The sequence below is a fragment of the Boleophthalmus pectinirostris genome, unplaced genomic scaffold (assembly GCF_026225935.1).
Source record: "Boleophthalmus pectinirostris isolate CB_2022bp ecotype Guang Dong unplaced genomic scaffold, ASM2622593v1 HiC_scaffold_14, whole genome shotgun sequence".
NCBI classification, from domain to species: Eukaryota; Metazoa; Chordata; class Actinopteri; order Gobiiformes; family Gobiidae; genus Boleophthalmus; species Boleophthalmus pectinirostris.
In genome coordinates this window covers 15,784,247-15,905,020 of record NW_026571047.1, presented here as the reverse complement: position 1 = coordinate 15,905,020, position 120,774 = coordinate 15,784,247, and the positions used below count along the sequence as shown (strand labels likewise).

The 120,774-nt window shown below is 37.5% G+C and overlaps 9 protein-coding genes across 12 annotated transcripts in view; 6 read left to right on the top strand and 3 right to left on the bottom strand.

The window, feature by feature from the left end:
• The first annotated feature begins 5,374 nt into the window (after nucleotides 1-5,374).
• Nucleotides 5,375-25,394, top strand: dnmbp (dynamin binding protein). Its single transcript, XM_055150554.1, has 15 exons — nucleotides 5,375-6,959; nucleotides 7,778-7,947; nucleotides 18,158-18,367; nucleotides 18,659-18,758; nucleotides 18,870-19,017; nucleotides 19,688-19,705; nucleotides 20,430-20,629; nucleotides 21,194-21,324; nucleotides 21,398-21,502; nucleotides 21,623-21,751; nucleotides 22,084-22,416; nucleotides 22,711-22,905; nucleotides 22,974-23,175; nucleotides 23,793-24,427; nucleotides 24,720-25,394. Exons 1-15 carry the CDS (start codon nucleotides 5,375-5,377, stop codon nucleotides 24,903-24,905), a joined length of 4,347 nt encoding a protein of 1,448 aa, XP_055006529.1. The 3' UTR covers nucleotides 24,906-25,394.
• A 795-nt stretch (nucleotides 25,395-26,189) lies between these two features.
• On the top strand, nucleotides 26,190-36,584 carry LOC110154392 (uncharacterized). The gene is made up of 21 exons (XM_055150553.1): nucleotides 26,190-26,255; nucleotides 26,820-26,937; nucleotides 27,518-27,634; nucleotides 27,711-27,882; nucleotides 27,977-28,068; nucleotides 28,140-28,416; nucleotides 28,590-28,732; nucleotides 28,805-28,942; nucleotides 29,366-29,511; nucleotides 30,131-30,272; nucleotides 31,171-31,257; nucleotides 31,622-31,732; nucleotides 31,807-31,926; nucleotides 32,622-32,738; nucleotides 33,069-33,240; nucleotides 33,521-33,612; nucleotides 33,767-34,019; nucleotides 34,436-34,578; nucleotides 34,761-34,898; nucleotides 34,970-35,112; nucleotides 35,185-36,584. Exons 1-21 carry the CDS (start codon nucleotides 26,190-26,192, stop codon nucleotides 35,338-35,340), a joined length of 2,943 nt encoding a protein of 980 aa, XP_055006528.1. The 3' UTR covers nucleotides 35,341-36,584.
• A 124-nt stretch (nucleotides 36,585-36,708) lies between these two features.
• Nucleotides 36,709-54,699, bottom strand: nrap (nebulin-related anchoring protein). The gene is given in 47 exon segments (XM_055150379.1): nucleotides 36,709-36,996; nucleotides 37,647-37,802; nucleotides 38,234-38,545; nucleotides 38,913-39,020; nucleotides 39,105-39,209; nucleotides 39,342-39,440; nucleotides 39,877-39,981; nucleotides 40,361-40,672; nucleotides 41,009-41,116; nucleotides 41,189-41,293; nucleotides 41,366-41,464; nucleotides 41,554-41,658; nucleotides 41,760-41,810; nucleotides 41,812-41,958; nucleotides 42,072-42,185; nucleotides 42,304-42,411; nucleotides 42,487-42,591; nucleotides 42,695-42,793; nucleotides 43,568-43,672; nucleotides 43,759-43,912; nucleotides 44,383-44,540; nucleotides 44,617-44,724; nucleotides 46,094-46,198; nucleotides 46,278-46,376; nucleotides 46,882-46,986; nucleotides 47,065-47,262; nucleotides 47,465-47,572; nucleotides 47,682-47,789; nucleotides 47,915-48,019; nucleotides 48,101-48,199; nucleotides 48,300-48,395; nucleotides 48,470-48,574; nucleotides 48,670-48,774; nucleotides 49,260-49,376; nucleotides 50,057-50,164; nucleotides 50,249-50,356; nucleotides 50,439-50,546; nucleotides 50,643-50,747; nucleotides 50,820-50,927; nucleotides 51,014-51,127; nucleotides 51,344-51,448; nucleotides 52,664-52,751; nucleotides 52,870-52,964; nucleotides 53,349-53,378; nucleotides 53,380-53,438; nucleotides 53,621-53,704; nucleotides 54,532-54,699. Coding segments are annotated over 46 exon segments (5,460 nt in total). The 5' UTR covers nucleotides 53,658-53,704; nucleotides 54,532-54,699; the 3' UTR covers nucleotides 36,709-36,714.
• Nucleotides 54,605-60,087, top strand: casp7 (caspase 7, apoptosis-related cysteine peptidase). Its single transcript, XM_020918104.2, has 7 exons — nucleotides 54,605-54,760; nucleotides 55,224-55,339; nucleotides 56,993-57,144; nucleotides 57,219-57,347; nucleotides 57,843-58,018; nucleotides 58,263-58,401; nucleotides 58,474-60,087. The coding sequence occupies exons 2-7, from the start codon at nucleotides 55,224-55,226 to the stop codon at nucleotides 58,698-58,700; spliced, it is 939 nt and encodes a 312-aa protein (XP_020773763.1). The 5' UTR covers nucleotides 54,605-54,760; the 3' UTR covers nucleotides 58,701-60,087.
• A 1,739-nt stretch (nucleotides 60,088-61,826) lies between these two features.
• LOC110154156 (pleckstrin homology domain-containing family S member 1) lies at nucleotides 61,827-70,322 on the top strand. 4 transcript variants are annotated; one of them, XM_055150380.1, is made up of 17 exons: nucleotides 61,827-61,891; nucleotides 62,454-62,491; nucleotides 62,613-62,710; nucleotides 62,793-62,911; nucleotides 62,988-63,122; nucleotides 65,292-65,367; nucleotides 65,459-65,488; nucleotides 65,594-65,647; nucleotides 65,771-65,842; nucleotides 65,946-66,029; nucleotides 66,134-66,165; nucleotides 66,245-66,295; nucleotides 66,370-66,483; nucleotides 68,045-68,242; nucleotides 68,910-69,005; nucleotides 69,234-69,363; nucleotides 69,446-70,322. In XM_055150380.1, exons 2-17 carry the CDS (start codon nucleotides 62,467-62,469, stop codon nucleotides 69,548-69,550), a joined length of 1,419 nt encoding a protein of 472 aa, XP_055006355.1. In that variant the 5' UTR covers nucleotides 61,827-61,891; nucleotides 62,454-62,466; the 3' UTR covers nucleotides 69,551-70,322. The 4 variants fall into 4 exon arrangements, with proteins under 4 accessions (XP_055006355.1, XP_055006357.1, XP_020773762.2 ...); XM_020918103.2 differs by having other exon boundaries at nucleotides 61,868-61,891; nucleotides 62,454-62,470; XM_055150381.1 differs by having other exon boundaries at nucleotides 61,875-61,891; nucleotides 62,576-62,710.
• A 138-nt stretch (nucleotides 70,323-70,460) lies between these two features.
• dclre1a (DNA cross-link repair 1A (PSO2 homolog, S. cerevisiae)) lies at nucleotides 70,461-77,953 on the bottom strand. Its single transcript, XM_020918221.2, has 9 exons — nucleotides 77,008-77,953; nucleotides 75,245-76,561; nucleotides 74,892-75,025; nucleotides 74,091-74,209; nucleotides 73,832-73,975; nucleotides 73,518-73,663; nucleotides 72,725-72,879; nucleotides 72,300-72,441; nucleotides 70,461-71,054 (listed from the first exon to the last, which is right to left on the bottom strand). Exons 1-9 carry the CDS (start codon nucleotides 77,438-77,440, stop codon nucleotides 70,885-70,887), a joined length of 2,760 nt encoding a protein of 919 aa, XP_020773880.1. The 5' UTR covers nucleotides 77,441-77,953; the 3' UTR covers nucleotides 70,461-70,884.
• On the top strand, nucleotides 77,914-91,548 carry nhlrc2 (NHL repeat containing 2). Its single transcript, XM_020918283.2, has 12 exons — nucleotides 77,914-78,106; nucleotides 78,898-79,050; nucleotides 80,974-81,023; nucleotides 81,475-81,877; nucleotides 82,828-82,949; nucleotides 83,183-83,312; nucleotides 84,789-84,882; nucleotides 84,976-85,207; nucleotides 85,645-85,767; nucleotides 86,212-86,421; nucleotides 86,953-87,166; nucleotides 89,659-91,548. Exons 1-12 carry the CDS (start codon nucleotides 77,944-77,946, stop codon nucleotides 89,925-89,927), a joined length of 2,163 nt encoding a protein of 720 aa, XP_020773942.2. The 5' UTR covers nucleotides 77,914-77,943; the 3' UTR covers nucleotides 89,928-91,548.
• Nucleotides 91,549-99,201: 7,653 nt separating this feature from the next.
• Nucleotides 99,202-100,406, top strand: adrb1 (adrenoceptor beta 1). Its single transcript, XM_020918314.2, has one exon. It carries the CDS (start codon nucleotides 99,207-99,209, stop codon nucleotides 100,404-100,406), a length of 1,200 nt encoding a protein of 399 aa, XP_020773973.1. The 5' UTR covers nucleotides 99,202-99,206.
• An 11,345-nt stretch (nucleotides 100,407-111,751) lies between these two features.
• ccdc186 (coiled-coil domain-containing protein 186) overlaps nucleotides 111,752-120,774 on the bottom strand; it is a 28,281-nt gene continuing 19,258 nt past the window's right edge. Inside the window, 2 exon segments of the mRNA XM_020918198.2 lie at nucleotides 111,752-115,422; nucleotides 118,867-119,086. Coding sequence (XP_020773857.1) covers nucleotides 115,339-115,422; nucleotides 118,867-119,086 — 304 coding nt within the window. The 3' untranslated portion in view covers nucleotides 111,752-115,338.

Genomic DNA, 120,774 nt, shown 5'->3' with positions numbered 1-120,774 from the left:
ATTACAACAGTGAAAGCGATATAATGCGAGGCACGTCCAATTCACCTGTGTCCCATTTATTACAATCCAACTCTGCATCTTCTTCACTGGAAAGACGCAGGACACTCCGACCACCCCCACCCCGCCCGAGAGCGCATCGTCCCCTAGTGCCAGCTCCCTGCAAACCTGCACGCCCTCCTCCAAACCCCCCAGGTTGTATCTCAAGACAAAATATGGCCCCAGAAAGACTACATTATGGAAATAACCCTATCTTCTACAATCCTGAAGAACCAGCAATGGACATTCTAGACCAGCCAATAGCAACAGAGGAATATGGTGATCTCGCTTTGGCACAAGAAGAGGAAATCCAAAAACAACTGGATGCAGAGAAAGAGCTAGAGGCAGAGGTGGAAAGAGAGGTGGAGATGCAGAGGGAGGAGGAGGAGAGGTACCAGTTGCTACTAAGGCTCCAGGAGGTGGAGAATGACATGGAGGCTTACGCACAGACAGCAGAGGATCTGAGGATGATGTTGGAGGAAGAGGAAGATGATACGGCCCGGATGCAAGCGTTGGAGAATCTGGAGTTCTGTAACTACACACTGGAGACACTGGCACTGGAGCAGCAGCAACTACAAGGTGCGTAATGGGAGATGCATGTTTTGTGTGTGTCACTTTTTGGCAGGGACAATGTAGTCAGACTTTGATCATTTTGGAAATATTGTCAAATTTGGACCAAGTCAGAGATAGAGGCGTAAATAGATTTAGTATATATAAAATATATAAAGATATAGTTCTCCAAGCACACCTAGAAACAATGAAACTTAAAATTACACACTAATATATACTTATTATATTTATTATAAGTATAATAATATGTTCATTATTACTTTATTTTTTACTCATATTTGTTTGTTTATTTATTTGTTTGTTGGAATCATCAATAATCGCACCTACTAGATTGATATATTGAACTTGTATGTATTTTTTGACCCAACTCGAAACCATTTAAGTGTGCAGTTTTTAATTAAGTTCATTTGTAGTCCTCTGCTCAATGCATACTTTGGCATCCCTGCACTTTTTCACATAGGTTCGAGGTGCATTCCAGTTCATAGTGAGAAAGCAGGCAATGCACGTGGCTCTCTGTGCCTGCTAGCAAAATTTCCAACCTGAATCTCTTTCTCCATCATCTGTTCATTTTATGAGAGTTAAAAGTCAGGGCTCTAGGTGTGGCTGGTTGGATAGTCCAGTTAAGGTTTAGTCCATCAAAACCATGGCACTCTTCACTACAGGATCGAGAAAGTGGTTGTGGGGTCTTGTGGCATGGCCTATTGTGCGTTTCTCTACGTTTTTCGGAGGTACTCGAGAAAACAGAGGGGGCAAAGCTGAAGGTAGGACTGGACTCTTTAGATGTTGCCCCGTTTGGTTGTCATAGCTGTAGATAGTAAGGAAATGGAGAGTGAGAGAGACTGGCAAAGATCATATTAAGGTTTGAGACTGAAGTTTAAATTTAAAGTGAGTCTAGCTTATTTTGCATGTGTTGTATTTTATTTTATTTTATTTTTTCCACAATAAATATTCTATAATAAATATGTAGTTAAGCCATTTGGACAGTGACGACTTTTAATATTGTTTTGAAGTTTTATGACATGATATGATTAATATGTTTCACAATTTCATGCAAGTAAACAGTGGGGCAGATATACGCTTGATATTTTAGATTTTAGGTTTAGATCTCCTGTTGAAACAGTTTCGGCTAGACTAAACATTCACCATTCTTTATTTTTATGGAAAGCCAAACTTCCTCTTTTTGTTCTATGGAGCATTGTCTTGTTTCAAATGATACAGTATCATTTTTAGATGTTTGATATGGCACTACATTTGGATAAACCTGACTGAAAGGAAGAACTGTTACTCTTCTAGGTTGTAGAAAATGCAGTCAAAAACTATATAGATTACCTGTGTGTCAGATAGACTTCTCTTTGTTCTGAGCTGGAGTTTCTGTGGTTTGACAATCTCAGAATGCTTCACATGAGGCACCGGACACAAGCTCTGCATGTACAAGAAAAACAGAATGCACATGTCACATGGTCGATAATGGATAATTTTCTTATTTTTTACTGAAGATTTTATTTCATACATATTTGATATTAGCTCTAATATTTATACAGAATGACAATGTGCCAATCTGTCGGCTTTGTGTAACAAGTGCAATGAAAGCTTTTATAAATATTTGAATTTAGCAATAATAATGAATGTAAATCCTTACAATAGCAGGACTTAGCCTTGAGGGTAAAAACAGGTTGCATTGGCTCTTAGTGGCTCTACAGGTCGTGATTGCATAGTTTCCATTTGCACATCACAGGTATTCACTTTTGTACTGTCTCAGATTCAATCACCCTTCTTAGGCATGACAATTGATTCTAACACTAAGGTTACTGACATATTAGCTAAACACAAAAGGTTATAACTATCTATAGCTATATTAGTGGTATATTAGGTTTCATTGTGTGTACAGTTTTCTTGTGTAAGTGAAAGTATGTACACTATGAGAAAGCAAGGTCTTTGTTGTGAATGTGTCTAAGCCTACTGCTATTATTTTCTCATAAAGTATTGCCCAGTGGTGAGAGTTTCTGTGCTTTTGTAGGGTGTGTTGCTGATGGCGTATTGTTAAACGAAAGGGAGTAGCGACATCACTTGTGTTCATATTTCAGGAAGAATTTTGGAATATGGCATTGTAGTGGTTCGGGTACAAACTTGGCGGTGATATTTAGAAGTAATTTGCATTTGTGAATGTGTTTAATTAGGACCCATTTTGTTCGTAGATTTTTTTAAACGTGATTTTCATTTTGCCCTTTTTATACCTCACTTTTAGTCTTTTAGGATTAGTTTTCCTTTGGTCCTGTCTTATACTTCATTCAGCCATGTTATAGCCCTATTTTTCCACATTTATATATTTTTCCTTATACATTTCATTCCATTACTTGTTTTAGGTGCACGCTGGTCAAGATTTAGGTTACCTTTTGTCTATGAAAGCCACATAACTTATTACTGTATTATGTGTGATGATGTTGTCTTTAATTATAAATCAACAAAAAATGTTCAATCAGTTTGTACATTTATATCCAAAAGTGTCTCTGACCAACCAAGGAACAGTCAAATAACATGTTTATTATGGGTCTGTATACTTGTTCTGAGTGCTCATTAGTACACTTTATTACTTTGACCTTTCCACCTTTATAATAACTTAAACCCTCCATTAAAATGCCCCTCTTGGTTTCCCTGACACCAAGCCATTAGCTTTTTCAATTTGTGCCAGTCTCAAGTTTCCTGCCGAGGACCCTAAACTCCCTTGTTGAAATATTGCTCTATTTCTGGAAGTCCCGTAGTGTGTAGATGCATTAAATGTTGATGTTTTTCCACAGATTTATTCATATTGTAAAAGATAACAACAGCAGAGGGTAGACAGTAGAGAAAGTATTTGACATTCCCTGTTGTTGACACATGCACACAGAGAGTTTCGGTTTTGTACTGCCACTGAGAGCCGAGATTCTCCATGCTGATAATTAGACTTGCATAAGAGTGAACAATGTCAAGAACGGCTGTATTAGCTCACTTGTGAGACTGACTGCAGCATGGTTTGTAAGTAACACAATATATGGTAGATGAGTTAGATTAGAGCTTTTAATTGCACTTTAGAGTGTACAGAAACTAGTATAGGTGAAGGGGATGTGCTGATCTACTAATATCACTATCATTAACATTTGTGCATTAGAGGACATTAACAATGTTTTAATGTGGAGGTGAGCTCTTGGCACTCCTAGTATAGGTGCAATAGAAATGCAAATATGCAAAGATATTACAGTATTACACCACCTTTGGGAATTAGAAGTATTCGTATTTTCCAGTAATATTAGTAGTACAATAATTGTAGTAGTTGGGGTATCAATAATAAACAATAATCAAAAGATATTTTAGCAAAACAAAGTTCTAATGTTTTGTTGAGGTTTCAGGTATCAGACAAATATAAAATAACTGTATCATTGCCCATATGTGCAGAGCTAGTATCTACTATCACTTTATACCTTTTTGGAAGAGAATAACATACATTTGTTCAATTTTGATTTCATCTGTTCTTCTTGAATATTTTTCAGTTTTTATTATCATAAACAATATAGCCATTATCCAAATGTGTATATTTTTAAAATTTAATTCCTGATTTGATCTATCGATAATATGATATATTCCTTTCCACTAGCAGTAACAGTAAGGTAGTAGTTCTGGTAGTAGTTTGTTTTGGCAGGTTATAAGGTCAAGTTCAACTCGCTTTTTAGATTTTCAAACCACATTTGCCCTTCTGTAATATTTATTTGTTTTATTCTTTCACAATAAACTTTAGTGCAGATTTTCTTTCTTCTGAAAACTCTGCTTCTTTTTCACGTGGGGACTGCTTTAAACCTGTGCTTGTTGGTTCAGCCTCTCGGGGCGGGGGAGGGATATATTATACTCTCTCTTTATGAATAGAGCAGAGTTTTTTCTCACACTGAAAGATTGTGTCTCTTCTGAGAGTGGGACAGTCCTCAACAAAGACTCATTGTAAAGTGTGCAGCTACATTTCCAGTGCACTGCCCTAACCAGGCAGTGTTCTCCCAGTAATAATTCTCAGTTACATTTATCTAGTGCGAGTGTTGGACCTAGTTTTAGCCCTGATGATTTTGTTAAAATTAAAATTTAACAAATTTACTATTTACTTTACTTTACTTTACTTTACTTTACTTAAGTAACAATTTTTTAAAGTTTAATATTGTTTATCATGTCCAAAACTTTTTGCACAGTTGTTTATCATGCTGCAGTTTACAAGACTCAAAGCACATTTAATTATTGAACTAATCTGACCCTCACAATGCATTGACTTTTGTAAGAAATGTAGCAATAAAAGAAACAGAATTTGGTGGCAGTCTGTGGGCCCCAAAGCCAGATTATAAAGCTGGTCTTCCATCACATTAAATCTGCAGGCAGACTGTTTTGCTGCAAACAGAAGCTCTGGCCAATTAAAACACAGGGAGTGGCTAGCCAAGCTAATCCTCCACTCATGTGACTTCACTGAATCATTAACCTTATCAGGCCCCTCCCACTCTCACCCTGCCCCCCTTCTGCTGCTGTGATTGGCTGAGGCAGTGGTAGGGTGGGGGCCAGGGAGCTGTGCTTGGGGCAGGGAGGTGTAGGAGCCAGGCAGTCCCGCGGAGAGCCAGACAAGAAAACAAGTGGAGAGTTTCGGGACAATATGCCTGACAGGTGGAGCCTAAACCAAAGGCCTTTGTTATGGAATGTTGTGGAATTCTGGACTTTGGAAAGAGGAAATAACTGAACAGGAAAAGTGGCTACACAGGCGGTGGTGATGAAGAGCCCTGTGGCGTACGGGAATCCGGTCATGTTTGGTCAAGTGGAGTGGAATCATCACACTGCTGCCCCCCCCATGAGGAGGGGCAAGAGCGTGGAGGAGTTGGGAGACGCAGGCTGGGCTAAAGAACAAGAAAGATTAGCACATCTACAACATCTCCACCATCTTCATCAACTCCAGCAGCAGCAACAGGTGGGATATCCTGGTTATGGAATGGTGCATCCTCCTTCACCTGGGAATGTCATGGTTCCGAGTCCGGTTAGCCCTATTCAAGCTCCAGGATTTCCGATGCCAGTCCATGGTGGTATGGTGCATGTCCAGCAAATGGTGCCAGTTGGTTCGGTACCTCCTCCTCAAATGCATGTGCCACCTCAATGGCCAGTTCAGCAAGCTCAAGTTAGACCAGTTGAGAAGTCTAATATCTACTACCATCCCGGGTCAGAAAATGGACACCTTGATGTGAGGATATCGGAATGGAAAGGAAAGCATTGTTTTTACCAAGGTCCAGAGGATTCCCAAAATCAGGAATACAACTCCAGAGTACAAACAGAGCGTGACAATATTAACTTAAGTTATGAAGATGCCAAATACGAGGACGATAGGAGGAGGAGAGAAGATTGGGATCGAAATCGGGAGAAGGACCATCATAAAGACCGTTACGCACATAGGAGGCATTCAGAGGATCTCATTGACAGGGAATTCAGTCGGAGATATGATGATCGCTATAATGATCGATATGACGATCACTATGACGACCGTGATCGGGATTATTATGACAATCGCAATTACAAGGAACGTGATGATCGAAATTATAAAGAACATGATGATTACTATGAAAGGAGAGACAGGTACGCAAGAAGAGACAAATACTACGACCAAAAAGATGAGGACTATTATGAATCGAAAGAAAGGTACAAAGATCATTACAGGGAGCGAGACAGATACTATGATAAGAAAGATGACTACTATGATAAAAGAGAAGATGAACGTTATGACTCTAGGGACAGGTATAGTTATAATCAAAGAGGTGAGGAATTTTCTAGTAAAAGACGTGGATATTATGAGACTAGAAAAGATGACTATGACAGATATAGAGAGATGGACAGGCCCAATAGGTACAAAGATCTAAGTGATGAGAGGAGAGAAGACTACTACAGTAGCAGCAGGAGAAGGGACCCTTACAGAGAAATGGACCTCTATGAAAGAAGAGACCAGTACGACTATGATAGAGAAGATCGGCACTACGACCCCAAAACGAGAGACAGATACCGCAATTTACGCTCCCTTTCTGACGATTCTCGATATGATGAGTACCCCCAAAAGGACGGCAAGAAAACCCACTGTGAAGAATGGGTGGAACAGCAAAACAAGAAGCTGGCTTTGGGTGACTCTTTTGAGGATCCAGGGGTGTACCGGACTGGCGAGGACATAGAGAGGGGGTATGAGTCCAGCACAGGGAGTACCAAAAGGGGGCGAAAACCGGTCTATGTGGGGTCACTGGATAGAAACAGCTTCTACAGGAAGACTGCCCCGAGCTCTTTGCGAAACTCCCAGTTCGCCACCACCAGGAAACAAAAGAAAGGTAAACACAACTCAAGCAATGTCAAGTGAGATAAGAGTGTTCACGTGTTAAGAGCTAATACAATGTCAAAATAACTGGGAAGAGGCTTGGTGACCTATTGGTATTGTTCAGTACTAAAGTTGCATTTTACTTTCAAGTTTAGTATTGTCCTTAACACACATTTAAGGAAATATCTAAGATATTTTCTTGTACATAGATAAATAAAATCTGTTTAACTGTAACTTTTAAACTCATAAACCCCTGTTATGTGTCACAATGGTATTCTATACTTGTTCTATTAAAGTATAATTCATAAGTTTTAAGTTTTAAAGATACTACTGAATTTGATTGCAATCTAGATCAAAATGGCCAATATCAGTGTTCCCCATACATTTACCTAAGACTGTGGTGGCACAAATACTTTCTAGATTAATCATTTCCTTGAATATGTTTTGTGGAGTTTAAATGTCACTTATTGCCTGTATTTCATCTTTCTTTTTGAACAGTGTAGTTACTTTTTATGTGAATGATAATACAAAAAGCAACAAAGTTTGCTATATTACGTGTAGGTTATGACTATGTTGGGAATTTTACATTATAGGAGACCACCATAGCCTCTTTAACACTGAATGTTATTACCTCCCCTAGTCTCTTCAGTGATAATACTTTTAAAAACCTTTATTTAAGTTAAGCCTTTATTTAAGCTCTTTGTATGAGTCATGGGTCACAGATGTAAAACTTTTATAAACTTTTATACTACACATTCACTAACTTATATTAGATAGAATTTCAGATCTGAATATGTGTCTGAGAACAAGGTTGTGTTGGTATTCCCATAGACAGGAAGTGGTGGTTAGTGTCTCACCCTGACCTCTGGAGATCCTTGTCTAATCAATTTGACAAAAATGCTGATGAAGAAAGCACCCTCCCAGCTGTGAGTGAGTCAGTATCACCTATCTCCTCAGAGGAAGATGTCAAGTATGCGTATGTGAATGGACTTGAAAAACTGGTCTGACAAGGGTGTAGACGTTTTGTTGCCTGTCATTCACTCAAGCTGTCTGGTTTTCTGTTTTTGGGTCTCATATTTTGCATTGCTAATGCTAGAGCTGGAATCAGAACTTGTTTGAGGAGTTGTTCCATTGCCAAAGGTCGGCTGTTTATAACTTTTATGACTGAGAAACCAAGAGTTAGTGAAACAAATCATAGTCCAGTCACAGTGTAGTGTCTGACTCAAAAAAACACAGTCTTATCTCTCTTAACTGATGGCATGTGTCCTCAGGCTAAAGCCACATCACATCACTTTATCTAAATGTTTGTTTTATGAGGCCAGAATCATCAAGATCCTGAAGATTTGAACCCGTATTTGAAACACAAACAATATTTGAATTGACAATGTTGTTTCTGCCCTGAGGTGTAAACACATATCACCTACTGTTAAGTTTTGTAACTTTTCAGCCATGTTTTCACAAAACTTAGCAGACAAGTGACTTAACACTGAATACCTACTGTGTTGAGTTAGAGAAATAGTTCACTCAACTTCACTGGCAAAACTCATGATTACATCTCCCCTTGTTTTCCATTGATGCCCAGTTTGAACTTCATTTATCTTAACTGTAGCCTACGCTTAAAAGCATTGTATTTACATAGTTTGGATAAGTGTTGAGAGTTCTTAAAAGTCAAAGTTAAGTTACCGGTAGTATATTTATTACAGATGACGTACATAGTCAAACCTAAGCTACAGGGAGGGTGTAAATGGTGATACTGAAATAAGGCTTGGCAACAGGCAGAAGTCAAGATGAATTATATCAAAATTGTATGCTAAATTAATGTCTGTAACCCCTTGTTGTCAACACTGGCACTTGACATCAAAGTCTGTACTATCTATTGTTTCGATTTCTTTGTTCGTTCACTTTAATCAAACTTGACAATGAATAGTTATACAAGGCTTCATTTACCAGAACACATTTGGTTTCCTTTTGATTTCTGGAACAAAATTTCCTTGGGATCTGATTGATATTTGAGACCATTATAATATTAAATCTGTAATGTAATGTCTGTTGTCTAGTTAGCATTTACTTGTCTGTTACACTAGTCAAATGTAACTGCTAATCAACATAAGCACTGATTGAAAGTGCTGATCTATTTCTGAAAATAATTGGTAAATACATTTCCATTCTTTGTTTCTCATCACTCTCAAATACTTGGAAGTGTCCTCTATGTACACTTGATGCTAGATTGATGACACTTGTTGTGCTCTTGTCTCTGTTTGAGTAGTAGCAGGTGGCGCCCCTTCAGACCGCCCCTCCCCCAGTCACCTACCAGCCACCCTCGGACCACTATAGATCCAATTCAGGAGTCCATGTTTAATCTCTAGCGTCAGCATTGTGAGTAGATAGTGGGGGTCTGTCTGGTGCCTGCTTGTGACTAGTACCTCCTCCTCCTTCACTATTCGTCTGATAGTCCAAGTGTGTGTATGTGTGTGCTGTTTGGAAGCTTATAAGCTATTAAATGACGCCATGTTTGAAAGGCCACATGGACATTTACTCTCTTTACTCTAGCGCTGTCTTCTCGTCATCCTTTAATCTCGTTAAATTGTTTCAGCGCGGTCAGGACTTTGGATAGAGGTTGATTGTCAGGCTAAAAACATTACAGCATCATGGCAGAGTGGTTATAGGGGGGACATTGTAGTTCAGTTGACATTGAGGTTTTGTACAAATATCAAATTATCGTGCGTAGGTCTTGGGAGATAAGCCTACTATATTTTTATCTGGTTGATGATATCTCTTTAGTTTTGATTAAAGGTCCAGTAGCACAAAAAATTTATTCATGTGACCTTTAAGACATATTAGAATGCTGCCACCTTTTCAAACACATATCCAGAGTTGTGTTTCATTCACACATGTTTGGTAATGCTACGGTATTAGACTGTCTACATCTCCAAAGCTCAAAATGCTCTGCTACACCCTGTGATGTCATAAAATGGTCATTTTCAAGTCAAGTTAACAGCTGCCTTTTTACCTTTTTGTTCAGAAGAAATAGGCAATTGATCAGAGAGTGGCAGGAAATTATCCAGTTGATTCTAGTGAAGATGGATGGAGTTTAAAAAGACACTGGAGCACTTCCTGTTTTGCCACATGACAGGTGGAACATTCAATATGTGTGAATGAAACAAAACACAACTTTGAATATGTTTTTGAGAAGGTGATATTATAACATAGATCAGAAAATGGTGTAATATGGGCTCTCTAAGTATTGACGTACACCGCTATATTATATTATACTAAATAATGTTATGTATTAATGCCGCTCTATTTAATCTTAGTTAGGCAGTTTTTCTGTACAACCACTGCATGGTGTAGGCTATTTGGCAAAATACTGATATACTAATATACTCTAATCAGTTGACACTGGTTATTCTTGATCAATTTTCCATTGAAATTTAATTAGAAGAAATGCAGTCGTTTGCCTAATATTATTACTTTGCGATTGTTTTGGTGTAGGTCTATTGACACATTTCTATGGATGTACCCGTACGTTGTTTTCGCAGTAACTAGAGAGCACCAGTGTTAACATTGTGTGTGGTAGTGGGTCAATAATATGCCACCCCTATGAAAAATCTGCTACTCAACATTTTCTCAGATAGTGGTGTGGGAAAAAGGCAGTAGTAGGAGTAGTATACCGAGTGAATACTTACTGCTATACTTATTGTTCTGTCAAAAATAACAAATATCGAATATTTTTAAAGCCAGTGTAATTATGATTATCTCTTTAGATCTTTTTTTTTTTTTGCTTTATTTGTATTTCAATTCAAGTTTGAGGCAACAACACTGAAACTAACCTATGTTCATAATCATTAACTATGATTCGTGGCTCATAATTAACATTTAAATTGTAACCTGTGGTATCAGCCAATGCTTTGTGACAATAGCTGTGTCTGGCATTGCATTGCAGTGACACATTTCTTTGTATGAGCTGGTGTTTCTTATGAAAACATAAAAATATTCCCCCGCCTTCAGCCAAATGCTGTTATGAAATCCTCAAACAATAGGGGTCAAATTTTAGGGATAGCTGCTGTACAAATTTATACTCACCATGGTTATTATCAGTCTAGCATCTCTCACATATTTATTAAAGGTCCTACATTACGCAAAATTTACTCTTGTGAGCGTTAAGCCATGTTTAAATGTTCTCTGTTCACTGTTCTACCTTGTGATCTCATGAAGCAGTAGTTTCCAAGTTAACAGCTACCTTTTGTTCTGTCTAGATTGGTAATTCCAGGTCTGAAATTATCCAAATAATTCAGGTGGTTATGGAGTTTAAAAACACAGTGGAGTATTCCTATATTACCACATGACATCACAAGGTGGAACAGAGTGTTTTTTGTCTGAGAGTAGAACACAGCCTAAGCACACAAGGTTTATGTGTCAAACAAGTGTGAATGAAACACAGTGCAACTCCAGGTATGTTTGTGATGAGGAAACAACATTATAACATAGATATACAGTTTTGGTAGGTGCTAACTAAATATAACTTTACATTTTTAGTGCTTAACAGAAAACATCCACATCCACATAATGTATGACCATTCGCTGCTTAGTTATATTGTAAGAGATCAATGCAGAGGTTTTTCTAGTTTTCACTGAAAAGGTGTGTTTTGAACATTCTTAGTCCTGCTTACTGCTATAACCTTTACTAGCGCTATTATCTACTCTTTTTTTAGACTTTTGTACAAAGCAAAACTTTTATTTCAATATTGTATCACAGTATAAACGCAACAGTTATTATGAAAACCGTTATCCACCCTGCGGCAGCACCTGTCTTTTCATGTTTTGCAATTAACATCAGATTTAATATTGTCTGATCATGTCTTAACACCAGCCCATTTTCCCACACAATTTTCCCACGCAGGATAGCTCTGCAGCAAAGTCATGGCTCACAATGGCTGAATAGGAAATGTAAATGACTGGTGCTTGGATCCACGTCTATTTGAAAGTGTCTAAGCGTCTTACACTGTTGCATGTATGGGCATCAAATAGACATATTGTTCTCCCCATTTACTAGAAAACAGTGCTTCGTAAATGGACTGGCCCACCTCTTGTTAGCTTTTTTGGCACACACCGCTTCCATGCAAACTTGATGGTCTATTGAAGTAATGTGATATGATTCATTGCATTCATTTAGCTTAAAGGTGCATTGTGTAACTTTTCTGCATAGGGATGTTATTGTTTTGTCTGGATTGTTTCACAGTATGGTTAAACCTTTCTGTCTTCATGGAGATCAAAAAAGACCAAGTTGCAGGTCAAATCTGTGGAGAGGCAACCCTAGTCACAGTCAGAATGCCTGCTTCTCTAGGTATTTTTGAGCAATAAAAACAGCTGTAATTGAATAAATGTGAGGTAGATCTGTTTAATGTCATATTGTGGAACATTCCAGGCAAAGTAATATTATATTAGAAACAAGCAGGTGACATACCCACAACCAAAAAGTTACATAGTGCACATAGTGTTTTAGGAATTACCATGATTTATTTCACAGTTTTTAATCTTGAGGTGCAAATTCTTTTGTTGTTCTCTTTTGAATAGGAAATCCTACAATAATGTCTAGTTACAAATATATCTTGTGTTGCACTGCTGTGAGATTGTGCCAGTGGCTGGATTGTAACATCCTGACCTTTGACCACAGAGATAAACAATGAATAAGCCTCTGTGTAAATCCTATAATGGCCGTGCACATGCCAGCAGATGTTACCATGAACCTTGAGTCAACTTATATGTACAAACATCTGCTAAATACAACTTAAAAGTAAACGTTGAATGTGATCAAGTGTTTAAGAGTCTGAAAATGAAAGTATCTGAATGAAGATCTACGTACTTAACTCACTATATAAATTTAAGTAAAAAGGGTGAATGTTTTGTTGGTTTTATTTTGGACAGTTCTATCTCTCAGTGTTTTTCCATTTGATGTGTATCCAGAAAGAATACTCAGATCTAGGACATATTCTTCCACCTATGCAGAAAACAGGTTGTGCATTTTGATTGCATGTTGTGTCTTGTAGTTTTGGAGGTAGAAGTGTTGACATTCATGAGCTAAAAACGTCAAGCTGTTTCTTGTCCCAGGCAAGCTGCACTTGTGTGATTATTTGTATTACGCCGCTCCCTTTAAACTCCCAAATTTTGGCCTGATCCAAAGAGGGCCCCTCTACTCCTGTCGTCATGGGAACAGGGCACTCCGCTGTGAACTTTGGAGTGGAGCAAACACAGCCGCGTCTGCTCTAGGCCAAACTTTTGACTTTGTGTGTTTGTAGTTAACACAATGGACTTAAAGTGAATTAGTCATTGGGATCCACTTTCAAAGTTAAAAATCAAATCAAAATCTATTCAAAATCTGTATTAATATAGGGGTATATGCATTTTTTGTTACAACAGATAAAATAAGTATAAAACTACTTTTGTATGACCTGTGGAACTTTGTATTTTACATGTGAAAACCAGGGCTCCTTATTTTGAGACAAGGAACTAACCCATATTCTATTAAGTCATATATCTTTTATTGTATAGCCCTATTTTTCTGTGTGCAGTTGTACAAGTCTGTAGTGTGACAATTTTGAATTGAATAATTTTGCAATATTGTGGGGGATGCTTGACAAATAAAAAAAAAAGTTTGAACGTAACTTCAGGCATAATCATTGTGATAGGAACCAGCTTAGAGAGGGCGGAGCCTTGTCAGTCTCAGGTTGGACATGAAACATGAATCAGGAAATATCAAAAAGACTGAAAAAATAATCATATATTTGTAAGTATTTAATAGCCACAGGCTTTTATTCTATATACAAGTAGGAAGGAACTTGATTTTGCTTACTTAAATATGCACGTTGCACACTGAATATAATGATATGGACTTGCTAGTAATTCTTATTCGTGGACAGAATCTTAAACAATTTTTGTGTAATTTTTACTGTAAGCCCTGCAGAATCCTACTCCATGTTTTAACTACTACCCCAGTGGCCATCCTCCTCTGTCAGTGCAGCTCTGTGGAAGCAGCATTGTGTGTGTAATCATGGAGGGCTCATTCATTCTCATGGTAATTGGAGCAGAGGAATGGTGTTTCTGCAGCAGGACAGTCCAGGAAGGTTTTGGGACGTTGTACTGAGAATGGACTACCCCAGAAAGCCCATTTTAAAGTCCTATGTGAGTGTGTGCGAGGGGGGAGCGTGGAAATGTGGAGAAATTTGAGGAGTTTCAAGCAGCAGGTGGGTTACGCCTCATCAACAGGTTGAAGCAATGAGATTTTTGTGCAGAAAAGAATTAATCAGGATTTCAAATGTCGTCTTAGCATAAATTTAAGCTCTGGCTATAGAAATGTCGCGCCACTGTGACTTTGAGGGCAGTGCATTTGGTTTTAATGAGCTGTAGGTTTTGCTTCACTAATTTCTTTTATTCAAGTCTGTGTTTCTTGTCTTGTCTTTTATATTTGGTCATTTGAGCACTAAAGTTAAGGGAGGTGAAAGATGTCTACAGTAAGGACACTCCTTACTGTTGTATACCCGATGATTCACAATGATGCAAGATATGTTTGACAAAGATGAGTAGCTACACTAACTTTTACGAGCCTTGAGCAAGCATGATTGTTTCAAGGGAATTGCAGCAAATGAAACAACTATAATATATACAGCCAATGCAGTAATTTCAGTTTTCTAGAAAAGGATGGTAATATTTTAGTAGTTGTAGTATTTTTTTCCTGTCTTTACAATGATGGGCTAGTCTCTGTAGGAAACATATTTCTTTATTGTTGCATTTGGCTCCTGCAGTGTTGTTATGTGGGTCAGAGTTGAATGGATCTCATGGTTCTGTTTTATCTATGTAAACACTCCCAACCCCATGTGGAGCTATAATCTGGATCACGTTTAAATTCTGTTTTATACAATAATTAAGAAAATGATTTGACATAACTAATAGTGCAAGTTCAAAATCTGTCATTAATGCTTAAGAAAGGTCAAATATTTGTATTGGCATTCTTATCACGGTCTACAGAAACCCATGATTTTTCAGAATTTCTTGACATTTTTGTAATGTTTTGTCATCCTGTATTAAAATATTAACATTAAGGTGCACTTAGTTACATTAAGGTGTAACTTTTCTGGTAGAGGGCGCACCAGTTGCTTATTTCCATGGTGATGTTATTGCTTTGCCTGCAGTGTTCCAAAATATGACGTTAAACTTATCAGTCTGCATTGAAACAAGCAGGAGACGAGCCACCAACTATGTTTGGCCAATAAAAACACCCTTAACGGAATAAATGCATCTTATGTAAGTTTAAGAACATTTTCCGGAATGTTACAGGCAAAGCAATAGCATCTCTATTGTGGTGGACCCCCAACCTGAAATGTTATGTAGTGCAATTTTTTATTTTGGTAAATGGCCACATTTTTTATTGCGCTTTTCCACCTTCAAGGCACTCAAAGCACTTTCCAACAAGGAACCAGTGTACGCTGAGGGGTGAGGTGGGTTAAGTGTCTTGCCCAAGGACACAACGGCAGCATTCATCTGTGGGAGCTGGAATTATGCCAGCCAACCTGTGGGTCAGTGGATCTGACCACTCAACCAATGATGTTTATGTTGAGAGTGGGGTTCGAACTACCAACCTTCAGATCAGTCGACGAACACTCACACCAACTGAGCTACTGCAGCCCGTTTTGAACTTCTAACTTCTTAGATTTTGTTGTATCCCTGTTCTATCTTATCTGAGATTATCATGTTATCTATACAAATTCAACAAGATTTCACATTACTGATGGCTTGTGCTTCAAAGCATGTGTGTAAAATAGGTCACGTTGTGGTCATATGGGCATTTTTGCAGGTTTGCTGTGGATTTGACCGAGCATTGGGGCGTGTTAAGTGGAGCATATGATGTGGTTTTGTCTCTGGAGGATCAAACGTGGGAATGAGTCAATTTACTCCAATTAAGCTTTGAATCCTTTGTTTTGTGGGCCCTCATTTTGTTGTGTGACTTTTGGAAATCCCATTAGTGAAGTACTTATTCATCATGGAGGGTAAGGGAGAAGGGAGAGGTGGCTGGTGCGTGATGGAAGTTGGCCAAAGAAATAGTGACCGGAGACTCTATGCAAGCCACGAGAAAAGCTCCTTTGAGTTTGAGGTTTAGCCTGGTCACGTGAAGCCGAGCAGGAAGAGCGGGATGGAGGGATGAGGTCACAGAGGGGGAGAGAGAAAGAGGGAGGGAGACGAAGGGCAGGTGTTCAGAGGATCAGACACAACACAAAACTCCAAGTTGTTTTTAAAGAAGGGCGGGGCATTGTATTGAATTTTAATGAAGATTGCAATTCAGTCATTTATAATAATCAATAATCAGCTTGGACATCATAGAAAGGTCCACAGCCACATGTTATGCCACTAAAAGCTTGTGGTTTGAAGCAGATTTCAAACTTTGGAAAATTACTGTTTTTCTATGATAAATGTCAATTATTAAAACTCTGTATTGCCTATGTTCAGGACATTTAATTTAATATTAAAGTTGTTTGTTTGTTTTTAAAAAGACAAATTCAAATCAAAAATTGCAATTGATCATTATGATGAAAAATATTGTAATTATTATTTTTGTTTTATCATCCAGCCATAACTTATGTTTTAAACCCAATCTGAGTGTGCATCAATGAAGACAGTGGCACGGTGGGTTAAGTATTCTCCCACCAAGCCAATAATTGCCACTTCAACCCCGGCACATTTATAACACTGATAAGTGGCTGAATAAGACACACATTTAGCATTTAGAATTTAAATTGTATCTAGAGTTAATTAAAATATGACAAGGCTATGTAAATGGTTCTGCAACTAGAACACGCAAGACCCACATCAGGCCCGAAGTTAATGGCACTGATCCTTTGAGACCTTTGAGGGGAATGTTTAGACTTAGTTTAGACTAGTGTGTTATTTAGAATTAAATATTATAATTTAAATATCCAAAATGCCTGTAATAAGATGTAACATAAGGGCTGACACAGAGTTAACTTCATTAGGCTCTGGGCATCTGTTCAGAGAGTGAGGTGACATCATCCTTATCTGTCAACACAGGCAGTTACATGTCAAGGCTCTCCCTCCTTACACAGTGTTTGTTCCATACAACTATAGAGAAATATATATGTTAAATACTGTGGTGAATCCTACATGCAGATATAGTCACTTGTCTCCATTTATGTATGCACAGTTGGTTCTTTATTATACCTTGGTAAATAAAGTGCACCCTAATCATAGCTAGACCCCAAACAATCTGCCTATAAACATGTAGCCTTGTTATCTCCGCTCTCCGCCTCCTCCTTAGTGTCCACTGGTCCCTGGATACGTCTGTAGACCATTGTACCACACACAAAGCCCCAAGTCCACCCCACTCCTGCTTCCATTCATAAAAGCCATTGATGCGTAAAACCGGGCTCTCCCTCCAAGCCCAGGGACCCCGAGAGCTCAGCCCTCGCTAGTGATAGCAGAGACATTGATCAAAAGCATGTCGGACACATTGGGTAGTGAAGGGGTGGTCCCAGGACACGATGAAAGGGGGGCATTGGCTGGGAAAGGACATAATGCTCTTTTTATTGTTACATTGACATCTACTTTACATGCCTGATCCCATCCATTTTAAATACCTATAATTTACATATTTACTCAAACAGTATGCCAAATTTACATAAATTAATTAGTTATTATTTTAAGTTATATTTTCATACTTTATCTTGTCAATCCTTATGTTAGTTATCTAATAATAGCAGTAATGGCAATATCTAGATTAGTTGCCAGTTGTTAAAGGTGCACTGGTGGAGGGTCTGCCACCTGCTTTTCTCCATGGAGATGTTACTGTTTTGCCTTGATTATTCCACAGTATGTAAATAAACTGGATTATCTCAATGAAGACAGGTTAAAGGTCAGATCTATGGAGAAGCAAGGTAAAATTCATGTTTTTAAGGTATTATTACTGCTATAAAACACCTACAATTGAACAAATGTAAGGGAGATATATTTAATGTCCTACTTTGGAACATTCAAGGGAAAGAAATAACACCTCCATGGATGCAAACATGTAGCGGACCCTCCACCTTATAAGTTACAAGTGCATCTTTAAGTCTGCGTAAATAGGTCTATTATAGTAGCAGTTGAAGTTGTGTTTTTTTTTTCTCTCTAAAACTAAAAACTGTATTTCTCTTTCATTGTTTTCAGACACTTCTGTCATCACAACCTAAACCACTAGACTCCCCTCTGGTCTCTGATGAAGCCCCAGCTCCGAACACAGAGGCTGAGGATCCAGATGTCAGGATGCTGGAGAAGAGGTCAAAAGTCATCGAGGAGCTGCTTCAAACTGAGAAAGACTACATCAAGGACCTGCAGATGTGTGTGGAGGAGATCATAGAGCCACTACAACAGAAACAGGTGAACAGGCAAATCAGTGAAGATATTTTCTGTTACAAAAGTTTAACACTTACTAAAGTATCTGTGTAATCCTTCAGTTGTCCTCGTCAGTTTCCATAGCAAAAGAAAATTAAATTCTGTTAACTAGACAGAAGTTTTAGAATGAAGACGCCCACTTGAATGAGTGTTAAAACATCATTTTCTTTTGCTCTTATTAATTTGTTAAGCTAAAAGATTGTAGAGAAACTTGGTTCATACAGATAGGACAAACAGTTGTGAAACGTGTTTTTTTTTTTTTTTTTGTCTCCAAAGGTGAAGAATGTGGACTTTGAGGGTCTCTTTGGGAACATCACTTCTGTAATAGACCTATCCCAGCGATTGTTTGATGAGCTGCAAGAGTCAGACTCGATAGGTAAGCATTAACAAGAATAAAAATATAAAAATATGAATTGGAAGCATTTCTCCTGAACTACATTATATTTTCTAGCAGTGTAACATTTTCTAATGTCTCCTTTCTTTGCAGGGAAGGTTTTTCTCACCTTCAAAGTGGAGTTGGAGGAGGTCTACAAAATCTATTGCCAAAACCATGACGATTCCATATCTTTACTGGAGACTTATGAAAAGAATGAGGCAGTCCAGAAGCATGTTCTGGAGTGTCTGGAGAGGCTGAGGTGAGTCTAAACTGTACTTAGACCAAATGTTCTGTATTGTATTCTGTTGAATATTTAAATGTGTACAGTATATAAAAGAAACTAAATCACAATTCATGCAGACTTGATTTCTACTCATCCCTTTTCCATGTTATCAAATTTATCATGCGCCTCCAATGAGACTTTGAACTTTTTAATGCATTGTAGGGTATGAGTGCTTAGTAAATCTTTAAACAATAGAAACCCATAGGCGGTTGTTGTGTGTGTGGTTCTCTCAGTGGACAAATGTAATGTGAAGGAGTTGAAGAATGTGCCCTGCCTTGTTACACCTGTCCAAGTTTCACCAGCATGACTCAGGCAGCAAACATATATTAAGATAAATATATGTCTAACGTTTAACTACAATCCTTTTTGTTGTGGCTATTCCCCAAATTGTCACTTACAAATCTTTTTTGGATTTATTTGCTGCTCTTACACTGTTTGTAAGGATAGTCTTGTTTTACTAGTTAGACCTGGCCTTTGCCCAGTTTTAAAAGATACAGTCATAAATTGTAGACAGGGTGTTACCTAGTCAACACCTTTGTTTCAGTTTCTGAGTAAAATCTCGTGTATTGCAATTTTAAACCAATTAGTGTCTCGCTGCAAATGTTTAAACTTGTTTGTCCTCTTTTTATTCTCATCCAATGTGCAGGGGCATTTATCGAGGCTGGTAAGTGACTAAATAGTGGTTTACAGCATGAAAATCATTTTGAACGCATGCCTACTGCTCACTAACCCCAGCAAAATATATGCATGTTTTATTGTGTGATTGTTATTCTATCTGTGTTTTAATTGTGATCTGCTTGGACCATGGGTTCAAATCATGCTTTGTTTTGCTTGAGCATAAGGCTTGCATTTGTGCTAAAAACTCATTCATCCTTTACCTTCCCTCTCCTTGTGAGGTCATGTTGATCCTTGTCTTTTGGGTATGCAATGCCATCTTCTGGGCTAAAACAGCAACTGCAATTTCATGGACAGTGATTTTGAAAACTAGTATTTATTGTATACAGCGAGTTACGATACAGTACAGTGTTATATAATGGCATTCGTTATTTCATTTTAGAATATTTATTTGACCGGATTTAACAAACTGGCTCACATTTGGGGGCTATGACATCATTCTGACAACATATTAAGGAGGAATATCATCTAAATTGTTTAACTGAATACAAATAATTTGACTTATCTTAAAATGGAAAGCTGATTTGCCCACTAGAATGCATTAAACCATATTGGGGTTTTTCCCCCTCAAGTGTTAATCCTCATCATTATTACCTCTCATTATTTTGACCTACTTTGTGGAAATCAGAATTGAGCTGTTGTAGCTGTGGCTTCTAATAGTCTTCACCACACTTTTCATCCATATTTTAAACACATCTTTGCTTGTTTTTCAGGGGTAAGACCAACTACATAAACCTGGGCTCTTTCTTGATAAAGCCGGTGCAGAGGGTGATGCGTTACCCTCTGCTGCTGATGGAGCTGCTGGGAGCCACTCCAGAGAGCCATCACGACCGCACAGAGCTCACACAGGCTCTACAGGCTATCAAGGAAATCAACGTCAATATCAACGAATACAAGCGGAGGAAAGATCTTGGTGAGAAGGATTTTTAAATGATAAAACAAAACAGTAACAGTTTTATTGTAAATGTGCGACAACCTGTAATTACATTATAGTAGCTCGGTAATTTTATTAGATGGATGGGTTACATTGTACCAAAATAGATTGGTAGAAGCGCTTTTTGTTGCCTTTTTGTATGAGAAGTACTCTATAAATAAAGTTTGATTGATTGATGGATAAGAACACTTGTAAGCATGGTGTGAACTAAATGAATAACATTATGATTAGTTAAGTGCTTTTATACTGCCTCTTGGCCAGGTCGTCATTGTAAATGAGGTGTACTCAACTGACTTACCTGGTAAAATATTGAATAAATAAAAACTAAAAAGTGAGCATGTTTTGTGCCATGACACTTGTTACCTTGACAATTAACATTTTGTCCAAGTTTTTGTGTTTACAAACTAGTAAAAGTGAATGCAATATTGTGTGTACGTATGTACATCAGTTTTGTGGTCTTTTACTGATCATTTTTATTTAAAATGTTATGTGTGATCAGGTATACCCTGGCATTGTTATAAAATTGCTCCATGTTTTCCACAGTGGTGAAGTACAGAAAAACAGATGAAAACACATTTATTGACAAGATCTCAAAGCTGAGCATGCACTCCATCATCAAGAAGTCCAACCGCGTCAGCAGCCACCTCAAGCATCTTACGGGAATCTCAACACAGGTAACACAATTATTAACTTCTTTAAACCATTTCTGAAAAGGAGAAAGTAATTATGCATTTGTATTTTTTTTAGATCAAAGATGAAGCATTTGATGATGCTGAAAAGAGATTCCGGCTGCAAGAAAGATTGATCAAATCATTCATCAGAGACATTTCTTTGTACCTTCAGCACATACGGGTAAATAGACATAAAACATTTTTAATACAGTATCTAAAATGTATTAAAAAACTGTCTTATTACTTGAACTATTGAAAATGGTTAGTTAATTCTGTTTTTCCTTTTCTAATTCCTTTTTAGGAGTCAGCCTCTGTGAAGGTCTTGGCAGCCATGAGCTTTAGTGACATCTACTCCGACCGCAGTGTGCTGGCCCCTGAGAACTTCCAGAGGGCTCACCGCTCCATCAGTGATAAACAGTTCACGGAGTTTGTGAGTATCAATCATTACTATTGCCCAATCCATGTAATATTCAAAATGTTAAGTTTAGATTTTCTATTATGGTGTAATATTGACAGTCAGAGATGGCACTCGGTAATCAGTAACTTTTTAAAGAAATTGTTCTTTTCTGAGTTGAGTCTTCATACTTTTACTTTTTACGCCTACTTCTTTTTGTTACAAGGAACAAAAACTTTATATTGACAATATTAAATGTTATAGGACGTATTATAAATCCTATATTTTGGCTACTCTACCCACCTCAGATGATTATGTAGGCCTATACGATATCTTCTGAAGTCTGAATTATCTTTTACTCTGAGCAGAAAGAACGTACCGAAGCACTGGTCATCAGCCCTCTGAATCAACTCCTGCTTATGTTTGCTGGACCCCACAAACTCATCCAGAAGAGATTCGATAAACTCTTGGATTACGACAACTGCAAAGAGCGTGCCGATCGGCTCAAAGACCGCCGCGTGCAGGACGAACTGCAAGTGGCACGAAACACCTACGAAGCACTGAACGCACAACTGCTGGACGAGCTGCCCAAGTTTAACACCGCCGCCGATGATCTGTTCATCGGCTGTGTCCGGGCATTCGCTCAAGCACAAAAAGACTTTATGAAGACAACACTGGGAGAGTTACAGCCCCTCCTACAGGTGGGGAGAGTGAATTACAGCACTGCATTTTATACTAAGGGTTGAGAATCATAAGAGTGTACAAGTAATATTGCCCCTATTTTTAGAAGAAGCAATAAAATGCCTGTTCATTTTTTTAAGGGAAAAATATCCACATACACAATTTCCACAAAGTTTTTTCCTTGCTTTAAAAAGCAATCCAAATTATGTGCAGTGTATTTCCCCCAAAATCACCTTAAGATTCTCATTCCTCATGTCCTTTATAGTAGTACTAAGAACTATTAACTGATTTCAGTTATGCTCTTTACATTTTAGTTTTCTAGTAAACTTGGTAAAGGAAACCTGATCGCCAAATTCCAAGATGAACACAGCCTTGTTCTCCAGCTACTGCAAAGCTTTAGTTTCTGCCCTGAAAACCTTCCTCCTGCTGCTGCCACCACCACCACCACCAAAAAACCCTTTGAGAAGAAAACACTTGAAAAACAGACCTCGAAAAAACAACTACATACTGTGAGTTTCTATATCACAATCCCAACCATACTGTAGAAAGAAGTAATAACTAAATGTTTCTTTTATAGCAGCCTCCCAAAGTCCTGCAGACAGATAAGCACCGCACAGAGCTGCTTGTGCGCTATGGTCCAGACAAACTGTTCCAGGCCGACAGGAACTTTAACGCTGCTCAGGATCTGGATGTCTCTATTCAGGAAGGAGATCTCGTGGGGGTCATCAAGCAGCAAGATCCAATGGGAAGCAACAATCGCTGGCTCATTGATAATGGAGGTAGGTCCCTTTTGTGAATGTCATTATAATGTCCAGTATGTCTGTTCAAGTTTATTACATGCCTTACTGCAAATGGTAGCTTAAATCTCACCCTTTCACAGACAGTCAGACAAGTTGCTTTACAATTTTGTACATTATTCATTCATACATTATTCAATCATATGTTATTCTGAAAATATGGTTGCAGATGAGATAATCGATATATTGCACATGATACTTTATGATATATTGCTAGTTTTAAGAACCAAAAGCATTTCAGTTAATATGAAATATGTCTATTTTAATCATCAAAACTGTGAATTTGTCATGTGTACTGCATAAACAAGTTTTCTTCCACTAAATAAACAACAAAATTATAGTTTGGTCGCCAAAAAAAAAACTTAAATCGATACTGAAGCTCATGATAAGAATACTGTACCATCAAATTTACCATCACCATTACCATTTCCATCTTTTTGCACACATTTACTTACAACTCCTGGATAAGTTAGCTTATACCTAAAATGATAATTACTTGTGAATTTAATATTCTTAATGGTCATTACATATTGTCCAAATAAAGTCATACACTTTAACTGTAAATGGTACAAAGAATAATGTATTTATTTTTATTCCAGTGACCAGGGGCTTTGTGTACAGTTCCTTCCTCAAACCCTACAACGCACGCAGGAGCCAATCAGATGTCTCCATTGAGAGCCAGTCATCCAATGAATCTGGATACGGAGGCTCCTCCCCGGTTTTCTCACGTCAAAACAGCAACAGCACCTTAACATTCAATCAGGACACTGCCACCGTCAGCTTTTCTACATCACAACCTCCAAATCAGCCTTCACCACACCCCTCTCTAGATTCAGAATCATCTAGAAGGAGCCACACTAGAGATGCACAAGATTTAGTTTGTCAAAGCAACTCTACGAACCCATCTCCCAGGAATTCAAGTCAGAAGGAGTACTCAAGTCATCGCGATGCAGAGCTTCCCTATTGGCATTCAGGCAATCATAGACACTCTTATGATGGAAATCGTGCAAGTCCAAGTAAACATAAGGAAGTGTCTGACCAATCAGAGACAGACTCTAGTTCATCGTCCAATAGGAATGGACAGTCGCGATATGGACCCAGTGATAAAGGGTATAATTCTCACCAGTGGAGAAATGTAAACAGCAGTGAAAAGAGGAAGCCTGCTGCCTACTCTAGAGATGACTATATCGAGCCTGAGCCTGAATCAGAAGCTGACGATTTGGATGGTCACCAGGTAACAACAAAACAGAAATGTTGTAGCCAATTCCTTTATATAGTTGTACTGTAATATAATCTACTGGTAGCTCTCAAATGAAAGAACATTGCTTTTTTTTTTTATGACTCTACATTAACCAGATCTAGCTAACAAACTTGATATTTTAACAATTTAACACTTTTTGATCTCTGCAAGTGCTGTGTGTTTATATATTTTATTTAATATTAAAAAAAATTTATTCACATGAAACATACTTAAAAATGCTTAAAAACACAAATTAATACCAGCCCTCTTTTCTGTCTTTTCTCAGATATATTATGCACTCTACTCTTTTAATGCCCGCTGTGCCAATGAACTGAGCATTTCAGCCAATCAGAGACTGCGGATTCTCGAGTTCCAGGACATGAACGGCAACAGCGAATGGTGGCTCGGTGAAGCAGACGGCAAACGGGGCTATGTGCCTTCAAACTACATCCGCAAATCAGAATATACATGATTCTTAGTCCTCCATGACTTCATAAAACGAGCAAGGCACAAAAAAGACACTTGTCATGAAGTTTGGACCTTAAGTGCTGCTGAAATTATATACTCATATTTATAGAGTTTTTAAATATAATTTTTTTATATAACTGACACATCTTACTCCAACCAGTTGAAAAACTTGTGAATCTCACCAGATGGTTGTCATAATCTCTGGATCTTGATAGTATTGGCACATGGGACATTGCAATGAAATGTGAATGTTTATGGTTGATCTGACTTGTATGCAGAATGAATAATGTACTAAAGGAGTTTTCTGCATGTGGTGTAGATCATTACATTTATAAAGATGTGGCGCATTTATAATGTGTCTCTGTTCAGATTTGAAGGCACTTAAATTATGTTTCATTGGATGAAAGTTTGATGGTCAGGCCATAGACAATATTTGGAGTGCTTTGAAATGTGTATGAATCATCTGAATAAAAGCCAAGTATTGTACACAGCACTGTTTGTGTCATTGCATTTGGGTTTAAATACTAAATATGTCAAGAATGGTTTCCAGAAATGTTGAATCTCTGAACCCGTTGAATCCTCCAGTACCTCTTCCTCTGGGCCCCACTGTCTGAGACATTCTCTGAGCACATCATCTGTCAGGGCCTTGTCCTTGATGTACTCATGGAGCTTGGATGTTAATCGTAATCTGTGAAGTCTGATTGGACAGTATAAAGCTACTTGGTATATATGAATCTTTAGAAAAATTGTGTTAATAGTTTTTTGGTATACCCCAGGGGTCTCATATATTTTAAGTTTTATAGGCATCAACTGGTTTGCTGTGGCTCTCATACTTCATTTCTTGCAACCTCTAAAATTAGTAGCTCTCCGGCATTTTCATTGTAAAAGTACCTCACCAGAGGTAAAAGGTTGGAGACCCCTGGCATACCCTAATAGGACTGGACTTGCAAGCATTTTAGTGCATACTTTATGCAAACAGTAAACATGACCCGTGACTTCTTGCATAAAAATGATAAACAGACTAATGTTTAAAATGTATTTATTCAGTCCTTGACGATCATAAAATATTCCAAGTATTTTATGTCTAAGCAAACAGTAAGATAAAATAATTACGAAATTTGTTACATTTTGGTTATTTTTGCTAAATCTTCTGAATGTGGACTAAAAGAAAAATCAATGTAAGTTAGTAATTGTTAACCAAATGGAGGAGTGATCAATATTTCTGAGGGTCTTTACCTCAAAAACGTTGCACTCATATTCACACTGTCCCAGAAATCCTGAAGACATCATGGGCTGTTCAATACCTCTCTTAGTGTTATTTTGTGCCATCAGTGCCACTGGACAGGAGTACTATGTAAGTATCAAGATAACATGCATGCAGTTTAATTAACACATTCACCAACAGACTTGGGTAAATTTATAGGTCCTATATGATGCAAAATTGACTCCTATGAGCTTTAAACCATGTCATAATGTTACCTCGTCAAAAACATACCTGGGGTTGTGTTTTCACACTTGCTTGTGTAACACTTATTATAGGTCTGTCTACATCTCCAAAGCTCAAAATTCTTTGTTCTTTGTGATGTAGCGGTAATTTTCAAGTTAACAGCTGCCTTTTACCTTTTGTTCAGTAGATTTGGAATTTCTGGTGCTGAAATTAAGCTATATCAAATGCTTCTAGTGAAGGTGAAAGGAGTTTAAAAACATTGTGGAGTACTTCTTGTATTACCACATGACATCACAAAGTGGAGTGCTCTCTGTTTGAAAAAAAAATTAAATATGCAGGTTTTGTGTGTTAAACTTGTGAATGAAACAAAACAAATCCAGGTATGTTTTAATGAGGAAACAACATAGATAACATTGATCAGAAAATTGTGCACTGGTAATATGGGTCCTTTAAATCTAAAATTGTTTCCAGGAATATATAGATACTGGTGGAAATTTTGAATATTACTACGATGAAAGCACTGACAGCCCTGGAGAGGTTACTGAAACTACCATAGATGATTGGCTTTTTGAACTACTGGACACTACAGGTAATTTTTTGGGTGTAACCTGCTCTATGTAACCTATTGCTATCACTACCAATCAATTGAACTTCGGAAAAACTTTATGTAATCTCTCTTTATATATATAGATCACTGTGCATCACAACCATGCTCAAATGGAGCTAGTTGTGAAAATACAGCTGACGGTGGATTTCGGTGCCATTGTTTCGAGCCCTTCACAGGAAAGACATGCCAGATAGGTAGGTTTATGCACAATTACTTTAGGATTAGTAAATATGAAATTTGACACCCTTGGAATTGGTAATTTGTTTTTCAGTGAAAGACTATTGTAAAACTGCAAACTGTGGTCGTGGCACCTGTCTTTTTAAATCTTCTTACCCATATTATGAATGCAAATGTAAGCATCCATACAGACCTCCCAACTGCAAGAAAGGTTAGTTGAGTTTTGATATATATATATATATATATATATATATATATATATATATATATATATATATATATATATATATATATATTAAGTTATGTTGAAATGCTGCATCAATTTACAAGAAATTTTACTTTTTATTTATTTATTATTATTTATCTTTTTTTTTTTTTTTCCTAGCGGTTGCATGCAGACCCAATCCCTGCCAAAATGGAGGTTCTTGTCTCAAAAGCTCCAAGCGCACCTCCTTCAGATGCTCCTGTCCGAGTGGCTACACTGGGACATTTTGTGAAGTTGGTGAGTACATTTTGGTTATTCTTAATACATTGCACATGATGATCGTGATTGTTTATGCAGATTTGTACATTTTCAGGGCCTAATGACTGTTATCAGGAGGATGGGGAGACTTACAGGGGGATGGTGAGTGTGACCGTGGATGGGGACGAGTGTCTGGACTGGAATTCTTATTTCATCCTGCTAAATGGAGGAGATCCATTCACTGAGTATGCAGGCTTCGATGGACTCGGGTCACATAATTTCTGCAGGTAAGTACGCAATAATACAATAAGTTTGTCTTTTTTGTGTTACCAGTCATGGAAAATAATTTTAAGCTCTTTGACCGTTGTTTCAATCACTCAGGAATCCAGATGGAGAAACCCAGCCCTGGTGCTTTATCATCCAAAATGGCCAACTTAGATGGAAGCACTGCAATGTTAGGCAATGCTCCACAAGTATGTATACTGTAGTACTACGTAATGCCAGCTCTCCAGTTTTCTCACTTTAAGCTTTTTCACTGCTACAGCTACTGTGATCCCTCCCACCATCTATGAGAGCGCTGTACCCACCCCAGCTCCAAACAAACCTGATATACCTGCTCCCTCTGAGTCCTTCTCCCAGTGTGGACAACCTCAGCCAGGACGCGCCTCCAGGATTTTTGGAGGAAAGAAGTCCCTACCCGGAGCTCACCCCTGGCAGGTCTCTCTTCAGGTCCGCCCCCGATACTCCTCTGACCGCTTCAATCACATCTGTGGGGGCATTCTGCTCAGCTCCTGTTGGGTTCTTACGGCAGCACACTGCATGTAAGCACAAACAGAATAATAATAATAAAATCATATTAATTGATAAATGCAAATAATTCTGTAAAACCATTAATAATAATATTTGATTATTATACTTTTTTACTATAATTGTTGCATACTGATATATATGTTTATTATAGTGTGATGTTAAACATCTTTCTATTTATTTCCAGAAAAAATGATGTCGAAATGCAGGTTGTTCTTGGAGGAGTGGACATTGAAAGGCAGGAAGTATATGACCAGACTATTCCTGTGGAGAGGGCTGTGGTGCATGAAAACTACAGAGAGTCGCCATTTGCTCTTCATAATGATATTGGTAATATTTGTCCCATTTGTCCCACTTTTAAAAGACCAGTTACTTATGCATCACTTTCTTCTGTTTCTGTAGCAATGCTCAAGCTGAGAGCCACGGACAAGTCTCTTTGTGCCAAAGAAACACGTTTTGTGAAGGCGGCATGTCTCCCAGGAGAAGTGTTTCCCAGCGGGACAGAGTGTGTGATCTCTGGATGGGGAGTGACTGAGACACGTATGTTAAACAAAACTCAAAATCACAAACTTACATACAAATAGAATAAAATACTATGCAAAAGCATGACTTCAGGCCAGTGAAGTTGGACATGTTTTGGCAGCATATGAAATATCCACCAGCCAGCTAAAACTCATATTAAGGATTTACATTGGAAAACAAGGTAATCTGTGCCTAAGCATAATGTAGAACTGTCATGTGTTGTATGCTTTTACTGTATTTTTTTATCCTTAGTTTTTTATCCTTAGTGTACATTTACACTAGAGAACTAAAATTGTCCTACAAACACTAAACCATAAAACATACACATAGGCATACACATATATCTTCTTCTTTAAAAACTCATGGAGCTACTGCTGATTGATACAATGTGACAATGTGGAGATACAGTGTGGTAATGTGGAGTTGTCTTGTGGTTCCCAGAGAGATATGGCACCAACTATCTGCTGGACGCTCGTGTGCTACTGATCTCACAGGACAAATGTAAAGCCCCTCATGTCTACGGAAACACATTGGACGACAGCATGTTCTGTGCCGGTAACATGAATGGGGGCACCGACTCGTGCCAGGTCAGAGCAAGTGTTAACTGTGTTTCTAATGATAAAATTCAAGAGTATATACATTACAGAGAGTCCCTTGGATTGTTAAGAGGCTGTGGTATAAAAAATAAACAATTGTTTATGGGGGAATTTGGAGCAGAGTTCCATATTTGGAACATAAATTTATTTATGGACAAAATAGCAAAATAAAAACACTAGGATCATGTAGAATGAACATTTTAAGACCAAAATGAGGAGCCTGACAGCAGCAGTTACAGAGAGGGGGTGATGTTTCTTTCAACATAATGTAAATTGGAGCCAGAGTTGACAGAGCCTGAAGGGCACCTGTGCTCACATCCTGTTTGGAATGCAGCTGCTAGCAGTTTAGCTATGTCCATTTATATAAACAGTTTATGGTTCTGAAGTGATGCTATATAAAAGTTTTTACAGTTTTTCACCAGAATAAATTATTTATTTTAGGGAATTTCTTTCATTATTTGCCCTGATAATGGATCTAAATACATCAGCATAGGTCATAAACCAAGAAATGCTCAACCAGTGGTACCAAAATAATAATATGGTAATAAGAATCTGAGCCTTGATGCATGAATACTGTGAATACTGTGTAATAGTAATGTGTTTTGTGCAGGGAGACTCGGGGGGTCCCCTGGTGTGCGCGCGTAATGGGATTCACTATGTGGTGGGAGTGGTGAGCTGGGGAGACGACTGCGGCAAGAAGTACAAGCCTGGAGTCTATGCCAATGTCGGCAAATTCACCAACTGGATCACCAGCCATTTAAACTCCTAAATGTGTGTCCTAGACCACTGTGCTTTACCTAATGTTCAGAATGACTGAAAGAAAACATCTGATATATAAATCAAGTTATACTGATTGATTGATGTGTTTGGTTTTAGACTTCCAACTGGATTTGTTACTCTTTTATTAACACAAGAAAATGTTTGAAATACTTTATGCTGTAAGGGCAAATTGAATTCTATATTTACAATAAATTCCATTCCATTTTCTTCCGTTTATCCGGGGCCGGGTCGCTGAGGCAGCAGTCTAAGCAGGGACTCCCAGACTTCCCTTTCCACACACACTTCCTCCAGCTCTTCTGGGGGAACCCCGAGGCGTTAAAATTTTTTAAATTTGACTTTTTAAATTAATTTGATCTTTTATTCCTGCATAAAAAAACAAACAAAACAAAACAAAACAAACAAACAAACAAACAAACAAACAAACAAAAAACCAACAACATTTGGCTAATAAACTATTAAGGGTTAACTTGAATTGTAGAACACTTAAAAGGCAGAGCCAAAGTCTAAATTACATGTAAACTCCCACAAATCAATGCTGCTGTCTAAATATTGATCAGATGTGGGTGTATGGACTTAGATATAAGGGTTGCTCACTGTATTTGCATTTGAGCTGAGGTTCACGATGTTGGCTGTCAGGGTCCTGATCATAGTCTTCTGTGTCTTATTTGTCAATGGAGAAACCAATGTAAGTATAATACTTGGATTTGTCACAAATGCAAACTGATGCAAACTGTAACATTTGATTTCTTATTTGTGCTTTTGAACTTGTAGGACACAATATGTAAGCACCTTTTTCTGTTTTTCATTATTAATAAGTGGTCATACAAGTTGAAATTTCTTATTTTTTATTAATGTATTTGCTTTTGTTAGATATAGAGTATGGTTCGGACCACCCCACAGAGCCACCGTTCAGCTTTGACATAGGCGATTGGCTGATAGATCTCCTGGTTGATAACAGTAAGACAAAATTTAATCTTACGGAAAAAAAAGAAGTTTGCTGTTTTAACTATTCATGGGTTTCAAACTATGGCAACCATCCTCTGTGGTCAAAGCAATTCAAATAAAAATATATCTTTTAAATGGGGAAATGTCCTCACAAAATCCTTCATCTTAAGAAGGAATCGTTTATCTGAAACCCATAAATAGACAATGATTATTTTACCTAAAATTTACAAAATTAAGTGTTGGCAGAGATTGAATATGCTATTATCATGAACTTTTAATTTCAACAAGACTAAACTGTAAATAAAAACTGAACTGCTGTATAATAGATTGCATTAAAATGTACTGGCTGTTGGTAATGTAATTTTCCTCTTCACAGATGTGTGTGATCCAAACCCATGTTTCAATGGGGGCTCATGCCAACAAAAATCAAACACTGAGTTTGAGTGTTTGTGTCAAGAGCCCTATGGAGGCAAGGGGTGCCAGAAAGGTGCTTTTCTAAATATCGATGAATTATGTTACTTATCTTTTCATGTTGTGCAATGTTTCTGTTTTGAATTTCAGTGAAAAATGTTTGTGAAAATGTGAGTTGCGGCCATGGCATGTGTGTTGTTGACCTGAGTGAACCTCCGTTTTACCAGTGCAAGTGCAGACTACCGTACACCGGGCCTAACTGCATGACTCGTGAGTCCTTTCCATTTCATACTAGTTATGAAAGCCAGGTTTCAGGAATGCTGTTGAAATGTCTTTGTAGAAATAGTATTAGGAGTGTTGCCATGGTTCTGTTCTGGTTATAGGTCCTATATGTTCCACATGTGAACTTTTAGCCATGTTAGAATGTTGTTACCTCCTTAAAAACATACACGGAGTGTTTTGTTTCATTCACTCTTTTTAGAGTAATCCTGGATTTTTAGTCTGTCTACATCTCCGAAGATCAAAATGCTCTGTTCCATCTTGTGATGTTTGAAGCTGTAGTTTTCAACATTTACTTTTAAGTTTAACTGACGTTCAATAGACCTTGGCAATTCTAGGGCTGAAATTATCCAAATGATTTTAGAGAGGCTATGTGGAGTTTAAAAACACAATAGGACTCTTCTCGTAAAACCACTTGACATCACAAGGTGGAACGCAGTGTTTTCTGTTTGATAGAAGAAGTCAGCCTAAATATGCGGGATTTCTGTGTTAAACATGTGTGAATGAAACAAAACACAACTCTGGGTATGTTTTTCATGAGGAAGCAACATTATAACACAGATCAGTATACAAAGTAATAGATTCCTTTAAGGATCAGGCAGTGTATTTGGAAGGTGATAATATAATATAAGTGGTGCATTTCTACATTTCATTGTTACATGTTCTGTATTTGTCTTTTTGTTTAGTGCCCCTTAGTCCCTGTGCTTCTAACCCTTGCCAGCACGGAGGCGTCTGTATCCCTGGTATCAACCGCTTCTACTGTGCCTGCCAAAGAGGATACACAGGGAAGTTCTGTGAAAGTCGTACGTAAAAATTACAGATGTTTTGTTTTGTCCTTCCAGTTACATTAACTCCAAATTTTAAATATGGTGTTGCATTCAAACAGTTACATTCACCTCCACAAATACTTTCCCCCAAATCATTTCTCAGATCAAAACGTTGCACTCTCTTTTGAGTAATATTAATTAGAAATTACAGTACTCTACAATTTAACCCACCCACCTCTGATTTTGTGGTGATTTTCTTTTTTCTGATTTTCAACATATGACCTCAACATCCATTCAAATATCAAATCTAATACACAAGCCTTTTATAAAACAACCCTTATTCACATGTGTATTGTTGTGTGACAGTTCCTGGTGACTGTTATATCAGAAATGGAGAGACATACAGAGGCACAGTCAGTACCACAGAACACGGTGAGGAGTGTTTGGACTGGCATTCCTACTTTGTTCTGGCTCGTGTTGGAGATGTTTTCAGACGATTCCCAGACTTTGATGGGCTGGAAAAAAACAACCACTGCAGGTATTTGGCTATAAATATATTTTTGGTTATTTAATTTTTGTTGATAGGACAGGAGAAGATTTTTTGCTAGGATAGTACATGCTATATACATGAGACTCATAACGGCAAATTGTAGTAACGTTCCTTCTGTTGTCCTGCATTTACACTGACAAACAATTATTTTGACAAACAGTGGAGGTGAGGTAAATAAAATGTCTTGCTTAACTACACAACCACAACCAGAGCTGAGAGCTTTTCATAATGTAAACCAGTGTGATTATTTTTAGAAAATGTCTTTTAGAAATCCAGATGGAGACCTCAGACCATGGTGTTATGTTAGAAGAAAGAGAAAACTGGTCTATGACTACTGCAAAATCAAGAAGTGCCCTGAAGGTAACAAGCAGTGGGTGTGCTTTTATTTCAGTAGTTCAGTTCATATGGGTATTTGAAGAGTTAATAGAAATTCATCCATCATCATTTGACAATGAAACAACTTGATTTTGAGTCTAGTACAAAAAGGCACACAATGTTACTTTTACATTTTCAGCTCCGACCACTCCAGCTCCAACCACCCCAGCCCCAACCATGACCCCGAGTCCCAACTCTCCGTTCGCTCAGTGTGGGGTGGGTCGACCTAAAAAAGCCCTCAGGATCTTTGGGGGCACCAAGGCGTTTCCTGGATCAAACCAGTGGCAGGCCTCAGTGCAGATCAGGGACAGAGGCTCCAGTCTGCCCTTCAGGCACATCTGTGGAGGGATACTCATCTCCTCCTGCTATGTCCTCACAGCTGGACACTGTATGTAAGTTACACTAAACGTCCACAGCTCTTTCAACATATCTGATACACATTCTAAATTAAATACAATATTACAGGTGCAATGCACAACTTTTCTGCTTGTCTTCATGGAGATGTTTTTGTTTTGTCTAGAGTGTTCCACAGTAGAGATTAAATTTATTTATCTATTTCTATTTCAAGGAAAACAACTATAGGCTGCATTATGGACAGATTTGTGGAGACACAACTCTATTCACAGAGAGAATTATTGTATTTTTGAGCAATAGAAACACCTGTAATGAATAAATGCTAAATAGATGTGTTTAATGTCATATCATGGAACATTCCTGGCAAAGAAATCTCCATGGAAACAAGCAGGTTATGGACCTTCCACCAGAAAAGTTGTGCAGTGAATCCTTAACAGAGGCTTGTGTTTGACAGTAACCAAGGAAAAGAGTATCAGGTTGTTTTGGGTGGAATCGACATCCTCAAACAGGAGGACATGGATCAGACCATCGCAGTGACTGACATGTATGTTCATGAAGACTACAAAGAAACTCCTGAGTCAGTACACAATGACATTGGTAAGTCAATAATCACATTAACAATGGACAGGTCACAGGCAATTGTCCTTTTGCTAGTATGTATTTCACAATCTGAACAAATCTGAAAAAAGAAAAATCTAAAGAAATCAACAGAAGATGTCATTCATTTAAACACAGTATCAGTCGCTGAGGGGAGAATTTGACACACACATTTTTTGCAGCACTTCTTAAGCTCGAAGTGACAGACAGCCCTTACTGTGCAAAGGAAACTCCATTTGTCAAAACTGCATGTCTCCCAGATGAGGCCTTCCCTGCTGGAAAAGAGTGTGTCATCTCAGGATGGGGAGCAACTGAAACACGTATAATGCTGTCAGTTATTGGTTCAAACAAAACTGTGACATTATATCAAACCTAAATGTTACTTTTCCAGAGAGCACCAGTAGTCAGCTGTTGAACACGAATGTATTTCTGATCTCCAATGAGAAATGCAATGCTCCTCACATCTACGCAAATACACTGGATGACAGCATGCTTTGTGCTGGGGTCTTAGAGGGAGGCATAGACGCCTGCCAGGTTTGTAAATAAGGCATACAGCTTAACTTCAGTCTGAATATCCACTTGATCAAGTATTGTTTTCATGTACAGGGTGACTCCGGTGGTCCCTTGGTGTGTGAGACAAATGGCACTTATTATATAACAGGAGTGGTGAGCTGGGGAGATGGCTGTGGACAGAAGAACAAGCCCGGAGTGTATGCAAATGTTCTGCAGTTTAAAGACTGGATTTTAAATAAGATGAATTAAATTTAATCTAGACTTAATATATTTACATGCTCTGTGATGTCATGAATCAGTAGTTTTCAAGTTAAGAGCTACCTTTTAACTTTTGTTGAGTAGAGATTGGCAATTTCAGGGTTGAAATCATCCACATGATTCTAGTGAAGGTGTATAGAGTTTAAAACACAGTGTTTTCTGATTGAGAGAAGAACTCATCTTAAATGCAGGATTTGCATGTTAATCATGTGTTAATGAAACAAAATACAACTCCAGGCTATCTAAACTTGATATATTTGCACCACTTAATTGATTCAACCCTGAAATAAAAGAACAATTTGGACAAAAGAAGAAGAATTTGCTTTGGAAAAAATATTTTATTAGCAATTAAACCAAGCATTTACTCCCAGCTCAGCTTTGAGTTACAACGGATACATAAATACTGAACCTGCCAGACAAAACAAGACCTCAAAGTGCATAAATTCCACAACCATTTTGTCTGCCCTCATCTTCATCATCATTATCATCATCAGTAAAAACTACAAATGAGTCAAAAATATGTACTGTTTGCAGCAACACACATTGTACCAGCTGCCTGATTTTTAAACAAATGCAACATCATGTGACCTTTGCCCTTTAAACAACCTAAATTCAGTTTATCGAACCAGGTTGCACATAACCAGGTCAACTTATTTGTTAACACATCCCACAACCTACTTTCTCTTCTCTCCTCCTTTCTCAGGCATTCAAAACAGAAATATATGCTGAATTTTCTGTCTACTTCAATCAACATACCTCTATCTCTCTTACACCCCCTTCACCAGTTGCACTCTATTACTTCATATGACAAAATGTGTTTTTGAAGTCAGTAGTTTAAACAAAGCATATATGAAAAAAACAACATTGAGTTAAAGTTCCAAGATGGCTCAACCTTTATCTGTAGAACTTCACTGAACTGAGATCACGCAAAACATTTTCCACTTATTGTTCTTTCCTAGTTAGACCACTTTTCTAGCCCATCTTGCTTTTTACAATTAAAAGGTACACTGTGTAGCTTTTTGGTTGGGGGTCCATAACTTGCTTGTTTCGCTGAATATGTCATTGCTCTGCCTGGAATGTTCCACGGTATGACATTAAACAGCTCTACCTTACATTTATTAAATTACAAGTAGTTTCATAGCTCAAAAATACCTAGAAAAACTGGGATTCTGACTGTGAGTGTGACTTCTGGTTTGGTCGCCATGAAGATAGAATGATTTAATACCATACTGTGAAACATTCCAGGCAAAGCAATAACATCTCCATGGAGAAAAGCATTTGACGGGCCCTCCACCAGAAAAGTTACACAATGCACCTTTAACTTGTGGTTTCATTGGTGGTTGTAATGCCAAATGTGTGTATTTCTTATGCTTCCTCTATGGCACCTTTAGTAGACATAGACTGGAGCATGGCAGCTGTTGATGATGATGATGATGAAGTGCTTGAGGATTTCTTCTCCATGGACTTGAATGAGGAAGTGGTGGTGGTTGTGGTTCTTTTCTGGACAGTCTGGATCTTCTTGCGTTTGACATGTAGGACCTCCATGGCGTCCATGTTGACTCCCTGTTGGATCTCCTCAGTGGTCTCCACCTGCTCTGATGACTGCTGCTGGTTCTGCTGCTGCTCCATCTGCTCCTGGTACTGCAGCTGGACAAGTGGAGAAATCAGTTGTTTAGCATTGTTTAGTATGTGGGGGTGCAAGGTGCTCAATATATTCTTCAAACATGAAAACAAGTCTCAAAATAAATGGCTAAAATGCCTTATTATTTAAAGGTGCACTATGCAACTTTTCTGATGGAGGGACATCTGTTGACCTGTTTGCATCCAAGAATATGTTAATTCCTCACATGTTTCATGTCTGTCTCCATGGAAACAAGAAGGCGACACTGCCTGGTCAGAATACATGTTTTTTCTAGGTAAGCCTGCTTTTGTTATAACACCTGTAACTGAATAAATGCAAGATAGATAACTGTAATGCTGTATTGTGGAACATTCCAGGCAAAGCAATAACTTCTCCATAGAGACAAACAGGTGGTAAATCTGTTATCAGAAAAGTTACATAGCACACCTTTAACTCATATAATCAACTGTTAAGTTTACCTATACTCAAGTATAATTATTTTACATACGGTACTTATAACTACTACTATAAAACAGTGGTGCAACTGGCCACATTTTTATACAGAGCTTTTCCACCTTCAAGGCACTCAAAGCGTTTTACATCCAGGAACCACTCACCCATCCATACATGCATTCATACACCCGTGTACGCAGACACTATTTTTATGTGAACTCACCATCATCATGTGCTGGTATTTGGCAATAGCCTCGTCAGTACTAACCCCCTCTGTGAGCCCCAGTTCAGCAGCCCTCCTGGCAAGTTCGGCCTTGTGTGATCCAGGAGGGGTCCAGCCCACTCCTCTGATCCAGTTCAGATCTGCCTTGTAGTTCCGCTGTGAAAATAGGACAAATTTGAATTTAAATAGTCAAATGAATTGCTTACACTACCATTTATTACACCAAAATGTACCTATGCATAACATAAGTAGGGCTGGGTATCTTTCCTAATATACCAAATAAACACACTAGTTTGATTTTATATACTACCATAGATGTACATAATGAACATATCTAACCCGGTAGCCACTGTATTCCAAACAGAAAGTGAGCAATACGGGTCTTGGCATTTTGGTCTTAAAATGTTTGTATTAACCCACTGTACCAATCCTGGTGTTTTTATTTCGCTATTTTGTCCATATATAAATTTGTAACTGTGAGCTTTGGTGAGCTTCATTTGACTGGAGCCGAATGCCATGGGTGACGTCACACTTCTTTAGTCCACTTCCGTACAGTCTATGACTATTACATTGTTTTATTTACTTACATCGCTCTGCAGTTTATAGGCCTCCTTGGCATGTTTGACATTGAGTTGTTCGGGGTCACAGGTGTAGTCGTGCAGTTTCTGGCGGTACACCACATCGCTGGCCTGGGCCTGGCTTTTCTTTGCCAGCAGGAACTCGGGCCGGTCTGCGCTGATCTTGTACTGAGAGCGTCCCTCCTTGGACTGCCGCGTGTACTCCAGGTTACTCTGCAGTTTACTGGCCGCCAGAGAGTGCACGAGTTTGGGGTCATCCTCCACACAGCGCAGGCCAATTTGCTGACCCTTCTCCTTCAGATGGGACTCTTTGTAACTCAACTGCAACACAGGGTAAATAGAAATTGAAAATTGGAAAAAATAAAAAGTAAAATCTACATAATCTAAATAAAAAATAAAATATCTATCTAATGAACCAGCAAACATTTACTTTTTTCTTTTGGAGTGACCATAACAAACCATTTCTTATCTAGTATGTGTGTATATAATCAGGTTTTAAGTCAAATGCCATTCCTGCAGCAATAATAACAATTAAAATTCCATGTTATATTGAAATTATACTTTATAAATAATAATAATAACTTTTACTGTGCTACGTTTACTGGCTCTTAACTACTGTACTTTAAAGATACTTTATAAGTAAAAAAAAAAGGAAAAAGTTAAAAGTTAGTATAATGTCACAACTTACATCACTGGCTATTTTCCGTGAGGCCTTGGCAGTCTGGAAAGGAATAGCATCCAGCCTCAAGTCGTAGCCAGATGTCTTCACCTGCTCCCCTTGTGCCTTATAGACTTTCTACAAGTAAACAACAGAATATTACTTCTCTCTTTTTAATATACACAGCATATTAAGACATTGTATATTTAACACAAATCTTACATCACTGATCTGCTGGGCGTTCAATTTGGCCCTCACAAAATCTGGATCATCTGGATGTAAGGTGTATTTGTGCATGTCATCGTTCTTTCCAGATTTGTACAGCCTCTGCACACAGAAGGCAGGGTTACTATCATTTTCTTTATATTATAGTATAAACATTCATATTAATGATATTCCAAAAGTTGTAAGTAATACTCATTAAAATTTGTTACTTGATGTTAAACAAAATAAATGTACCTCACTACACTGCTGGTAACTGGTCTTGGCGTGGATGATATCTGGAGAGTCTGCAACTTGAGTAAACTTGAGACGGTCAGGAAGCTGGCGATATTTCTTCTGCAGAAACAAGAAGTAAATACATACACATTTTGTATAATTATTACAGAATTGGTGTGAATAAGGCCATGTATTTAAAAGATTATGGAGAATACTTCATACTGTAATTCAATTCTATAAGACAAAGACTTGATTATGATATTAAAGCTGGACGATATGACAAGCAATTTATCTTTTTTCTCTCATATGGATTGAGTACATTTTAAATTACTTTCATTTTGCCTTATTACTCATGACTTTTGATAAATGCCATTAAAAAAAAAATCTAACTTCTTTCTATGTCTATGGTCTGATCTCTCCAAACCGCATGCTTTTACTAAGTGTGGAACACTTGATTAAAAAGACCCAAGCACATCATTCACAATTACAGAGGACTGAATCTTGATCGATTAAAATTTTATTACTTGCACAGCCCTAAATAAATTGCTGCACTTACATCACTGACGAGTTCTCCTGCCTTTTTGGCAGACTCCAACTGAGGTGCGCCCACACCATCCCAGGCCACTCCTTTCATATAATTCAAGTCAGACTTGTACAATTTCTACAAGAATAAAAAACATATTAATATACAGATACTTAGGTTACTTACTTAAGTTACTATAATTAAGTATTTGGGCTAATTGTACTTCAGTAGATTTTTAAACAAGTACTTATACTTCAAATACTTCCAATAACTCTAGCCATGCAATTGTAATTAGTTATATTTTAAATTATAGAAGTTACTGAGTCTCAGTTGTCCCAGTAAACAACTGTGTCACTGCTGACTGTGCAGATTGTGGTTTAACAACTCAACTCATCTTCAGTTTAATTAAGCAAAGTTGTGTAAAAAACGTAATGTCACTAAAACTGCATACAAAAGTAACTTGTACTTTGAATAGTGTTACACTAATTACTATACAGTTCAAAGCTTCTACACGCACCTCACTCTGGAGTTCATATGCCTTTTTGGCCCATTTGACCTTCATATCATCAGGCAGCACAGTGTACTCATGCAGTTTCTTTCTGTAGTCCTGGTCACTGGCCAGAGCTTGGGCGTTCTTGGCGGTCACGATGTTGATCATGTCTGGGGTGAGGTGGTACTGTCCGCTGGCTGTTAGGGCGTCTCTTCTGTATTCCTGGTCACTTGCCAGTCGGCCAGCTTGAAGGCAGTGCAGGACATTCTGGTCATCCAAAACGCTCTTCACACCAATGTGCTTTCCCTTCTCCAGCAGGTGGTTGTGCTTGTACTGATACTGCAGAAAAAAGATTTATAATGTTAAGTTCTGAGTTTAACACCCCTGATCTTGGCAAAGGAAAAACATCTCCATGGAGCCAGATCCCCGCATGAGAAAAGTGTCTTAGTGCACGTTTTGAGAGATTTTTGGATACCAGATCGGTTCAGACTCTTTTGTTTAACTATCATAAGTCGCAAGTATTGACAAATTTTCCTGTTTATATTATGTCAAATTTGAGGACAAAAACTATACCTGCTACCTACTATTTCCTGCTCATATTCTATATTCAAAAATGTATGTGACCACTTGTTAAGTGTATATGATAGTGGGTTGTAAAAGCTATAGAATGCATACATCGCTAGCGATGCCGGTAGAGCTCTTTGCAGCCTGGAATGGGATGTCCTGCATGGTCAGCTTGTAGCCCTGAGCTCTCAAAGTGTGCCAGGAATCTTTGTACTTAATCTGAAAGGAGACAGGTATTAAACACAAAAGTGAATATTATATGAATCATTGATAAAACTGCAGTTGTATTACATCGCTGAGATTGGCTGCGTTGATCTTGGCTTGTGTAATTTCCGGTCTTTCAGTGGTGATGGTGTAGTTGTGCTGGTCGCTGACACCTTTCTCTTTGTACAAACGCTGAAAAAAAAAGTTTAAATATTTTAAATGGGCTAATATTTTACATATTAAAAATCAAACATATTAACTCACCTCATTTGTGATTTGTCCACTCATTTTGGCATGAACGATATCTGGGGAGTCAGTGACAGATGTGTGTCTGAAGTTGTATGGTTGTTGGCGGTACTTCTTCTGTTGTAAAAAATAATTGTTACAGTTAAAATAAAGGTAATATAAGAGTGATAGTAGTAAAATAATCCTGTTTTTATTTCATATCTTACGTCACTTATGAGTTCTGTTGCTTTCTTGACTCCTTCAATCTGCAGAGCACCAGTGGCGATCCATGCAGCACCTCTCAAGTAGTTCAGATCTGAGCGGTATACTTTCTGCAAAAAAACATGACCAAAAACAGGTCAGATAATATGTATATTCCATAGTAATATTTTTTATAATATCTATGATATTCATATGGGCTAGGACTTCTTACATCACTTTGCAGAGCATAGGCCTTCTTTGCAGCCTGCACCTTCATATCATCGGGCAAAGGCTGTGTACTGGTGCAGGGTCAGTCTGTAGTCCTGGTCGCTCACTAAAGACTGGGCCTTTTTGGCGTGGGACACTTCCAGCATGTCCATGGGCAGGTTGAACTTAGACATCACCTTGGCAGAGTCCTGCTTGTATTTTATCTAGGCACAAAAACAAATTGTAGTTCGTCTTCTTCCTCCCATTTTTACTTTTATTTTTAAATAATTCTCTTAAGAACTGTGTATGTGTTTTGTAAAAATATTGAATTACTTACATCACTCTGAAGCTTAGTGGCCTTAACCGAGTGAGCAATGTTGATGTCATCCTGAAGTCCTTTCAGTCCAATCATCTTTCCTTTGGTTTTCTCAAATTCTGATTTGTACTTTTGCTAAATTTATAATAAAATGTCATTAGTTACCAGTACTAGTTGCTTAAAGATACTATGGCTTGTATGTCTATCTATATAAAAACACAAAAGAAAGTAAAGAAGAGAGAAGTGAGCCTACATCACTCAGGATCTCTGCAGATGTCTTAGCAGACTGGAAAGGAATGGCATCCAAACTTAGCTTGTAGCCACCATCACGTAACTTAGTCCAAGACTCCTTATACTGGCTCTGAACAGAAGAAAAGTCATGTTTACAAAGTTAATAAAAAAAAAAAAATCACAACTTTGTGAGCCTGTATTTTACCTCACTGATGTTCCTAGCATTGATTTTGGCCTGTACCAACTCAGGCAGCTCTCCACTCAGAGTGTAGTTATGCTTCACATCTTCACCCTTTTCTCTGTATAACCTCTACATGGACAAAACAGTGTATTTTCAAACCACAATTTCATTTTTGTTGTTTCATAAAAAAACAAAACAAAAACAAAACAAAAACAAAAGAACAAAAACCTACATCTACTGCCAGTTTGTTGCTGAGTTTAGCCTGGACCATCTCTGGAGTATCTTCGACGCTGGTGAACTTCAGGTTGCTGACGTTCTGACGATATTTTTTCTGTTGAAGTCAGAATACAAAGAATTTAATTCAGTAACAACAGTAGTGCCATTCTTTGAAAAGCCACCAGAGGGCATAACAACATCACTGCCATTTTTATATCGTGAGATAACGTATTTATAATCAGGAGTGATGATATGAGACACTTAAAATAAGCAACAGTCTATGTACCAGTTATTAATAGAGGTTCTGTTTTAAAACATAGTTGCACAATGCACAGTTTTTAATAACATGTTATGCTAAAATGTAAAAGAACATTTAATGAGAAAATGGTTCTGGATTGTTTTAATATAATCACATTTTGCTAAATATGCTAAAGATTTTAAATATCCATAAATTGTGCTGTGTCATTGTTGCTTAACACAGGGTTATAGGCATGGTATTAAATTGTGACCCCTTACTTCATGATTCAAGAAGAAGAGGGACTAAAATGCTCTAATTAGCAAAGTGTACATGTTAGATATGTGGCAGTTGTGTTTTCTGAAATAATTTTGTTCCTATTAAAATAGCTCCGTATAGGGTTCATAGTTGACCCAGTTTTTAGGCACACACATGTCCACTGAGTCTTTAAATACTTCTGACCCATGCTGTAAACCTAGATATGTGCTTTCCCATCACGTTAGGCAAATTTGGGTATCCCTTTCTTCTAGCTTCCTCATTAAAAATATTCTTACAGATTTAAATAAATAATGTTTTAAAAGTTATAATAGTCCTTCTCCTGCTTTTCTCCTGCTTTTTTGTCAGTGTATTTTGGGTCATCTTGTTAACGCATACCTCACTAACAAGCTCTCCGGCTTTCTTTGCCTGTTGGACATCCAGAGACTTGGAGGCCTCCCATCCAACCCCCTTCATCCAGTTTAGATCAGACCTGTACTGTTTCTAAAGACAGAATCACATATATGGCATTACTTTTCAGTCTCAAAACGTGTTAAATATTAAATGCTTTTTAAATTAATTGTACGTACATCACTTTGAAGACCATAAGCTTTCTTTGCCCATGTGACGTTCAGATCAGTTGGTAAAGTCGTATACTCATGGAGGATGGTCCTATAGTTGGTTTCTTTGGCAAGGTCTTGTGCTTTCTGAGCGTGACTGATGTTCATCATGTCCAAAGACACACTGGAGACAGCAATAAATGTAATAAAATAAATTATCAAATTGAATTAGCTGTACACCAACAACATAAAGCATAAGAATTTCCAAAATACATCAATACTTTTTAAGTCCTCATGACAAGCAATTGCAGTGAACATCAAATTATTTTGAGCTAAACGTTAGTAATAATTATGCTCAATTATATTCTGTCCAATCCAGAATAATTTTTAACTCATGGTCCATTTTAAAATAGATGAACCCAGTAAAAGTACAAAAATAAACTGTTACAAATAAAATACAAATGTTGTAAAAAGACAGGTATATCAGTGTCTTTCCATTTTGGACTGTTATCAAATTATATTGTGCTGTATTATAGAGTCCCTTGTATCTATTATATTGATTAATTTAATACTGATCTTCTTAATGAAACACTTGTTCAATCATACCGTTCAAATTGAAATACTACATTTGATAATGCAATAGTGGTTCCTCACCTGTATTTGGCCTTGGTGTCCTCATATTTCTGTTTGTAGAATCGGTCACTGTGGAGTTTAGTGGCTTGTGTTGAATGAGCCAACTGAGAATCATCACTGACAGATTTAATACCAATCACTTTGCCTTTGTTTTTCTCATACTGTTCCTTATATTTGATCTGTGAGAAACCATTAGAAACAGCATTATAACACATTATTTTAACTAAATATTTTAACTTATTTTTACCAACTCACATCACTGGCCAGGTCCCTCTTAGCTTTCGCAGTGAGGATAGACAAAGAGTCCAGACGCATTTCAAAACCTTTATCCCTCTGCTTTTCCCAGTTACTCTTATATACTTTCTGCAACATGACAACAACACAAGTTAAAACAACACATTTTTATTACCATATAAACAGCTAAAAAAAACAGAAGCAAATGTTCTCCAGACAAACTGCTCTCCATCATGGACACTCCTGCTCACCCACTGCAAGAGACTATAGAGGGACTGAGGAGCTCATTCTCATTCAGCTCAGACAACTGTACAACAATTCACCCTAACACTATGTCATGTCAATCACTATTTCATCTGTACATAGCATGTTTGCATATATTTGTATGACATATTAGGGCCCGGTCAAGCAGAAGTACACAAGCAAGGCCAAAAATTCAAGTTAATGCATCTGATATAAAATGTGTTCAACAGATAGCATATGTACTCTAGTTTATGAAACTGTTTACCTTTTTCCTGTACCATTTTTGGTTGTAAAGTTACATACGTTTTAAACATACCATGTATGCAACATGGAACAAAAATTATTTACCAAATTTCAAAGACCCACAAATCATGTAAATAAATTTATGTATTTCATCATATCTTGTGTTATTCGATCTTTGAACTGTTGATGAAGGTACATACACAATTTTTTTAAATGATAAAAATTTGCTTGGAAGGACTGACATATTTTATAGAAATAGTTACCTTTCATTTTGAAGTAATATTAAAGTATTCGGAAGAAAAAAGCTGAGAAATTATGCAAAATCATGCACCTTCTACTTGGTTGCACAATTTTCCCTCCGTTACTTTCCCTCCGTTACCATGACCTTTCTTAATAAAAAATCTCATTACTCAAAAAGTAAGAGGTTTTTCAACCTAATCTTGTACCATATGGTAGAAAAATATATTAAGGAAATATTCAAACCAGTTTGTTAAGGATATGTAAGTGAGAACTGCTAGTTATCGTTGTTTGTATTTATTGCCCAAAAAGTGCTGCATATTGCATTCCCTCTGTTACCGACATGAGTTTTTAAATTTTTTGTCAACAACTTGAAAGAATATCGCAGGGTTAACTTTACCCTGTTGGAGTGCTAACTCTTTCCTACATTACTTATTTCATTAGTCCCTCTAGTTTCTGAATAAGAGCTATTTGAATGTAAAACATCTACCTGTTTCCCTCCGTTACCGCATAACCGGACCCATTTGTATTACTCTATTTCTATATTTTTATTTTTATTTTTACATATACATTTATATAATTACGCTTTATTTAGCACCAGTCTCTTGATATTTTTGGTACTTCAATTTATTTTTACCATTTATATTGTTGCTCTTTCTTATTACAATATATTGTGATGTGTGAGCTACTGTGTCCAAATAATTTCCCTTTTGGATCATTAAGGTCTGTTTAAGTCTAAGTATTGTTCTAGTAGTAAAATGTAAAATGGACTCACATTGCTGAGGAGTTCAGCATTGGCCTTTGCTTGTCTGAAAAGCGGTTCATCTTTGGTCATGGTGTACTGGTGAATGATCTGCTCTGTGTCTGCTTTGTATGCCAGCTGTAACCAGACAGAAGCATTAGCATTAGCACACCAGTATGTCTCTGTATTATACTGCTCCAAAAAAGTAGGAACTTACATCACTTTGCAGCTCCTGGCTCTTTTTTGCATGCTTAATGTTGAGATCATCTGCCACCTGAGTGAACCTGATTTTGTCTGCCTTTTGGCGGTACTTTGTCTGGTAAACAAGAAGTAGACTCAGTTCAGTCTATTTGTTATTTACAGTATAAAAACACACACTGGAAAAATGGTGTGAGAAGCTGAGAGTGCACAGCAATAGAATACAATATAATGCAAAATCATTATCATCTGTCTCATTTCTGTAGGACTGCAATGACAAATAGGATTCACTGTAACTTATCAATGACTATTTTAATAATCAATTATCATTACCAAGATACGAATTACTAAAAACCTATAGCACATGTAATTTACTGTGAGAATAGTTTTAATGACAAATAATGGTTGTAAAACAGTGCTGTTTTTAAATATATATTTTCTAGAGGTCTTCTGTCTGCACATTTGCTTTAATTGGTAAATCATTCTTATGTCCAAGACACTAGAGACACAAGAAATCATTCTTTGACTAGTCAACAGATAATCACTGAAAGAAACACTCACTTCTGATATAATGATTAGCTGCAGCCTTATTTTTCTGTCAATAATACTAAAATGATACTTACATCACTCAACAGCTCCCCAGCCTTTTTGGCCTGTTCAATGTTGAGACAACCTTCAGCCTCCCATCCAACTCCTTTCATCCAGTTTAGATCTGAGCGATACTGGTTCTTCATATGAAGAAGACACACATTAACAATAAAAATTATGCCTCTGTAATAAAAACATATTTACATAATTTTCCTTACATCACTTTGTAGAGCATAGGCTTTCTTGGCCTGCTGGACTTTAATATCATCTGGCATCACTGTGTAGTCATGGAGTTTCTTCCTGTACTCCAGGTCACTTGCGAGGGCCTGGGCTTTTTTTGCGTGGCTCAAGTTGATCATGTCCTTAGAGCAAGTGTACTGAGACTGGCTTTCCTTGGATCCTTTCTTATATTCAATCTGAGGTATAAAACATAAGTCAGCGTATTTCAACATACTGTTTCCATGGGTTTCAGAATTATGAAAAACTAGGACTGTTGCCCTAGCCATTAACAAATTAAAACTAAATATTTGATCCTATGAATGGTAAAAAGTCCTCAAAATGTTGCCAATAACAGGAAGTTAAAAGCTATTATTAAGAGCATCGTGTGTGATAACTTACATCACTGGCCATCTTTGCAACTTGAAGGGAGTGTAGAGTTTTCGAGTCGCTTACGTTCACTCCCACTGCTTTTTCCTTGTTTTTCATATAGGATTCCTTGTATTTGATCTAAAACACATGCTTCTGGAGTTAATTAAATTTGTCTGTTATCGCATTTCATTAAATTCCTCCAGTTCCTACTTAGTCTGTAATGCTGAGTTAAAGTGTATTTACTTACATCACTGGCGAGGTCTCTGGAGGCTTTGGCTGCTCTGACAGAGAGGTCGTCCAAACCAGTTTCACAGGCTTTTGACTTGGTTTTCTCCCATTGCTCTTTATATTTAATCTAAATTTATATAAATTTTACAGATTACAAAAACACCAGCAATTACACTCACTATTTTATTGTCAGTTAATGTGCACCATTAGAGAAAGTTTGTGTAAGCATAGGGCATTTAAATATTGACTTACATCACTGCACAGTTCAGCGTTAGCTTTAGCCTTTTTGATTTGAGGCAGGTCCTGGGACAGTGTGTACTGATGTTTGGTCTTCTCATAGTCTGCTTTGTAATTCAGCTAAAAGTCACACACAGTGATGTTAACAGTGCTTGTTAGTACTGTGCTTAGATTAAAGCAATAAAGGAAGTTCAGACTCACGTTACTAGCGAGCTGAGCGTTCTTCTTTGCTAGGATAATCTCTGGAGTCTCTATAACGGGTTTGAACTTCACTTGATCAATATGTTGTCTGTAGTTTTTCTGCAAAAGACCATAATAATAAATATTGAGACCATAATAAATGCATGACTTATATATATGACAAGAACATTGCAAATAGGTTAACTACAACAACACTCACATCTTTGAGAGGCTCTAATTTCTTGGTACATTGGTAGCCTGGTGTTAAAGTAGCCTGGTAGTTGTATTCTTGCTCAGACCCTTGCTTGTAAACAATCTGAAACAGAAATCACAACAGAATGGATATAATTGGTGAAAATATATGTGAAATTAAATAATTCTAACACTTACATCACTTGCCAGCTTCCCAGCTTTGAGGGCATGCATAGTTTTTGTGTCAATTACAGCGCCCTCATAGTGACCCTTCAAATCTGTGTACTTTTCTTTGTATTTGTTCTGTCAAGCACAAATCACATTTAAGTAAGATGAGCAATGTGAGCAATATGTATAATTAATTATTGTAAAAAAATATATAACACGAGTGTACTTACATCACTGGTGAACTTGGCAACTTTGGCAGCGTTTTGGAATTGTGGTGTCTCACAGAAATTAATACTGTGACCTTTTGTGTTCTCCAAATCCTTTTTATACTCCACCTGAAAATAAACAAATGTGATTAAATGGCATCTTTATTGCATCCCATGTCCAGCTAAGAGACAGTAAATGCCATTGGATATTCATGGGCAATAGTTAAAATAGTATACAGTATACACGCAAAATCACATACAAGATTTACAGAACATTATCTGAAAAGAGGAGTGGATATGCCATGCAATAAAGCTAATTACTTTCCCTCCGTAGGTTGCATACATCAAATCCAATCTCATTTTAGTACCATTTACTGCTGAAAAAAATAGAAAGACTAACATTACTCTGAGGGGATATGCAATGGCCTTGAATATAAGCCTCCACTTCATGGGATAGGAATTTCAAGGATTTAAAAAATGCATTTCTGGACAGTGACAAGTTATGTCAGATTTCCACCATGGCGTTGCAGGAGACTGTTTGTCTAAGAGGCTACACCTATGTGCAAACCACATGCATGCACTATACTAGGCACACATGATGCTGACAGCCACACCTCGCTGACAATCTTGCTGATTTTCCGTGCGTTCTTCAGGGCAAGGTTGTCCTCAGAGGTCAGACTGTGGAAGTGTGATGTGCCCTTCATCTTGTTTATGTCTTTCCTATATTTCAGCTGTGAAGGATAAGAAGTGATTTATGTAAATAGAAATCCGTGCATCCCGGGCTTAAGGATCATGAGATTAGTGGCATACACATATACATACAAATGGTCTAATTTAGCCTAGGTGGATGTGGTGAAGAATGGGACTGCATTGTTGAGAACCATTTATTCTGGCCAGTGTTGACAAGTCTAGGTGATGTATAGAAGAGGAGCATTTGACATCAAATGGCATTTTAGGGTTTAGAGTCAGTCAGTGTATAAAGGCTAATGTTATGAATGGCACGAAACCTGTCTATATACGCATGAGCAAATGTGAGGGAAAGTAAAATTAAAGTATACTTGTACTGTACATATACACATATACAGTTGTGTGATTGTGCCTTATTTGATACTAGTCTCTTGCTCTTTTTGCCACTTTCTTATTATAATATACTGTCATGTGTGAGCTACTATGTCCAAATTATTTCCCTTGTGGATGAATAAAGTCTGTTTATGTCTAAGTCTAAAAATAAATTTAGATCTACCTTTCTATTAATTAAATTAACTCATTGTTTTGGAAGTTTTCCATGGAAAACAAAGAAAACTCAAGAAGACCGAGTGTAAAACCTATGTTAAAGTCTTACAGTAGTCAGCTCAAGAATCAAACTGACCCTGTAAACAATTCTCCATCAAGAAAAAATATTCATACTCACATCACTTGCATTTTCTTGAGCCTTTTTGGCCAGATGGTACCCAGGAGTAATCATGGCAGGAAAACTGCCTTTGCCTCTCTGCTGTTCATACTCTTCAGTGTATGCAATCTGAAAGACACATTAAACTCTACTGTTCATAATAATGGATAGATTATGGGGTAAATCAGATGCTATCATCACAAATGTAATTACCTGGCTGTGGCGCTCTCCATTTTCTCTGGCTAATGCTGCCTCAGCCACACCGACTTCAGTACTGGCTTTACCTTTTATCTGCTGGTCATAAACCTGGCGATATTTTATCTACAAGACAAAAACACCAGTGAGGGAAAACTACAGTTGGGCAGATGCAGTATATGTGTGGTTTACAGTGGTTAATATTTACATCGCTGGCCTGTGCAGTCGCCTTCTTTGATATCTGGTATCCAGGTGTGAGATGTGCAGGGAAGCTGCCTTTCCCCCTTTGCTGTTCATATTCCTCTGTGTAAGCATACTAGAAAATGCAACAAAAAAAAACATCAAAACACTTCACAATTCACAAAACTATTGTGTTATGTCTATTTTCATTTTTTTAAAAGAAGTCTCTTACATCACTAACTATTTGTCCCTGTTTTTTAGCCAGAAGCACCTCTGGAGGATCAACAAATGTTGTATACTTTGAAACTCGTTCCTCGTGCCCCTTCTTGTATTCCAGCTGCAGAGAACACACCCGTATCATAATCATGGACACACATCATGTGCATTCAAGGAAAAGAAAAACACTTACACTACTGGCTAATGTGTTGGCTTTCTTAGCAGCTTGGTAACCGGGTGTGATCAGTGCAGGGAAGCTTCCCTTTCCTTTTGACTGCTCATATTCTTCTGTGTACTTGACCTTTGCACAACATGACACATATACAGAATACAGTCATATGTGATAACTTCACAGCATTTAAATATTAAACATAAGCAGATACTTACATCGCTGATGTTTTTCTGAGCCTGAGACACAGTGATCATCTCTTGATTGGTCACCATCCCAGAGTACCACTGCTGCTGCTGCTGCTGCGAGAACTCAGATCTGGACTGAAAGGCCTGTTTAGACACAGGACACACAGGTTTGGGTCATTGTGTGTGTTTAGTACATTACATCTGGGATACTTTTCCCCAGTCTTTTTTTGACTGATTTGGGTCTGGTGAATTTATAATCACTTCAGATGCACCATAAGGAAACACACTTGTTTATCTAAAAGGATTAGAGAGAGAAGTGTGACCCTTTGCCAGAGGCCAGTTGCTCTACTGGGAGCTCACCTGGCTGGCCATTTGATTGGCTAGTCGAGCCCTCTCCAGCTCCATGGACCTCATGTCATAGTGGAAGGTGGACATAAAGCGCTCACCATCTTCACGATACTTCAGCTACAAGTGCACATAGATGAAAGCATTAAGCCAAGGCCAGCACACAGCACATGCACACACTCACTGCTTTTGAATTAGCAAAGCTGCCAGAGTCAGTATGCAATAAAGAGTGACTTTGTACTATGATACTCGAGTAACCCCTCACCCAGACGCTTTATTTTGTCTACTTTGAACTTGCTGACCATTCCTGTTTAATATCTGAGATAATAATAGTGCCATGGTATTAATAACTTGTGTTCTGGTTAGGATTAAGCAGGGCCTGTTAGAAATCAGAAGTCCTTTCTAGAATATTATTAAAAGCAGTGGTAATACAGTGTTAAACCTAAGCCATTACAATATGTGAATTAAATGATAGATGGAAGATGATTTAGTGCGGCTGCAAAAAAGCTAAAACCGACAATAGAAAAATATATCTATACTTTTTTGCAGTAAGTGTAAGAACCCATTAAAAATGTGAAAAATCCTTGACTATTCTGGGCTTAAAAATCACTCAACCCACCAAAGTCAACCCTAGATCAAGTACCAATATGCAAAGCCTTTTATCTCCCTGGAGGCGTATGGCAATAGCTGATGCGCTCACTAGCCTACTCTTAATATAAGCACGAGAGCTTAGCATGAACCCGTAGACACAGACATACTCAGACAGACATGGACAGGTGTGGCGGGCAGAGGAGAGGAAGAGATGTGGAGCTGTTTTTCCTCATGTATAATTTTAGACCCCCAGAGGCGTAATGTGGACTAAGTGAGGGAAAGGGGTGGGGTGGGTTTGGGAAGGGGGGTCTTTCTGGAGCTCTGTCACAAATCCAGAAATAACCGAAGCCACGCTCTCCATTCCTCACCACTGCTGTCACCATACACTCACTGGGTCCATAGGGGGCTAGTCCACAAGTCCCCCTTGCAAAACGACTATTACATCTTTTCGCTCTTACTTGTCAAAAGATTTGTTATGGATGCCTCATGATGTTTGGTATTTTTAAGCTTTTTTACTAAAGAACATTTTAAAGTTGTGTCCTTCAACTTAGCAACAGCACAATATTTTTACTATATTCATAACATGCTCGATAGCAGTGGTTTCCAGTATGCAGTGAATGACAGGGCTGGTCACTTAGGTCATCCTGTCAACAGTCCAGCCTGAATCACATCAAGGCTGAAATACCTAGAGTCAAGCTGGCCTCAGTTTTTTTTTCTTTTTTTTTCTCCGCATGTCACTCTCACCTCACTGCTCGCCATGGTTTGCTTCTTGGCGTTGATGTTGATTGGGGTTTCATAGACACTGGTGAATGTGTTGTTTCTGGGATTGTGTCTGTAGGGAAAATCAGTCAAATATAAAAAAAAAAAATCAATAAAAATGCTTTATGTAGATAGTAGAAATGAAAAAAAAAATAAAATAAATAAAAATTCAATTAACAATTCAGACTTACACAGAGCAGTATGGCCTCTTCTTATGACTGACAAAGTTATTAGCAGTCAGCACCATTTTACAAACATCACAGTGGAAACATGCTTTATGCCAGTTCTGCCAAAGAAAACAAAGATATATTAATAATACTTTAATTACATGCTTGTTCATGGGACTTCATGAGAATCTAATTTTAACCTCTAAAAATATTTTATAGGGTTGTTAAAAGAGTATTCACAGGGTTACAGGGCTAGATTCATTTAGTACAGGGTAAAAGGGCAACAGTATTTCAGGAAGCTTATGTACTCTAAACTCACTGCCCAATTCAAATGTGTATACTATTTGGATAGTATATTTTGTTATTTAGTAGTAAAATAAAATAAAAAAGAACGAGTATAAAAAAATTAAGTAAAATCACACATATTTTTATAACTCTATTTCCAAGTAATGTTGTCATATAGATGTTATACATTAAAGTAGAATTGCGTATAGTTCTATTACCTGGTCGATGCAGTTGATCTTCTCAGCTGGGTAAACCACAAACCCACACCTTGCACACGACTGCATGGTGAACTCCTTTTTGTATTTCCCCTAAAAGCGGATTAAATAGTTGAAAGAATTATCCAAAAATCTTAAAGGAATACCCAAACAAAAGTGTGGTTATTCAAGCAGGAGCTTCTGGCAGTGACTGTCAGACAGTGAGGCTGAATAGTGTGTCCCTGGTAGTGGTAAACTTAGCTGTGTGACTGTGAAGTATTGGAAGTGTCTCTTACTTTGACACATGTCCCATATTGGACCAACCCCCTCCATGTAGGTTAGCGTGCCTAGAGGACCAGCTCAGTTCAGCAGCTGTCTGTCTACGAAGGGACAGGTCAGAGTGAGATAAAAGAGGGTGACACAGAGACACTTGTATGAACTCATTAGCCAAATCATTATGTTAGTAATGTTGGAAGACTTTACTTACACAATTTCGGTAACTTAGTATGCCTCTGTTTGATAAATTAAAGGGCCCATATTACATTATTTCTGATCTGTGTTATAATGTTGTTTCCTCACCACAACCTGGACTTGTGTTTTGTTTCATTTACATATGTATATTTAGGTGTTATTCTCTCAAACTAAAACACTCTGTTCCACCTTCTGATCTCATTTGGTAATACAAGAGGTGTATGGTGGACAAGATGTAGACAGACTAATAATAAAGGGTTACTTAAACATGGGTGAATGAAACAAAACACAACTTCAGGTGTGTTTTTGATGACATTCTAACATGGCTTAAAGCTCACAAGAGTCAATTTTGACTTTAAATACTTATACAGACAAACTAATAAAAACACTTTTCTAACATTGGTGCAAAATATACTAACAGCTGGAAAACACTACATTGGTTGTTTCAGATTCTAGATGTCATGATCCCAGATAGGGGTAAGAGACAGTTTTTTCTATTGATAACATTACACTTTGCCATGAAAAATCCAAAACGTAAATTCATAAATGTTGAACCAGAGCATTTCTAGCAGTAACTAAACCCCAAAACTCACTCCATTAAAACAAACATCTACAACAATATTAATTTTATAATATTGTCATGCCATCTGAAACCATAGGCTTGGCTGTATTATGTTGACTGCTAACTTTAGGCCTATTAGCATCAAACTTCTTCAAGGTTAATAATGTTACTTACAAACTCTTAATATCCTCTTAGTCCTTCAAGTTGACTTTGACCACAGTTTTGAGCATTTCACACGCTAAAATTTGCCTACCTGTCTTCTCTCCCCAGACCATCCCACACAGGCCGTGGACGTACGGTGATGACGTAGCCACGCATCTCAGAAAGTTTCTCGCAGGAGCCAACGCACGAGTACTACTTTCGCTTTTACAACTTTGGAGAGGAACAGAAACACTGAAGAAAGGTATGGTTTGGAGAAACAGATGACCACATTACATTTGCTCAAAATTACAGATCTGACCACGCAAATCAACGTTACTAGGAAGTACCGTGTGAAATGGCGTAGTTAACTTTAATGAAGAATCCTTATGGGAAATTACTTTGTTAGCTAACCAAACAATCACTTTCATTTTGTGGTAATCACTGGGTATACAACCTGCTGTACATACCCAATATGTTGTCCAGGCAGTGGTGTAAATCTAAAACCATGTTACTTTAACAGTTTGAGTAATTTTTTTGTTGCCGTACTAACTACTACTAATGCTAACTAACTACAGTGTAGATGTATTCAATGTAGTATAGTGAACGGAGACATCTCAGCTATAGTCATTACCACTCGTTACCCATAATCATTCATTACTGTACCTGTTCACTAGAGCTATTCCTGCTATTTCTGACTTTGTAACACTGCTTGGTTGTAAACACAGATGGCTGGGGAGCCTGCTGAGCTCGGCGCACTTGGAGATGAAGTTGAGGAAGGCGCTATGGAGGATCAGACAGATGCGAAGCCCGACCGCTCAGGGAGGTTTCGACTCTTCGCAAGGTGATAAGTCTTTGGTCAATATGGTCAACAAGCTGAGAAAACTAAAGAAGCCCCAAAACGGTATCGCTAAATGAATGCTGATCATTTCATTTTTATATTTTAATATGACATTTTTTGAAGGTAAAGTGCAGAAACTCACCTCTTCTTATAACCACATTATAACCACCGTATTACATCATTACTATACTTAATGTTGTTGTTTTTTTTTACTTTTAGTTAGCCTAATGGTAAACAAATGGAAGTATTGACACTACAATGTATTCATCAGTAATAGTGATCCAGCAGCTATTCCATGGCTCTTTTGTGTACTTTTATATAATTTTTCATGCCTCTGGATTTTTGCTCATGTTGCCATGCCAATAAAACTATTACCATCGATCTTGAACTCTAAAGCTATGTCATTGCAAAGATCTGCTAAGTCAAACTAAAAAAACAATCCAGTGGAAAAGCAAACTATTATAAATGACCTCATGAGACCTTTCACATTAGGCTAACTCTATGTAAACAGAGTTCACTGGTTTTACTCAGGTTGACACACAAGGTGGCACTGTAGCACTTTTGTAGTTATGTAGTTAATGACTAATAAAATTATAGTTATTATATTACTATTATTATAGTACTGCCCTGGTATGCCTTTTTTGAACCTGTTCTGGTCCTGGGTCTTTTGAGAATTTTAAAAGAATTTTATCTTTTAATACCGGTAGTCAAGTTTTTATTGCACCTTCTCCTCAAAGGTCACTGTGGGTATGGCCTTTGGGATGGGCAAACTGGTGGCACAGTGAGATTCTGTATTTGTCAGCACAGGGACAACTTTATGCCCTGTCTGACCTCAGCATGGAGTGAGGTACAGGGCCTAAGTTCAATAGGGCTTTAGAAAGCACTAGTGTGAGGGTAAGGCTGCTGACTCAGGGGGCTCACAGTGCACCGCCCCCCACCACAGCATCCAGTGCCTCAGTCCAGTCTCCCTCCAGTACAGAGAGCATGTCAGTATCCTAGCACACAGCCAAAAAAGTGTGGAGTAACACTATATCGGCAAGATCAGACAGCCTATTTCAGATGCAGAGTGGTGTAGCGCTTAATGACGAACCCAGGTAAGATTTGATCCCAGTCTTTCTCCTGTTCCTGCCTTCTGTCATGTCCAGTCCACAGCAAAACAGGAGTTGCAGCTTGTAGCCCTCCCTCTGCAGTCAATAGTTTCCAGATGGGAGGGGGTGAAAAAGTTCTGGATCACATGTTTTTTTGAATACGTTTTGGCGACCTGCTTGTGTTAGTCACTGTATTGTTAATTCTGACGGGAGCATCCAGATGACCAGGCTCTTCTGGAACAAGCCTGGGTCTTTTGAGCCTCCTATGGGCCACTGTTGGCTTGTGTATGTGGATAGATCTTTTCAAGAATGGAAATATGACAGGTGTGTGGCAATTAGAACGTAGATTATTGAGATTCTTTTTTAAAATTGCTAAAAATGTTCTAGCTCCTACTCTCTAGTGTCCTGTTAATTTGAATGTGTAACTTTGAGTATATATGAAATTAAAAGAAATTATTTCTGTCTTTTCTAAAATAGTGATATTTCTCCTGGGGACAATTTTATCTAGTTATTTTATGACCTCTATTGTAATTTTATGATGTGTATTTCTGTTTGTGGCTTTTTCTAGTAAGAAAAATAAGGATGGCCAGATGCGGGAGCAGGACCATAATTCTGAAAGCCATTACAGAATTGTTTCACCTACATTCCAGTATAAGATGAGCCACCAGCGCGTGGGCAAGTGCATCATCATCAACAACAAAAACTTTGATGAAAAGACAGGTACGGCAGTGCTTGTACTACTAAGTATATCATATTTTAGATTTTGAAAACATAGTATTTAATCTTCTCCATAGGGATGAATGTACGCAATGGCACGGATCGTGATGCAGGGGAGCTGTTCAAATGCTTCAAGAACCTGGGCTTTGAAGTCTTCATCTACAATGATCAGACATGTGAGAAGATGGAGCGTCTCCTTAGAGAAGGTAAGTGAGATATCCATTTCATGGTACAATATTCAGTCCAAGAAACAGAGATGTTACGTGATCTAAAACCTTCAGTCAGTGTTTTTATAAATCAGATGCCTTGGAAGTACGTGGCTTCTAACATTTATAGAGACAATTTCTGCTCTTATCATAGTTTAGCCAAATCCCTCCAAATGTGAGCTATACACGCAAACTGTGCTTGTCTATGTAACCTTGTGCTAATGGTAATATGGGCCACCTGTTCATGAGTACATGCATAATTTGCATAATTGGCAGCTTTAAATGAGTATTTCAGGATTCATGTAGCAGAACTACAGTACTTGACAATCTAGAATCACCTACAGCTGTGAGTTCATTTAGTTTTATGAATAAAACATATATATATTTTAAAAATATATTTTAATAAGTTACATTGCTACCACTTAAAATGTAGAGGTCTATAGAATTTGTTGGAGACCAAGCTAAGAATACAGTTCTGTCTTGTGTGTGGGTCAGCCTCAGAAGAAGACCATAGCGACAGCTCTTGTTTCGCCTGTATCCTGCTGAGCCATGGCGAGGAGGGCATGATCTATGGGACAGACGGAGCCATGCCCATTAAGACCATGACCTCACTGTTCAGGGGGGACATGTGCAAAAGCTTAGTCGGGAAACCCAAGCTCTTCTTCATTCAGGTGAGAGGATTTTAGAAGCTTTCTCTAAAGGTTCTCTGTAAAAGGCAAAGAGTTGCAATTCAGACTTCTTCCCACACATATAGCATTGAGGTTATACAGTTCATGGACTTACTAGTCAAGCACAAAACACATAATTATTGTTTATCATCTCAGCTTTTAAAAGTAGTTCTAATTGCTTCACCAGGTCATCGTTGAGAAAGCTACTCAGGATCACAATGAAATGTCATTTCATTTACTTCACCAGGCTTGTCGGGGATCCGAGTTTGATGATGGCATTCAAACTGACTCAGGTCCGCCCAATGACCCCCTGGAGACCGATGCCAACCCCAGACATAAGATCCCAGTTGAAGCTGACTTTCTCTTTGCATACTCCACAGTGCCAGGTACAGTACTATAAATCAATGCACTGTATGTTTATGTATTTTTAATATAAGCTTGATTGTAATGATTTTTAGGATACTACTCATGGAGGAACCCTGGGCGGGGCTCCTGGTTTGTTCAGGCTCTCTGTAATGTCCTGAATGAATTTGGGAAGCAGCTGGAGATCATGCAGATCCTCACTCGAGTTAACTACATGGTGGCTACCAGCTTTGAGTCCTGGTCTGAAGACCCACGCTTCAGTGAGAAGAAGCAAATCCCTTGTGTGGTCTCCATGCTGACCAAAGAACTGTATTTTAACTGATCTTTGGCCCAGCCCATAGACGACGCATGGACTAACTAAGTGGTCAGAGCATTCGGGCCCAGCAGAACTTCGCACTATTGACCATTTTTGTGTGAACTTGGTCCCCAAAAAGCACTTAACAAAAAAAGAAAACTCTACAGTGGCACTTCATGTGGTGACATTCACATCTGCTTCAGACGATACTCTACCGTGCCACACACTCTGATCTTGTGACAGCCATTGTCAGATATCAGTGTTGCTATCCTAACCCAGAAATATCACTGCCAGATCTTCTGGGTTTGGAATAATATACATGAAAATGAATCCATCCATTTTCCTTGTATGTCTGCAGAAGACACTTGACCAGCACTACACAGACTTGTGTATTTTTAATCAATCCCATTTATAAGAAAGAAAAAAATACCACCTAACTAAGAGCTTCTGCAATGATTATTGTAGTAATAAAATATACTCATGCACTGTAGAAAGAAATGTATTTGGAAAATGGATCAGATCCTTTGCTGTTTTGGATAACATTATCATGTATTCACTGTGTTGGCATCCTCAGGTTCCATATGTGGATACTTTGTATGCATTATAGTGATAGTAATTGGATATTTGTGTTCACACAAATATGCATGTGATAACTTTTGCCAAAAAATATTTTTTGTAGATTTTTACCCTTTAAGAGAACTTGAGATCGTTCTAAGTGTGTCATATCTATCCAGCATAGAGCTGAAGAGGCTTTAAAGCACAAGTTGTATATTAGTGTTGTACTTTGTATTAACATAAAAAGTTAGATCTAGAATCTTTATCAAGCAATATCAAGAAACTGGTGTTCCTCCTCTATCGATGCTACATCTACAAAGTGTTCTGTCTCTGTCTTGTCTGTCCGACTCAGGCAGCTATTCTGTGGTGAAGTCAAACCAAAACCATAATACAATCTCACTGTCCAAGAGGTTTCTACACTCAATTATTGCATGTTTTATCAACAGCTGTTTAATGTTTAGTCATTCACTCTTTTATTTTAAAGTCATTTTATATTTCTATTTTACTCATGCACTTCTGCATCCTCTCGACACGTGGCTCTAAATGATGTGGTGCACGCCCTGTGCTGGAAAAAAAATACGTTTTTTTAATCACTTTTTGGAATGGTTTGAAAGAGGGTAATTTGACTTTGGGAGGTAACTTTGGAATGCTTTTTGGTGTTGGATGCTTTTGTCCTCAGGAATATATTTTAATGACTTGAAAAGTGATGTATGAAATACTTCCAATAAATTAGCCCATTTTTTCCTAGGGCATGTTAATACTGTTGTAATGAAATTGATTTATTCTGTAATTAATCTGTTTGTATATTGTTACACACAAAATGGTTCATATGCAATAAATAAAACCTAAGACAAAAGAAGTCCCTTGTTTCATAAAGTAAGAGGTCATTTGTTCTAATACTTTCAAGGAAGACATCTCTTTCTAACTACAAACTTTTCTTCTAATATAGACCTACTACATGTGACATTCTAAAAGGCACCCAGACCTATTTCTGGGTTCAGTATTGAGAAATATTTTTGACAGTTGAATGAGCCTGTATGATTCGATCTGGTTGTAGGGGAACAAGACACTTTCAGACTGTAGAGGGCAGTCTCAGTGTGAGCCTGTACAGTCAGTTATAATTTACTGTTCTTTGTCTAAAGTGGATTCTGTATTATAACTCAGATATAGGCCCTCTACTCACTGCTGCTGCACTGCTCACATTGTTAGGACCATGTTCTTATCTCACTCAAGAATCATGGAATAGGTCACATGACTTCAGGATATATAGAAGACAAGTGTACTTTCATTTTTCCATTTTCAGAAACATGTCAGTGTGGGAATATGTTCTGAACAACCTTTCAGTGCACCTATGAGAACATGTCCAGACCAGTGGGTAAACACAGTGCAGTAGTCAGGTATTATTCTTCGCTTTTAAGTCTGTCTGTAAAAAGTACATTTAGCCAGAGGAAACAAAAGAACAGAACATTCAAAAGTAGATTGTTTCAGTCAGTTTCTGATGCACAGAGCAATATTTGACATGTGACATAATGTCTTTGGAAAATGTAATGATGATAATGGAAGCTAATGGAACATGAGGTACTAGGCTTAATATACGGCATTATGGCTATAGCAGTAGTTGACTAATAATTTGTTCAGTACTTTTAATTAAATTGGATGTTTACAGATTTAGGTATGATTGGGACTTACTGTATTATTGAACTGTTGAATCTGCTTGTGTCCTTCCACACATGAGGAAAACCACTGAGGATAACAAACAATATGCTATAGTCATTTAGCCTATAATGTGATTTATCTTTCTACTACATTTTATTTTATAGGTTTTAAACATGCAATAACCATACAAGTTACCAATGCTCCTGGACATGACACAAAAGCAAGATTGCTTTTAGAAAATGTTCCTCCAAAATGTCCTGAAAAGTCCATAACCTCTAGAAGTGGTCAGTGAAGACATGCCTTTGAGTGAAAGCTCAAACGGAAAAATCATCCTTCAAAACGGTCTCCCCAGACTCAGTGTCTCCTTGTGTCTAAAACATGGATTTATCAGCATAGTGCACACACATACTTCTGCATCTACAGTATATGAGCACTTAGACTGACATGTCCATTTAGGAGATCATTTAGAAACTCTCATAAACTACAAACATGTTCTTTCACATTAGGAGGGCTACATTACTGGACGCCCACTGAGACATCAACTCAAATTAGTTAGGAATTTAATCTTGTGCACCCTAAGAAGCTCTGCAACCACATGATGAATAGATCTATCACTCATCAAGCCCCTTGTAAAAGAAGCATAAAACATTGTCTCTAGTCACAGAGTATGGGCTATAAATCAAAATGCCAACATGATTTCTGTCTCTACTTTACAAAGATTGTCAGTCACAGGGACAAACAAAAATATAACTTTGTAATTTAAGTTTGTCTATTTTTGTTTCCCCCTCAGATTTTCTAAACTAAAGTGTTGTGTTGAACAGGTGAAGCAACCCATGTGGCGTTACACAGAAGAGCGGCCCAATCACAGCGTCAAAACAATGAAGGCAGGAACCAGTCACTCCAGTTCTCACCAAGAATTTACCTGTTACAGATTCAGGAAGACTTCCTCACACACCTGCAGTTATTTTCAGGCATTAAAAAGTGGAGTCTAAACAGGAGCTGCACAGGTGAGAAAACACCATTATTAGATTAATTTTAATCACGTGTAAATCAGAAATGTTGACTTTTCTTCTCACATTTAGAGGTGAGAGTGTAGAATTATAACATAAAACAAATCTACTGGACAATATTTAGTCATTGTGTCACTATTTAAACAATTCTATTCATTTTCCATAAGCACAATCTTTTTTGTATGACATTTATACATTTATATGACAGATTACAATGTTACCATGCCTACTTTAAGATACAACAATGAAAAATAAAGAGAAAGTTATGTTGAGGCTGTGCTTCTGGCTGCAGGATTAAAGATTATTTTGTTATCTATTAATCAGGTGATTCTTCTTTTTTTCTAATGAAAAATGCCAAATTTACAAGTAAAAAATGTATTTGATGCACGTAATTTGGAGTCTGTGTATTGCTATCTGTGTCAGACAGCAATTGTTATAATTAATTTAATTAGTTGTTTCAGGCTTACATTGCAGCTTGTTTGAAATATGTGCTTTCTGTTCCAATGGTCCACTGAACTTTATGAACTAATGCCCATCTTAAATCATATTTTTGTTGCAGGTGTGGTGGCACAATGAGTAAGAAAGATAAAAACATTGGTAATATTCTCTGGTTGATTCATTTTCTAACAATGTCTCATTGTTTAAATGACAGATATTTTTTACTTCCTTATAACTGAATAGGAACAAGGAATATTTGATCTGATTTTTATTATGTCAGCCAAAGGTGCCATGTTCTACAAACCAGTTGGAGAAGCCAAGGAAATCAGAGCTGGATATCTGTTCAAGTCTCCTCCTTCCAGAGGCCTAAAAACTGAGGTGAATACTGCCAAGATGGCTTCAGACATCGCACACATGTAGCTTGCATGGTTTACATTTACAGCCGTTCTGTTATGTGCAGAAATCATGGAAGAAGCGCTATTTCATTTTATTTAAAATCAGTGAAAGTGACTACCAGCTCAAGTACTTCAGATGTCCAGAAGAGAAGGACCGGCCACTTGGAGGAATTGACCTATCACAGTACAACAATGTCTTATTTGCATACATTCAGTTATAAATATTTTTTATTTATTACATTTTATTTTTTCCATTCTAGAATTTCGCTTCTCAATTTGAGTCCACAAACGCATTCAAAATGGCCCTGGGTCCAAAAGAATTTCAAGTGCTCCCCATCCCTTGTGCTTTACCTCCGAGCTGCAGATCGGGATTACTTTTTAATTGGGGAAAACAGGTAAGGATAAATAATAAAATTTTCCTGAAATATGGGACAATATAAAGCTGTATCTTTCGTCACATGAGTTGTAGTTGTAATAGTGCTTTTATAAATAAAATCCACCCATCAGGAAAATAAGAGTGCTCCTCAAATCTTAACCAAACCTAATCAATCAATCAATCAAACTTTATTTATAAAGCGCTTTTCATACAAACATTTAACACAAAGTGCTTTACAGCGATTAAAAACAATCCCACATTTCCTTCCGCCCACCCACCAACCCAACCCCATAGTTGCCCGACTCCACACAACCAAACAACCCAGACACACACACGCACACACACACACACACACACACTCACGCTAAAATAAATAAAACTACATGTAGTAAAATGTGAGGCTGAATACAGGCGAACCAGTTGAGAAAGCACCATCAGAGGAGCCGTCTACACCAGGAGCAGAGAGCCATCCACCGCCACCAATGCATTCTTCATAGCTATAGTTGGCACTAAAGCCAAGTCTGCAAGATAACTAGACCTACTCTAGTGTTGTGCATGAACGAGTTCAAAAGAACGCGTTCATTGAACACGTTCATTTTTCAGTGAACTTTGAACTGAACGCAACACTTTTGTAAATCAAGAACTTGAACGTGAATTTGTTCAAATTATGTGTGATGAACGACGTACATCACTGTTGGGGTTCAGTTAAACGTCGGAATTTGACGAGTGACGATCTGCTCGCACTTCACCTCGCGAAACCACAGCCGCGTGTCAACGCGAAGGCGACTCCACCGGCAGCTTTAGCGGAACGTACGGGCTCTTGTGTCTCCAATGGGAAGTCAATCAAACTTGACTGGGCGCGTTTAGCTACTTGTATTTACCTTCTGTACAGGCTGACCACGGCAAACGCAAGGATTTCAAAAGTTAATTTCAAAGCACTAATTAACAGTCTATGTGGATCTGAGCTCTTTCACATGATACACAACTGCCCAGGGAGCACAATGTGCTGATGGTAAATGCACAAATACAACAATAGATACATGCTCTCTGTGTATTTTGACGGGGATATGCGCCTAAACTCGTGTAGAGCGTCAAAAAATAGGATGTATCCTATTTTCTGAAATCTACACGCACAGGACGTGCTGCTCCGCGCGCTTATTATTTTACTTGGTACATATGTCAGTAACGCGCGTCACAATGCTTTTTTAACCTGGATTGAAATGGTGGGTTTTTCGTTTTTCTTCATACAAATTTGCTAAAATCACCGCGATATCAGCAGCGGTGAAACGCCGGAGGTGCGCCCGCGTAGACCGTGATCCTGAGCGAAAGGACCGACGCAGAAGTCCGCGCTCCACCGAACTAAACGCAGCTTATGCCCGATCGCACTCGGGGTTCTCTCAGGGGCGGTCCTAGATTCCAAGTTCTAGTCCAGGATTAGTCCTGGTTTGGTCCTGGTTTAGTCTTGGTTTAGTTCTGGTTTAGTCCTGGTTCAGTTCTGGTTCAGTAATGGTTTAGACCTGGTTTAGTCTTGGTTTATTCCTGGTTTAGACCTGGTTTAGTCCTGGTTCAGTTCTGGTTTAGACCTGGTTCAGTCCTGGTTCAGTTCTGGTTTAGACCTGGTTCAATTTTGGTTCAGTCCTGGTTTAGTCTTGGTTTATTCTAAAATAAATGCAGCCTTTCATTTACAGATCTCACCTAAATATAAAATGAACTGAACTTTGAACTAGTTAAAAATTAAAATTGTGAACTATGAATGTGAACTATTCATTTTGAACAAGTGTGAACTGAACTTTGAACTAGTTCATGAAAAGTGTGAACTTGCACAACACTGACCTACTCTAGTGTGAGGCCAATAAAACTGCACAGGAATTAGAGACAATAGGCATTTAGCAGCAGAATCTCACAACTGGAAATGTTAATATTGATTCAGTTAAGCTTTATGTGTAAACCAAACTCGTATGACTTTGATTCAAATAAAGCAATATGATTCATGATGACATCCAGCTCCCCTTTGTGCCACTTTCTCTTTTGCAGTTCAGTTGAGATTAAAATATATTTCTGTGTTTCCTATTGTCACTATTTCCAGTCCCTTTTTTCCCCCGAGGACAGTATTTTTAATAAAACACATGAGACATGATGTAGAAGACTGAAAAGAACATCATCTGACCTATTTTTTGTTTGTTGTCAGTGAAGAGGTGGACGGCTGGTTCACTGATATGTATGAAGCCCTCAAGAACAAACCACACAAGTTTCTCAGTTCAGACGTAGGTTATATTTTTACAGCCAATACTCATCAGTGAGCACCAACTTAACTTAACTTAACTTAACTACTATTACCTTAAATTATGTTATCAGGAAATATCAAATGGACAGCAATTCATAGAGGTATGTTCATGAGTAATAAACAAATCACATAAGTCTTATTTTGTCAGTGTCCCTGGTGAACACAAGTAGCCTCCATACATTTGAATACTATCCATGTTTTAACAGGTTATTACAAATCCCATATTGAGGAAAAAGAATACAACCCCTGTGAATGAACAGGTCAGTTCATTATGCTCTTCGGCATGTGTTTTATAACAATCCAGGGACACTGAACTAAACTGTTCATGTTCAACTAATACTCATATTCACATAAATGAATGAATAATTTTTATTTTTTTTTAGCATGCAATGAAGTATCGTTCCATGTCTGACCCACCCTCGCTCACAAAAGAAGACTTGATTGAAAAATCAAAGGTGCAACAAATAAACGTATAATAATGCCTATATCAGCTACAGAAATATACTGTATAAATTAATTAAACATCGGAGGTAACTTGCTTCTGTGATTTGATGACAGATGGATGATCCCAGAGGGAGACGATTATCAGAGCCTGTGCATCCGCTGTATGACTATCCAAAGCCCTACATTAACCCTTTCAGAGTAAGCAAATGACAATTCATTAAAATAACATAGAATATCATGACATTCATTTTGGGTATTTGTAATTTGTGAAGAAATCTAATTTAAAATTTTGTTTTCCTAAGGTCCACAATAATGAAGCGAATGCAGAAGGACTGTGAGTTTTATTGTAGTTTTGTATGTGCCTTGTAACATATATTGTGAACAGTAATGTCCTTTACATGCATTTGACTTAGTTATGAGGATATGGTGGAGATTAAGAAAGGCGATCAAGGCTCCCAGGCACTGTAAGTTTGATTGAATTACTATAAGATTTAGTGAACTATGAATCACATCTGTTCCTACTGGTTGCTCTTGATAGGGATAAAGAAGTAGAAGAAGCTACTGGCACTTTGACCAAGTTCAGCCTGACTGATAGGCTCAAGCCTCAGTTTTCACCACTGCCTTCGTTCTGTGAGGAGGCAAATAAGGACGGGTACGTCACACATACTGTGGGTATTCCTGCTGCCTGTACAATGTGTATCTTTAGTGGCCTAGATACCGATAAACCTCACTTATCATGACAGCCTTGGTTATTTGAATGTGACAGAGTTCACAACAACAATGGTTTGACTCCTAAAGATTTCACTGTTGACACATAAAGACCAGTTAAAGACAGAGAAGCAGCCAGAGCCAGTTCAACAAGTTTTTCACTGTGTACAGTCAAAAAGCTTCACTACTGATAATGTCTTTTCAATATCACCCAATACACACATATATAGTTAATATGGTAGGTGCAAGCATGTACAGCAGCTTGCTTACAGTACTATATTTGTAATGGCTTATATCTTAAATAAAAGCTAGTAATTGTTAGTAGAAGTGCACCTTTTCCTTACAGTATCTCCTCATTAAGTGACTGAAACACTGTTTTGTTAAAGGGGGTCACTGCTGTGTTTTGGCTCCCAAAAGCTGCTTTTCTTTTGTTATTCTCTTAAGTGGCTCTTAAATCCAATCCATCTTCCCATCTGGAGTGATCTAGGACTTATTTGCTTCTCTCATGTCCCATTAGTGAGATATTTAGGAAAGTCCCCAGACAGATTTTTATATAAAACGTGGGTGTCTGTGTTGCTTTGTTAGCCTTGTGTTTGAAGTCTCTAATGACGTCGCTCTATCAGAGGCCTCTCATACTGTGCCAAAGCTTTTGTTGTGTTATCTGCTCATGTCACTCCTGGAAGCAGGCTACAGGTCCAGATGGTACTTTTATCTTATTTCATGACTGGAGTGGGTAAAGTCTTTATAAATAGCTCTGTTATTGGCAATTGTGCACCAGCTGGGCGTTACATTATGACAACCATCCTTGTTGATTGCCTGAATTGAGTCATATTGTATCAGTCTCAATATGTGTTTCAGGCCTTTTGGGGGCATTACATTGACTTCCATATATCCTCCTGATCATTCACACAACACACAAACCATCCATATTTAAGCTGAGTTCTTCTCTCAACTAGAAAACACTCTGTTCTACCTTGTGATGTCACATGCTAATACAGGAAGTGCTCCGCTGTGTTTTTAAACTTTATATACCTTCACTAGAATCATTTCAGCCCTGAAATTGGCAATTTCTACTGAACTAAACGTAAGGGTAGCTGTTAACTTGAAAACTACCACTACATGACATCACAAGGTGGAACAGACCATTTTGAGCTTTGGAGATATATTAGTGACAAACTAATAATAACGGATTACTCAGATGTGTGAATGAAACAAAACACAATCCAGATATGTTTTTGAGGAGGTAACAACATTCTAACATGGTTAAAAGCTCACATCATCACAGAGTTATTGCAGAGTCAATTCTGTGTAATATAGGACCTTCAGCCATGATTACTACTTGCCTAACTTAAACCCTAACCTCAACACACGTTTACCTATATCTCAAGTTAAAATTATCACGGGGACCTCATCTAATACTGCAGCCCCCATCAGCAGTCTTCATGCAAAGACTTAAGGTTGATTTGGTACTAGTGTACAGTAACTCCTGTCTTACATCGTTTCAGGGAGCACACACGACCATTATCAGACTGTAGCACCAGCTCCAGTGACAATGGAGCCATGTCGCCAGAGGCCCTGTCACCAGGTGCAATGTCGCCAGGTGCAATGTCTCCAGGTGCAGTGTCGCCAGGTGCAGTGTCGCCAGGTGCTATGTCGCCAGTGAAAATGTTGGAGAAACCAAGGAGACAAAGCTCTACAGAATGGTAAGATCTGTACATTTGATTTCTAGTCATTATTAGCTAATATTTAGGGCTGATTAAGTCAAATCACAATATGAATGGACGCTATTAGCAAACTGCAAAGCAATTTTTTAAGCACCGCAATTTCCACCATTGTAAAAAAATATTCTTAGAAATGTCAAACTTTGTAGTTTAAAATCTGTACCAACATATTCTTCATTTTAAATGTGAACCTTGAAGGGAATCATAATCACAATTATAAAATGCAAAAATATACAATAACTACAAACAAGAAAAACATGTTCTACCTACAAGACCATCGATGTTTCCCTTATCAAGACTCAAATCTGCTTTGTAATGGTCATGAGTCACTAATATCAATCATCAATTAGGAATGTAGAAACCATGCTGACATATCCCTGGACTGGGCAGACTGGTTTATGAGCCCTTACAGACCTCACGTAATATTAGTGAGAAAAGAAAAAACTTAACTTTCTATCCAGCATTTAATATTTTGAGAATCACTTCAGATTTGTTTTGACCAAACAAAGTAAAACCTGCTTAGTTTTCATTTGTTTGTTGTATATTGTTGCAGCACATTTTCTTCACAAACCAGTGTTCTATTTTTTATAGTCTCAATATTCCCTAAAGACTGAACTAACTTTCTGTATTTCCACCCTGCACCTGGAAGCCTTGAGCCCATCAGCCCACACGAAAGGGATATAGACGTTAAACAGGCTGATCTGAAGAAGCATCTGAAACTAACAGAGGTGGACGACAAGCCCAGGTGTGTGTGTGTGTTTCTTTGGATTTCATTAGAACACATGAATGCACAGCTGATTGAAGACATAAATCAAAGCTGACATAATCAAATACATGAAGTTACTTTTACAAAAGTTTTGTTGCTAAGAAACAGAGATGTGGTGACAACAGTGATCATCTTATAATTATGGCTACAGCTGAATCTCTGCTCTGATGGCTGTCAATAAAAATAATTGAAAGACGTGTGTCACAGTGTGTCCAGCTGGACGGGCCAGCCTGCATGCCTGTTCCTTAAAGGGGACCAGATTTTGGCTTTAAACGACTTACACATCAGCAACATCCAGGAGTACACCATGTTGATCAATAAATCGCTCAAGAATGAGGTACCATCTCAAGTCATACCCTATATAAAGTATGTAAATGTATATCTTGCTGAGATGAGATTATGTTCTTGTGTTACCACAGGTGAAACTCACCATCCTGCGTCTGCCTGGTGGCCAGGTGCTCCACTCTCCCAACTGCCTCTGCAACAATGAACCAGAACCAACCAGTAACTACATTCTTGGGTGATAAAATGTGCTTTTGCCTCAAAAAGGCAACCACACACTCAGTCAGAAAGTCTTGTGTAGTTAATGCTAAAGCTATTTATTTCAAGTCTGTGTCAGCTTTCCTACACAATGAATCAAACTGAAAAAAAAAAAAAAAAAAAATGATTCCTGTAACAATGGTTTTTTGTCACATTATAGTCCCTTTATTCAGGTTCACATCTGATTAGAGAGTTATAATGAAGAGCAGTTACAGCAGCACTGCCAAAGACGTCAGCAGCTGATTAGAATCCAGTTTGTTCAGTTGTTACACTTGTGAAATCTGTCATGATGGACAAGTGACGCCTTCACATGTCTTTGAGAAAACTCAGAATTGCTGTAATTATACAGTATACTTCCTGTATTTTACAGCATCAACATATATTACAAATTATTTATCCTTAGCAGCGTAGTGTGGTACCAGCTATTTTGGTAACTTTATGGGACCATCTGTGACTAATGCATAAAATGAAATATGTAGTAAAAAAAAAAAAAGTATTTATTAAATAATGAACAGATCCGATATTCGATAACACCTGAACAAGCTAGTGTACAGTGTCCACTATCAACTGAAACTGTAGTAAGTATATTTTTCTTTTTCCCTGTACAGTCAGTGCTACTCATTTGTAAATATGTGCTTTAATAATATTTAAATATTTCACTAACTATATACAACACTGTGCATGTACATTTGCAGAATGCTTCTTCATTCAGGCTCCAAATCAGAGTTTTGAGACAGATGGGGGATATAAAACCTGAGTGTTGCCTCCCTACAAAAAACTGATTTTTGACCAAAGTATGTGTAATTGAGAATAAGAATTTCTTGTTGTGGGTCTGGTACATAATACAAGCCTTTGAACAGGTAATTGTGAAAAATGCTGCTTACAATACACATATGTTGAATATTAAAACATTTATTTTCTTCAGCAATAAAAGTTATTATGAAAACAGACCATTTTACAGTTGTAAACAGAAATGTGGAATACATTCTAATTTCAGAATATCTGAAATGAATGCTGATGAATATATTATGCAAGTACCATAAAACAATAAAAGTGAATAGTAATACACATTATTGTACTATTACTTCTCACGATATGATGTTTCAACTCAACTTTATGAGTTTCAGGCATAAGTATTCCTTCCTGTTTCGGAGAATTTGGCATGACAATGGTCCTCCATGGTTATAGCAACCACGCGCTTGAAATCGAAATATATCTTTAGAATGGGGAAAGGTCTTCACAAAATCCTTAAAATTAGGAAGGAATCATTCGCCTGAAACTCCTGAATACAGTTTATTAAGAAGTATAAAAGTGTTTATCAGAGTTTAGCCATTCCCGATTCCCCCATCCATTCACTGAAACACCTCTCCATGGCCTTCCTGGTCTCCCAGCGCCCATTGTTCACTGTGGGAATGATCTTTAATGGCCTCAACCACTGCACGAAGCGCTTCAACTCCAGAAAACTGCTGTGCTCACTATATGGGATCCCTGTTCAGACAAATACACATTTAGTAGCAATCAGTAAGCAATTTGATGTTTTTACAGTTGCATGATTATTAAATTCATAGTATGTAGTCAAGAAATTTGGTCAAGAAACAGCCTTATCTTAATTTCAGTCTTTGTTGTTGCTGCAAAATTACAGACAGAGAAAGACAACTGCAACATATGGCTTGAATTTACAATGATAAAGTAAAAAGGAGTGAATACCCAGAGGCATGTTCACATTAGAAAATGATATGCTTGTACACGCATGACCAACGCAGATAATGTTTATGACCAGATGGCTGCTGATGGAACGCCACTTTTCTGCTAATTTAACAGAAGGGCTCTAAGGACAGTCTCATTTCATCTTAAAGTTAAATACATTGTGTGTCCTAAAGGGGCTGCTATAGACCCTTTAAAAATTTTAATAAAAACATTCTAAATTCTGAAATGTAGGCAAAAATGAAGTTGAACATAATGCGATTTCAATGGGAAAACGGGGATTAACCTCAGAATATCACAAATATGAAAAATCCAGGAGAATTTGACAAACGAAAACCACTCAGATACATGTGAGTGATATCAGAGCCCACTTAAAAAAAAAACATTTACAATTGTGTTTTAAGCTATTTGTTAATTTTAGAAGACATTTGAATACATAAATAGAAAAAATTTTGGTTTTACTGAACAAATCCTTGCAGACATGTTGAGCCCACAATAGTTTGCCACTTCCTCTATAGATACATTATACTTTTCATAATAAATTATAATTTTTGTGAAGCTCAAATACAATTTTGAGGTTAGAAAATTGTATTTCTCCATATTTCTTAACAGCAAAGCAAATTAACTAATATTTGTACCTTGGAAATTCTAAATTGCAGGTTATTTTCATCACAATGTTGTGTATGTATGTAAAATCAATTAATCATTGAACATATACTCTGTCTGCTTCACTTTGCCTCCAGTTGCCTTCATTCCAGAATTTTATCATTATGATGACATAGGATTTTAAAAGGGTCTATGGGTTCAGATGTTTTCCCATTTCTTTGATGCAAAATCATGTCCATGTATAGAATTTAAGAACTGTGTATTTTGTTATTGTTCAGCGTTACTTCCCACTTGCATACATTTTTGATGCCCATTGGATCACCCCGCGAACAGTGCAGTTTTAGAGGTGCTCTGGCCCTGTTGATTTGTTTTTAAACATGTCTTTTTCAGGTTTTCTAATGTGAGAGAAGAACCGTAACTCACCATATATAGAGATGTTGCCGCTAATATGGGGTTTAATGTCCTCCACGGACTCCACCTGCTGGCTGAACGTCCATCCAGTGGGTTTGAAGGCCACCAGCTTGTCATATTTGGTTGAGAAGCGAGCTAAATGATCTTGCAGTTTCTATAAACACAGCAGCTGAATGAGTACAGTTTATATGTAACTTTCAGTTTTCAGAATGCTAATAATGTATTGTGGTTTACGTTTAAGAATTATTAATCATATTTGCAAGGTGTAGCTTTAGACCAGTGCCTGTTTTTATTCACAAGTGACCCTTCTGTGTCTATGGAAAGTTACAGGTACTATACTGTGGGACATTAGGTCATGAAGACAAGCAGGTGCAAGCAGTGCAGTGCAATACACATTTGATATGTATGAAGTTTTGCTTCATCCTCTGTTCGCCTACCTTGATGGACAGTTGCATCATAGGCAATACATGGACCTGAGCTGATTTCCAGTCTGTGGTTATTCTTCGTTTAACTTCCTCTGACTCCAGACAGCACATGGTGTTGAACTTGTCCCTTGAGAGGCATACTTTAGATCCCAGGACATCTGCAAGAGCTAAAAGCAACAAACACAATATTGTGAGAGTACAGTGCATATTATAGATCAACTGAAAAGCATTACCTTGAGCAGGAGCTTGAGTTTTATTCCATATCTAAATACCTGTTTTATTAACATTGGAAGACAGGACTAAAGGCTTGACAGACATTTCCAAGCTGATTTGGACTTTATTCATTTTGGTATTTTTGCACAATTATAAGGTCTGCCTCAAAGACTATAACTGACTTGTGCGGCTACCGCTTTCAAGCACACAGTTATAATATAATGTATAATTGCATTAGCCTTGATTTAGAGAAGTTAGGACCTTTCTTTCAGATTTATTCTCTGCACCATACCCCTGAATTATTGACAGATTCTTGTTCTTGCTCAACAGATTAAATGCATAAATTACCATGCCATTTTCACTAACACAATTAGCTATCCAAACATGCCACTTCTCATCGACTGCCTAATTATCGAGAAGACTGCTACATTTAATTTATTTTGGCTAAAATTAGTCACTGTCATAATAGCAAAGGCAACCCCTAAGGACCATCGCTGGCTGATCTAATTTTCCCCAGGTAATAGGATAAACTTGTAGCGTAATTATTAGTTTGGAAATATTATGCACAGATGTCGTGAATCGAAAAACTTACCCAGGAAGACCTTCTCCTTCCCCACAGAGTAAGAGCCACACACCACCAGGGTGCGTGGGTTAAGTGTCACCAACTCAAAGGCCCTGTTGGCTGCATAGTTAATGACCTCATGTTGTTTTGGGAAAGTGTACTCTGGGCTGCAATATCTGTTGAAATAAATATGAAAATTTAGGTTAAAAACACTATGATTACTCTGTTGAGATACATTGAACAATATGATGAGATTGATTAATTAATTTGCTACTGTGATATATAATTTAAATACTTCTATAATAACAAATGTACAATAAACATGAAGTTAAGACATTACTAACGTTGTATCCAGGTAGAGTGTCTGGACCCTGCAGCTCAATAGCTCAGGGTAGGATTCCATTGATGAGTCGGCTCTGAAATCTCCAGTGTGAAGCACTGTCTGCCCATCAGGTAGAATGAAAAGCAGCATCGCAGCTCCTGGACAACTACACAAGAGGTACAGATGATTTCACAAATTAGTGACATGGGAAAAGAAGAATGTGATCACAGGTAGGATAAACTGAAAATATACTGGCAGCTGTATGAGGACAGAGAGCTTACTGGTTTGCGTCCAACATAATGACCTTGACTCCCTCCACAGTGACCTCTGTGTTCATTGGTAGTATGTGCACATACTGCTCTGGGACCCTCAGTTTGCTTTTCACCAGGTTCCCTGTTATCTGGAAAGAAAAGCATTAATGTTTAACTGTGTCATTGCCATCTTGTCATAGTTATCTATTAGAGCAGAAAGTCTATCTTTGTATGTGACACATATTGCTTGATGTGTCTGACCAAACTTTATCTGGGCTATGGCCTACCTAGCACCAAAGTCAATTTTCACTAACCTACCAAGCAGTGACCCAAATGTCCATTTTAAGTCTCAGAAGACAACTCTCTCTCTTCTTCAGGAACTTTGTTGACAAACCTATAAAATGTAGACCTGACCATCTATGAATGTATGTATATGAACCTACACTCAACATTACTGAAAACAAAGACATATGATGCACCATGACCAAATATAAACAATGTTAATTATTCCTGCCATGCATTTACATTTTCATTACTTGGAGCCACAGCAGTGAGGAGGAATTAATGAGCCGAACAGTTGGTATTTTGAATGACAGTTGGAAATGCATTTCTTCAAGGAAAAGAAAAGCTACGTTATCAAAAGACTATTATTATCAACGACAATACCCTAAGGCTTTGGTTGAAAATGAAATGGGTCAAAGCACAGTACCCCACTGAACATATATTTCCATTGTGGCATGCATTTATTAAAGTATTTATTAAGTGACCAGTGTTTCCCTCTTCTTTTGAGTAAGCTGTTGATACATTTCAGTAAAGAAAGTCATGACTTACTTTATTACAGTAGATGGGAAGTGTTGAGTTTTTATTTAGTCCGTCGTAATGGTCCGAGTGGAAATGTGTTAGGAAATAGGTGGTGATCCCCTCTACGGGCCCGTACCGGAAGGCGTCTACAACAAACTTTGTTCCTAGGTAAAAGAAATATAAATACAAAAACTGCATTTTTACTACTACAATATTTCCGGATATTTTCTTTCCACTAGTAGTTTGATATAGACTTGCACGCTAATATTTCAAGCACACTTACATAACAGTGATGGCCTAAGTGTCTTGAAGATGACTGAATGAATTTAGACTTGATTTGTCATATATAACTTTCATCAACTTTAAAATGGCATCTTTCTTACCGGGAATCTTCTTATAAAATGGACAACGTGGGTAATTTCCATCCCCTGCTGCTGCATTGGTCCTCCTTCTCCACCCTTTGGTCCCAGCTCTTTTAGCTTCTCCTCCAGTGCTACTTTCTACTGTAGCCACTGTGCTTTGTGAACTCCCTGCGGATGTTGTGGCCTGACTCATCTTTTGCCTGGTTTTCTTTTGTGGTTTTGCTCCTTTCTTCTCCTCTTCAGTTAAGAAGGGTTGTGGTTCTTGAGCTGGATGTCTTGTCTCTTTGTCCTTGAGTGGTTTAAGTCCAAAAAACACTCCAATATCAGTTTGTTTTAAGATGGCAGGTTGAGCTTGTTTGCTTTGGGTCTTCTGTACTGTAATTTTTTCAGATAAAGGCATTTCTGAATTTGTCTTAGCTGACTGAATACTAACGCCTTCACAAAATGGCTTTTCTGTGTTTAAAATGGTGTCCCTCAAACGCTCCAGGACAATACTCTGTGGTGACTGAATGCTGTTTTCACTAGAGCCAACACTGGTGGATGATCCGGGCTTTTCCTTTTCACATTTGTAAGTTGCATTGTTTAGAGTCTCCTGATTGGTTTGCTGTAATGAGGTAACTGAAAACACCTGGGTGTTAAATGAAGAAGATACTGTTGCCTCCTCTTTATCCAAACTGTCCAGTAATTCAGCAAATAAATCATCATCTTCGCTATCATTAAGTGGTACAAAAGAGTCTTCATTCTCTTTACCACCTGGGTCACTATCAAAAAGTGTTTTTCTAGGACCAGCCTGATTAGTTTCAACCTCTGCTGGGAGCTCGGAAAGAGGGGAGTAGGATATTGCATCATCACTTTCCAAAGGTGAAGGTGCACTTTTAAGAATAATAGTACAAGCTTGAATATCACTGACTTTTTTGACAGGTGTCTCTGCTTTACTTTCTTGGCCAGAGCTGACAGATTTTGGGACTTTAGGAGAGGACCAGCCTTTCTTTTTCTTTAAATCTTGAGGTGCAGGTGAGCGCAGTAGGAGGAGGCCATTGGGAATATTGGGTGATTTAGTTTGGTTATTATTAATAGGGGAAGAAGGCAAAGAGTGTATGGGGACATTGTCTTGTGAAGTCTTCAAAGCGGAACAATCCACTTGGTCCACATGATTATTTACAGGTCCACTGTGGTTGCCGTGTTTTGTAATTGCGGGTCCAATTAGATTAGTGTCTCTTGGGGTTGTCTGATGCAGAACCAGATCTTCACTGGCTCGACTTTGTGCAAGAAGAGTGTGGTTAAAGTTTCTATAGTGGTTTGGAAAGGTAGAGGAGCACAGGAGGCCTTCGGGGCACTCTGCAAATACATTTAGAAAAAAAAAAAGGTTAAAACAATGTATGTAGAGTAATAGTACTTAATTAATCATAAACATAATTACCGGTAATCATGGGCAAAGAACCATTAAATATGATGAAATAAACTAAGATCATTATATTATATTATTATACTATGAAGAATGTATTATTGTTTATAGTTTTTTCCTACATTGATAGTGATCTTGGCAATGTCAAAAGAAATTGCCCTTGGACATAAATAAAATGTGCTAAACAACATAAAATATATAAAAATCTGTGAGATCTGATTTCTAAGTTCCAAATACAGCCCAGACACTGACAAAGCATATAGCTGTCAGCTAATTTGCAGGCTGGTTTCAGTATAGAGCTACCACAAATACCACCAATTATAAAGTAGTTAACATTGTGTAAATATTCTCCGATTTGCAAATTATAAATGATATTTACCTTTACATGACTTCCTGCAGAAGTCAAGACAGTCAACAACATGCCATCTCTGAGACTGCACCACCAGAATGGAAAATGGCATCTGACACACAGGACAGTAGTCTCCAGCTGATTCCTCCTCGCCATTGTTATTGCCATTGTAAACAGTTTCATTACTTGAAATATTTAACTGTGCATTCGATGTATCTAAAAAGTCGTTTTCTCCTTTTATTAAAACAGGCACTGGTTCAGATTTTACGCTTGATTTTGCAATAAAGTTGGTCTTATTTATAGGAGATAGAGCAGAGGAAGAAGTGTGTCCCTGGTTTGCTCCTCTGGTTGTGCATCTTCTCTTGGACACCGTTTTGGGGACAAGAAGTGATTCTTGTTTCTTCTTTTTCTTAAGTGGTTTGTAATCCCAAATGTCATTTTCAAAGTCGTCGTTCGTTGACATTTGGTCCCGAGTTACTCAACGATTTTTCCCAAACCCTTGTTACAACACAGGACTTCACCTCTAATAACATTCCTGTTGTAGATATCCTAAAAATTCCTTACAGTTAAGTCGATGGGCAAATGCATTTTCCACACGAGAGCTTCCGATATCCACGCGATCATGATAAACATTCAGTTAAAAAGGATAAAATCCAAATTAATCTTTTTCCACATGTTAGCATTGTTGATAGCATTAGCATTTGCCGCCACTGAGATATAAATGGCGTTAATATAGCTACCGATATAAAGGAACACTTTCAACAAATCTTACATTGTTATTACGTATATTTACAAACTATATCAGGGAACACATGTATTGATTAAATAATAATATGCATAATGAATAAAATATGCTTTCAACTTAACAACTACATTCGATCTTTCTTTTCTTCTTTGTTGGATTTCGTGACGAAAGTGCTTTTGTGCATAGTATTGCACTTACGCTACTCCCTGCTAGTTGTAATCATGGCTTCCCAGTGCAGCCTCTCTACTTTATTTCCTATCCAAAGTCAGCTGGATTATGCTTTAGATGACGCTACAACAGAGCAAGAAAAAGAAAATCTTGTTTACGAGTATTTGAAAAAGGTAGACAAACGAGAGGACCTAAAAATTCCCGATTTCCAGCCAGGTAAGGCTAGTGTACAGTTCTCGACTTGAGTGTAGCTCTTCACATAGCTGTGCTGTGGAGTTACACGCCCAGTCCCCTGTCATGTACAGAGAAGTCTCTGGGCTCTGACACTTCAGCACTTGTAACTAGAAGAACTGATTGTATTTGAACAAACGTAACTAATGGCCAGTATGTGGTTTGGTGACAAATTGAAACCTTTCTAAGGAGCCCTACCAAAGATTAACACAAGTTATACTACGTTATGCATTATATTAAAACAGACTTCAAAGCATACATTATGTACTATTTTATCACAGTGTATAATGTTAAACGCGTGGGTGAAACACACGATTTATTGAAGCAAATGTAAAAATAAGGGTATTTTCTTGTGCCGTGTTTATTGTATTATTGCAATGGTTAATTAGATCAAATTGCATAAAATGTGTGTGTCATCGTCTACAACCAGACTGTTTACATTTAGTTCTTACATTTAGTCTTTTGTTTACACTGCATTTGCTTGACACAGAAATGTTGCTCTTTTGTAACATATTGGCAATATACTATTTCACCAGCAGATGGGGATCAGCAGTAGCCTGTATGAACACTAAATATAGTAGAATCTGTTAAAAATCTGTTAAATTATTAGAGTAATTTTCAATTTTAAACAACCTTCATTGATTTCTTTGTTCCCAATGGCAGTCATATGATTTCCCTTCAAGCCAAGAATAGTAAAGTTGTTTCTATGTTTCAATGATATTATCACTGTTTTATTATATAGTTAATACAAGTAATTTTACACTTTCATGTGCCAGGTTTGGAGTGGCTGAATACAGAGGGTCCTCTGTCTGTGAACAAGGAGCTTTCTGGTAAAGTTGTGGTGTTAGACTTCTTCACTTATTGTTGCATAAACTGTATGCACATCCTGCCGGACCTGCACCAGTTGGAGAAAAGACACTCTGTGGAAGGTATGCACACACTAGCTTACATGTAAGTGTCTCAGTAATAACATATTTAGGTTTTTTGAATATATTTGAAGTTGTTCTTGAAAATAGACAATTGATAAAAATTAAAATTTAATAATTTTTTTAAGTAGAAAGTAGAAATACAAACCTTCAAATCTTTTTTAATGCCATCTCAGCATAAAGTTGACCTCTAGTTGGTAGGCATGTTGCGTCATAGGAAGTTGGCTACTGTTCATCATTCATATCTTAGTTGTGAGAGACGGGCACTCAAAATAATTCCTACATTATCACTGATGAGGATTTGTGTACAGTCTGTCCCTTTTATAGGCCCTGCTGTTAGCTGAGTTTAGGACCCCTCACTCTTGTGATGCATAGTTCAGTAACATCCGCTTGGCGCCTTTGGGGCTTAATGCATGAGTTTAAGGGGCCATAGACAGACAGCATACATCCACAGTTTATCACAACACTGGGCTTATCTTTGGCAGTGCAGTGGGTACATTCTGTTGCTGCTCTGGTCAGTGAGGTGTGGGAGCTGCCCTGTTCAGTCACTCCCACAGTCCACCCATCAGCACCACAATCTGCCCTGTGCCTGGCATCAGTAACAAGTGACGAAATGTAATACAGAGCATGATAAATATGAAAGCAAAACTAATTTATGTGTGTAAAGAAAATTCGACAGTTGTTTTGTTCTGGGTGGGTGTATCTCCCTTTGTTGTATATGTAATAATAACTCAAAGCATTACAGCACATCTTTTAAATCATATGAGAGCTATGCAAAAAATTGAACTCTTATCTGAACAACACAAAGATACAAGAAAATTACACTAAGACTATAATTTATATGACAGTACATTATTATTATTGTTATTAGGAGAAGTGATAGTAATATTATCATGTCAAAATGGTGACTATAATCTCCTTTGTCTTGTATTATCTTTTGTATTAACTATTACTAGCACTTGGTATATAATAATATTGCATGTTTTATGTAGCACTTCTCTGGACACTCAAAGATGCTTTACAGAGCATTATTCATTCACTCCACACTCGGTGCTGGTAAGCTACTATCACACACACAGCCACCCTGGGGCAGACTGACAGAAGTGACACTGCCAATCTGCGCCATTGGCCCCTCTGCCCACCAACATCACTCATGCCTATGGAGTGCCTTGCCTATGGACACAACAACAGTTTTGTGACTGGCACCCCACTGTGGCACCTGATTTTCCCAGCGGTCTTCCCTCTAAGTACTAACCAGGCCCAGTGTTGCTTAGCTTCTGAGATCTGACGGGATCAGATGACAAGCTGGTATGGTCACATGTTATATGTCCAAACTATGTTGAATTGAAGAATTTGTCCACATCTTAAGTGTCACTATGAAAGCATATGGAAATGTTTGCATCCAGCTAGCACTTTTAAGCCATTTTGAGGTTATGTAACTTTAAATCATCCAAAACTTTTTCCATGCTTGAAAATGATCAATTCCACTCACCTTTTGCACAATCAAGTCTGTGCTCTGTTTTTTTTTTTTTTTTTAAAGAGTGGCAAAATAATTACATATTATTGCGTCAGAGTGTTCAACATTTCCTAGAAGATGCTTTTATTTTTTAATGTTTGCTGAAGAGTCACTGACTGTGTGAACTGTGCCCCTGGAGGTTTGGCCTAATATCACGTCTGCTCTACTTTTTCTCATGGTTTTGGAGGAGACACGCATACTCAAATGTTTACTTGTACCCAAATCAAGCTTATATAACCTGACGATACATGTAGTATTAAGAAAAAAACAGTTTTTAACATAAGCACATTTAAATAATTTGTCAAATTAAACTACAACAGGGTTTTAAAAGACATAGAAATGTTTTGTTAATTGCCAATTTGTATAATAGACTACACTTTGAAGACTTGTATTCTATTTTTCTTGTTTAGATGGATTGGTCATTGTTGGAGTGCACTCTGCTAAATTCCCAAATGAGAAGGTAATTAATTGAATTTTAGCAAAGAGCATTGTTAATTTGCCAATACCAACAATGCATAACATTATCACTAATATGAACTGATAATTGGGTCTGTCACATTTCTAACACATAATTCCACAAATGATAAATTAACAATATAATTTTCTGAAGTGAATTGCTTATGTGCTAGTGATGCTATAACAACAAAAGACATCAAGATATCTCCTATAAACAGAAAGTTCAAACCTATGAGTGGCATCTTAAAATCTTCATCAATTTAACCCTTAGGGTAACTGAAACTTCTATAATGTGTGATGACATGATCTCTACATTTATAATATATTGTGACAGGTCTTATAATCATAATGTTTGCTCTCATCCATGTACAGTATTATAACTAACATCAGAATTGATCTTTTTTATGCAAGCTAATGTGCATTTCCTACCTGTTTTCTTTTGTTTTTTCTTGTAGGTTTTGGACAACATTCGCAGTGCTGTCCTCCGCTATGACATATGCCACCCAGTGGTGAACGATGGCGATGCACAGCTCTGGCATGAGCTGGAGGTGTCCTGCTGGCCCACTCTTGTCCTGTTGGGTCCAAAGGGGAACCTGCTCTTCTCTCTGGTGGGCGAGGGCCACAGAGACAGGCTAACGCTCTTCACAGAGATGTCCATGCGTTTCTATGGAGAACAGGGTCATCTGAAGTCTCATGCGGTCGGAATGAAGCTGTTAAAAGACTCTCTGCCACCCACGATTCTCTCCTTCCCCGGAAAAGTCGCGGTGGACAACAGCAAGAGGCTGGTCATAGCAGATACTGGACATCACCGAATTGTGGTGGTCTCTCCAACAGGGCAGCTATTACATGTTATTGGAGGTAATGAGAAAATGGGTTTGTCAATAATCTCACCAGAGATAATGACCTTGAATAGGTTTTATCTAGGTTTTCTTTCAATGTGGCACCAGTTAAGGGATCATTTAAGCCATGAGAAATATGCCCTTAATTTTGATGATCTAAAAGGCATAACTAGGTACAAGAATTTAAACTGGTAAGCAGTAATTTGGGTTCTGGTAAATTGGGGGAAAAACATCAAAATAAAATAATGGAGCTAGACTTCAAGTGACTTTTTGGTGGACCATTATCAGATTGAGATTATCTTGAGGAGTTACTGAACACAGTCCAGTCCATTTTATTATTGTGCAGGTGCCCTAGTATAACCTTGACATGCACGTCATGTATGTGACGTCCAGACTCTGGAGAAACAGAGGAAGTGGGCATGTTGTTGAATGTTTTTCATGACCTTTATATTTGAGACTGGGGCTTTGAGAGGAGCATGCAGAGCAGAAACCCAATAGTCCATGACTTGTTTGTTGTTTTTCATTATTTGTGAGACTTGCACCTTTGTCCACAAACATGCTGCTAGAAAATGAGTGCTAAACTAAATCCTCTCAATCCCTCCTAAATCCACACTTCACCATTTTATTCAATAATGAATAAAAAAAGATAATGAACATCTCCACAGGCACTATCCTAATAAAAATAAGTAATATTCTAATAAAAAAACATATACAACTGATATTGTTTGTATTGTTTGGGTAGTCAGTCATAGCACTGTCCCAGGTCGGCGCAGAGGCTGGCCACAGCATAAGACTCTACACGTCATAAATGCCACCAGCTCCACTGTGTTGTCTCAAATACTGTGCTATACCATGGACCATGTTTATAAAACCAAATATCAATCAAATGTGATTTGTCTAAAATATATAGTGACATATTGTTTGTTTATATTTTCTTTTATATTTTTCTTTTATTTTGTATTATTTCAGGACCTAAAAGTGGCAGACAAGACGGTTCCTTTTTAGAAGCATCATTTAACTCTCCTCAGGGTGTAGCAATTAAAGGAGACACTGTTTATGTAGCAGACACCGAAAATCACCTCATCAGAAAGGTACACAACAACATGAATGTTATTGTCATATGTTGTGTCAAATAATGCTAGCTCTAAATTAAGCTGGGCTTTCACGCTTGTTTTGCTTTGGTTAGCTGTGTTGTAAACCTGGTTTGGTCCCGTTTCCAGTCCTAGTTGAGTCCTTGCCTAGTCCTGTTTCTCTAGTCCCGGCTTTGGTGTGGTGTGTGTACAATTGTAAACATAACATACTTTTCTTTAAATGTTTTACATAGATTGACCTGTTGCACAAGAAAGTCTCTACTTTAGCTGGAGTTGGAGTCCAGGGTACAGACAAAGAGGGTGGAGCCATGGGACCAGAACAGCCAATCAGCTCTCCCTGGGATGTGGCTGTAGGTACAGCTGGTAAGTTTTAAACTCAATGTTCAAATATATGTTAGGGAACATTATGTTTTGGTACTTCTGACGTGGTCAAAATATTTGTATAAATGGGTTGTGTAGGTTCAGAAAATGTTACTGCATTTACATTAAGAAGCCATGGATGTCTCATTAATTTATTTTTGCTGCTTCCAAATGTCTCTGGGAAGTGATAGCAGTGTGATAATCTTGGTAATCTCCACTGCCTTTATTACTTCCCCTGAGCAATGGTCATATCGCAATTATTCATATTTGATATCACATTTATTATAAAGCCACAGTCAAGGCAATGAAATAATCTCTGTGTTTTGCTTTTGCAAAGTTTTATTGTATACATTTTTGAAGATGATTTGAATTGTCATTTAGTGTGGCAACAAGGCACTGAGTTTATGTCAAGAAGATATTTTATATGATATTTTCAGTTTGAAAATTATTTGCAAAAAATGTAAGGTCTGTACTAACCAGAGGAACTTTCATTGAGTTTGACGCTACAGTATTCTTTTATTTTTGATAATATCTAATTCTATCTATAGCACTGTAATGGCACTGACTGATTCCTTTTAAGAAATCTGAAAAAATGAAACTTTCTTATTTCTTATAATCAGTATTTTAGCAATATATATAAAAATAATAATAACTTCAGCAAACAAACTGTAATTTTTTTTTTTCTGTATAATATTGGTGACCCTTAGCGTACTACAACCTGCTGCCACAACCTAATAACAGAGCCCATGATTGTATCTCAAGCCTTTTAAATCCCTCTAATATCATTATTCCAAACAGTCATTGCATATTCATGCTGTGTTCAGTATGGATGATGCATAATTAATTGAGAGGCCCCTACACCTTTGAATAGAGCTGCTGTTACACTGATGCTACTCGTCAGGTGCTGCTATTATCAAACATGGCCAAATGCTGAGCTCTGCACTGCATTAAAAATACAATTGAACTCTGTGTGAGGGTTGTGTGTCTGTCAGAATGAGACCTGCCTGTTGGATGAGAGCTTTATACTGGTCGATTGCCAGTGCCAAATTTGTAACCACGCACAGTTGCAATGACCAATATTTAAATGTATGTGTTTATTTTTAGCAGGTGGCAGTGCGACTAGTGTTCTTGTAGATTTTATACTCTGTTCTTTCTGATTTTCTATCAAAACTGCCCCTATGGTAAACTTAAAGGTGCACTTTGTAACATTTCTAGTGGAATTTCTGCCACCTTCTTGTCTCCATGGAGATATTTTTGCTTGGCCAAGAACAATATTCCACAGCATGGCTGTAAGAAAGCATTTTTTTAATGTATTTCTGAGCCAAGAAAATACACACCTGCAATTAAATACATTTAAGATAAAGCTTAATGCCATACTGTGGAACATTCCAGGCAAACTAGTGACACATCCATCGAGGTGATGGACCCACCAGAAAAGTTGTATAGTGCACCTTTAACTGTCTATATTTGTCTATTTAGGTGGTGAAGAAGACAATGTTCTGTGGATTGCTATGGCGGGCACACATCAGATATGGGCTCTGTTTCTGTCAGATGGCAAACTCCCCAAAGGAAGGTAGTACCAATTTGAACACCATATTTGAATAATTTGCAACCAGTGATTCATTTGTTATATTATGTATCGGTATGTTGTTTTTTTACTAAATAGTGACTCAAAAGCTGGGACATGTGTGCGATGGGCTGGCAGTGGCAGTGAAGAGAATCGTAACAACGCATACCCACATAAGGCAGGCTTTGCCCAGCCTTCTGGCCTGGCCCCTGCCCCTCACGACCCCTGGAACTGTCTGTTTGTGGCAGACAGTGAGAGTAGCTCCGTCCGAACTGTAGCCCTGAAGGACGGAGCAGTAAAGTCACTGGTTGGTGCAGAGAGAGACCCACTGGTACCATGTCTTCTTTGCTACTTGTGTACACATTTATTTTATACAGTGTTGCATATTAGGCAGTGTTTTGAATATCTACTACTATTTATAGTAATACATTGTAAGAATATAACACTAGTATTAACAAATTGCAATTTCTTAACTACAGTTTTTCCACCTCTGCTTGTATATGACATTGATGATTCAGCTAAATAACATTAATGATCAAGCTAAATATGTTTCATTATTGATCAGCCATTCTACTTAAGTTAAATGTCTATTTCTCATTATGAATGTTTTTTATGTAAGTTTGCAATACCTCAAAACAAAAGTATTATTGAATTTATATCTGTGAAACCAAAAATCTTTCTACTTTGTTTATACACCATTGTGCCGCCAAACATTAGTACAGCTTTAACCTGGCTCATGTTTTACTACTTTTATCTGTTTTGGTGCAGAACTTGTTTGCTTTTGGCGATGTTGACGGTAAAGGGGTTGACGCCAAACTGCAGCACCCTCTTGGCCTTTCATGGTCCTCTGAACAAAACCTGCTTTATGTGGCTGATTCCTACAATCACAAGGTAGCAACAACTCTGTGTCACAAGATTATTATGTGAGCACAACTGTCTCCAATATTTTAACACATTAAAGGTGCACTGTGTAACTTCTCCAGGCAACCACTTGATTATTTCAGTGGAGATATTAATGCTTTGAATGGGGGGTTCCACTGTATTATCTGTCTTACATTTATTCAATTACAATTATTTCGATTAACTTTGAAATGCATGTAGTCTTACTTTGAGCAGGGTATATTCGCCTCTCTAAAGAGCTGACCTGTAACTTGGCCTGGTGGCGTAAGATACAGTACTTGTGTCCATGGATATAGATAAGTGCAGTGCCATATTGTGGAACATTCCAACCAAAGCAATACCATCTCCATGGAGAAAACGATAATGTGGATCTACCATTGGAAGAGTTACATAGTGCACCTTTTAATTTTTTTTGTTTTACTTATGTGTTTGCAGATTAAGGTGGTGGACCCAAAGACAAAGCAGTGCATTACATTAGCAGGCACAGGAGAGGCTGGAGACAAAGTGGGGCCAGAGTTTAACCAGTCCAGCTTTAATGAACCAGGAGGTCTCTGTGTGGCAGATGGAGGCAAGACTCTATATGTGGCTGATACAAACAACCACCAAATCAAAGTCTTGGACCTGGACTCAAAGACTGTCTCTCTGGTAAGTACTGGAACCAAGTTTTACCAGTTATTACAGCCATTTTGTGGGTTATGCTTGCTAACTGGAGCACATCCCAGAACATTTATTTTGACATTGATCAACAGATATTCACTGAATTTACTGATAAATTAATATTTATTCAAATGTATCATGATTTATTAATTTTAGTCTTCTTAGCAATGATGGTTCTATGTACATTGTCATCTAAACTCTCCAAAATTCTTTTCCCACATATTTTCCGGTCATAGAGGGGGCATAGTGAGGTCATAGTTGGCTAAATGGGACAATATTTTGTGTTTTCCGCTGAGTAAACATCTAAAGTTAAGCCAAATTAATTTTTAAAATGACATGCTTTGGTCCTCAGGCTATTCAGTTGGATCAAAATCCTACACCATCATAAACTCAATAACAAACAATTGGGTGTGTGTTTGGTAATTACATGTGAAACTAGGGTCAATGGTGAAATCTAAAATCAAAAGCAGTCTTTGTTTCTTTTATTTAAAACACTCTAAACTGTAATTATTTTTGCAGTTTCCCATCTCCACCGACTGCACTGATGCCATACCCACCAGGTCGTCTGGTCCTGCCAAAGCCCCTACTCTACCCAAGTCTGCTGCCAAGAAGCACATGTCCGCGGTGGCAGTGAGCGCGGGCCAGACCCTCACCCTGTCCCTCACACTGTCCCTGCCAGAGGGAGCCCACCTCACCGATGGAGCCCCCAGCTGCTGGACCCTCTCCGCTGAAGGTAAGGCCAAGTTTAGCTTCAGTTTATTAAGGTCCTCCACGTAAACAAAGGCAACCTGAAGGAACAAGCACTGTTAGAATGATATTAAACACAGGGCATGCTCATGACATTTAATATTGACTAAATGCCATGTTCTAGCTGTAGGGAGAGCGAGGGGCAGAAATAAAAGTGTATACACAAAGGCTGAAAATGGCTGAATCGTTTTTACACTGTTATTAATTGTGATACTGTGAAACAATAGTGCTTAAGTGCAACGTAAGTTAAACTGACATTTACATTTCTAAGAAGCCTTTGTTATTCAAGATTTGATTGGACACTGCATAGTAATAATCATTTGTAACAGTTAACAGTGTGAATATGCCAGATTATAGCAAAGGTGCTAATAATTTACTATTTACATTACATTTAAAGTGCAGATGATCGGTTAAGACTATTAATTTCTCTGAAACATAGTTAACATGATTCGTTTTAGTAAATCTTAAATATAGTCACTTAATTGATGTAAAACTATTATAAATATCTACCACCAGTACAATTTTACCAAACCAAGTATTAAAAAATCTGTGATTTTTGGTAGGCGGGACATTTTGGAAAGCAAGTGAAGTGATTTTGTTGATGTGTTTGCAGCAAAAGGCAGGCAACTTGGACAACGGTCATATTATGATTGGTGGGCTAGACAAGTGGATCATAGGTTTTCCAAAACAATTTTTTGTCAAGTGTGATGTTGATTATGAAAAGTGGTATGACGAAGGGACAGAAGTGAAGAGCAGTCATGTGGGTCATGTGTGGAAAGAAGGCTGGCCCATTTTATCCAAGCAATGTGCTACTGTAGCTCATCATGCTGATGCTTCGTGCTCGTATTGGAAAAACTTACATTTATTTACTTTTGTCCTGGTTTTTCCCATCTGTACTTTCAAGGACTATGCATTTGTTCAAGGGCTGGTATGAGCCTCTCAACCCCACCTACTTTGCTGTATTTTAAGCTACATTTGGTCTGTCAAACCATAATGGATATGAATGATGCTCACTGCAGTGTCATGGCACAGCAAAGCGGCTTCCCAACAGCGGCCCACGTTGGCTGTGGGCTACAAGGGTACTGGGGTCATCTCTGTGTTCCCACTGTATTTATTGCTCAAATGTGATTTTTAAACACTGCTCTGACCTCCAAAAGAGATGGGAGTGAATATCTGTATTAGGTTCGGGAACAAAAGAAGTTTTATCATTGAAGCGACGCTATGTGCTGCTGCTCGTATCAGCAAGTTATTTTTGGATTTTTGATAAGGCAAGGCTCGGTTCACATAATTAGCCACCAGCCCATGTTATGTGATCCTCTGCGCTCCGATTATGCCCCTGTCTAGACTCTGATCGAAGCAAGGGGCAGGAATTTTAATGGAACAAGTAAGAAGTAAAGTGCTGATCATAAGAGTGTTTTTTGTTTTCTTTGTCATGGGTTTTGGGTAATCGCTGTCCCGGGACCTCTTGTTAAGAATAGGGTTCATTAATCACAACTGGCACAGACTGGAAGGATATTTTTTCTCACAGTCAAAGCTTCGCCCAGGCCATGTCTTCATTCACCTTTCAACATCCACATTTTTATTGATGTGAACTTGTATCTAAAAATACACCTCTCCTTTCAGAAAATTTGTGTCCTTGTCTGACTCACAGGGGGCTGTTGGATTATGGGTAATATATTTGAGAAGACCATTTCTTTATTGTGCTACAAATGTCCGACAAGAAAAACAAAATACTTTTGTCCAGCATTTATGATAACAAGGACACTGTGTCTGTGCACGCTGGATCATTGTTTTTATTTTGTGCTTTGTAGATTAGTTTTATTAAGTGGATTGCAAATATATACTTTTGATTTAATAATTCATTTAGAAAGTAAATATTCTCTCTCTCTGTACTCTCTATGGCTCTGTAACCCAAGAGCAATGAGCCAACTATGACAATCCACAATGTCGTAGTTGGCATAACAACCCTATACTCTACCTCTGCCCACAGGACTGTACTTCTGTTTTTTTCAAAAGATTTAGACTTCAGGTCATACACATTGGGTTATGGTGAAATGCCATGAGGTCTGTTAAACAGGGTGCCAACAGACCTGTTTTAAATCAATAATATTACGGTTTTCTATAAGCCAAATGTAAAATATTGATCTATATCATATTAGGGCTGGGCAGTATGACAAAAAAGACAAAAATGGCTTTTAGTATTGATTTAATAAATATAAACATGATAGACTATTAATCATTGCCATTGCCAACACAAAAAAACCTAAATAAAATACATTTCATCCTCCAACCTCTGAAGTCTGCTCCAAACCACATGACTGAAGACTGTAGACTTCTCAGATCAAAAGACCCAAGCATATAATTGGCAGAATTGATTCAAATTTGATTAATTGCTCAGCCCTAACATATGTTGTACTACAAACAACCACAAACAATCTCTTCTTTAAGCATATTAAATTTGCTTGCCTTTCTCTATAGGGAATGAGTGGCTTCTGGAGGGACAAACTGTGATGGGTGACATCTCGGATCTGTCCCGGTCTCTGCGTGTCTCTGTTAAACTCCCTGTCACCATGACGACCAAAGAGTCCAGTGACGGACCCAGCCTGAGCCTCAGTGTGTTTGTGTACTACTGCTTGGACTCTGGCAGTGCCTGTATGATGAAAGCTGCTTCGTTTACACAGCCACTCCACATCAGCACCATCCCTGGAGAGGAGGAGGTCACCGTGGCATTTGCACACACCTTATAGATTCACATAGTGTTGGTCCATTTGCGTTGTCATTTGATGGTTTGATAGAGTTGTGAGGGAAGACTGAAATTATTAACTGGTGTTTGAGGTGGGTGTGAGATAAATATTCTGTGGCATTTATACAGGTACAAACTGCAGAAATAAATGGGATATTGGTCAACATTTCAAAACTCTAACCATACATTATTTATTATTCATTGTAGATTACAATGAAAACATATCAGGTGAATTAAGATTAATTAATTTTGGTTTTAAAAAAAAACAAAAACTTTTTTTTGCTCCTGAAGTTGAACCTTTGATCAAGTATTTCAGTTGACAGTTAGAGATCATTGCAGCAAGCCTTACTTTTCATTTTATACTGTTCCAGTTTTTTTTAAATTTGGGTTTGTAAAAGGGAGTGGGTTTTTAAATAGATGACTGATATTTAAATATCTCCACATTTAATTATATACATTTTTGTATCTATTTATTGAACTGTATTCAGATTTTTTAAACACAATGTTTACTGCAACTCAAGAAAGCATTAATAGTATTTTATTAAACTGCACAAAATAAGTCTAAATGATGATGCCCATAATGGTATTTATTCAAAAAATATTCATTTCAATTGCTTGGAAAACTTGGGAAACATCACTGTCTAAGGTTCAGTTCAATCGGAAGTTGCTCAGAGCTAGCTGTGTAACTCAAAATCATCTCCATTTTATCAGGACTATGCATTAAGTATTAAATATAGAATATATACAATGATCAATGATCAAGAATAACATGACAACTTTGTGATTTGTTTTTGTCTAAAACTGTAGTTCAATGAAGGATCAAATTTATTTTCACAGTTGAAGTTGTATCTAAGTTATGGCTGAACTCTATAGCCTACAATTAACTACAATTGACATATAACGTGTTTCCATGTTTTCTTTGACATCTATAATTACAGCCTAGAGGCACACTTATTTGCTCCATTTGGGGGTGGTTATTTTACTGGTATTGATTGATACTGATTATTGATTATGTGTGCGGTGTAATTATTCATAGAATGGACCCTCTGTGGTTTTTCATGAAAAGTGCCTGATTTTTTTAGCATCTTTTGAATCGTTATTAAAGACTAACCACAAATTGATTATATGTTCTGAGTGAATACACTGACATTTCAGTTTCACACTTGCACAAGAGATGCTTTGTTGAACAAAGTTTATTTTGTTGGTTATTTTTTCTGTTATCATTTTCTTAACACAGCATGACTTTGCCCTTAAAAGTGCCTTTAGAGTGGTTAAAGATTAAAAATAATGTATTTCTTTAATTGTAATAATAATAATAATAATAATAATAATACATTTTATTTTTGCAAATCAACAGGTGGATGCAGATATATTTTAGGTGACCAGAAAAATAAAAAATATATATTTAACATTTTTTTTGTCAGCAGATTACATTGGCAAAAACTCATATACACTGAGGTATACTTAGCTATGGCCTGAAAAAAATTCTAATTTATTGGCTTTCGCTTGTACTAATATATATTTTCTTAATCCCATTTTCCTGTTAAGGTATTGTACTCCAACTCCTGACTCTATACAAATAAATAAAACAGTTTCAACTAAATAAATAAACAATTTAAAATGTGTTGTGTTGTGTTATTGCAAGTTTATTCAGTAACCTCCCATTACACTATTAGACTGTTGTGCATTAGAAACACATTGTATAGGGTTAAATGCAGTGGCACATCTGTAGCTGTCATCAAAGGCAATGCTAATGAGAGCGCTTCTTTACAGATTTATCATGGGACCAGATTATATAAAGGCTGACTTCAAATGACCCATATCACCTTTATGTTGCATTTAAAAAGGGATGTTTTGTTTAGTGTCCTGTGCATCTTCAGAAAATTGGCCTCCACTAATTGGGTCTTTAGACAATATGTTTTCTGGATGCTTGTTTGAATTTTGACAATGTCGTAATAGGAGATTCAGTAAGTTCAATTAGTGCTGTGTAGGGTAAATACAATCCTTATGCCTACTCTATGCCTAGATTCATGCATGTTTGAGTAGTGCTTTATTATTAGTCTGTCTACATCTTCAAAGCTCAAAATACTCTAGTCCACCTTGTAATGTAATGATGTGGTATTTAAGATAACAGCTACTTTTTACCTTTAGTATAGTAGAGAATGGCAATTCCAGGGCTGAAATTAATCAAATGATTAAGGCGTATTAAGTTTAAAAACAGTGGAGCACTTCTTGTATTACCACATGACATCACAAGGTCAGTCAGAGTTTTCTTCTGTTTGAGAGAAGAACTCAGCCTAAATATGCAGGGTTTGTGTGTTAAACATGTGTGTATAAAACAAAACACAACCCCAGATATGTTTGTAATGAGGAAACAACATTATAACATAGATCAGAAAATACCATAATATGGGCCCTTTAAGCTTAATTTTCAAAGACTGACCAGACGGACTTATGGACAACATAACATTAAATATTCTTTCTAAACTATGTATCGTTTTATATATAAAAATAAATAAATAAGTATGTTGGCTGGCTGTGCTGACTGATTTAAAGCCAGTGACAGTGATGTGCACAGCATGTGGGCATAAAATGATGATGCTTTATATAAATATATTTCACTATGTAAGACATGAAAACACATGAGTGAGAGATTACTGCTAATTGAGCTTGAACTTTGATGAGAGACTTTTACTGCCGCCTATAGCGTCTGTGTGCAAAATTATAAAAATAACAAAACTCAAAGGAATAAGGGTTACCAAACACATAATAATATTGTTGGATTAAATTACTGGTTAAGAATGAACTATGTAAGTTTTCTGGTAGAGGGTTTGCCACCTGCTTGTCGACATAAAGACGTTAGTGCTTTGCCTAGAGTGTGGCTTCTGTCGCCATGTAGCCGAGCAACTGACATCACCAAGTTACAGGTCAGATCTACGGAAAGGTAATTTCACTCTGAGTCAGAATGTTTTTAAAGATTTTTTTTGCAGCAAAAATAACTCATTGACAAAAAAGCAAATCATCCTCTAATGGTGGTGGACCAAAAAAATTGCTATTCCTCCTATTTTTCCCACTGCTTGATACCCTTTGAATATAAATAAATATTAATGAGGGGGTCATTCATATTAAAGGTATACTATATAATCTTTCAGGTAGAGAATCCTCCTCCTGGTTGTCTTCATGGAGATGTCATTTCTTTGCCTGGAAGTTTTTGCAGTAACACATTAAACAAAACTACAGTATCTCCATGGAGGCAAACAAGTGACATCAGCAGGCAAACTTACAAGTGATATCTGTGAAAAGGCAAGCCTGTATGTACTGTTCACACTACATACATTATTTTTGAACTGTCATTGAAAAATGCAAAACAGATTAGTTTAGTAGTAAATTGTTCTTCTCTGAAGTGATGTTTCTAAACCCCCTTCTTTAGCCATCTTTACTGTATAAAAACCAAATGCCACTAAGATTGCATACATTTGAAGTATACACAATTTACTAAACATTTACATAAGGAATTTAATCTGATTAATTTAGATTCAGATTAGACAATTAGAAAGAGAAGTGTAATTGAAAAAGACCAGTAACAGAGAGGATGAAGAGTCTATTGTTAGCAATAACTCCTCCTCCTTCTCCTCTCCGACCCTGATACCAGCACGGAGACAGCATCATTAACCCTTCGCTTTTGTTCTCCTGACAGGCCAGTCACACAAATTAACAGCATCCTACCACATCACACAAATAGCAAATGCTTACTCCAAACCCACAAGGAGTTTTTTGGTCACATAACACAATGCTATCCAAATTTGTATTTTGAAGAAGAGGAGTTGAGATGAGATATGAAAAATTGATGAGCAGGAGTGTTTTTCTGTTGTACCTCTTATGGTGGTCATATGAAGATGGGGTTGTCTCATAAAACAAAATGTTTGTACTTCCAAAAATGATAAATTATACTGTGAAGTATGCTGTTAAAATAATGATACATTCTTACGCTTGCCATAAATGGCTCAATCCTTTTTTCATACCCCTACAATCTTTCTTCCCCAAAATGAGTTATTCCTCTAGTTTTTCTACTGCATGATACTGCATGATATAGTTCTCAGAACTGAAGAAGCAAAAAACTTTTGTCCAGTTGACAGAATTGAATTTCTCCTTTGCCATAGTATCTACATGGAGGCAAACAGGTGACACCACCAAGTTACAGGTCATATCTGTGGAAAGGCAAGCCCATTCACAGTACATGTTTTTCAAGATATATGCCTGCCATAAAAACATGTGTAATTGAGTAATTGTAAGAAGTTTAATGCAATACTGTGGAACATTCTTGGCAAAGCAGTAACATCTCTGTAACCTCAAGCATAAAAGTTACATCATGTAAATGTGTGCTTTGGATTTCCTCACCTTTACCTTTACACAGACACTGGTGAGTCCACAGTCATCTCCCTGCAAAGTCTGTTATTCTGAGAAGTGTTCAAGGTTACTCCTATTAATCTCCTCTGCAGGCCAGCGGCTGCTTCTGACAAGGTGTGGCAGGATCACAAGCCCACTGACCTTGCTGGGCCAGTCCTCGGGAGGGTACTTTTTAATTATGGAGTATTTCTAATTTCTAGTTGGTATGATGTAGCAATGAGAAATTTTGTGTGTGCATTTGCATCAACATGCACCACAAATTATAGATAGATGGATAAATAGATACTTTATGGATCCCGAAGAAAATTCACAGTTCGGCACCACCAAGATAAAAAAAAAAGTTGTCAGTCCATCCTCTTTCATTCAGTTATAGGGATGTGTTGTACAGACAAATGGCATGTGGGACAAACAACAAATGTAAACACCAAAATGTGAACAATCCAAAAAGTTTTAAAAAGTTATTATTATATTTGGAATTTAAACTTTTCTTTCTATGTGGTACGGGCTCTGAATAAAATGTAACTACTAAAGAAAAGACTATGTTAAATATGTTTTCAGTGTTCGTAGTTTCTGAGTTGAAATAGATTTTTCTGTCTGAGCTTCAGGGTCTGAGTCAAGCTTCCATTGTAGCTGAACCAGTTTGTCCATTACTTTGACCTCCATTTTGAACAACAAATTTATCTTTGACCCCTGAAGGTTGTAACCTGAGACCAAAATGACGATGATAGTCTGAGCCTTTTCCTGTTATTGAGTGACGGAGTGTGTGCGGAGGTATAATAGTGTTGTCACAGTGCTACTAGTAAATTTCAGACTTTAATTCCATTCTAAGTAATAGACTTGATGGTTCAATACTAGAATATTTTAATAGAAAATAACATTCAGCACAAGACAATTATTTTCTATAAGGCCTGTAAGCATTGGGCTCCTCCAGTGTTGAACCATGACAGAGAAACACCTGTCTAGTCACTGAAAGTTACTAAGGCCCTTTAATACATCATTTGGTCTGATGTTATTTCTGATATATATTACAGAAACCATTCAGTAAAGTTTAAAGTTTGTCTAATTTCGGTGACCTTTTCAGTATTCATAGCGTTGATACAGATTTTAATATTAATTAGTCTCGGGGTTATGGATATCCTTTTTTATTGTTTTTTTCAATAGTAGATTTTCACTGGTCAAGGACGTTGCAAGAAGTTAGATCTGCAAAGGTATTATCAATCAAATAGAGGCATTGCTGCAATTTTATAAGTTAGAAGTAGCTATATTTCTTCAGCTAATCTGACTGGATAATGCTTTTAAATATTAATCAACTCATTCACTTCCTTTCCAATTCACTTACTCATCCTGATGCGATCATTTAAATGACTACATCAATCTTTTAAAACACAGCCAGTCTAACTTTCATTTGTTTTATTTTGGGTTCAAATGAGGAGGGTTTTTCATGGCTTCAACAAAGGACAACATATAAAATACACCACAGGCCTTGATGCGTGCAGGAGATAGACAGTTGGTGATTATGTCTATTCTTAAAAGGACAGGAATGGCAGTTAATTGAATTTAATTGTTCAAGATTTTTCACAATGAGCCTATCCTGCAAAAATATCTGCCCCTGAACTAAAAGAGGCTTGGAGTCTTTATTGTTATGGATCAATAAATAATTTTCTTGTTCAATTTCCGACATTGGTTCTTTACACGGACAAGAAGGGTTATGATCTACTGCAGCTATTTAATTATCCATAATCAAGCCAAAAATGGAAACACTTTTAATTAAAAAGGCTGAAAATTGGATATAAATTTATTTTTTTATTTGGCTTTAGTCCAAGGCGACTCTCATTGTCACTACTACCATAGATTTTCTTTTTTGTTATGCTTCTATGAGGGCAGTTGGCTGAGAGATCTTTGGACTTTTTCCCTGTTATGATATGTTGCCAAATCAGGACAAAAACAGTAAATGTAGACACATGGTTGACGTTTGGAGACATGACACAAGCTCTAAACCAGAATCTGGGACAAAATGTTCCAAAAATGTTTTAAATCACAAAATTAGTCCCTTAAATCTATTTCTGAACAAATCATGGCCGCAATGTCAATGACAATCTTTTTTTTTTCCATTGGCAATAAATTGTGGTCATATTTTGAAATTCCTGATGTGCAAGTGACAATGCTTGATGCCAAATCAGATGAAGGACAGCACAATTTTGTAATTTATATTTAATTACATGTCACTTACAAAGGTCAGATTCAGTCTGGGTTCTTTATCACAAAATCAGCATAGATTCAACAATGGATTCAACAATTCAACCACTGACCAACAATATTTATGTTTTTACTATAAATTCGTTCAAATATAAACATTTTTGGAGTGAACAACTACCTGAATAAAAACAGACAAATAAAAATAATTAGATGTATTTGTCATTTTGGACTCACATTTTATAGAAGAAATTCAAGTTGGTCATATACTGTTCTAAAAAGGAAGTGAGTATGGGCGCATTTCTGGCTCCATCAACTCTGGCTCCAATTTACTTTTCATAAAAAAAGGTCTCTCCTCTCTCTGAAACTGCTGCTGTGAGCCTTATCATTTTGGCCTTAAAATGTTTGTATTAGCCAGCTCTGCATGATCTTAGCATTTTTATTTGTCCGTAAATAAATTCCTTTTTATTAATATGGAACTCGACTCCAAATTCACTCCTATAAATGCTAGCCTTGTGAGCTTCATTTGGCTGGAGTCGAATGCTATGGATGATATCACAGTCCCTTAGTCCACTTCTGTGAACAATATAAGGAATTAATGAACTTTTTGGCAACGATTACACTCTAGTATTTGTTTATTTATTTGGAACAGACCTGGTTATGTAAAAGATTAACAAACTACAAGAGCTTAAAATCCTCCTAGACATTTACACACTGCAAATTCTAGTATTTGTTCTGCTTGAGGAACCTAGCCTCAATTATATCTTCCAGTTTTTCACAATAGAAAACAATGTTCTCTGTCACCAAAGACTATGTATAGGTCTTTTATGAAAGCTCATTGTCAGAAAAATGTATCTGCTTCATGGACCAGGGCTTATGGTATTTGGGGTTAGGTTGTGTCTCTGCCTCCAGGAGTCGTCAGGTTTATGGACAGGCATGCTAATCGTTTACTCACAAAGACGAGCAAAGAACAGGAACCAAAACAAACCAATTGTCAGAGCATCGTCATCTGTCATTTGTCTCCGTGGGTCACAGGAGCATTCACAGTTTACATGATTTATCAGCTCCTGGTAACTTTTAGGCCTTGCAACATGAACTTAGACATCTGTAAACTGTTGATAAGCAAAGTGATTTGTTTTGATTAAAGGTCAAAAAAACATACCTGACATTGTATTTTGTTTCATTCACACAATGGAGCTCTTCCTGTATCACCACATGACATCACTAGGTGGAACAGTCTTTTCAGTTTGAGAGAAGAACTTAGCCTAAATATGAATAGATTACACATAAAGTTATTGTTTATGATTTATTAATTTAGATCCCCATCATTTTTAATTGGGAGTATATAATATTATGTAACATTGTAATATAATAAAATAACTGTTATCCTAATACAGATAAGAAGTTATTGACCCTGGCCTTTACTCAGTCTTCAGGCCCAACCCACTTCAGAGCCAACAAAGGTTAAATATAAAAGAAGCTAAATTGTAACATGCAATTGGTGATCCCTATACAATCAATAATAAATAAATTAATAAAACCATTAAAAAAATAAAAAAATATATCAGTTGTTTTGCTTCTTCTTCTTCTTCAGGTCTAGGAAACTTGTTTGTATTCTTGTCTTTCGGTCCCTCCTTTGCTTCTACAGCCTCCATGTCTACAGCATTGTGGATTTGCTGACACACTGACACTGACCAGTCCAGTGCTCCAATCCTCAAAATGTTATTCCTCCTAATCAGAGCTGAAAGATATAAAACAGACATCAAGATACACAAATAGAAAAGTCCTCGGTTTTAGTGGGATATTTTAAGTCTAGTAGCAACAGTGATACGTTTTTAGTGATGTACATTTTATAGACTATTGCCAACATTTCCTTCATGTTGTTTATGTTGTTGTTTCATTCACATGTTTAATATACAAACCTTGAAGCTGAGTTTCCACTATGTTTTTAACTCTATACACCTTTACCAGAATAATTTGGATAATTCCAGCCCTGAAATTGCCAAGCTTTACTAAACAAAAGGTCAAAGGTTGCTGTTAACTTGAAAACTACCACTACACGACATCACAAGGTGGGACAAAGCATTTTGAGCTGTAGACAGACTAAAACTAAAGGATTACTCAAACATGTGTGCATGAAAGACAACCCCAAGGAGTGCTTTTGAAGAAATAACAGCATTATAACATGGCTTAAAGTACATTTTGCGTAATATAGGACCTTTAACTGCACTTTTGTGTTTATACCCCTGTAATTGCTTGTGCGCATGGAACAGATGTAGCCATATTAGGGGTTTTGTAGACTACGCTGATTGTTTTTCTTCCAAAATTGTGTTTGTAGGGGTAAAAAAAAAAAAAAAAAAAGTCAGTTTACCATTCACAAATTTCAAGACACTGGGCGCGTAAGTATGCATAGTCGTCTGTGTGAATTTTCTTCAATGGCTTGGTGTGTGAAAGGTGCTGTCATTGTTGGAACAGTTTGTCCATTTCGCTTGTTTCCATTGGACGCAACACGAAGTGATGTCACTCCTCCCTCTTTGATGTCCTGGCCGTGGTGAGAGAGCGCGAGCAGCTCCAGATGAAAGTTGACGCACGAGTGGTATGGTGGTGCTTGAAACGTCTCTCCTCTCCCCTCCGCATTGATGTACACCTTTAGGCTTGTCCCACAGCGCAGCAGCGGTCAGTCATGGGGGACGCCGGTGCGAGTTTTACGGTGAGACTGGCGCACAACAGCACTGGCACCGAGGACGCATTGGACACAGACGCTCAAGACACCGTTGCGTCCGAGGAGTGGATGGCAGGGATGAGTTTGGTTATGGGCATTATCGTCTTTTCTATCGTATTTGGGAACATTCTTGTCATTGTGGCGATAGCGAGGACTCAAAGGCTACAAACCATCACCAATGTCTTCATCGTGTCACTGGCGGGCGCGGATCTCATCATGGGGCTTCTTGTGGTCCCTTTTGGCGCTGCGTTGGAGGTGCGCGGCGCTTGGATGTACGGCTCGTTCTTTTGTGAGTTTTGGATATCTGTGGACGTCCTGTGCGTCACGGCCAGCATAGAAACCCTGTGCGTAATTGCCATAGACAGGTACGTGGCCATCACCTCACCTTTCCGCTACCAAAGCTTGTTAACCAAAGCAAGAGCCAGAGCGGTGGTGTGCGTGGTATGGGCCATCTCTGCGCTCGTCTCGTTCCTTCCCATTCTCATGCACTGGTCCCGGGACAGCGTGGACACAGCCTGCTACGAGGACCCTAAATGTTGTGATTTTGTTACCAACAGAGCCTACGCCATCTCCTCCTCTATTATATCTTTTTATCTCCCCCTCTTGGTGATGATCTTTGTATACGCACGAGTCTATAGAGAGGCCAAAAATCAAGTGAGGAAGATCGATAAGTGCGAGGGCAGGTTTCACAACAGTTTAACCGGACTAACATCGAAGTGCAAGAAGAGGCCATCTAAAATTCTAGCGATGAGGGAACAAAAGGCGCTCAAAACTCTTGGAATAATAATGGGAACATTCACATTATGCTGGTTGCCTTTCTTTATTGTGAACGTGGTGCGCGTCTTTTGCGCAGAGGTGGTGGACAAGAACCTGTTCGTTTTCCTAAACTGGCTTGGCTACGTGAACTCAGCGTTTAACCCAATTATCTATTGCAGGAGTCCAGACTTTAGGAAGGCGTTCAAACGACTGCTGTGCTGTCCCAGGCAAGCGGACCGCAGGTTGCACATCAGCTCGTGTGACCTATCCAAATGTGGAGGCTTCGTGTTGTCCCCTTTGGAGCCTGGGGCACTGGGGATGTGGACTGACTGCACAGGACTAGACAACAGCGACAGTAGCCTGGTCGGGGCAGCTAAACTTGCGCACTCGGAATCCAATCTTTAAAGACAAAGTTCAAAACGTGAACATGCAGAACACTGTTACACCTGATTCCAAACGTGGGTTTTACCTGATATATTGTATAAATTGTACTCTTTTACAAGAAACGAAACCTAAATATATTATTCTGTTATTTCAGTCTATCATTTGGTTGAAGGTTTAATCTAAATGTCATGTTTTCCAAATGCGTAATTTTGCCAACACAAACATGTCGAAATGACGAGAATGTAAAGGCTATGCGTAAGAGCCCAAATCGTACATTCCCCAGTGAAACATCTTTTGTGACCGGATGTGTCGGCTGCCAGTCAAGAAAATCAATCATGAAATCAAAATAATCCGCGAGCTTCACCCATTATCCCACAACAGCAAACGGTGGGAGCGGTGTCCATTTTACGCACTGACTGAAAGCGTTTACCTCAGAGCCTGGCAAGTGCAATTTACTTGTTTATATTAAACGTATGTATAAAGCTGTATTTATTCTTTTTATATGGACGACATGATTAGTAAATTCAAGAGTGGAGAGGCTAATTATACTGTAATGTAACGATAACTCAATTTGTACATAGTGTAAAGTAGTTTTAAAGGTATTTTTTGTCTGTGAGATGTCAACTACTGTGAAAGAAATATTGACTGTTACAATACATTAAAAGGTTGTATGAGTGGAAACAGATTTTTTACGACTTACATTTCTATTGAAAATGGCTACAATGTGGTACAAACCAGCTCTATAGGTTATTATTATTGTTGTTATTATTTAATATTTGTGATGTTGCTGGACTGAACTGCCATGAGCCCCTGTATTCTGACTAGCCCTTGTGGAGAGATGATGGATCTTGATATATGGTTCAACGTGTTCAATGTTTACAGGTACATGTGTCTCTCAGCTGCTCCATGGAATATCAGGGTTTATTCATACTGAATAATAGTGTTTTGATCTGTAGATAGCTTACATAATATGATGACTGATGGACTATTGTATCATGGTCATTTCTGTGACAACTGAATAATGCCATCTTTTAAAAAGTTAAATTAAACTACTTCATTCATGTTTTAATCAAAATGTGATTTGTGTTGTTATGTTAAAACTAATGTCAATATTTTCAGTTTCTTTGGTTGGGGAAAATGCTGTTATTCAAGCATACTTTACATTAAACGGTAGAAGTAGTAATAAGTTTATCATAATAATATTTGACTATGCAACAATCAATTTAATACCAATATACAAAAACATATTATTACATGAATTAATCAATCAATGAATTTTCCATATCCACTTTATTTCTATAGCACATTTTACAAACAAAGCAGTTCATTAATATGTCAGGGATGTAAAATAGGGGGTTTTCTTGGTCATTGGATAATTATTTTTAACCCTGTATGTGAAGAAGTGTTTGGCTTGGGCACTTACAGTCTTAAGTAAGATGGGTCCAATTCTATAGCTACCTTGACTCTTATCATTCCAATAGGCTTTCTTCCTGGCCTAATCTATTTATCACAGCTCACAATAGATCTTATTGATCCATTTTACTACCCAAACACAGTGAGCTCACACGTGCTAAGTCCATCCACTTCAATCCAATTAATTCTAAATGCTCGGCCCTCCCTCTGAGTGGCACTGTTTTTCAGTTTTGTTTACAAAAAGCCCAACAGACGTTATCTGGAGTAAACAAGATGACAGCTGGTGTGATGGAGCAGATATTCAGCAATTTTTTGGGGGGAATATTAATTATCCCTTAAGCCGAAACCCCTTTTAAAATGCATTAGCATGATGTGCTCTGCTAATGACACTCTCCCACCAGACTGAGCCGTACATTTCAATTAGAAAAACTGCAAAGTGACTAGAGCTCAGCTGTTTCTGTCAAAAACCCTCGAAAGTGAAAACATTGATTACACAGACTAAAATAATGTATAGCCTGTATCTTTAGCACCAACTGAAAAAACAAATCAACGGTTGTAATTATTGGATTACATGATGAAAACTCAAACATTTGTGAAAAGTTGAGGTTACACAGAATCATAGCGTGAACTACTTTGAACCAAAGTAAAAAAGGTTCATAGTACACATCCAACATCAACAGTAAATGTAAAAATATTGTTTTTGCCTGGTGTATTATTTTGAATTGTGGCAATGGACATTTTACGTTGACCAGTAATATGCAGTATTTTACTTTGACCTTTTAGTTTCCATCCAACTTGAATGGAAAATAAAAGAAAAAGTGTAACACATGCTTTTATTGTTCAGAAGATTACTTTATTGTCAATACACCTGCATTTTGCAATTGTGTAAGATGATTCGTGTTTTAAGTGGTACAAATTTCTAAGAATAAATAAGTTAATTTAACTTCTTTGTTTGATTTAATATGATTTTGGATGGGTTCTCATGAACACCTTTCAAACGATTTTAGTTGTAATAATGTGTCCTTGACCAACAACCAACTAGATGAGTTGATGTCATCATGCATTATCTACAAAACACTAAAATATACTAAACCTACTTAGTTGCCAAATATGTTGTAATATTTGACAAACAATGCCATAATGTTTATGGCTAATCATACATTTTGTTTGGATTAGAAAAACATTTTCTGAATTGCTGTTATGTTCACACGACAGAGGTGTGTGTCCGAATGACAGCTTTTAAATGAAAACAGCACCAGGAGAGATGAGCTCACGATGGTCTGACTCAGTATTAGGCCTGGTGTGTTTGGCGGGATGCTGGTGTTTTGGGCACATTAGCAGTGGGCTCACAGATGGAGGAGCTCATCAGCCACTCCAAACATAATTGCCCTAAATTGTGTATCGGCAGACATTTTGGCTGCACCAAATTAAAGTAGATGAAACAATACCCAGGTGACTTCTTTCAGTCCAGTGTACTGTTGGCCACAGTGGAGTTTCCAACAACACAAGTTTAAACACTGGGATTATGGCAGGTAATGTGTTTATGGAGAGGGGTTTTAGCTGAGAAAACAGTGCTCGTGTTGCACAATATTCGATTGTGTGCAATTAATTCTTATTTGCTTCATTATAAAACACAGTGCCAGCTATGCAGTAATTCTCTAAGACCCACATAATGACGATAATACCTTTGTGAGATCAGATGCACTCTGACACAGGTCTGTTGATCTGAACCAGCAGCCACCATGATCACTGGTAATCTTCTGACCAGCTCAGCTCGCTCACTTGAAGATTTTACCTGGTTTTCAAATACTGAACATTGTCAACACAAAACAAGAACTGCAGTTTAGGTAGGCTCTGGACCATGAATGTTAACACTATGGTTTGCTTCCTGTTCAATTGTCAAAAATTGTTACTTTACTTAACAATTTACTTTACTTTAGTCCAAATATTAAGAAAATGCTGAGTCATCTGAACCTCAATTACATTGGTGATAACAAACATGATGTAAAAGTTTCTTACTTAAATGTTCTGTTATAATAAGACATATACAAATACATCCCCACCAGTCTGTGGTCTCCACTTTGTTTATGTTCCAAAATGAGTCTGCACACTCCTGCTGTGAAAACTCCTGACCTCACTTCATCATTGTCCAGCTTCCAGCACTACTTCGATTCACTTAATTTGTAAAAAAAAAAAAAAAGAAGTTCACTACTCTGTATGTTTTCCAGTCTTTTTCAGTTAAACTGTTTAATCTCCAAACTAAATCTCCGAGGTTAAGCTGCTCGATCAGAAACAGTGTGAGTTGCTGGAGTTTGTCAAAGTCGTCACACGACTCTCACAAACTTCTTTTGGACGCTCCCAAAATGTCAACACCTGGAGATAATTACAGCTGATTACAGTGAACAATCACAGCCAATCAGACGCCAGCTGATCTGATATGCACAGAGCGCCACGGCAACGACAACGACACAACAACACGACAACAACAACACAAGAACAACACGACAACAACAACACAAGAACAACATGACAACAACACAATGACACAAAAACAACAACACAACAACAACAGAAGTGCTCTTTAATATCACTTTTGTCATTCATCCCCATGTGCAACACATCGAGCTTTGTGTTATCTAAATATAGCAGTTATATAGCTCTATATACACACTACTTATATATGTTATATAACTAGTGCTTCTGTAGGCACTCAAAGCCACTGGTGATTTCTACTTTCTAGCCACAGCTGCCCTGGGACAAAACCTACAAAGTTGCTGCCAATCCATGCCTTTGGCCCCACCACCCTCACTAATAACAGAGAACTGTTTTGCCAAAGGCACACCAACGATAGACAAAGATATGTGACCCTTGTCATGGTTCACAGATTACATTTTCAAAATGTAGAACATGAACCTGTTTTCAAAGTAAAATTTGTGCATTTATACATAACCCCATCATATTTGACTGAACAAAAAACAAACAAACAAACAAACAAACAAAATGTTTCATGTTTTTTCTTGCGATTGTTACAGATTGTAGCTTGAACAAAGATAAGACAGACTTTTTATATAAACCTAAAAAAATAAATAAATAAACAAACAAACAAGTGAAATATTTCAGGTCAGGTGCCACTGCACACACAAAAATGTTCTGAACTCTGTTCCAAACAAGATGCAACAACAGACCCAGCACAAAACCCAAGCTGATCATTGACAACATGAAATGAGGATCTGATTAAAATTCAATTAATTGTGCAACCCTGTGTACACACACTAAGACAAAAGTCCCTAGTGGGTGTTTCAGTCTAAATCCCAATGAGATCTTTGAAGGTGCGTTGCCAAAAGCAGGTGCTCCCCTTCGTAGGTCCATCTGCTTTATTTCCCGTGTGAAGTTGGCGCCTCGTACCTCCATCTGTCAGAGTATGGCTTATTGCTAATACAGAGGGGCAAATCTATGTCGACACTTAGAGAGGGCCATACAAACAGCTCATGAATAGGCATTGTCCTTGATGTAAGCCATATGCACAATCTTATGTAACATATGCCAGCACCGTTCTGCCTTTATTGCTTAAAAGCATCTTGTGCATTTGTTTTTTAAAATGACAGCCTGGCTTTTCATTTGTACTACTTTAACTGTGAGGAACTGAATAACAGGATGTGACCTCCTTCTCGCAAAAAATATTCTACCTGGTTTACAAATACATTAATATGAGTGTTTATATAAAGAGTATTGCTTTGTTATAATTCTATAATGTGTTAGCAATTAAACTCACATTAACACTCATTTGACTATTAATCAACAGCTCACTGGTTAATGAGTACATCCCTGCCGTCTGTGTGCACTACCATTGTGCTTCCCATTGTTTTTATGAATTAGTGAGACTGGTGGTGGTTGGTGTAGACGTAAACACGGCACTCTCATCTCGGTTAGTCTGCCCCAGGGCATCTGAGTCTAAAAAGTGGCTTCTTCTTGATGATGTGCAGCTAGAACTAAAACAATTTAAAAGTCCTACAGGACACAAAATGGATTCTTGTGACCTTTAAGCCATGTTATAATGTGGTAACCTTCTCAAAAACATACCTGGAGTTGTGTTTTGTTTCATTTGCACATGTTTGAGTAATCTTGGTTTATTACTCTGTGTACATCACTAAAGCTCAAAATGCTCTGTTCTACACTGTGATGTCATGAAGCTGCATTAAGTTAACAGCTAGCACTTCTTGTATTACCACATGACATCATAGGGTGTAGGGTATTCAAGGTTTGTGTGTTAATCATGTGTGCATGAAACAAACACAACTCCAGGTATGTTTCTGATGAGGAAACAACATTATAGCATAGATCAGAAAATAATGTAATATGGGTAATATGGGCCCTTTAAACTACATAGCACACATGTGGAAAAGCTGCTACAAGCCTTTTTTCTGACACACTGACTTATGAGACTGAACCCATTTTAACCTCAGATCTTTTGAGAATAAGTTGCCAACACAATGACATCACATCTAGATCAGTAATATCCAGTTATCAGCCTGAATCTAGACACTCACTCCCCATACAGCACATGCAAACTTTTACAGCTACAACCCTCTGCCAAATGTCGCCTTGTTTGTTCCACTTTTAATGGGTCCAAATAATTCCTAATGCATGAAGTAAATGGCAACAAGTCTACCATAGAGGGATCAAACAATGTGGAGAATTGTGGGAGGGTCTTACAATGTTAAAGGACCCATATTATTCTATTTTCTGATCTACATTATAATGTTGTTGAAGTTCTCACAATTGTTCAAAACGGAAACCTGCATATTTAGGCTGAGTTCTTCTCTCAAACAGGAAACACTCTGTTCCGTCTTGTAATGCCATCTGGTAATATAGGAAGTGCTCGAATGTGTTTTTAAACTCCATAGGCCTTCACTAGAATCATTTGGATAAATTCAGCCCTGGAATTGCAATTTCCACTGAACTAAAGGTAAAAGGTAGCTGAAAACTACTGCTTTAGAATAGATACTGACATTCTAACATGGCTTGGAGCTCACAGAGTCAATTTTGTGTAATATGGGGCAGGTTTTTGCCCCTGTTCAGTGAAAGGCCGGTAAGAACAGCCCCATTGGTCACTGTCCAACCCCGCAGGTGACCTCTACAGTCCACATTATCAGCTGTACGTTTTCTCCCTGAGTGCTGACCACTACAGGTTTCTACCTCAGTGCCCCCAAGGCTACCAAGAAATCAAAATGGTGGACAAAAAGCAATGACCCTGAATAAATCCTGCCACCTTTTTCACACTTGCATGCTTCCCATACAATTTGGAAAGAGAATCTGAAACTGTCAGATAAAACATGGTGTGTGTTCCATGTTAAAGAGTCGAGAAGTGGATGAAATAATTTTTAATCATCCAAGTTGCAGCCCCAAGCGTGACCTGCACGGTAAAAATAAATTAGGTGCTACAGTCTAATGTATCAGAGCACTACTTGAGCAAATAACTTCACAATTTCATCTCACAGAGAGACGTGACAAGAAACCAGCTAATTTTTTAAATGGGAAAATTCACATGGGGAGGCAAAGATTAAAATTACGCACGGTGAGAAAAAGCCCCCCAAAATGTAAATAGACTATTTGATTTTTTTAATGAATTAGTACATTTTTCATCCAAAAGTAAAATAAATTTGAATATAAGTCTCAGAGGGAGGCAAAAGGCTAATTATAATGAGAGCCCATGTTGAAGTCTAATATTAGCATCAGCAGAAAAGAGGTAGCTGTATTATGATATCAGTAGCAAAGGTAGTAGTAATAGATGTAGTAGAAGTAGTCATGGTGCCAGTAGTAGTTGTAGTAGCACTATTAGTTGTTGTAATAGTACTAATTATGGTAGTAAAACATAATCTTAAGATATACGCATCAATGGGTGTAAAAAGGAAAATTAGTAGGGGCTGTAGTAGAAGTTGAAGAACTAGTAGAAGTTGTTGATGTTGTAATGATACAGTAGCTCAGTTGGTAAGAGTGTTTGTCTACTGATCCAAAGGTTGGTGGTTTGAATCCCATAAAACATCATTGGTTATTGGTCATTCAATAGTAGTAGTGAAGACAGTATTAACACTATTTTGAGGTGCATACAGCAGTGTACACAGACATGGGGGTGAGACGTGTCAAGTGTCTGAGAGCAGGATTCAAACCATCAACCTTCATTGATGGCAAACATTCTACCAGCTGAGCTACTGTTGCCCCTGATTATTAGTAATAATAATGTACCATCACTATAGTGGAAGATGCTATGACTAGGGATGTAACGATATCCAAATCTCTCGGTACGATATTATCACGATATTTGGAGAGGCTGATATAACTGTAGATAGGACACTTTTTTGCTTTTAAAATACGTTGACAAGATTTTCGTGTGAATTATTTCCTCCATAATCCCAAGAATTCAAGTAAAAAACATATCACTTCAAGTTGTTTGCACAGAAATGAATCATGGGATATGTAGTTTCTGACATTCATAAGCTGTTGCTACTATAAAACCATGCATTTAAGCAAAGGAACTTGTAATTCGATATATTGTGACAGCCCACGATATTATTGTGAGACTTTTGACGATACGATATCACAATATTTCGGTTATTGTTACATCCCTAGTTATAACATAAGTAAATATATAGAATGACATATAGTACCATTACTGCTGGTGGTAACAGTAGCTGCTTTCCAATGCTAAGTAAAGTAGCACTTGAGAAATCTAATTAAGCAATAGCTCTTTTTTTCAACATTGATTTTATCTTAATATTACATATGATCCTATTACTGCATTTCAGTAGAGATCACAATATTATATAGGTCAATAATATTTAATATAGATGGAAGACAGCGAAAATATTGTTGGAATTTCATTTTTTGTTGTAATACAGCACGTTCTTCGGTCTATCACTGATACAAATGATCAGGTGGATTTACCGTTTGGATACTTCATGGTAAAATAAAATGTAATCAAAAGGGAAATGTGGCTCTTGCCCTCCATCTGGGATAATGACATAATCACATTCTAAAAATACTGAAAACTACCAATAAGGAACTCAAATAGACTTGCTCATCTTGGGGAGCGACTATTACAGACCTGTGTCTAAAGGGCAGAGCTATGCCTTGTAAAATGTAGGGTGGCCATCTGAAGCGGATTCCTTATCACCGAGCTAAAAATAGACTGCTGCTCATACTGCCCTGAATTGGATATTTGAACCTGTCAGTGCAGCCGCAGGTAAATAGGAAATATGTGCGTGTATGTGTTGGGACTATTGAAGAGGAGAGATGGTTCACTTTCAAGTAAAATGAGATGTTATTTTGACGACAGGTGCGATCAGCTGGTTTGGAGGAGGTTTTTTTTTTTTTTTTTTCGAATCTCCAAATGTGCATGCGTGGGAAAGATAATAGAGAATGCCAGAGAGTGATGTTGGATTCACAGGTGACATTTTAACAGTTTAGCAAGCAGGGTATGATCAAAATATGAAAAGGTATGCAAATAATGACAAAAACAAATGCCGTGTTTTGAGTTAAATAGGTAAAGGTCATCACAATAATAAAAATCCTTGTCGTACTTAGCCAAAATCAACACTAAATTGTGCAGCATGTTAATATAGGGATTTGTTCTGCAATGCTTATTTATAGTCCAAACATGCTCAGACTTATTTTTGTTTTTGTTTCATTTTACATGTATCTAAAATTACAATTCGCAATATACTAATTCAAACTTGGATCAAGGAAAAAGGTTGTGTTAGAGATAATCCTATCCTCATCAACTTTATAAATTATGCAAATGACCAATATACATTCTGTACCAGATAATTGAACATGAACTTTCTGACCCTAAAGTAAGAATTTTAATTAGTTTTAATGACATCGATTGATTTTTCAAAGCTCAACTTGTGGAAAAACAAGCCCTGGTACAGCAGTTGCTCCTTTCTGTCACTCTACCTCCCAACAAATAGAAAACAAATTTTCTGGTACAGTTCCCTGTTATTCGAATCAGAGCCAAGAACAGTGCACATTCATGAGGCTGTTATACCTGACTGTTCCACCGAAGCATCAATGATTTTAATATGAGCAGAGACAGCACGCTCGAGTAAAGCTTTTGATGTTCTGTTATACACTGGTTTGAGGCTAATGGGCTCCTCTTTAACACATTGTCTCAATGATATATGTGCACAAGATGTATGATTCAAATGCTGTACCTTATGCAGCTTGAACCCATGTTACTTTTAATATGATGAACTATAGCTAATATTTGACAATACGCAGATTTTACAGTATTTGATGTTGTTTTATTCACTAATCATTCTAATAAAAACAATGGTTTTCACTTCTGATCTACACTTGTTGATAGTCCGATATCTTACATAGATATCCGATATCTTGTTAATAGATTTGGCTAAAGAGTTTACTTCTACTTACAACTTAATGAAATACCTTGATGAAATACCTTGTTATGTCATGATGTTGCATTCGATAAAATGCAAAACTGGATATTTTGACAAAAAATAAAAATAATAAAAAAGTAAAGGTGCCTTGTGCAACTTTTCTACTGGAGGGTCAGTGATGGAAATTTATATTGTGGAAAGATTTCTGTCAATCTGTCTTTGTGTAAATGAATTTGATTCCTACCCGAAACACAGAGCAGTCATTAACATGTGCAAAGGCTCAGCAAACACAAGTGTCTCCTCCTTCAGGAAGCCCTTTGTTGTCTTACCTGTCCTCAAATGTATGTTAATTTAGCACCAGCTTCTGAAACAAAAGTCACTCTGCTTTGATATGTATGTCACTTGTATTTCTGTATAAATGTATAAATACTCAGAGCTCAGATGCTCTGGGGCAGATACTTGGGGAGAGACTCGGTCAAAATGGAGTAGGGACATACTGCTGGTTAAGAGAGGCTGTTGGTCTGTGGCCAGGGCAGGCCTAGGCCCTGTCCATATCTGCTGTAACAAAAAAAACCCCAAAAACCTTGGTCTATATTCCAAAAACTCATCAGGCTTCGCAAATGGATTAATTATCATTAAAAGATAAATAATTTTTTCCATAACAGGTCCGTCAAATGTTTTTTTCCATGGAGATATTATTTCTTTGTCTGGAATGTTTCACATATCACAATATGGCATTAAATATATATATCTTCATGGACACCAAACCAAAAGTTACAGGTCAGGTCTGTGGAGAGGTGACTGCGCTCACAGTCAGAATGCATGTTTTTCTTTGTATTTTTGAGCTATAAAACCACTTGTAATTTCTTCTAACAAATTAAAGCTGTTTAATTCCATACTGTGGAACATTCCAGGTAGAGCAATAGCATATCCAAACAAGCAGATGACAGACCCCCCAACCTATTAAAACTAGTTTCTTCAAAAACAACTCCTGAGCTTGTGTGAAGAATCCCTCAGTCGTCCAGGTAGAATCCAGTTCAGAACTGAAGAAGCAGCTTGGATGAGCTGCGAAACGTCTTCAACCAAACTAATTTTTGTCTAGTCGACACACTGAATTTTCTCCTCAACTCCTGAGCTTGTTGGTGGTGTAGGGGTTTAAGGTGATGTACACATGCCTCAACTGTTTCCCTGAATGTCTCTACCTGCTCTCTCCCAATTTTAAGGCAACAAATCCTGTCCAATAAAGCCTTCAGGACAAAAGAAGAAAACAATTATCACATTTTCTAGTCTCTTTGCCCATGTCTAAAGGGTTTTTATTTCTAAATGTGTCTTATGTAGAGCTGTCTCTGACTTGACTGACAGTGGTGCAGAGATGAGCACTGACCTCCGGCTCTGCTGACTCTGCTGCTTTTGAAATGTGCTCTGAGACGTGTGTGTGTGTGTGTTATCTCCACATCTCCAAGTCCAACCTCTTCTTCACCTGGAATCCTAACTAAAGACTGCGGTACAAAGGACAACAATTATTAGCAAAAAACACCACTCATCAACAACAGAAAGTTAAGAGTCAACCCCTTTTATTCCCTGGACACTGTATATACACAACATAATCCAGAATCAGTGTTTTTAAAAATGTTTCATCAGAACATTATCTACAATGTATACATAATCACAGTTTGGTTATTCCACATAACAGATGGGGGAGAATCATTGCACAGAAAAGAGATCTTAAAGTCATTTAATGCCATACTTATTACACTCACAGACAGATGAGTCTCAGTAAAATATCACGGAGAACTGTCATTTCAGTCGATCAATTAACATGGAAACCGATTTGTGTTGTCCGAAGCTTGGATAAATAGTGGGTAAACTAATAATATCTCAATTTAAAATAATCATATATCGACTATACAGTTGTAGTGAGTAGAGCTACTGAAATATGATTTTTCCATGATCATTTACTGAGGCATCAGTACACACATAATGCACAAATCACATTCATTGACAAAAGCTACAGCATGGTTTCATTTGCTCCAAGAGCTGATGCTAAATAAATGTCTTTCTAATAATTTGCACTATTAACATATAAGATGAGATAGTTGGGACAGTATTTCTTAATGATCTGTGTTGCATTAACTTCTTTCACAACCCACACCTGCACCTGGCACTTTTGGTAGATTTCTTAGGAATATTGTTTTAGAGAAGACTTATTATGCTCTTTCTCAGTTACGTAGTATTAGACTATAAACATAAATATATAATTATTTTACATTTTGGAAATAGGTTAGATTAAAGTTGATTTTGCACTGTATGTTTCCTTTAAACTACATTTTTGGGGTATATTTCCACCTTCTTAACAGAGACTCATTAAGTACAGATAATTTGTGTTAATTTCAATATCAGTGGTCATTACATTGCCTCACCTGGTCAGTAAGGTTTACTTTATCCTTTGGGTTTGACCAATTCTTCGTTTAGAGACAGAAAATTTCTCTTGAGGCTTAGAGAAGATGTTTTGGGATAATAGAAACGAAGAAAGTAGTACATGGATGAAAACTATCTGGATATGGGGTTAAAGGTCCTATGTCACGCAAATTTGTGATCTTTAAGCCATGTTATAATGTTGTTACCTCCTGAAAAATATATCTGAAATTGTGTTTTGTTTCATTCACACGTTTGAGTAATCCTGCAACATCAGTCTGTCTCCATCTCCAATGCTCAAAATGCTCTGTTCCATCTTGTGTCTTGAAGTGGTAGTAGTATTAGTAGTTGTTAACAGTCACCTTTAATCTTTTGTTCAGGAGATTGACAAGATGGAACAGAGTGTTTTCTGTTTGTAAATCTTAAATATACAGGGTTTGTGTGTTAAACCTGTGTTAATGAAATAATAACACAACTCCAGGTATGTTTAGATGAGGAAACATTACAACATAGAGCAGAAAATAGCCTAATATGGGCCCTTTAACATGAAAAACCAGGAACCATACCGTCTTGTCATGCGGTTGTTCAAATCCACTGACAAGATAATTCCTGCAACATTAGCATTCAACGCCAGACGCACTGTACAAGTAGGTTATAGGAGCTGCAAGACCTCAATCCTTAAAACTTTTATCTCTTCATTTCTACACAGCCCTGAGGCGTAGGTACAGAGATGGACCAGTAACCATTCATGACCCATAAAGCCAGCATTCGATTGAGCTACAAAGAACCAAGAGACTTATCTTCTGTGACAGCTATTTCCATCACATCAAATACTTATGGCTTACACATTCAAAACCAGGTTGCTTGTCATGCTGTGTCAATGTAATGAGGAGGTATAGCTCTGCAGGTGCTAGTGCGTGCTTGTAGTTCAAAACTCTTTTACAAAACTTTAGGGTCAATTTTGAGAATGTCCACAAGCTCAGGCAGCTGGAACACATTTAAAAGGCACATAAATTTTAGCCATGCACGCGCAGACAACATAACACAAAACTGACAATCATAAAAAGACAAATTTCTGGCACACACAACTTGAAAAAAAAAAAGAAGGTAATTTAATAAAAGTAGGAACAGAATTGCACTTTGTCCCAAGATATATTTCTTTCTATTAGCTTTCCTGAGCTACACCTACAAACCCTTTGACTTGTTTTGATGGACTCTGTTGAGCAACAAATAGAAAGAAAAACACATCAAAAGGAATAAAACATTTTTGCCCCTTTCGTTGGTAGATATTATCACACACAGTGCAAGAGGAGTCAGGACAAAATCTCAACTTCATCTCAAATTTCAAGTGCATGACAATGTTTCTTGAATCATTAAAAAGTAAAAATATTTCAGTAGTTAAAGTTATCTAATAAATTACATTTTTTGGGGGGATTAGGGATGCAACGATCCAGCTTTTTCTCCAACTGTGATATTAAACAATACCAGCACAGACACTGAAAACTTTATTTCCTTAAATAAAATAAAAAAGTATATAAAATAAGACAAAACTGAAACAAATGTAGCTGTTTATCCTACAAGTAAGTAATGAACAGCTTTGTGTAAATAAAAGTTCTAACTTTGAGTCTCTCTTTATTACATCTATATGTCCAACATCCTGGATATTGGTTGAACTGATATTTGAAAGCCATTATCTGATCTGGCAATTTTTTTGTGTCTGTGCCGATATCAAATACTGGTATTGGATTGCATCCCTATTGCTTTGTTGAATGCTGTAAACCAATGAACGAACAAAAATGGGTAAAAATATATGATTTTAATTTTAAGACCTTCATTTAATCTATATCACATGAGCTTCACATTGAATTAAATCACTGACATAACACGATGTTATATAATTGTGATGCACCTGTAATTTGTGACAAATAGGAACAAAACAGAAAAAAGGCAAAAATATTTAAATCAAAAAGATATGATTAAAATAAAAGTATAATCATTAATATTTAAAAAATAAAATATCTCTTAGCTACAAAGAATAATAAATTAACATTCACCATTTTTACACAAACAAAAAAAAACATTACATGGTCAGCCTTCCTTCAGCTGTGCACACATTCACAAACATGACGTCTGACTACACTTCTGGAGTTGGCTTCACTCAACATTGCAGAAGTTGTTTTTTTTCTCACTTGGTCCTTTTTAAGTGCTGCACAAAGAAAATGGGACTATTGATGCAGGTGACAGGTAAAAGCCACAAATGCATTTCTTCTTTCACGTATGGAGTGTGGCGAGCTCAAAAGCACGAATACATTTGGCCTGTGGCAGATGGACTTTGGGAAAAGAGGTAGAGGGAACGCCAGGAACCGCATCCCAATTAGCGGAGCTGCGATGAAGGAAATCTATACTCATTTGTCTTGGTTAAAATGTCTTGTAGTGACCATTCCTCGATTTTTCTGCTGTACATTCAAGATGGAGGAAGGCAATTTCTTAAGCAGAATTTTGCAAGGCTCTCTTCACAGACAGACTTGAGCCACAGGAAGAAGATTCAGTTCTCACAGATGGCATTTCAAGTATGTCCAGATTCAAATTGACAAGCTACTGGCACTTTCAAAACTCTGATTGAATTCTCCAAATATCAAGTGCACGATAAGGTTTTCAATTACACATGGTTTAAAACTAAATTAAATTCCCTTAAATATTTCCTCGTTTCTGGTCTCTGGTTTTGTGTTTTACTTCCGTTTTGCATTGTCATCTGGATCGCGTTGTTGCTTGATGAGCCTCTCGATCTCTGCCCCCAGTGTCTGCAGATTCTCCTAAAAAACAGACAGAAATTTATGCAAAACATTTCGGTGAAGTTCATTCTTGCACTTGCATCTCATTTGTCAATTAGTTGTCAATAAATCAGAGTCGTTACGAAAGCCGCCAAGTCTTAATTTAGGCCTGTTGATTTACTGTCATTAATTAGTACTTCCTGTTTACTGTCAATCACTTTCAACTCCAGAAAGAAGACTCAGGCAGAAACACTCCCACACCACATTTTATGAAGAGGTCGTAGGCTGCGTCAAGTTGGAAGGGGAAAAAAGACTAATTATAACTGATAAAAAAAATGAGAAAGATTATTAAAAGAAATTACAACTAACATTAGTCACAGCTAGTGCACCAAATTATTGTTAGTAATTTAAAGGTTCATTATGTAATTTTCTGGTAGAGGGTCACCACCACGGAAATATTTTGCTTTAGTCTAATGAGGTTCATTTGGTCTTCCGATAATTTATGTTATTAGGTTCTTTTTTCAGACCAAGAGTTTATTTTCATACCTGACAGTTTCGACTGTTCACTAGCGCTCTTCCTCAGAGTGGTCACGTGATGTTGCTATGACGTGTCCAGTCAGCTGATTTATACAGGTTATGGCGCTGTCGTCCTATCGGTAGAGGCAGGATGACAGCACCATCGCCACAGTGTTTGTTTAGAGGAAAACAAACACCGTCACTGGATTAAAGAGGCAATCGAAATTCAGAAATGTGCCCACAGGATGATAAACTGGGACGAGGGGGCTTTTTTTACTCTCACACACCTGGGATATGGTACTGAGAAAGTCAGATTGCAGGCGCTGTCATCCTGCCTCCACCGGTAGGAAGACAGCGGCAAAACTTGTATAAATCAGCTGATCGGACATGTCACAGCAACATCACATGACCACTCTGAGAAAGACCGCTAGTGAGCAGTTGAAAGTGTCAGGTATGAAAGTGAACTCTTGGTCTGAAAAAAGAGCCTAATAACTTAAATGTTTTGCTTTGCCTGAAATGTTCCACACTATCCTATTACATTTATCAAGATTTTATTCAGTTACAGGTTGTTTTAATGCCAAAATTACCCTCGTATACATCTTAAGGTGAACAGGAATGCCTCTCTGCAAATCTGACCTGTAACCTGGGTGCTTTCCTCCATGGAGCTAGACAAATTTAATACCATGCCACATTCTAGGCAAAGCAATACTATTGTCCATGTAAATAATCAGTTGACTGGCCCTTCATCAGATCCAAAAACATTTAGCAGAAATGTAGAAATGTTTAAATTGTCATTTTAAATGTTAAAAGCCCCAAGATTCTATAGGAGTTGAATCTCTTCCCTTTAACTGTCTACATCAATAGTCCAACATTTGAAATGTTTTTCCAAGAGTCCTCCACCTTAAAAGTGACAACCTGACAAGCCCAGTGTCGTGACAGCTGTCAAATCAAACACACAGCCAGATCAAGTTCACTCAATGTACTGAAGTTGAAATATTTCATCAGACTCACCACATATTTGTCATTTCCTCTCATATCCAACAGACTGCCATTATATTAGTGAGCGTTTTGGACTGGCATTTAGACTCATTAAAGCTGTCGAGGGAATGTTAGTGATGTAGAACAAGGAATAATGTAAAAAGAAGAATTTGAATGAAAGTATGTGGGAGCCTAAAAACACACCTCAGGGGAGATTACTGTGTCCCTTTTCTTTGATGATTTCATTTAGTGTGTATTTTTGTCTTTGAGTCGTGTACAGGAACTTGCATAATTGAAATGTGCAAATGTAAGCCAAAATGTTAATAGACCGCACTTTTTATGGTCCAGTAATTACATGTAATAGTCCACAGCTGTCCATTGGCTCACTGGTCACTGGCATGTGGCGCATACTACTGCAAAAATTACATCCACGCAGTGAAAAGATGGATTGGTTTCAAATTACATCACTTAGCTCTATTTGGTTTGTACTGAATAAGATACATTTGCATTGGGGTTCTAATTTACAGTAAAGATAGCTAAGGAGTACTGAGAATTTTGTTCCTGTCATGCGTTTGTTTTCATAAAAAAGGAACCTAATATACAAATTAAGTGATGGTTTTGAATTTGACAGCATAACTGATATGATGCACAAGGAAGAAACGTGTATACAACTAGTTCCTTGTTCAATGGTCTCACAAACCTTTCATGTTATCTGACCTATGCTATAATCCTGTTTCTTCATCACAAGCAAGCATTTAACACCCTGCATAGTAAGTGCTCGGGATAATTTCAGCCCTGGAATTTCCAATCTCTTCTGAATAAAAGGTAAAAAGTAGCTGTTAACTTGAAAACTCCCACTTCATGACATTACAAGGTGGAACTTTTGAGCTTTGGAGATGTAGACAGATTAATAATAAAGGGTAACTCAAATGTGTGAATGCATGAATTTGCAGGAACTTAAGAACAGAAAGAAAGATAAATTACTATTATTAGATGCAGGCAGTGTGCAGGTCTCATTTTTGTCACAGTTAAGTTCTGAAATTACAGTATACTCTATGGGGGACAGAAAACAAAATCTACACGTTAAAAAGAAAAGGGACCCCAACTTTTATGTATTCGTTTGTACTGACCTAAAACCTTACATTGTCCAAAAATAACATGTATACATGCATAAGTATTATTCTGTGATGAGTTTGGTTTCAAATAATTGGGGAAATTCTGTTAGTCTGATAAAAGTTATTGTTGTGAGCACTATGCAAATGAATGAATGACTAGACCGGGTTCTTGCGACCTGTTTTCTTATTGGTTGTAGGGCACGGTGACTAAGACATCACTCTAAATTGCACAGACAGCACATGTATGCAGTACAGATGCATCCAGGATCGCTCCATTGTGATCAGCAGGGTTATCAGCACACCTCTGGATCAAATATTGGAAATGCTAATACAATAGACTGTCACCTTAAGGGAGGTTATGCAGAAATTATTATAGATTTTTTACCTCATCTGCCAATATTTTCACAGATGAGTGTATTGGATATTTGGGGTTAGGGAGGACAAAACACTGGTAGTCTTGGATCTAGAATAATTTAAAAGAACTGTATCTAATATTCATTTAAAATTCCCAAAACATGAGCTTTCTGTGTCCCCAGTTATAAAATAGACATTTTCAAATCAAATGTAGCTCTTACTGATGACAATTGTACTGCAGATTTATTAACATGATGGCCCAGTTGTAATATATGTTATAAAACATCTCTCTTTCATTTGGGTTGCCAGTTCCAATGCCTAAATCCAGTTGGTTTAAAACTAAAAAAGACTCTCTCTGCATACATTTATAAACATATTGCCCAATCCTAATTTAAACTGTGGTACATTAACATTTTTACAGTACATTTGACATTTTAATACATGTACATGTCGTATTCCATAAGTTTACAAGAGCAATCTTGGTTTCATTTAACCCAATGTCAGGTGCAGTTGTCTCTCTCACCTTCAGAGTAATATTTTTGAGCAGCGTGTCCTCCAGCACTGCCTGCAGCTTCCTGTTGATCTCCAGCGAAAGGTCAAGGGTCAGGCCATGGTCCGCCGGGTGCGAAGTGTACAGGGACGCCATGATGCCCCCTCTGCGGCTCAGGTGGGCTTTATTAATGTCCGACGCCTCTGACGACAGCGCTCCCGTCTCCTCTCTCAGTACATAGCTCTGGATAATTCTGTGGGGACAGAGGTGCAAGTGAGTGAAAAACACATTTAAGAAAAAAGATTATGGTGTTGCTCACGTCATTGGAGGGAATATAAAAGACTGTAATTCACAGGTGGGATTTTCTACTGAGAAATAAAAGCCTTTTTTGAGTGTGAAGGCTATAGCATGAATTAGAGGCCATTATGAACACAAGATAGATAGATAATAGTCACTTGAAGATTTTTGTAACACTAGCGTAGAAATGAAACTTTAGCACAATTAGCTTAGAATAATTAGTGGTTTTCAGATTCTAGATTGCGACAATGTCCTTATTTCAGATGAGGGGCAAGAGCCAGATTTCCCAGTTGATTACATTGTCGATTGCCATTAAATATCCAAAAGATAAATGGAGAAATGTTGGATCTGATTATTTCTATTACTAACTAGATCCAAGAACTCCTATAGCGAAAAAAAAAAAAGAAACAGAACGCAACTTAAAAATGGCCTTGATTAATTACAAAATCACACTTACTTTGTGCCGAAAATGGCATCCTACTGTCTAAAAGTGCAACCTTTATTGATCATTGTGTTATAAAAAAAACCAAATATTATCTAGCCTTGTCTCAAGCATCAAAATAAAGTTTGAAATGCTATTATGACAACACTGTTCTAAGGTCAAATAAAAAAGTAAAGCAAAGAAGGATTAAACAGAAAAAACATGTTTATGTTGCAAGAATAAGTAGGGACTATAGTTCTATGATAAAAATAGTTGAAACGTTTTCTATTGAATGGACTTGACCCACAAACAAATAGCATGTTGTAATCTCATCTGAAACCCAGAATTACATTTCCATCAGATCAAGGATGTACTGCCATTAGAGTTCCATTAATAGAGAAGACTATTTTTTTTATCCCAGTAGTTTGTTTTTTTTCAGTTCATTAATTTGAGTAACATGAAATATTATGTCAACATATTATTATTGTACATATTTGGCAGAAGTAAAATTTAGCTCAAAAAGGAGTAGAAAGAAGTATAAACTTATAAACTCCTACCCCTCTCATATTCTAGATGTTGACAGCTGTGATTAGCTGAATACTACTACAAAAACAATTGTTTAACCATTCACACATCATTAAATAAGTTCCGTTGCATTACCTACGTACACTTTTTTTTGTTTGTCTGTCTTAAAAAGAAGCTAAACTAAAAATGGTAAAACAAATGAAACTTTATGCTTGTGGTATTGTCATAAACATTGTGGGAGCCTAAACCCAGTTTTGTATTTTTTTTCATTGTTGAGATAATTATTCTTATTTTGTATGATTTAATATTTACTTAAAATGCATAATTTTTGGTATTTTGGTAATTCTTTATGGTTATTTGTTGATTATTTGTTACAAAATAATTTAATCCATTTACATTTTTCTTTCAGTTAATTATTGCTAATGTTAATCATAAGTTTACTTAAGTAATGTTAATTTTTTTTAATTATTTTGTGGTCTATGGCTCCTTATTTAAGACGTGTGCAGGTGTACCAGGAGAGGGTGGAGTGGAGCCAAACAGTTTTTTGACCTCCTGTCACCTATACGTTAAAGTTCCCCTTTTTTGTTTGCATTTGTATGTCCTAATAATGTGAATCCTCAGTAAAGAGTTTTTAAACTGCACCTGGATTGCTCTCTGTGGATTCTTTCAATTTTGAGGCATTTTAAAAGGTGGAACAA

Excerpts from the sequence above, each read along its gene's own strand:
- dnmbp (XM_055150554.1), top strand. The coding sequence starts at position 5,375 with ATGAAGAGCCCTGTGGCGTACGGGAATCCGGTCATGTTTGGTCAAGTG. Across the intron at positions 7,948-18,157 it reads TGAATGGACTTGAAAAACTG|ACACTTCTGTCATCACAACC; the intron begins GTCTGACAAGGG and ends CATTGTTTTCAG. Across the intron at positions 21,752-22,083 it reads ATAAACAGTTCACGGAGTTT|AAAGAACGTACCGAAGCACT; the intron begins GTGAGTATCAAT and ends TACTCTGAGCAG.
- LOC110154392 (XM_055150553.1), top strand. The coding sequence starts at position 26,190 with ATGGGCTGTTCAATACCTCTCTTAGTGTTATTTTGTGCCATCAGTGCC. Across the intron at positions 28,417-28,589 it reads CTTACGGCAGCACACTGCAT|AAAAAATGATGTCGAAATGC; the intron begins GTAAGCACAAAC and ends ATTTATTTCCAG. Across the intron at positions 32,739-33,068 it reads AGGGAAGTTCTGTGAAAGTC|TTCCTGGTGACTGTTATATC; the intron begins GTACGTAAAAAT and ends GTTGTGTGACAG.
- casp7 (XM_020918104.2), top strand. The coding sequence starts at position 55,224 with ATGGCTGGGGAGCCTGCTGAGCTCGGCGCACTTGGAGATGAAGTTGAG. Across the intron at positions 55,340-56,992 it reads AGGTTTCGACTCTTCGCAAG|TAAGAAAAATAAGGATGGCC; the intron begins GTGATAAGTCTT and ends GGCTTTTTCTAG. Across the intron at positions 57,348-57,842 it reads GGAGCGTCTCCTTAGAGAAG|CCTCAGAAGAAGACCATAGC; the intron begins GTAAGTGAGATA and ends TGTGTGGGTCAG.
- LOC110154156 (XM_055150380.1), top strand. The coding sequence starts at position 62,467 with ATGAGTAAGAAAGATAAAAACATTG. Across the intron at positions 62,492-62,612 it reads TAAGAAAGATAAAAACATTG|CCAAAGGTGCCATGTTCTAC; the intron begins GTAATATTCTCT and ends TTATTATGTCAG. Across the intron at positions 65,489-65,593 it reads ATGGACAGCAATTCATAGAG|GTTATTACAAATCCCATATT; the intron begins GTATGTTCATGA and ends ATGTTTTAACAG.
- dclre1a (XM_020918221.2), bottom strand. The coding sequence starts at position 77,440 with ATGTCAACGAACGACGACTTTGAAAATGACATTTGGGATTACAAACCA. Across the intron at positions 75,026-75,244 it reads ATTTTATAAGAAGATTCCCG|GAACAAAGTTTGTTGTAGAC; the intron begins GTAAGAAAGATG and ends TCTTTTACCTAG. Across the intron at positions 72,442-72,724 it reads TGATGCAACTGTCCATCAAG|AAACTGCAAGATCATTTAGC; the intron begins GTAGGCGAACAG and ends CTGTGTTTATAG.
- nhlrc2 (XM_020918283.2), top strand. The coding sequence starts at position 77,944 with ATGGCTTCCCAGTGCAGCCTCTCTACTTTATTTCCTATCCAAAGTCAG. Across the intron at positions 85,768-86,211 it reads CTGATTCCTACAATCACAAG|ATTAAGGTGGTGGACCCAAA; the intron begins GTAGCAACAACT and ends ATGTGTTTGCAG. Across the intron at positions 86,422-86,952 it reads ACTCAAAGACTGTCTCTCTG|TTTCCCATCTCCACCGACTG; the intron begins GTAAGTACTGGA and ends TTATTTTTGCAG.
- adrb1 (XM_020918314.2), top strand. The coding sequence starts at position 99,207 with ATGGGGGACGCCGGTGCGAGTTTTACGGTGAGACTGGCGCACAACAGC.